Genomic DNA, 139,285 nt, shown 5'->3' on the forward strand with positions numbered 1-139,285 from the left:
TCGAACAAATTCATAAGATCTAGCCTAAATTGCCAAATTCTGATAACACAAGCTTATTGCTTTTGGAATAAAACTAAACAGGCGTGACAGTTTGGTGGCATTGTCACATTATGATATTTTATTTAGTCTCTTTACTTAGGTAAATTCACAACACACTGTTTACATTAGCCGGTCGTAAGCTAAAAGTTTAGGATCTGTTTGACAGAGTTATCAGAGTAGCTTCCCAGCTGTAATCAGAGGGAGTTTTACCAAACAACAGTTTTTACGGTAAGAGTGATTATCTGAAATAAACTATAAGCTAAGGAGCTGAAAAATACAGCTTTCTCTAATTCACTTTCTCCATATAATTTATTTTAAAGAATCACTTTCAGTTATAAAATCATTTTCCTAGATGATCACTTAAAAAAATTTGAATTAAAAAAAATTCTACCAAACAGACCTTAAACATGCAACACCATCTAATTTCCTTCTGAAGAAAATATCACACTGTACTAGTTCGATAGTACAACTTTGTGTCAAGCCACATATAACGCTCGTGCTTAGCCTGCGCTTGTGAGAAGTGCTTCATGCAAGCGCTTGCGGCCGCATCGCCGCTCGCGAAGACGCCGCTCACGTGGCGAGCAAACTTCTATGAGAATTCGGATTCCTAAGCCCAACAGAAATCATAGTTTCTTTAAGCATATTAACGGTTTGAGTAGAAAGATTAGCGTGCTGATTAGCTGCTGTCATTGAAGACTAAGACTCTTCCACGATCTCTCTCATTAAGCGTCAGTTGACGACACTAGATGCACCACACAGCCTCTGGGACAGGAAATCCCTGACGCGCTCGTGTCGAAATCGAAACACGCCGTGGGACAGGCCCCCTACCTCCTAGGCCAGGACTGGGGGTACACGCGCGTTTACACGCCTCTGTCTGACTGGCACGCTGACCCCACCTAACCCAACAACCCTTCCGGGCCCACGAGCCAGGGACTGTCCACCAAAACCCCGCGGTGCAGTCTCCGTCCGTCCTCCCGGCGCCCGCCCACTCACCCGCCGCCTCACCACGCTGCTCCTACGCGTCCCCGAGACGGCGACATGCGCGTCTAAGCTCGACCAAATTCTAACATACGAGGTATGGAATACATCTGATTTTATGTTGGAAACCTATGTGCCTGTTACATATTATATTCGACATACATACGAGGTATTGCCTGTTATATATTATATTCGACATACATACGAGGTATTAAATACATCTGATTTTTAACATATAAAATATTAAATATGAACTATAGAGCCATATTCAACACATCTTACGCTGAATATAGCTGGACTCCGGTTTTTTCGACCTACAATGGAAAAAAAATATCAGTTTTTAATAAATAAAATATTAAATACAAATATAAAATTATAAATACAATAATATATTATCTATTTTAATAAATAAAATCACGTCTATCTTGCCATCAAGCTCTCCCCTACTCTCTCTCTCTCTTCATTCGAATCATTCCTACTCTGTGTGCGCCTATAAAACTCGAGACCTGACCCGAGGAACGGAAGCGTCTCTCTCCCTCCTATACCGGCCCGCCTCGTTTCCTCAGGCTCTCTCCAGCCCGGCGAGCCCGTGGTCGTATCGCCGCACCGGTGGCCTTGACTCTAGCTTCCGCGGCTGCCTCCCGCGCGTTGCAAGCTCCGCCGCCGCCGCAGCGCCCGCGCCTGCTTCTTCCGTTGGTGTCTTCCCGGAGGCCGGAATGGACGAGGAGATCGGCGCTGCCGCGCGGCAGGTAACGACTCGACACATCCCCCGGTCCGAACTGTCTCGGCTTCTCGGGTGCGGTGATTTTGTTGGGTTTTCGAGAAGGGTTGCGGTTTTGTCCCCTTAAACTGTCGGTGATTCGATGATCGTCGATCGTGTGATTTGGGACGCGGGATGGTTTGGGCGCTTTTTGGATTTTGTTCGATTCTGAGGGGAGTGGTGCTTTGTCCGAATTCGATTTGGCGATTTGGGGCGGAGCATTGCCGAGGTAGCAGTGTGCCGCCGAATGCGAGGCGGTGGTTGATTTGGTTGGTTCTAGATGGGGTTCATCCGTATCATGTGAGTGAATCGGGTCAACGTTTTGCTTTGTGCTGGAAAGGCATCTCCGCCTGGGGCATGGGTGTGAGCACAAGAGGGATCTCATCCGTCCAGTTCTTCCCTTCATATCCATCCATCCGTATCATGTTGCTTGCTAGGGTGACCAACTGGCCACGGCCATTTTTTTCTCCTACGTTTTTACAGCGTTGTCGTTATCACATTTTCTATCGACATGTGTACTTTTTTGTTATTTATTCCCAGAATTTTAAATTCGCATCAGTTATGTAGGTAATTTGCTACGGAAGTTGCTTTCACTTGTATTATTTTACCAAATTAAGAGTTACTGCATTACATGCGCATTTTTGGCCAACATCACTGGAAATTTGACTCAGAATTGCACTTGCAATTTTTTAGGCAACCTTGCCGTTTGTTTTCGCCACTGGATTTGGTGATGCTCGTTGACTATTTTCTTTCAGCTAGTTGTTAGTTGTTCACGGGCTCGCAGTTCGCTAATGCTGGTGGTTGCTCCTTTGCAGGGACAGTGGAAAAGTTCCTGCAAGGCTCTCTCCCTGCTAGCATTTCAGAGCTTTGGTGTGGTTTACGGAGACCTGAGTACGTCGCCTCTGTACGTCTACAAAAGTGCGTTGTCTGGGAGGCTGGACAGTTACCGTGATGAGGCAACCATCTTTGGGTTGCTTTCGCTGATATTTTGGACCTTGACACTCCTTCCATTGCTGAAGTACGTCCTAATTGTTTTGAGTGCTGATGACAACGGGGAGGGTGAGTAACCTAAACACACTAGCTTGGGCTAGAATTTTGGTTTGTTGAATATCTAGGAATTACTACCTTTGCTTAGTTCATGCACAGTTTCTGTAGGCAATCCGGAGTGCAGAAAAGACAAAGTTCTGTAACAGCCACACATGTCATTCACCATAAATATCTTGCTCCTTTTCTTCAATGATATTTTGGGGTTGAGCTATGTAGTTAGTTTCTTTTGTGTAGCTAATCTTCTTCATCACACATGTTTACTGGTTGGAGTAAATGTGTTGCACAGGTGGAACATTTGCTTTGTACTCACTGCTTTGCAGGCATGCAAAGTTCAGTCTGCTCCCAAACCAACAAGCAGCAGACGAAGAGCTTTCAACATATTATCAACCTGGAGTTGGTCGCGCTGCTGCTTCCTCTCCATTGAAAAGGTTTCTCGACAAGCACAGGAAGCTGCGCACCTGTTTACTCCTTTTTGTTCTATTCGGTGCATCCACCGTAATAGGCGATGGAGTCCTTACACCTGCCATCTCTGGTACACGTTACATGTCCCTGTTTTTGCTTCTGTCTTTCTCCTTTCTTTTAGTTGTTCAATACGTACTTCTAAATTTTGATGTTTTGTCTGTTATCAAATCTCATGGTTTGTGCCTGCTGCAGTTTTGTCGGCTGTCTCTGGGCTACAAAACCCTGCTCCAGGAGGAATACCAGATGGTATGCGGTGCATTTTCTTTTGTACTACTCATGCGTTATTTCGTTACTTGTTCTGTTCATATCACTTATTCACTTCCCATTCTAATCATTACATATTTGTAGAAGCTCTCCTAATAAGGCAGTCTATCAGTATAATCTAGTCATGCTTTTAGATATTCATGATCTTAGTTTAGCTGAAGTTTTTGTGGATATGGATGGAATTTAATTATGACGCATCTCCTGATCTCCATAACTCTCTTGATGGCTCTATCGTAGTCCTAGGTTTGGGGTGGCGTCGAAGACTGAAATCAGTCTCTAGTTTAACGGTGTCATAGTTTCTAATATGGATATTTGTTTCCATCCTAAGCTATCTAATATAGCATAACCTTCAGGTTTGCATGCCAAGAGTTGAGTACTTGAGTCTCTCTATGTTTCATATCTGTTTACACAAGTTTTCAGCATGTACTTGAGTGAACCATCTTGCATCATAGAACTTAAAAATCAGCCAGATTTGTAACTCAATTCATCTACAAATGCATGACGGGTTTCTCAACATAACCTTGAGGCCCCTAAACATATTCTTGCCAATTCATGTTACTAAAAATCAGAATTTGATGCTTTGAGTTTGTACGGCATGTGCTTATGGGCCATGGGTTCAAGTAAGTTGGTACACGGTAGATCGAACCGATAACTAGAAAGTTGAAACATAGTACACGTGTTATGCGCTGAAAACACTCTTCATGAACGTGAACAGCAGGTTTGGCACTGTAGCCCTGCTCGTACTGTAGCAACATCTTAGAGATAAGATATAGTTTCCGGTCCCCTTCTTCTAAGTCTTTCTCAATATTCTAAATTCCTCTAGCAGTCGATGCTTCCCGGCTATCCCCTCATAGATGATTATCAATATTTGGTATCAGAGATGCTAGCTTTCGAATCCAGTGAGGGTTTTATTGTTTAAGCTGTGGAGGGATCTACACCGGCCGCCACCGTAGCTCGAGGACGAGCGGTCTTGCAAAAGGGGTGAAGCTATGTCCTGAAAATACTGTTCATAAACCCAAACAGTAGGTGTAATACTGTAGCCCCGCGCGCACTGTAGCTGCCGGTTAGAGATAAGATTAATTGTTAGGGATCAGATTAGATTAATTAAAGATCATATTTATTAATTAGTTTTAGAGATAAGATCTAGTAGTTTAGATTGTTAGGACCGTCTCCTGTATAAAGGAGGACGCATCATCCATTGTAATCAAGCAAATAAAAAGAAATAGATACAGTTCTCAATCTCCTTCTAAGTTTTTCATAATATTCTGTCTCCCTAATATATGATATAATCCATCCCTTAGCAACCGACGTTGTCCAGCTATCCTTTTGACGGATGATTACCCTAAGAACATGCCTAATCGATTTCTGTAAATTTCAATGAAGCATCTAGGGTGCTTTGAGGTTTAAAGTCTAGAAAACACTGTAAGAACATTTGGATCTGATCCAGTAAGACTATGATGCCACCGTAGTTACGACTAAGAAACTAGTCAGTTACGACGGTATACATAGGTGAGTTACGATCACATGATAAAAAGTGTATAATTACGAGAAACATTGTAGTTTACTGCTGCGCCACCCCTAGTTACGACAACACAAATAGTTGAGTTACGATCACATGACAAAAAAATCAGTTACGATAGCAACTATACTGCTTTTTGGATCGTAACTGGGGGTGTGCGCAGAGGTGACCCAGTTGCGATCACATGACAATAAAGTGCATAATTACGACTAGATAAAGTACTGTCGGTGAATCAGGAACCGGGGGTCCCCGAATCGCGAGGCCATGCCAGCAATCCGCCACGTGGCGCCATCCCGAGGAGTCTCCTCCGCGAGGTAAAAAAGATTAAGTCCCGGGAGAGGGCGCTCGGGGCCACAGTCAGTGGTCCCCGAGTACCCAAGTTCCCCGATGATCTAGGAAGTCTAAGTGCTGAGAAGAAAGTGCTCGGGAAGGTGTACGGTGGCCCCCGAGCACCTGAGTCCCTCGACGATCAGGAAAGCTAAGTACCGGGAGAAATGTGCCCAGGGCTGCGAGCAGTGGCCCCCTAGGCACCCAAGTATCCCGAGGACCCACAGAAGGAAGCTCCGGGAGAGAGTGCTCGGGGCTGCGTGCAGCGGCCCCCGAGCACTCGGTCCCCCGAGGATCCGTACAAGCGTGCCCGGGAGAGAGTGCTCGGGGAGGTGAACAGTAATCCCGAGCACTCGGTTCCCCGAGGATCAAGAAAGGGCATTCCCGGGAGAGAGTGCTCTGGGAGGTGAGCAGTGACCCCCGAGCACTCGGTTCCCCGACGACTCAGAGAGCCCCCCCGACAGTGGCCCCTGAGGGGCCCACTGGTGAGGTGTCAGCCAGTCAAAGGCCCAAGGCCGCATTTAAAGAGCGCGCGTGGCCTGTCACCCCTAACTGCTCCCGTCACGCTCGGTGTCAGTTCCTGTCACATTCTGGCAGAAGGGCGTGGGGTCATTGAATGCATGGGTCCCATCCCGTGCCATCCGGCCCGTCTCGGGATAACGTCGTAAGGGCCGAGGCGTTCCGTCTGCCGCGCTGCTGTGGCAGGAGAACAAGACAGGGCGGGCACGCCGGGTCGCTCCGCGGCTGCCCGGTGGGCCCTCTCCATGGCGCCCGTTGCCAGTGCATTTATGGTGATGGATGACCGGGCGTGGGACGTATTTTTCACCCCCAGTCACTTCGCACAGAGGCTATGATGACACATTTTCCATTTATGGTGTCTCGGAACTCGTGCCCCCCCTCTCGTTTGGGGCACGCTACTGCCGGCGGGTATTTAAAGCCGCCGGCAGCACGAGCAGAGAGAGACAGAGGTGAACCAATCGCTAAGTTTTTGAAGCTTTGAAATCTCCGAGCAAGCTTGACAAGTTAGACGATCCCTGAGAAGGTTTCGAGGTAGCGAAGAGAAGAGCAGACCGAAGAACAAGGAGCTCCAGGCTCTAAGATAGATAACATTCTTGTAACCAGTAACATCCTTGAGGGACATTCTCAAGGCATTTATAGTATCCATACAGGAGTAGGGTGTTATGTCTCCGTGCGGCCTGAACCTGTCTAAACACCAGCGTATTTACTCCATTCCGCATTAGATCATTCTACCCCACCGGTCATCGCATTCATACCCATTTATTTCTCCGGCGAACATATTCAGGATCATCCCCCGACCGAATCTCTAAAAAGGGGTCCCTCAGGATCCTTGTGACAGGAGTTAACCCTCCGACAAGTACCCAGTTACGACCATATATGTTTGTAGTAACTGACCTATCTTGTGAGTCGTACTATACTGTTTTTTGTATTGTAACTGCGGGGTGACGCAACAGTGCGCTACAGTGCGCCTAGGCACATAATAGATATAGAGTATACACACGTATATATACATATATATATCATCCATTTCCTGCATGCAATTTTATGTTAAAGAATTACTATTTGGATACTATTTACACACGGTGTGAACAGTAAAAACTTAATTTAATAATATTAAAATACTATTTTGAACAGTAACAATAATACTAAAATATTCAATATTGAAAGCGACCTTTCTTGATTCAGTAGTATTCAATGATGCTATTTAGGATCTTTGCAAGTTGACGAAACCAACAATTCAACCGGTTGCACAATAACAGTAAAAAATCCTACTATAAACAAATACATTTAATTAATTAAAACGAAAGTTCAATACTGTTGAACCATCTATACATATGTTTAAGCACATATGCTATTCTAGTGATTCATAATTAGTAATATATGTAGTCTATGTCTATAAACACCTCATTCTTTGTTCATAAAAACAAGTCATATGTATTTCATACTTAACACATCATAGGAATTAACTTCATTATGTCTCATAAAGCGCTGTGTGTAATAACTAATATCTCTCAGTATAAAGAAGTCACTACCTTATCATAAAAAATATTTAGGTAACGCGTTAATAGTTTATGCATCATGTTATGCCACTGATTCATAATTAGTAATATAAGTAGTCTATGTCTATAAACACCTCATTCTTTGTTCGTAAAAATATGTCATATGTGTGTCTTACTTAACACACCCTAGGTATTACAAACTTTATTATGTCTCACAACGCGCTGTGTATAATAACTAATATCTCTTAGTATAAAGAAGTGACTACATGAAAATTAAAAAAACATTTAGATATCCAGTTAATAGTCCATACATCATGCTACCAAAAAATATTGAACTTTTGTTAAAAAATGATGAAGTAAACTATTTACAAGTATAAGCAAATACATTTATGAACACGACTGTGTTTACAGTCATGCTTACTTGTGCTTGGGTGGGGTGGTGGGGGGCTAGCTCGTTCAGTTGGGTTGGGCCATACCCAGGGGATAGTATAGTAAAGTTTTATATATGTATATGTATATGTATATGTGTGTATATATATGTAAATGTATATACATACACACATACATTCAGTCCACCAAAGTTAAATTGGAGCCATTACTAGTGTTCTTTTTTCTCAGTGACTGGCAATCGGCATCTTGACTAACTTGTTGGCATACAGGTTGGGTGTTATTCATTGCTTGTGTCGTGCTTGTCGGTCTGTTTTCACTGCAACACCGAGGAACTCACAGGGTGGCATTCATGTTTGCTCCCATTGTTGTAATCTGGCTCTTGAGCATTGGTGCAATCGGGCTATATAATATCATCACCTGGAATCCCAGAATATGTCGTGCTCTTTCTCCACATTATGTTGTTAAGTTTTTCAAGATAACAGGAAAAGATGGTTGGCTTTCTCTCGGAGGAGTACTTCTTGCTATGACAGGTGAATTTATAGGCCTTTTATCTTGCCTGAAGCCATTTACTATATTTTTTAATCAATAGTTTGTCTTAGGAATTTCTGTAACTACATGCAGGTACTGAAGCTATGTTTGCTGATCTTGGTCACTTTAGTGCCGCGTCTATCAGGGTATGCAGAATGAGTTGCAAGTTGCAACCGAACTTAATAACACTATATTTTTTGTATTGATATTGGCTTTTTTCCTGCTTGTAGTTAGCTTTTGTCGGTGTCATATATCCCTGTCTTGTGCTTCAATACATGGGGCAGGCTGCCTTTCTTTCCAGAAACATGTCAGATGTGGAAGATAGTTTTTATCAATCGGTTCCAGGTAAGCTTCAGAACTCCGAGCATATTTTGGAATCATTGCTTCACATGTTTCCAAGAATAGTCAAATTATACTGCATCATGTTTGCAGGACCCATCTTTTGGCCTGTGTTTGTCATAGCAACTCTTGCCGCGGTTGTGGGCAGCCAATCTATTATATCCGCAACCTTTTCTATCGTTAAGCAGTGTCTTGCTTTGGGGTGCTTTCCGCGAGTGAAGGTTGTGCATACATCAAGGTGGATCTACGGCCAGATTTATATACCAGAGATAAATTGGATTCTGATGGTTCTTTCTCTAGCTGTCACACTCGGCTTCCGTGACACGACAGTCATCGGAAATGCTTATGGTGAGTTTGACCACTTCACCACTGCAGAAACTGAAGAAATCATATAGAACAAATTACTTATGTATGATGTTCTGCCGTTCTGTAACCATGGTTCTCCATTGGCAGCATGTGCATATACTTCATTTCATTCAGAACCTCTATTTCTGGGCAATTTCCTCAGTTACTCTTTTGATACAAGTTTTCCTCAGTAGCACTTGTCTGCCTTTTCCTCATGATTTCCTCATGCTTGGTTCGCCCCATTACTAACTTTTGCTCCCTTCATCTGCATGATCTCAGGTCTCGCGTGCATCACTGTGATGTTTGTCACCACCTGGTTAATGTCACTGGTCATCATCTTCGTGTGGCAGAAGAACCTCCTGATTGCCCTGCTATTCCTCGTGTTGTTCGGGTCAATCGAAGCCATCTATTTCTCGGCGGCAGTAGTGAAGATACCTCAGGGAGGGTGGGTTCCGATCGCGCTCGCCCTCGTTATCATGTTCACCATGTACGTGTGGCACTACGGCACGCGGCGCAAGTACATGTTCGACTTCCAGAACAAGGTGTCCATGAAGTGGATCCTGAACCTCGGCCCGAGCCTCGGGATCATGCGCGTGCCCGGGATCGGCCTCATCTACACGGAGCTGGTCACTGGTGTGCCGGCCATCTTCTCGCACTTCGTGACCAACCTGCCGGCGTTCCACCAGGTCCTGGTCTTCGTCTGCGTCAAGTCCGTGCCGGTGCCGTACGTGCCCACGGACGAGCGGTACCTCATCGGCAGGATCGGCCCCAGGGAGTACCGCATGTACCGCTGCATCGTCAGGTACGGGTACAAGGACGTGCAGAAGGACGACGAGAACTTTGAGAACCACCTCGTGATGAGCATCGCCAAGTTCATCCAGATGGAGGCCGAGGAGGCCGCCTCGTCGGGGAGCTACGAGTCGTCGACGGAAGGGAGGATGGCGGTCGTGCACACCACGGACACGACGGGCACCGGGCTGCTGGTGAGGGACTCAATCGACGACGCAGGCACGTCCCTGTCCCTGACCCGGAGCAGCAAGTCGGAGACGCTCCGGAGCCTGCAGTCCATCTACGAGCAGGAGTCGGGGGGCGGCCTGAGCCGCCGGCGGAGGGTGCGGTTCCAGATCTCCGAGGAGGAGCGGGCCGACCCGCAGGTGCGGGACGAGCTGTCCGACCTCCTGGAGGCGAAGGAGGCCGGCGTGGCGTACATCATCGGCCACTCGTACGTGAAGGCGAGGAAGAACTCCAACTTCCTCAAGACGTTCGCCATCGACTACGCCTATTCGTTCCTCCGCAAGAACTGCAGGGGCCCGTCGGTGACGCTGCACATCCCCCACATCAGCCTCATCGAGGTCGGCATGATCTACTACGTGTAAACTCGCAATGGATCTTGTTCTGAACTCAGCCTTCTACTCAACATGTCGCAATAGTGTAGTTCTGTAGTTTTGCGAGGTATCAGGTAATGTAGCAAAAAAGATTGCTATTTGTCGCACGCTGAAATTGGGCAAAATCTCAATCGACGAACTAACCCACCCTGCCAGCTTTCACCTGCCTCACTCACCTCCACAGAGTGTGAGACTCCCCCGTCCCGCAGGCCTCCACCTGTCTTCACTGATACTCTTGTTGTTGGATCCATCGATATCGTCCGTTGCCACACTAATCTGGCTCAGCTTGTCTCTGCCCATCGGCGATCCTTCGTTGGTGGCAACTGGTGGTGTCTCCGTCACCTCACCGCTCTATCCCTATGTCCTCCTTCGTCAAGCTAACTTGTCACCCATCAACAATCCTCTAAGATTGTACGACACTAATCCTCACCGGTGGAAACCTTCAACCTTAACCTCCTCGCCGGCAAAAATGGTACATTGCCTCGATCTCCTCGCCCATCTCAGGCACTGAAGATTAGGATGGGTGAGCAAAATATCAGTTCAACAAAAAAAGGGGTAAAGTAGCAAAATATACTAGAGCCGGCGCCGGTTGCCACTCTTTTGAATTCCGGAGCCTCGGTAACCTTGTAAATACATTGTGTTCGTGATGGCATGGCTACAAGTTTGTGCATTCTTCGTCTGTGTTTTCGGATCGAGCTCCCTGTAAAATTTGACGCTCACTTGGATTATATTGTGGCATGTTCATACTATCTCACATACCACATGTATTTCTTTCAGAATATATTTTAAAAAAAGATTCTTGCGATAATCTTTGACTAAACCGTGAATAAACGAAAACTTGATAGTCCTTTAGCTCGCAAATTTTGGTATGACCTGTTTTCGATAATCTGTAACAGAAAGGTAGTCGGTCTGGGCCTATATCCCTACAGTCCTTGGGAAATTCCTGAGCGCGCCGTAGCCGGCAAGTGCACTCATCCGCGGTGCTAACTTAGGGTTTTATATATTTGTGGTCTAAATTTAATACATAGTATGGCATATGTCAATTTATTTCTTTTCATGTTTTCTCACATATGATTTTATTCGATTTCATTAAAAGTTTTATAGTATAAGTCTCATAGGATTATTTTCCGCCTTTCAAGGCCATATCAACGACATTAAGAGAATGTTTATTTTAACTTTAGATTATAATAATTCAGTCTAGTCTGTAGAATTCGTAAAAATTATTTTTCATCAGATTATGAACGGTAAGATTTTGTAATATAACTTGGCTTGAGGATTGTAAGAATCAAATTTTATATTGTAACAATTTGTTTTTACTTCTATTTTTAGGCTAAAATCCATAACCAGAATAAAAAGAACCTAAAGACTAAATTCCGAGCGTGCATGCTCTTGTCGTGCGGCATGCACGCTCGCATCAGCCGTTCATTGAGCACCAGATGTTATTAGCTCATGTACTGTTGCATGTATGGAGAAGAGAAAGATGACAAAATTGGTGACGTCATTCACATACAACTCCATTTCAAAATTTTAAAAAACCATATTTTCCAAACTGAGCATCTAAATTAAAATCCGATTGCACCATTGTGTTTTGTGCGATAAGAGCTTCAAAACTAGACCCCAGTTCAGTATATTTTGATGATATTTTTTTTAACATCAACTTCATATAAAAAAAGTGCTTCTGTGTGTATTATAATTTGCTTACAATTTTTTGAAAACTTGCTCATGACTTTAAAAAATTGCTTATTCGTCGAAATGTGTTTCTCAAATCTGTACCCAATTATGCTAATTTTGCTTTTCAAATTCACATAATATGCTTTTCTAGGTTCATATGAATTGCTTGTAATTTAGAACCAATATGTTTTTTATGAGTTTACACGGATTTGAGTTTTGCAAATTGAAACAATTTGCTTTTTGGATTTTCTGGACTGTTTGGGTGCGCCTCTCTTCCTTGCTGCATTGTCCTGCTAGTCTTTGTTAAGATTACTAAAAATAAAAAAGATGGTCAGATGAAATGCTTTTTCACAACATATGAAATGCTTTTCTATAGTATATAAAATACTTTTTTCAATGCATAGGATTTTTGCCTATGGACATAGAAATTCGCTTGTTTCCAGGTGTTGTCGCAGGCACGCTCTGCGTGCAGATGTCAATTTGCCCTGATTAGAAAAATAATTAATTAAGTATTTTTCTAATTAAGGGTGTGCCTGCTATCCGCTTATAGCATGCACGGGCAGTATTTAGTCATGTCCAAGAAACATGCCTAATGCTCAATCGTCACCGTTGAGAAAACCAGTGTTTCATTGCGCCATCGTTCAGCAATTATGCGCGTAAATTAACGAAGCGAAAAAGAAAAAGATGATACCGGTCGTTGTCACTTGTCGAAACGTCTAAACGATCGCATCTCGCCTTTAGATCAATCCGGAGATTTGGTTCCGTGCATGCATGCTTCCTTTTCTTTTCCTTTTTATAGTTATCTGCTCACTGTAACAGGCGTAAACAATTTATTAAACAAAAATTTAGTGTTCAGGAACTTCAGTTATCCTGATTGATGTTTTTTGATAGCTAGTGGCTGAGGTACCAGATATAGTGAATCGATAATCAATATATTGAAAATGAGAGAAAATTTCTAGAGCTCATACGTCAGTAGTCAGTACAATATTTGACTTGTAGAGATGGCATCCAAGCCAAATTGTTTACCTCATTTATTGATACTATGTAATTATTTGGTTGGTACAGTTAAGGGTCAACTCAACCTACTGTGCCATTTTTCTTTTCATTCAAAGGACATAGCTATTTTTCTTTGCGAGTAATTAAACCGTAGTTGTTCTCGACCCCTTTCCCTCGGGCACCCCACCGTCGTTGCCCCTCCGCCTTGTTCCGTCATGCTGAGCCCCTTAACAGTGGCCCACACGAGCTAGCCAAAGGCGGCGACACACATGCACGTGTCTACAACCACATTCCACTCTTTGCACCGTGTCGCTCTGGTGGCTACGCACTCGCCGTCGGTGCGCACCGTGCCATTGCCGGTGTGGCACCCCACCGCTGCTTTGCCTGAAGCGAGCCGCCTGCCACCCACCGCTCCCCAAGCGACGAGCCTCCCACTGTAGCTTCACCGCAACCCGCGTCATCGCAACCTCGACCGAGCACCATTGTCGTGGAGGCACATGGAAGTCCAATCCACGAGCTTTCACCCCTGCCTCACTAATTTTGCCCCTTTCCGCGTGCACCACCACCGCCACTCTTCACGAGCGCCACTGGTCTCGGGCCGCCGAACAAGTGCAGCAAGAAGCAGGTAAGCTAAGGACGAACGCGTTGCGTTCTCGCTCGGCCGCTGCTTCGCCACCGTAATGTGGGCCAAGTTCTCTTTGAGCTCCTCTGCTTCCTCTCCAATGCCTCCGCCGACGACGCTGAGCACCTCATCGCGCTACTCAGCCTGCTCCTCGTCGCCAAGCTCACCGACTTCGCGTCCGTGGTGGACGGTGCCCGCCTTCCTCCGCGCTGCATGTAATGCCTTACCCGTGCCAGCGTGCGACAAGGAGGGGAAGAGGTAGCGAATAGTGGGGACACAAAGAGTGGCATCAGACACTTGGGACGGAGTGGGAGGCAGCAGCACGCGACGAAGGGAGGGCATATTCACGTCCGGATCGGGATCATCTAACTTCGGCCTCCCGACGTCACGACGCCCAAACAAACCAAACAACATGTTTTGAATCGCAAGTTTAGTTGAATTTTTAAACTATGCATGATGTAAAATTTAAGTGTACTTAAGAAACTTTCTAATGTGGTAGATGCTTTGTCATTCAATTAAGAGGGATACATTCCTAGGGAATGCGTATCCACAATTTAATTATCCAAACTACTGATGTACACACAATTTAGAATCACACAATTCTTCACTCCCTAGAATACACATCCCCTTCTTCCTTCAATCAATACCACCCCAAATACAATTCAACAGAAACCTAGCAATCAAATCCTAGGGAAAACTAACAAGTTAGCACTGTACTTAACATAGGTCATGAAGTCCCAAATTATATATATATATATATATATATATATATATATATATATATATATATATAGGACACCTATTCTATACTCCTAGGAGTATGTACTCCCACATGCAATATACCACCTAAACAAACACTTTATACTCTTTTATCATTTTTAGTATACTCTAATACTAATTCTAAGATACTCCAATATGAGTTGTATGAAAAAAAATTCAATGTTAGCCTTTCATTTTTGCTATATACTCTTTTTTATACATAAAAGAAGTATATACGCAAATTAAGATAAAAATCATGGAATTTCATAAAAATTTTCGTGGGATTTGTATTGTAGTATCTTATAATTACTAATGAAGTATATTTAAAGTGATAAAGAAGTATAACACACGTGTAAAAGTGGTATATGAGAGGTGGGAGTACATACACCCAGGAGTACATACTAGTTTTCCTATATATATATATATATAAGCTACGTACATCATCATGCCTCTGGAATTGTTGATTTCCACATTTTGCCAGTTGCAAGTGCCATAACCCTTGATACTAGACAACTCACAGAATTCTTATACGACCTCCTTAGCAGAATAACACCAAGCAAGCGTTCAATATACATAAGCAATACACATCATCCGAAAGACCAAAATCAATGTTTCATGTCAGTACATGACATGTTGATCTAGCATAGCAGATACACCATAGCTAACAGAATTTATTACAATACAAAGCATCACTCAAAAAGTAGCGATATCACTGACATAATAGTGAATCATTCTCCTTGTGCAAAGCCTATATTCTCCTCAAGTTGAGTACCCGTACGTTGCAACAGAAACACAAGCAATGCACAGGGTAACATCAAAGTTGCGAGTTCAAAGCAGAAGATGTTGCAAACCATAAGCCAAAAAACATTATTTAGTGACTACCTATAAGTGAAGAAGAAATCAGCAAACAGCAAACAACAAAGCATAATAAATAAGACAAAAATATTATTTAGCGGATTATTTCCAACTCCACAGTAGGATTCTCTTGGCTATATTGACCCTGTATTTCTCCTCAAATGCATAAGCCAAAGACCCATGACATAGCTACCTGGACCTACAAAGAGTAACAAATGTCATTAGTACGACTCTATAAAATAAGATGAATTCTACTTATTTAAAATGATAAATCCATGATGATACTTAATAACGAGGTGCTCGTCATAGTGTAATTAATATTGCCGAGACATAATGACCTAGGTTTATCAAGGTTATATTCGGGAATCAAGATAATCAGGCAATATATATTCAGTACTGGGATATAACTAAATTAACAGTTTAAAGTATACCGGTTCTATTATTTTATGCAGTAATTGGTGGAAAAATAGTTGCTACAGGTTGTGGTTATAAAATCTAGGATCAGTATGATCAACTAGGGAAACAGATTGGAACTTGCCTTCGTTGAAGTCCTCGAGTGGGTCCTGCTCAAAATCTTACACTCCGAGTTCCTTTTTCTCCTCCTCGAACCATCTGTTCTCTAACGTGGAAAAAAGAACAAACACAATTAAATACCAACAAAAATGCAAAAAAATTCAAAAATTATGAAATTGATGAGAATAGGTAGGGTTCGAATTTAGATAAATTTTGGTGGAAGAATTATCAAAACTGGAGTTAAAAGGAGGAGAAACGAGCTTCATAAAATTTAATGTAAAGAAAAAGGAAAATTTTCTTTTTGGAATTTTAAATATACTATTGGGTTGAGCCTGGTACAGTGCATTTGGGTCCTTTAATGTGTATATGAGCTCCCACTATTGATATGGGTTGGAACTATGTAGCTAGGTTGGTCTATGTTGTGCTGGGCCGTGTTGCGCTGGGCTACGCATTGTGCTGGGCTACGCATTGTGCTGGCCATTAGCCCATGGTGGCCTAGCTTCGGCCTGGGGGGATGAAAGGAGGACTATGTTAACAAGCAGGGCCCACATGTCCGGATTACACACACACACACACACACAGAGAGAGAGAGAGAGAGAGAGAGAGAGAGAGAGAGAGAGAGAGAGAGAGAGAGAGAGAGAGAGAGAGAGAGAGAGAGAGAGATGACAACGGGGGAGTCGGTGTCGATGGCCGAAGGGACATTGGCGACATCACCACTCTGTTTCCGGTCCGCAATGGAGGACTCACAAGAGGCTTGCCAGAATAGGCTTCCCAATGACCATTGGTGTCGGCAAGGGCACCAAGAGGATGTTGGCGACACGGTGAAAGGCATCTAGCCCTTATATGTGGTTTTGATAATTAATGATAATACCTATGCACTAACAATTATGTTAAAAATTATTAGTAAGTTATTTCATACGTGATGCATGAAGAAGAGATATGCATCAAGATGAATTAGCTTTAAGGAATGCTTGGTTAAGTCAATGATAATATCTATGGACTAACAATTATATTGAGAATTGTTATTAGGTTATTCCATAGGAGATGCATAAATAATGAAGCATGAATTAGTTAAGAAATGCTATCAGTTCAAAGAATTGTATCAAAGTCATTGAGATTTTAGTGATGCTTATAAGAAGAAGAATAAAAGCTAAGTTACTTGTTAAGATCAAGTAATTAAATATATGACATTATCGATAGAGTTTTATGGACTAATCCGTATGCTATGTGCTTGAAAATGAGTGGAGTTAGGTTCCATATGAAGAATGACAATAAGCATGAAGGCTAAGTTACCTGTAAAAATCAAGTAATTTAAGATATAAAATTATCAATTATGTTTTATGAATAAACTCATGTGTTTTGTGTTTGAGAGTGAGTTAGGGGTTAAGATCCATAAGAAGGCATAATGTGACAGCCCAAAATTCTTAATCCTGTCATTAAGCATTCATGAGCATTATAATTGAAGTTTTGAGCAAGTAATTAATTCAATTGAAGTTAAAAAATTTTGATAAATTTAATGGAAAGTGATGTGTTATAAAGAAACTCACAAATAAGCTGTGCAACATAGGGTTTAAAATAATTTTAGAAACTATTCCATGGCATGTAAAGAATATAAGTGATTTTTCTCAAATTTTTGAGATTTAAATTGAGGCCTTAAAAATTGAAGCAAATTTGAAAAGGTTGCAAATTCAGTGAATTTTCGTTTAATTTTGGCTCGGGCTTTTTGGGCTAAACCACTTAAAATGGTTTGCACATGAATTATAGTTTGAAATAAAAATTGTCCCACAATTTTTGGGCCACAAGAAGACTTGTTTTTGGATCAATGGAGTTGAGGGGATATATTTTCACATGTTAGTACTGTTCACATGAGACCCCTCGTCATCGACTCCCTCTATGCCTCTCTGTCTCTACCGAGCCACGTCGGTGGCGACCTGCAGTTTTGTTGACTTTCGCGGCCAACATCATATCACCGACCATGAGCTGCTTCGCGAGAGATCGATCGCCGTCCTCTATTCATGCATGTCTCTCTCTTATCAACTCTCTCTCATGCTCTCTGCTCATTCTCTCACCCGGCCGAGTAGTGCAAAGCACCCACACACACGTCGCTACCCAAATCCGTTGCGCCCATGACCAGTCTAGCCAGGCCCGAGCCCAGTGGAGCACGAAAGAGGAATCCAGGACCTTCTTGGTGCGGTTCTTTGTGTGGATCTGTCTCTTCCGCGCTGGATTTGAGCTCCCCCGCACCATCTTCCTCTTCTCTAGCTATTTCCTCCGCCACCCCACCGTTAATCTGCCACCACACCACCGCTTTTGGCCCAGCTGAAAGCTTGGTAAGCTTCCTTGAGCTCCTCTCTCCCTTTTGCGCGCATAAATTGGTACTTGGTCTGTCGTTGGCGCGCATATCCGCGTAAGCCTCCCATTGCCGCTGCCTTGGTGCATGTTGCTGGCCGAGCCACAGCCAGGCCCATTTGCAACTAGGCACGCCATTGCGTCCACACATCCACTTATATTCTGTAGGTGACCTCGGCCGAGCCGATTAGGCCATTGTTCGCCGTCGGTGAGCCGGACCGAGCCTCCGGTGTCCAGTTGCCACTGGGTGCATGTCGCTGGCCGCTTTCCGCTCGAAGCCACCCGCCACAGGTGACACCAACGTGCTCCTCGCGTCGTGCTGGTTCTGGGGGTGTTCTCGATTGGCTAGTTTTCAACGTCGCTCACCACCGGCGAGGTCCAGCCGAGCCGTCGTTACTGTGCGCCATGGCCTCGGGTCAATTTTGACTCGAGTCAAATAAGCCTAGGCCCGCAGTCAGCGACTACGGCTAGCCAGCCTCCAGTACAAAAAGGATTAGGGTCATTTAATAATTCAGTTATTTAGAAAATGGCAAAATCAATTTACTGTTGCATTGTAAATTCGGGTAAAAACTTGTAAAATGCATGACAATTAAATATAGTTATCTTTTTTATTCATACTCTGACATGTTAAAAATACTAGGAGCCATGAAATTCGTGTTGATAATTTCTTTGATTAATAAAATAATTTTAAGCTTCATTAATTCATAATGATTTATTGGTAGCTCCAAAATTAATGAAATCATATTTTTAAATCTTATTAATTGATGCCCTATTCATTAAAAATAATCACACTCATGTTATGTATAAATTAAATTTCTATTTTGGTTAATGATTTAAACTCACGTCATGAAGCATTGCATCTCCACTGTTGTCATAAACTGTGGAGCCTCTTTCATTGCATGTCATCATGCTCATTGCGATGCACTGCCATCTTTAGGGGAGGGGTAGAGATATGGTGACAGCGAGCCGCCATGGCTGTGGCTTGCCAAGCTCACGGGGAGCTCGGTAGGGGGCGAGGGAGAGGGAGAGAGGTGTGGGAGTAGGTGACGGGGGTGGCAAGGGGATCTGGGTGGCGTTGTGGTGGCGGATCTTTACCGACGAGAGAGATCGAGAGGAGGGGATGCTCAATGGTGAGAGAGAGAGAGAGAGAGAGAGAGAGAGAGAGAGAGAGAGAGAGAGAGAGAGAGAGAGAGAGAGAGAGAGAGGGATAGCCAGCTTGAGCGTCGACGGCCACAAACGACGATGATCAGATCCTCCTCCACCATCACCGTTGAGGATGCCTTAGTTCTGTACTTCCGTCCACAAACGACCATAGGAGACGGAGGATCGATGCAGGTGGCTGTGTGGATGGTCGGTGGAGGCTGCTAGGGGGGAGCAGTGATGGGTGTGAGGACGAAGGGCACGGGCGTCCGATTGAGCGAACGAATGAGTGATTGGATAAACAGACGGATGATGGGTAGAGAAATCGGCATAAGAAATTGGCGAATAGAATATGCCTTATGACTTTTTTAAGTATGGAGATATCACAAGTCACAAACCATGTCCTCCGTTATGTCATTACAAAATACCAGTGCTGAACCTGATGAACCTATATATGTATGAATCATCCATTCATTGTATTATTCCGTGACGTCATGTGATTCGTTCAGTTCGACTAGAAAAAGTGTTCAAAATTTTCTTCAGATAATCCTAGCTACTTAATACAACAGTACAGAGTCGAGAACAAAACCTAGCCCTGAACGGTTAGTAGAGGTACTTGTATCTTCTCCTGTCAAATCAAATCTCATATTTGCTCCTAGTGCCTCCTATCGAGATGGATTTTTATTCAGTAATAGATGATGTATTCGGTAGCCTTCAATAAATATTGTGTGAGTACGCATATTTATTTACTCGTCACACAAATCAGTTTGTTTTACCAATCAATAAAAATACTATGTTACTTGTAAAATAATTCAACGAAAATATTATAGTGTTGTTACAAATTGTTGCTTTTTTTCTCTCTGTACAAATTGTTATTTGAGCTCAAATTTCATGAGATGATAGATGACAACATGCTCTACACTATTATATTTTTGTTGAAATTATTTACAACTCAAAACATAGTGTTTATGTTGATTGATTACACAACCTGATTTGTGCAACAATTACAAATAGAAATTTTCGGCTGGCACGCCGAGCCCACCAATCCTAGTCCACCCTTGAGCCCCACATGTCAGAGACCATCTTTCTCGGCACGGGCCGCACCCGCCGACCCACCCGCCGCCGCATGCTGCTCTTACAACAGTATAGAGTCGAGAACCAAACCTGGTCCTGAACGGTTAGTAGAGGTACTTGTATCTTCACAAATCAAATCTCATATGTGCTTCTAGTGCCTCTTATCAAGATGAATTTTTCTTTCAGTAATAAATGATGCATTCGATAACTTTTAATAAATAGTATGTGAGTACACGTGTTTATTTACTCATCACACAAATCAGTTTGTGTTACCAATCAATAAAAATACTATGTTATCGGTAAAAAATTCAACGAAAATATTATAGTGTTGTTACAAATTGTTGTTTTTTTCTCTATACAAATTGTTATTTGAGCTCAAATTTCATGAGATGATAGATGGCATCATGCTCTGCCACAGTTACAAATATCATCGGTAATCGCTCATTTATTATGATTACCAGATGATTCAGTCCGCCCCACTTTTATAAATCGAGCGGTTACCGACCAAACTTAAATTTAAAATAAAATAAAATAAAATAAATGATAAAATTTGACCGATTTCTACTGAATTACTGTGTGGTTACCGCCGGGGACCATTAACCGTTTGCAAAATGGTAACTAAAACTCTGTGCTCTACACTATTATATTTTTGTTGAAATTATTTACAACTCAAAACATAGTGTTTCTGTTGATTGATTACACAATTTGATTTGTGTAATAGTTACAAATAGAAAGTTTCGGCTGGCACGCCGAGCCCACCAATCCCAGCCCACCCTTGGCCCCACATGTCAGAGACCATCTTTCCCGGCACGGGCCGCGCCCGCCGGCCCGCCCGCCGCCGCACGCTGCTCTTACGCGTCCGCGAGGCGGCGACGTGGACATCAAGCGCGCTCTCTCTCTCTCTTCCCCCTTCATCTTCTCCTCATTTCCACGGCTTCGTCTATAAGAACTAGACGAGGGGAAGCTTCTCTCCTCCTTATCCCCCCTGTCGTTTTCTCAGGCTCTCCTGCTCGGCGCGGCCCCATAGGTGGAGCACGAGTGGCCTCGTCTCAGCTCCCTCTTTAAGCCTCCGCTTCTGCTGTCGCTGTTCGGTGCGACTGTCCGCGCGCTTGCTTCCAGTGGTCGGAGGCCGGCCGGGAGGAGCCCAATGGACGAGGAGATCGGCGGCGCCGCGCGGCAGGTAACGGCTCGGCTCATCCCTCTGCTGCGAATTCGTTCCGGGTGCTGCTCGGATTTCGTTGGACTCGGGGAAGGGTCGCGTTTCGTTTTTTAGTGAATGATTCGATACTCGTTGTTGCACGATCCGGAACGCGAAGTGGTCGATTTCAAGATGGTGTGTTCGATTTTGATTCCGCGATTTGGAGCCGAGTATTGAGAAGGAAATTTGCCGCCGAATGCGAGATGTGGCGGCCGTGAACTCGTTAGTGTCAAATTCATTGGATTGCTGGTTGGTCAAGTTGGTCAAGTTGGTCAAGTAGATCGTAGCCAGAATATTGTTAGCCACAAACTAGCTAATCATGCCCGTATCCATGACATTTCTGGGATCTGGATGGGGCAAGAAGAAAATTTTGTAACTAGGTTAATTTGTGACGATTGTATTGCTTCCGTCTAATATATTCCCTTTCCCTCGCAAAAAAAAAGTTGGTCTAGATGACTGGGTTCATACGTATCATGTGATTGAATCGGGTCAACTGTTTGGTTGGTGCTTCTGCTTGCTCATGGCGACAAACCAACTGACAGACCATGACCACCCAATATTTTTCACCATTTACAGCGTTGACACGTAGTTATCCTTTTTTATGTCCACGCTAATAGCATAGCTAGTCACTGCAATATTTTATCATGATAATATTTAATTAATTGTATTTTACATAGCCTCTTTATTTAGATATTTGATTTTTATAATAATATGATTTTTTTCTAAGAGTATATTTGATATGCATCATTCCTTTTTCTATTCTAATTTCAATTTCAATTTTTTTTATTTTATTTTCTTTGAGCTTTTTATTTAGATATTTTGCTTTTTAAACCGTATGGAAATCAAATTGCTAATTTTTTATAATTTTTAATTCCGAATTTAGCTATTTATTAATCATATTTGATACGGACTATTTGATTTAATCTAGATTGTTAGATGTTTATAAAATTGAGTGATTAGATCTTTCTTTTTTTTCCGACTAACGTGGTAATTTTGTGACCTTGAGAGCTAACATGTGGCTCCTTTTACGACTTAAATAATAATATAATAGATAGATTGACGTGTGCACATTTTTTTATTTCGAATATTTTGAAATCGAATTCCCCATAACAAACGTTATTTTCAGTTCATGCGATTAACAATCACAGCAATACATAAACTGTTTCGGCCAGTGCCGCTGGAAATTTGACTGTTAGCATTGCTGCATCCGCCGTTGTTTTGCATCGGGTGCTGGATTGGTTCTGCTAGCTTACTGACCACTTCCTGCTAGTTGCTACTCACAACTTGGCATGCCTGTGGTTGTTGCTTTGTAGGTTCAGTGGAAAAGTTACTGCAAAACTCTCTCCGTACTAGCGTTTCAGAGCTTCGGTGTGGTGTATGGAGACCTGAGTACGTCGCCTTTGTACGTCTACAGAAGCTCATTTTCTGGGAGATTGAACAGTTACCGTGATGAGACGACCATCTTTGGGTTGTTTTCGCTGATATTTTGGACCTTGACACTTGTTCCGTTGCTGAAGTACGTCATAATTGTTTTGAGTGCAGATGATAACGGGGAGGGTGAGCAACTTAGTTTCATAGTTCATGTTATTGATGCTTTTTGAATTTTCTGCTTGATACGCATATGCTGTATTCCCTACTGTTTCATTGGTTGAATTTCCAGAAAGTGCTAGCTTAGCTTTGCAAAACTTCTGGCAGCTTATGCCGTTATGAGGAATATAGGAAAGGACAAGTTGTGTAACAAGAATGCTGGCTTGAGGCCTTGAGCTATACTGCCAGTTGCTTTATTTAGCTACAAAGTATTTTCTTCTTTCGATATGCATATTACTGATCGAAATTAATGTGCTATGCAGGTGGAACATTTGCTTTGTACTCACTTCTTTGCAGGCATGCAAAATTCAGTCTGCTGCCAAACCAGCAAGCGGCAGATGAAGAGCTGTCGACGTATTATCAGCCAGGCACTGGTCGCACTGCTGTTTCCTCTCCATTCAAAAGGTTTCTGGAGAAGCACAGAAAGTTGCGGACCTGTTTACTTCTTTTTGTTCTATTTGGTGCATGCATGGTGATAGGTGATGGTATCCTTACGCCAACAATATCTGGTATACAGTACATCTTCATGTCTTTGCTTTGTGTTTCACTTTGTTTAGTTGTGCAGTACATGCTTCTCTCGTTTCACATCTAATGTTGTGCCTGCTGCAGTTTTGTCAGCCATCTCTGGATTACAAGACCCTGCTACAGGTGGATTAGCAGACGGTATGGTATTGGTAACTTGTTCTTGTAACTGTAATATTTTCTAATCATTAATTGGTAGCGGATTGTCTTAAGAAGTTGTTCCATCTAGTCATGCTTATAGAGCATCAGGGCAGTTAGTTGAAGTTCCGTAAGTTGGTTCGGAGTTCAACAGCTAGGGCATCATGCTTTTCTAGATTGATCGCCTAGATTTGGGTAACGTGCGAACGCTGAACTCGTTTTGTAGTTTAATAGCCTCATAATTTGCATCATGGATCTTAAGTGCCAGCTTTAACCCATCAACATAATATTAATTCTTTGTTGTGCTAATATGCTTAACTTATAGAGTACTTCATTATAATGTTGTACAAGTTTTTAAAAAAGTACTTAATCGGTAAACCATCTATCATCAGCGAAATGTAAAAATTCTTAGTAATGCATCTCAAGAAGTTGTTATACAAGTTACTGTAACTTTGTAAGTAGTTGAAGGGTTTCTCAATACACTCAAAATACAAGCTCTATTACATATTTGAGAGTTTCCGTCACATGCTTTTTTACCATGTGTTCAAATAAGTAGGAATCGAACATAGAAATTAGAAAGAAATCGAATGCCAAGTTTTTTTTTTTTTAATTTTATTAGAAGCATCAAGTATGCTAAAAAGTTTGGAAAACATATTAGGAGGAACTTTGGTTTGATCTGGTATGACGTTTCAAGGCATCTCAATCAACTTGCACCCATACATCTCTAAATTTGTACTGTATGCTATATTATGTATTTCAACTCAATGGGTGTGACTGTGACTTGGCTTGACAGCATATTAGCATGTCTATGGTATGAAGAGAGCTTTTGTGCTCCTGTGACAGAGCCACAGGGAACTACATAAATACAATTTTGTGTGTGTGTGTGCATATGGGTTTCGTGCATTAAGAAATATACTAATTAGAAATTATGCAATGTTTTTCTTCATTGATGAATATCTCAACATCTTGACCGACCTTGTGCAGGTTCGATTTTATTAATTGCATGTGTTGTGCTTGTTGGTCTCTTTGCTCTGCAACACCGAGGTACTCATAGGGTGGCATTCATGTTTGCCCCCATTGTTGTGCTCTGGCTCTTGAGCATTGGCATCATTGGTCTATATAACATCATCCACTGGAATCCTAGAATATGTCTTGCTCTTTCTCCACACTATATTGTAAAGTTTTTCAAGACAACAGGAAGAGATGGTTGGATGGCTCTTGGAGGAGTACTTCTTGCTACCACAGGTGAATTCAAGTAGACCTGTTATCTAGCTGAAACTATTTAGTCTTGTTTTTAGAATGAATAGCTTGTCTTATGAATTTGTATATGCAGGTACTGAAGCCATGTTTGCCGATCTGGGCCACTTCACTGCTGCATCTATCAGGGTATGAAGAATGGTATTTATGTTTATGAGTTTCTCAGAACTCAAAAGGGTTTCATACTTTCATACTAAACTCTGCTCTTCTCCTTCCTGTAGTTGGCTTTTGTTGGTGCCATATATCCATCTCTTGTGCTGCAATACATGGGGCAGGCTGCGTTTCTGTCTAGAAACATGTCAGCTGTACATGATAGTTTTTATCTTTCTATTCCACGTAAGCTTCAGAACACCAAGCATTTGTGTGACTTATTGTTTCATGTGTTGGCGAAACATAGTACTGAATCATGTGCATCATGTTTGCAGGGCCGGTGTTTTGGCCTGTGTTTGTCATAGCAACTCTTGCTGCAATTGTGGGCAGCCAAGCTATTATATCTGCAACCTTTTCTATCGTTAAGCAGTGCCTTGCTTTGGGATGCTTTCCACGAGTGAAGGTTGTGCATACGTCAAGGTGGATCCATGGCCAGATTTACATACCTGAGATTAACTGGATTCTAATGGTCCTCTGTTTGGCGGTGACACTTGGCTTCCGTGACATAACAGTTATAGGAAATGCCTATGGTAAGTTTGACCACTTCAGTACTGCAGAAACTCCACAAATCTTATGGAAAACATTCCTTTCGTTCTGAAAACATATGTCTCTTCCATTTACAGCACGTGCATATGTTTCATTTCATTCAGAACGTGCATTTTTATGAGTTTGCAACTTTTGTGTCCATAGTACACCCTCTTATATTGACCACTTAATGCTATCATATATATCTGATGGTACTGCTCTTATAATGTGAAGCTGCAGAAATTTACTTTTTGGCGGTTGTACTGTATCTCAATGTCCCTTATTGGCAAATTATTCTTTTTATTTTGGCGAGGAGTTGCTATTATTCTTGGATAGGTTACAAGTGGTTCTCATATCTTTGGAGGTGGATAGTCATCAATTAGTTCTAGCATCTCTGCATATTCTGATGCATATAATGATCATCTGCTATCATAATATTTTTCTTTTCTAGAATACGTAGAAGAACCACGTATGTTTGTATTAAGAAGAAAATTGGTCCGAGACCATTATTCTGATGCACATAATAATCTGCTTGTCTGCCATCATATGATCATTTCTTCACGAGTTCCTCAGACTATTAACCATGACTAACTTCTGCTCCCTTCCTCTGCATGATCTCAGGTCTTGCGTGCATCACTGTGATGTTTGTCACCACCTGGCTGATGTCGCTGGTCATCATCTTCGTGTGGCAGAAGAACCTCCTGATCGCCTTGCTATTCCTGGCATTCTTCGGGTCAATCGAAGGCATCTACCTGTCTGCAGCAGTCATTAAGGTTCCCCAGGGAGGCTGGACTCCGATCGCAATGGCCCTTGTGTTCATGTTCATCATGTACGTGTGGCACTACGGCACGCGGCGCAAGTACATGTTCGACCTCCAGAACAAGGTGTCCATGAAGTGGATCCTGACACTCGGCCCGAGCCTCGGGATCATGCGCGTGCCCGGGATCGGTCTCATCTACACGGAGCTGGTCACCGGTGTGCCGGCCATCTTCTCGCACTTCGTGACCAACCTGCCGGCGTTCCACCAGGTCCTGGTCTTCGTCTGCGTCAAGTCCGTGCCGGTGCCGTACGTGCCCACGGACGAGCGGTACCTCATCGGCAGGATCGGCCCCAGGGAGTACCGCATGTACCGCTGCATCGTCAGGTACGGGTACAAGGACGTGCAGAAGGACGACGAGAACTTCGAGAACCACCTCGTGATGAGCATAGCCAAGTTCATCCAGATGGAGGCCGAGGAGGCCGCCTCGTCGGGGAGCTACGAGTCGTCGACGGAAGGGAGGATGGCGGTCGTGCACACCACAGACACGACGGGCACCGGGTTGGTGGTGAGGGACTCAATCGACGCCGCAGGCACATCCCTGTCTCTGACCCGGAGCAGCAAGTCGGAGACGCTCCGGAGCCTGCAGTCCATCTACGAGCAGGAGTCGGGGGGCGGCCTGAGCCGCCGGCGGAGGGTGCGGTTCCAGATCTCCGAGGAGGAGCGGCCCGACCCGCAGGTGCGGGACGAGCTGTCCGACCTCCTGGAGGCGAAGGAGGCCGGCGTGGCGTACATCATCGGCCACTCGTACGTGAAGGCGAGGAAGAACTCCAACTTCCTCAAGACGTTCGCCATCGACTACGCCTACTCGTTCCTCCGCAAGAACTGCAGGGGCCCGTCGGTGACGCTGCACATCCCCCACATCAGCCTCATCGAGGTCGGCATGATCTACTACGTGTAAACTCGCAATGGATCTTGTTCTGAACTCAGCCTTTTACTCAACATGTCGCAATGGTGTAGTTCTGTCTGTTCTGTTCCGTTTCTGTATACCTGCAGTTTTGCGAGGTATCGGGTAATGTATGTTGTAAAATATACCAAAGCCGGCGCCGGTTGCAACCTTTTGACTTCCGGGGCTTAGGCAACCTTGTAAATACATCGTGTTCATGATGGAAGTATAGCATGGCTACAAGTTTGAGCATTCTTCGTTTGTGTTTCTTGCGACAATCTTTTTTTTAAAGGATTCTTGCGATAAACTTTGACTAAGGCCCTTTTTTTTAATTATGGATTCTTAGTTTCAAAAGCAAAAGCAATAAACGATTCTCATCTAAAAACTGATTCTTATAATCCATAAAGTTTAAGGTCTGTTTATTTCGACTTCAGATTATGTCTTTCAACTTTTACAATTCAAAACTTAAATAAACAGATAGAATTTTATCAAAGTTTTTAACAATCCGTTTATTGAATTGTAGTAATCTAAGAAGCTAGTTTCTCTTAGCTTTTCATAGATCATGAAAATCTATTTTACTAAACTTTTCATCAATTTTTTTTTACAACCTATAATCTATAAGTTATTTTTTAAATAGTCGGCTGAAATAAATAGATCTGAATGTTAGATTATGATCACAATCTACAAGCTGAGATAAATAGTTGGATTGTAACAATCTAGTTTAGATTGTAACAATCTAGCAATCATCTTCCACCAACTTTTACAATCCACAGTCTGGTACTTTTACAATCTAGCTTATTACAATATATAATTTACAAATTATTTTTTACAATCTACAGCTAAAACAAATATGTCATAAGTTGTACTATAAAATTCTACAATATAGCGGAAAGAAGTTTTTCATAGAATTCAAATTGTGATAATCCACGGTCAAAACAATAAGAGGCTAACATGTGAATAAACAAAAACTTGATAGAATTTAGCTGACCAAATTTTGGAATGGCCCGAACAAGCAGTCAAGCACTCGGAGTGTTGTGCTTGAAACAACTCTACTTAGTTGCTCACAAGCCCAAATGCCATGGAGAGAGATGCAGCCAAGTAGGGAGCAGAGGATAGGGGCGCGCTTTTGATACGTGCTCCCACGGTGGTCCGGTCGGGCTTCAGACCTGGTTCGACCAGACCCCAAGAGCCCAACCAACCGGACCAGCCGCGGCTCCTTCCTCCAGTCCTCCTGCCCACCGTGCGGCGGCGACATGGCGGCGGCCGGCGACCTGAGCGACGAGGAGCGGCGTGCGCTCCGGGGAAGCAAGTTCGCGCCCCTTCCGGCGCCTCCTCCCTCCTCACAGACCAGGTATCGCGTCGCCCCTTCTCTGCTACCAGCGTCCAGATCCACTAATAGCTTATGGTTCGCCGATTTGAGCGGGTCGCGTGGTTTCGCATACGGAGACAACTTGATTCTTCTGGTTAAATTCTTGTGTGATGTTATCATGAACAAATTGCTAGAGTGAAGACTCTGTGTAGGTGCCGATTAGGGTTTGGCTCTTGGTCAGAAGGAAACTGCGTGTAATTGAAGTAAAATTGCGAATTCAAAATACCGGCGGTGTCGCTTCGAGTAAGTCCTACTTTTAGTTGGGAGAATTGTAACTCTGAGCGAGATATGTAATTCGGAATTTGATTATAGTTTCAGCACCCTTTTTGTTCATGATACCTGCCTCTGCTGATTGGTGCTTGAACATGGGCAAAAAATGACTTGAATAATTCAAAATCCACATCACTGGGATGTTATCGATTGTCATGTATGAATCTAGGTGTACGGTGTACCTGCTTTTGGAGTGACTAGGGGTTCTTTCGTTTATGCTTGCTTCTATCAGTGCAATTCTAGTTTGTGCATTTGCATAACAAGAGGAGCAAGTTGAAGCTCGTGTATGGCATGGAACATAAAAGTAGAGTTGCACTGTGGCAGATCTTATAGTAGCAATATATCATGGTTTTGTTTTCCCTCATGCACAAATAATCAGTAGAGTTTAATTACTTTGAATATTTAACGGGATTGCTTTGTGAAAATCATATGATCTTCATGAGTATTTCTTCTTTGTTAATGATCATAACATTATCCCTTAATTGCTTTATCAAATAGGATGGCTCATCCTGGAGGACCACTAACTACAAACAAGGCTGCTGCATTAGCGAAATTTCTTGAGAGGAAACTTCAGCAACCTGATGGCTTGGACTCCCTGAACCCTGACCTTGTAAAACTGGCTGTGAAAAATGCAAAGGAAACCATAAAAGCTAGCAAAGGTACACACTTCCTATCATTCTACTATTATGTATGTAGTCCTTTGGAAAAAATGTAACACGTGAGTAATATCTTTATAAAGCATACTACACATGAGTAATGTCTTTATAGAGCATACTACGTAATAATTTAAGATATTCACCGGTGATGTTCATTTCTCTTGGGTGCCATTTGGCACTTGGTGCAACATAGGAGTATGAACTGAACCTCATCTTACAGTTGCATCATCGATTTCCTCTTTATCGCATGCTTTAAAGTGTTTGTTAGTAGAAGACTGTTCAATATTTTTGCTATGTATGATGACTCACATAACTTTCTTGCATGCTCTAAAGTGTTTGTTAGTAGAAGAATGTTCAATCTTTTTGCTACGATATGATGACTCACATAGAAAAGACTAAAATGATGGCTACCTTTTGTTTTAGGACCACATGAGCTATAGTTATAGTTCGTGTAAGATTTTGTAATTTTTTAGACCTGAAATACTAAAGAATCAGGCCTGATGTCCATCAAAGTAATGCTAACGGTTTACCTAATATATTAGGATTGACTCCTAAGATAACCTTTTGTGGTTGATCTCTCCATTGTTGTTCTCATCGTTGATATTTCCCTGTTTACTTCTCGTGTATCTATGAACTAGCAAAGTTGATGATACATCCCTTAATGCACATCTGACCCACATTTTGATGACTTTATCTTGCCAATGCAGGAGAACCTTCAACTTCTGGAAGAGTAGTACGGCATGTTTCATCATTTGAGGATTGCTCTGAGGTATCTTTGTTGATGATAGCTTTCCCATGTGAGTCATTATGTGATTCCACACTTGACATTTCAAGAGTTCCAGGATTCTGAAGATTCTAAAGATGAAGCAAAAGTCAAAGGGGTCAAAAGAAAAAGGAAAAATAAGGTATATATTCTGAAGATTCGCTTAAATTATTTGCCATATATTTTTGGTTCGTTAATGTATGCAACATTTATTGAGCTGTATCTGACATAGTCATATTGTATCGCTCAGAAGTCTAAAGCTTATCAAGATGGTGGAGAACGGAGCAAGAAAAAGAAGAAAAAGAAAAGGAAAAAGTGCAAAGGTAATAGCTGTGATACATTTTATCTTTTGTCCTTTTGTTTTTTCTTTTGTGTAAAGGAAATTATCTGGTAGATAGTTTGAAGAACTGAAACTAAACTGCTGTGCCATTGTCACTGGAACGACCTACATGTCAATCATATAGCGTCTAGGTACTGTCACAGTGACAGTGTCGCCGTGGTTCAGCATATGAACCTTCTACTATAAATGGTTCATAGTGTTCTCTTGATACTGGTTTGCTCACTGGACATTGCCATATTAAATAGTTTATTATCTACACAACTATGGTAGCAGATACCACGAAAATGGAACATTTCTGTTCACGATGTCTGTGCTATCTTATTCCTTTTTATTTAATATACTATAATATTGATCTGGATACTCAAGTCGTATACTTGATGAATATTTCCCCAAAGCAGGTTGCTAAGGATTCCATGCCCCGGAAAACCTCAACAAAGAAAAGGTTGAAATCACTATGACACCATGATTCTCGAACTTCACTGGTATTAGGGAGCTAAAAGCCGTCTGCCTTCCTATTTTTCTATTTTTTTTCTTTCAAAATTCTTGGTTCCATCTGAACCTTAGTGTTGTAAACTTACTCTCCCTGCCATATGGAGCACTGGAAGTCCCATTTGCTGCGAAGTGCAGGCTTAGCATGACACATGTATGGAACATTGTAGGAACCAATCATAGATACATGGGAATTCCCAGATTGTAGAATTGAAGTTAGCAGTCGCTGTTTGCAAATCCCCTTGGGATAAATTGATATCTCTGTAACGCGAATGTCACTGTACTCCCCCTTTTTTCCTTTGCCCGCTGAAGCTATTCTTCCAGTGATATGCAGATGATCAGTTTCCCATTCAACTTGTGGTTGTATGGAAATGCTTGTCTCCTTTTTTTTACTGGATATGTACTCTACCATTCACATGAACGGCAAACTTCTGGGCCCTTTCCATTTCTTTGCAGAATTCCTGCTTGATGTGTCTTTTCCTAGGATTATGAGAGATCCAGCGACTGGTCCGATGAATCTGTCAGGCCTGTCAACGTGTCTCAAAACACAACCATGCCGCTCGTGTAGGCTGTGCTACAGCCCGTAGCATCTCCCTGCAGCCATTCCTTTAGTTTTGCTCTAGGCAGTGTACTGTCCCTGTCCGTACGCCCCAAATGCTCGCAAAGCTTGGCGAAATGGCAACGAACGTGACCCTGCTTATCCTACCACTAAACGAGAAGACTCTGAGTTGAGCTTGGAGCTGCTGGCATGGCCAGCATTGCAGCTCTAGACCGGCGTGTCCCTTTTTGTTGGCTTCTTGTCATCGGTGAAAGTGTAGTTGTGCCCCGTGGGGAAGCCGTTCCAAAGCAAACCAAACACGGGCCTTTGTTGCCATTTCTGGCGCGGGCGAAACGACCAGCCCGCGGCCTGACACGTCTCCGATTCTCTCTGCGTGAACAGTAGCGCTCGCTCCTATCCTATCATATCCTTCTACCCCCCATTCCATCTGGCCATCAACTTGGCCGTGCAGCTTTGCCCATCCCTTACACGACACCTGGTCTGCCCGGCGAAAAGTCTCGCTGCTTTTACAGTACATGTCACGGCTCATGAGTGAACAATCACCTCACGGTCATAACTCGTTACATTCCCATCCACAGTACCATGTTGATCAGTACGATCATCCCTGTCAGCAAATAACTGTTTGCTTCAATTTGGATAAGTTGCCACAGGATTTTCACAAATGCCCAGTAGAAATCAGCTCAATTCCTTGTGAATTGATGTACGAAATCTCTCACATTTCTTATAGGTCTGTGAGTCGAATGCCGATGCATGTACACACACTCTAGATCTCTAGAACAAAGGAAAAGTAATTTGGTATGGCATTGGTATGGCGCCGGCCGGCGCCGATCATTCGGCTGCAACACAACATGGCGAGCGGCTTTGCACGTCCTGGGAGCGGCGCCGGGCCGGCGGCCGGTGTGGTGGCTAGTAGCGGCTACCACTACGGAGTTGGGTGCCGGACGAGAGGATTGAACCTCCGCCGGCTCAGCTCCTACCGTAGAACTTTGCCATCAGGCTCCGTGCCTGTCCGCCGCGGCTCGGCTGCTCGCGCGATCCGCGTCGTCTCGATCGTAATCTTATCTCGGCGGACGGCGGCCGGGTCGTCTCGCCGCGCACGCGCCTGCGCGCCGTGTCTTGCTGTGGATAGCGCAACACACGGGAGCATGCAGGGCCGCCGGGCGCGCGCAATGCGGCGGCGACACGTTGTCCCAGGTCACTGCCACTCGCACGACCCTACTGTTCCCTTCTACGTACCGTACGCATCCCCTCCCTCTACCTTATCCATCCATTTCTTAATACCACATTGCTCCTTGCTTCCGTGGCGGATCCCAAGCTGAGAATTATGAAGGCTTAGCTTCCTGTTCCTTATTTTCCTTCTCTTTTTTCTCCTCCTCCTTCTCTCCCATTCTTCTTCCTCTTCCATGCCTAAAAAATTTAGAGACCTCTAAGTGTTCCCAGTAGTAGAGGCCTCCCTCGATCCACCATGCCTTGATTGGTGGAGTACATACATGCACCCATCCCTTCCTTCCTTCTACCTACATGCAGTCATGCAGCTGGGCCTTCTTTGCTTGCTGCTGGGAGTGGTTGTGGCCTCAGTCGTGTGCGTGCATATGACTCTGAATTTCTGAGAGAATACCGGTCTCTCTCTATCCATCTATCTATCTCTGTGTGTATGGAAGACATGCAGAGAGGGAATCTCCATTTGTTTCACCGCATGCACAAGTGGGGAGTGTGGAATGATGCATGCATTCCATCTTGTGGAGGGAAACGGAGTAGCGTAGTGGACTGTAGAAGCCAGCCAGAGAGACAGGCTACCTATGTATGGTCAGGAGCCCCTTTCTGCAAGGGACTGTGCTCTCGTACTTGTCAGTTTTTGCTCCAACATACAGTATGCATCTGCGTGCATGTGCATCCGCCACAACTGAGGCACTGCACTGGTCTGCAGCTACCAATCCCAAGAACCACACAAGGAGGAAACAACCGTGCCCGAAGCAGTAACTATATATGCGTGCATGTCAATGTTAATCGTTGCTGACTCAAATGCACGCGTGCATGACATTGGGGATCAGGGTTACTTGGGAACTTGAAGAAAGAAAATTAACATCTGCTCAGAGTCAATCATGTTTGTGTAATTGCATTGCTTGTTGTTTGGTGATGTGAAGATGGCAAGTGTATGGTACTGCGCTGTCCCCTTGGTACTTGGTCGCTTTCGTTTGATTAATCACACACAAACAGCAGCACTACTACTACATCAGTTTGACCAATACAAGAACTATGTCCGGTTCGTGGGCGTAGACCGGGAGTGTACTCTTAATTTGTATCACTTTATATAATATTAAGGGTTAATAAAATTTTCTTTTATGATATATATATACTATATATATATATTGTATATCTATTAAGTGTCTAAACGCAATGCAGTTCACTGTTGTGCCATCCCAATTACGACCTAAAAATAGTATAGTTGTGATCTACAAGATATGTCAGTTACTACTTATATGCATGGTCGCAACTATAGTGCTTGTTCACCTCTACGCACAAGTAGTAACTTATTCACCTCTGCGCACACCTCCAGTTACGATCTCAAAAGCAGTATAGTTGCGATCCATAATATAAATCAATTATTACAAATATATATGATCGCAACTTGATAACTTTCTCTAGTCATAATTATGTACTTTTTATCATGTGATCGTAACTTGTTCACCTCTGCGTACACCTCTAGTTACAATTAAAAAAAAGTATAGTTGCAATCCACAAGATATGTCAGTTACTACAAATATATATGACCGTAACTCATTACCTTCTCTAGTTGTAACTCGATACATTTTCTGGTCGTAATTATGTCATTTTTATCACAAATATATATGACCGTAACTCATTACCTTCTCTAGTTGTAACTCGATACCTTTTCTGGTCGTAATTATGTCATTTTTATCACAAATATATATGACCGTAACTCATTACCTTCTCTAGTTGTAACTCGATACCTTTTCTGGTCATAATTATGTTATTTTTATCATGTGATCGTAACTTGTTCATCTATGCACAAACCCTTAGTTACTATCCTAAAAATAGTATAGTTACGATCAACAAGATAAGTCAATTATGATACTAAGTTGTAACTGCAGTATAGTACAAATCGTAACTGGATGTCTACCATATTGTAACTGTATAACGATCATAAAATTTCATCAAAATATAGCTTTCATAGATCTTATTTTGTTAAGTATATTTTTCCAACAATATGATTCAAATGGATAAAAAATCGGATATGTGGTTCTAGATATATTGCATTTTAACTATTCAAATCAACAAAAAAATCTCCTGCATGCAGCTCTGATGGGTGGGATGGATCTGTACGTGGTTGTAACTGATCTGCTTAGCGGGTTGTAACTACAATTTTTGAAGTTGCAACTGGGGCGTGTGTGGGAAAAACTAGCTCTGTGGCCGCAGACGCAGAATAGACTTGTCGCGTGTGTGTATATATATGATTACTTGGTACTTCAGGAGTATGTATCATATTTGGTACTTCAGAAGTATGTACTCTATATATGTATTTTATTACATAGGAAGTATCTTATGTAATAAATAGTATTATATGGAGCATGTGACTATATAAGATCATCCAAGTGGTATATATAGTTTTTTTTTACATATTTTTTTAGTGTATTACATTTTATGTACAAATATAAAGGTATTATCAAAATCTAATAAAATTGATGAACTTATTTTCTATTTTTTCATATAGTTCACATTGGAGTATCTTAGAATAAGTATATAAGTATACTCATAGTAACAAAGGAGTATATCTAGTTCATTTATGTAATATATCATAGTAGGGAGTATATACTCTGAAAGTACAGACTAGTTTTCTATAGAGAGAGAGAGGGGGGAGAGAATTATAGCCGTCAGCTTCAACTTCCGATTACTAGCAGAAAGACAAAAAAAAAGTAAGCATTAAAAAAAATCGTGAAGACTAGCAACGCAATGCTGAATATGAAAGAAAAAGGAAAGATGTTGTAACTGAAATGGCACACACAAGAAAGAGCAAATGTTTAGCGGTGTGTATCCTAATTATATATAGATTGGGAGTGTACTCTTAATATGTATCACTTTGATATAACATTAAGGGTCAATAAAACTTTATTTTATGAAAAAAAGAGCAAATGTAGAAACTTTAGTGCTTGTAAGCAATGAAGAACAATATATAAACTGAGATGAGAGTTCAAATTTGAAATTATTAGAGCAAGTCTTGGAGCTAGCTTGTTAATTTTGTGAGTGCACTTTTCACTGTTAAACCCTGTCTCCTTCTTCCTTTATTCAAACCACAAGTTGGTGAGACAAATATGCATGCCCCAAGTGGTCTTTTTCTACCTTTTCCTTAATTATTATGTTTAGTGAGCCTGTCTTGCATATATACTTGTACATGTCCCACTCCCTGATCTCTTTCCCCAACACTAATTAATTAGTTCTATAAAAGAGGTCTAAACCCTAAAGTCAAGGTAGTGCAAAGGCCACCCCCAAAACCCGGTGAAATGGACAACAACATGTGTCTTGTATGTCGTGCTCCTTCCATCATAATTAGTACTTCTGGTCTCTCTGCAAATTAACAAACTTAATCACATTTTTTTTGTAGTACATCTTGTCATGGACACTATGTGGAACCTCCCTGCCCTTAGATTGTGCTCCAACTGCCTTCTCTCTCTCTCTCTCTCTCTCTCTCTCTCTCTCTCTCTCTCTCTCTCTCTCTCTCTCTCTCTCTCTCTCTCTCTCTCTCTCTCTCTCTCTCTCTCTCTCTCTCTCTCTCTCTCTCTCCAGTTGAAGACCACACCTTCTCCTCACACCTTGACTTGGTCCCATGTTGCATTTCACAAGCCAACATATGCCAAATTCACACGAGAGAGGGCCAGAGGGGTAGGGGAAGTCAAGGTCATCAGATAAGATCCTGCACTCTACATATGTAGATCTCTCCTCCTTGCATTTGTAGAAGCTATGCCGCTATGGCCTTAGATGCAACAATTGCACCAAATGCAGCTCTTCATAAGAATCCAAATCACCATTGTTTTCATGAGGCAAGGAAGTCAAGGCTTTGTACACTCCAAGAACAACCTTTTCCAGATGCTTCAAACGAAGAACAACGCGGTTTTCTCACTCGTTTAAGCGACCGCTTGTACTGTTTACACTGTCGAATTGTGCTATCTCAACGGTATAGATAGTACGAGCGGTCGCGTGTACAAGTGGATCCGCATTTCTATACCAAGAAGAAAAACACACCAATTTGATCATTTCTTTGCATATGCTTAATCAACATAGTATATAGACACTATAATCTTCGTTTGAAAAGTCTTATGCAAGATATTGAAGTTTAATTACCCGAGGAAAAATTAGGTGGGTAAAAAGTGGTATCCACTAATCCGTGTGTTCTACTGCACGAACCGATCTCACATGCCACACACTTAACAGTCGGTCGATTGACGTTTGCTGCATTGGATGCATTGCTCGACGTCCCTTTCGGTTTGGCTCTCTCTCTATCTTTTTGACCCCAAAAAGCCATCTATTAGGCTCTTAAAAATGGCTCTAGAGAGACATGAAAGGGATACTTCACTCGTTTTCTGATTTAATATCACTCCTTTCAATAATCCGATTTGTTCGCATTTGAACCTCTCACCGGCACGCACATGCGCACTAATCTATCGAATGTCGATTACGAATAAATTATGGGAGTAAGCTCAATGCGATTGGGATGGATGATGATCATTGTCTCATGCAAAGGAAAGCATGGCTTCAACCAGAAAAGGAGTCAAGGAAGGGAGACCCACTGGACCCTCACCTCATGTGAGAGTCACTCAAGGCTGTATGCATAGAACCAAATAACGCACATCAAAATATTGGCAGCCCAAATGGCATGAGAAAGAGTGCCTTCTACACATTTCATGTTGTTGTTTTTATCTAGTGCGCAAGCTAGCTAACCACTCACTTCTACAAAAAAGACATATCAATACCGGTTGAAAAATAGCTTCACTACCGAATTTTCAACCAGCACTGATGTATCGGCACTGGCACGGTAACTCAACATCAGTGCCAGTTCGAGCTACGAATCGACACTTATGGTATTTTCAAAAAAAAAAAGATGACCAATAGGTGTGACACCACCGAACCCACTCATTGCCGCGGCCACTCAGCCACGCACGCTCTGCAGAGAAAAATGCGGCAGTATGAAGGCCACCACCACAGATTCGCCGTTGCGCCTACGAGCTGAGCCTGAGTCCCCGCCAACCCTGGGCTCGCTTGCCGGACCAAGCTCCCTCCACTACCTACGAGCCCGCCTACACAACACATCAAAGAGGATGGGATGGGATGGGGTCAAATCAATACATACCATTACCACCACTAGCAAATCCAATCAAATCCAATCCAGTCTAACGAATTGCTAGGAGACGACAGGGAGAGAGAGATTGGGTACTCACATCTTATCTGAGGGGAAGACATTGATATTCGATGGAGGATTGGAGCCGAATCCACCCTGTAACTCTAGCACCATCCACTCTTCCTCCGCAGAGAACTTGCAGCCGTTGTTGCAAAAATGTTGGTTGCATCACCATCATGATCAAACATGCACAAAAAACAAGAGACAACAAATTAATCAACGCAAAGCTCTGCACTAGTGGATAGATGACGAGGGATGAATCAGGATCAATGTAGCCTAAACCCAAGCAATAAACACCCAGCACAAAATGGCCACTCGAGAAATCCAAGTGTTTTGGGACCCTTCTGCACCACCTCCCCTGTCGTCATGTCCCTCCTGCCGCCCCACCGGTGAGCGTCGCCAGGTGTTCGAGCCATCGCCTGCCAACCCATAGCAGAACGCAACGCGATCCTACAGGAGAAGTGTTCCAGGAGAGAGGGCAGCGGGGCGAAGCAGGAGTGAGGGAGGGAGAGAGAGGAAGAGATAAGATGGAGAGAGACACTGTCAGCCGAACGAACGCTAGGACAACCAAAACACGATTCAAGGAAATTTTGGGTCCGGTTACTTTCAGTTGGCGGTTGTAACTGGAACCGGCACTGATAGTCTATTTTAGTGTCGGTTTTTAACACCTTGATCACTGTTCGCGTGTGGGAACTTAAGAACCGGCACTGATAAATCTTTAGTGGTAATTCCTGTATAATCGGCACTGATGTGCTGCTACTTTTGATCAGTTCTGTAGTATTGACTCCATTATATTTGAAAGTTTCTTACACGCAAGGAGGCGTTTTTTTTAGTTTGCATGTATTGCGCAAGCAAGCACATGCACATAGAAAGCAAAGCCATATAGCTTGAAAAAAAAAGCACATTATCGTGTAGCATTTTGACATGTATCATAATAGCTATGGTAGTAGTATCTTGGACTATAGATCACAAATAATGCTTAAAAGGGTCGATGACTAGATACGTATATTCTCTCTTCTTTGCCTCCTTTAATTTTCTCGTCAGTGGCAGGCATCTTTTCATTATCTGATTAGTTTGCAACACTCGGTACTCGGCAGAGAATCATCACTGCATGCAAGGCAATAGATGTCTTATGTAGGACCAACTGAAAGGTTATGTATCTTGTTTTGGGGGCTTCTTGGTCACTAGCTCGATCAGTCTTGCTACATATTATGGCTGGGGTTGTAATACCTTTTCTTTTTCCTTTTTGAGAGGCTGGGGTTGCAATCTTGAGGACACCAGAAGCATGCATGTCATATCTAGGATGCAAGATGCTAACTTGCATGCATGTAGCACTGTCATAAATGAAGTGTATGAAACTAAGGAGAGAAGAGGAGAACATTCCAACAATTCTTTTCTAGCAACACACATCTGGCACAACATTCCCCTCTTTTACTGGTCCTAAGGTTAGGGCACACAAATCCAAACACACTTGGAGAAGAGAGATGGTGTCCAGACCAACTTTCAACTATTTCCTTTTCCTCCTAGACTAGAATTAAACAAGTGCAGTGCAGTGCATGGATGCATACATATCACCCCTGCCATCTCATCTATAGTGGGAAATGCAACTTGATAATACGTATCATCTATCTCGACTATCTATTATTTTTATTTATCTATTGATTTTTCACATCTATCTTTTTTTTTTCACCTAATCTTTTAATATAAATTTCTTATAGCCGAAATAGAATATGCATAAGTACTAGGTTGTGAAATTTTCTCCAGTCCCATCCATAGTACCCCTCCATTCCCTCCTAAAAGACACCTCCAAGCCCCATTTAAATACCACCCATCCCTCACTCTCTTGTGAGCACTACTACACTACACAAAAACCTCAAGCAAGCAGTCAAGGTACTAGGAAGTGTAGCTCACATTCACAGCAGCTAAAGGCCTAAAGCCTAGCTAGCTCACTTGTGCTGCCATGAACACTCGAGGCAGTAGCAGTGGTAGCAGCAGCAACCACACCCTCATGGCGTTCTCCGAGCAGCCGAAGCCGGCGGGCCAGCCGCAGCCGTCCCCTCCGTCGTCGCCGAGCGAGCGGCCCGCGACACGGGGCCGCCGGCGCGCGCAAGAGCCCGGCCGGTTCCTGGGCGTGCGGCGCCGGCCGTGGGGCCGGTACGCGGCCGAGATACGCGACCCGACGACCAAGGAGAGGCATTGGCTCGGCACGTTCGACACGGCGCAGGAGGCGGCGCTCGCCTACGACCGCGCCGCGCTGTCCATGAAGGGCGCGCAGGCGCGCACCAACTTCGTATACACGCACACCGCGTACAACTACCCGCCGTTCCTGGCGCCGTTCCACGGGCAGCCGTCGTACGCGCACGCGCCGTCCATGCAGTACGGCGGCCATCACGGCAGCATGGGCGCGCCGCACATTGGCTCGTACCACCATCACCACCACCTGGCTCCCGCGGCCTCCGGCGCCTCCTCCGCGTCGGGCGAGTGCTCCATGCCGGTGGCCGTCGATCGGGCCGACGCTACGCTGCTGGACCATAACGGCCACGACTTCCTGTTCTCCAGCGCCGACGACAACTCGGGTTACCTGAGCAGCGTGGTGCCGGAGAGCTGCCTCCGTCCGAGGAGCAGCGCGGCGGCGGTGGAGGACTTGCGGCGGTACTCCGACGCGGACGCCTACGGGATGATGGGGCTCCGGGAGGACGTGGACGATCTGGCGCAGATGGTGGCAGGGTTCTGGGGCGGCGCCGGCGAAGCGGACCAGCTCGGCGCGTGCGGATTCCCGGCGGGCGGCGGGCACGCTGGGGACATTGTCGCGTCGTCGCAGGGGTCGGACGCGTACTCGCCCTTCAGCTTCCTCTCCCACTGAACTGCCGCGCATGCGCTGCATTTGCATCAGTCGCCCTGCTCAATTACTTTGCTTAATTACGATCGATCGTAGTTGCCTGTTTCTTTTGAGAGTTGGATCATCAGTGCGTGCGTAGCATTTAGCAGTAGAGCAAAAAGAGTGGCTTGGCGCCCTAGCTCCATGTACTTAGGCTCTTCAGTTTTCTAGTACAACTAAGTTTCAACCTTCATGGCTTCATGCATGCATGACATGTCAAGCACTTGCTTGTGTCCTCGTTGGAAATCATTTGAAAACTAGGTAGCGGCAGAGAGGAGCGGCAAAGTACGAGCGTGCCTGCCGAGTGACCAGGTGAAGGCGCAGTTCCGAGAAGCGGATGTTACTAGCCGGATTCAGATAAGGAACAAGGCAAGTACCCGAAAAGTTGGGTGCAAAAGCTAGGGGAGCAGTATATTGCTGCACCAGGAGGCTGTGACAGTTGAACGGAAAGCTCCCGGCCGGGACAAGTGTTAAAGCAAGCAACCCTTTCGTCAGGATCAGATCACGCCGTGCCGTGCCGTGCCGAGTCCAAACTACAAACTCTCCATGCAAGGGTAGTGTTTAATGTACAACCTGTTGTTTGCACCGCAGCAACTTTGGTCTAATCTGAAGTCTGTTGCGTTGTATTGACTGTAGCATGCATCATGCTGACACGCGCCTGCACGAATTACGGAATCAGGATGGGAAAAAATAATCATACTACTATTGTAGCTACGTATACAAATGGTGAACTATACAACGTACGTGGCCGGCAGGGGTACTGCACGTCTGCACGGAAGTCGTGATTGGTACAAGTATATGTTTTTTAAGGGTATAGAGTGGACGCATGCTATATATGTATTTCGCACTTACACTATAAGTATATATACCTATGTGTCCATATACACGTTAAGAAGGGATCGAGAAGCTTGAGGTCTTTGATACGCGGAAATATGTAGTACCATTGAACGCGCACGTATGTTGTCGGAGTATTGAGTAAGGGGGCGTCCTAGCTAACGGGTCCCACGAGGGGTATGACGATCGACGGAGGATATTTTCTGAATTCTGACCCATCGCATGACCAGATCTAAACTTGTACCAACAGCGTAAGGCTTGCGCGACCAGTTTTCTTACGATATTACGAGATCCCGCAACTAGTCATTGCTAGTTGCGGGATCAATCCTTACCTAACTCATCTAATCGTATTTATTGCTATATACTCAAGTGTTTTCCTTCCTCAGTCACCTCTTCTGGTGAACAAAATCATGGCCGACACGACTGGACGCTGCCCCGTCCTGTAACATTAAATACTATGGATGGGGCCTTGCAGGCCAGCGCAGCACTGCAAGTGCTCACGAGATAGGGTTGTTCGTGCGCACGCCGCCTCGACCAGGGAAGCGCCGGAGTGGGGTGTCCACTGACGGCCCGAGGCTCCGCCCCACCGTGCAAGCCGCAAGCTCGCACGCACATGGGTGCGGCCTTGCCGTCGGGTGCCATCCCCCTTCTTGTGCTCCGGGGAGCCCACCACGAGCATCCCCTCCCCCTGCGCGTCTTCAGCCGCCGTCCGGCCAAGCCGCCGCCTCCCCCTCTCTCTATGGTTCGGTCAAGAAAGGAAAAAAGAAAGAGAAGGAAAGAAGAGAAGAGAACAGAGAAAAAGAAAAGAAAAGAAAAGGGGACCAATGTGGTAAAAAAATCAGGCGACATGATGTTCACATCATCAAAACCGCTTAGAGAAATTACTTCAGGGGGTTAAGTGATCTGGTATTGAAACTTCGAGGGAGTAAAATGGAAAGTTTGAAAATTCAGGGGGCTATCCGGAGTACTGACATAGTTTGGAGGAGTAAGATGGACTTTTTCTTATTTATAAAATTATTGTAGCTACATACTGCTCATCTAATACCTGTAGCAGAAGATCTGAAGCATCCATTCTCGATCTAGCGGCTGCCAAAGGATAAAGGCAGAGGATACGGATTCCTAGCTACATACTACTATCCTACTACTTTGCTATGGGCCTTTTCTAGTGCTCTTTGTCGTCGAGCCACCATGAGGCTCACGAAAGATCCCGTAATCTTCATGCCTTCAAGAATCGTCGGCACCATCAACTGCAAAATCGAACATAGTGAATGCGTTACCAAAACAATCAAATAAAAAAAATTACCTCCGAACATATATAAATAGATATTGTTGCACATACCTTGCATATTTCAACGGCTGAAGCCTTCCTGATGCCATCTTCATGGTCGTTCATATGCTGGTTAAACTCGCGGTGCATGGCCTTCACGTCGCAGTTAGAGGCATACTCTGACAGGCTCTCTCTCGGGAGCTCGTGGCTGAGAGCTTCGAGAGCAGCCTCGAGCAGGATGTGGCTGACGGAAGCCAGCCCTCTGAGAGCGCCGAGGAACGACGTGACGGTCTTCTTGCTAACCGTTCTGTTGTAGGAGGCGTCGGCTGCGTCGAGGAAGATGTCCACGTACGGCCGAAGAGTCTTGCGGACTGTGCCCGTGGAAATTTCGTTGGTCGCACCGATATTCAGGCACGCACTGTCCTGAGGTTTTCCAAGAAGAAAAGTTTGATCAGCAAGAGGTTAAACGTATGGATCTTGAGAGCCATCTTGAGGATATGGGAAGACATGAATAGTTACCAGGACATGGGAAGCCACCTTGAGAGCTTGGTTTGCTGATAGGCAGACCTGCGCCGACATCGCTGTGGCCTCAACGTACTGCATTGTTCACCAACGAGTTATGGAACGATTATTATCGAAAGAATTCAGGGAAGAAAGAAGTAATAATGAGCTCTATTTGCTTGTGGTTCTACCAACCAAGAGATTATGAGCGAGCAATACTTACCAGGCAGCCATGGTCAATGCCGATGATGTCGACGTAGCGGCTCATCACGTGCTCCCTCTCCTCAACGAAATGATCGGCCGACTCACGCGTCGGCTGGACGCCGCCGCGGTTCTGCGCTCGGACCGCGACGCGCGGGCGAAGGGCGGCAATTTGGCTTTGACGCAGCTTCAGGCTCGGGTAACAGCGCTCACGCTGGCCCGATGGAACGATCGCCAACGTGCTAGGCGACCTCGCGCCCATGGACGCCGGGGATGGCGACAAGTGACGGCAGCTCTGAAACGTGGCCATGACCGGACCGCGGCCTCGATCGACCGATCACCTCTCCTCTGACGCGGGATGGATCGGGGAAGACGACGCTGGGACAGTTGGTCTGGGCGGCGCGTGCTCGTGTGTCTGTCGACTGCCGGCGTGAAGCAGCTTGGCTTGCGCTTGCGCTGTGGACTTGTGGTTGATGGCAATGGTGTTGGCGATAGATAGAGGCAGAGCGTGGAAGGTGGATTCTACTCGGACACGGAAGCAGGTTGTTTTTTCCGATTCGGAACCAGTAGTCCGTATGACCGACTGTAGGATCTCTCCGATAGGATGTGGCCTGCCTCCAATTTTACCATTCCTTTTTTTTGTGCAATATCTATCTCTACCTTAAAAACCCTTTCTTTTTTCTGCGTGTCACCGTTTGTATACAGTATAGTGCACAAGAAAACGTTTTATTCGTGCCTCAAATAACGTTACAAACGTATATCTACTGTATCTTCCGTACGGTGCGTAGCCTTCGGCGCCCAGCGTCCAATCTTCTTTCGCGACTTCTTGCAACCATCCGATCCCGTCCAATCTTCTTGCAACCAACTACGGCACGAGCACAACAGTGGGCTCACCGATCTCAAGCATTTCTCTTTTTTTTTTTTTTTCCTGCAGTTGTGCCAATTGCGTGCAGATTGCGCCAAGATCTGCACCCCAATTACTAGCATCTTACTGCGACCGGCAAACAAGTGCACAATAAGGCAACAATCCAATTCTAATGAAACAAAGATGATCAGGTGTGCAAGTATATGGGATCATGGCACAATTTGATGTTAAGTGAACAGGAAGCGCAATCGGTGTAGGTAATCGTGAACAGATTCTTATCGTATCTAAGTTTCTGAACTTGCTGAAGAGGTTAAGAGCCTTAACAGGTAAAGCAGGGATGCAAACAAAGAGCACCGAAATTTCAGGAAGCTAGTGCAAAGCTTTCGTTATGAGTTAACTATACAGCTGAGAAGAAGCTGAACTATTGCTCTAACCAAATTCAGGCCACCGGACAGCGTCATCTTTTGTGTTAAGCGTCTTCGATGGACGGGTGCTTTTAGGTTCATCGTTCCAAACCATTTCCATCTGCAGAGAACACAATTCTTATTGAAGCTGATAACTCCATTTGCGTGCCCAGCATGCGACAGGGGCACCCGTTGTGGTTCTCTTTAAGTTCAGAAATTGATCATGCTCTGATTAGCACATACGTACCTCACCAATTATTACCGTGTCTCCCTCCTTAACTCCACGTTTGACGAGAGTTCTGTTGACACAACATACCTCAAGAGCATATTGAAACCTTTTCTAGGAATCTGAATTGGGGCCGTGGCCTTATGATCATGATTCCACGAGCATCTATAATTTTGATTTTGCATGAGTAGTTTGCCTTTGTTCTATGGCGTAGTCGCTCGCGAGTTAGGTTCTTACGCTTGTGATGACTTTTGATCCGACAAGTCCCTCGATAGCGACCAGCGCTCGACCCAGGTGGGACAGGTGTCCTCTTGGTCATTAGGGTGGCCCTCAGCACGACAAGCCTCTCAGTGGCGACCAGCGCTCGACTCGAATTGGGACCCGTGGTCTTGTGGTCATGATCCCACGAGCGTCAATACCTTTGACTTTTCGCGGGTGGCCACATCTGGTTCTCACCCCATTAAGGTGAGCGATCACATAGAAAAAACTTGGCTGCTAGAGAACCAACCACATATTCTAATATTTCTAGCACCCGACCGTCTGGTCGGAAGAAGAAAAACTTCGACCAGGCGATCAAGCCTTTGAAACGGAAAAAAATACAATTTAGTGGGAAATCGTTTTTGTTCGTGAAATGCTGCAAAATAGAGAGCCTGGTTTCTAGAATTTTTAAAGACTTATAAGTCATGTTTACACGCTCGTCCGGAAGCCCTGCAAAATAGGAAAATATACTCGTTTCTGAGTAGCCTTACATATAGAACTGATGTTCCACGAGCTGTGTGATTTACGGCCGACCTCCATGGCGAACTTGACCATGTCAGGTCGAGAACTATAGACCGCATCGGGGTTGCCCGCGAACAGTGTCTGTTTTGAACCCTGTGGTCATGGAAACATCCGGGGTTTCATCATCATTGGGTTGCTCAGATTTAGAGCACATTCGCGAAACTCTTCGCTCGGGTCTGTATCACCCTCTTGCTGCTCCACCTGGTCACTACCCGAGTAGTTGGCCATCGAAGGTGGTTGACATGCGATCTTCGACTGGCGAATCGAGTCTCATGGTTCGTAGTTATTCAATGCTTGGGCTGGTTAATTGATATATGAGCCATGGTACAGTCATAGCACACATCATTTCATCAGCTCGCAAGCATCCTGGAGGATCGTGGGCCGAGAGAATCCTTATCGCAACACTTTTCCATCCAGAGAGCGGTATGAAGCACGGCCACCACTGATGCCTCCGAGGATGTTGGAAAACGCTATGCTCCCCCTTTCCGAGTGACGTATGTTAGTAAAAAGTCGCTGCTCCTTTGGTGGTAAAGACATCCCTCTAACAAGGAGTATTTTTGAGAGCTTCCTTCATGACTTTTTTTGCTGACATGTCATCATTAGAGATTGCTTGATTCTAAAGGTAGTCCGAGATTTGATCCATCCAAGTCGTACCCGAATCAAGCAGGGCGACCATGATGGCCACCCGAGGTTGACGGCACCGAAGGAGGCGTTGTCTCTAAAGGTGTTGTTTCTGGTGCTCTGTTTTCAAGCAGAGCATCCCTTCCACGTCGGTTCGAGACCGCAATAGGTGGTCGTGTGAATATTTTTTTTTCAAAGACTCCAACCAGGATAGGTGTGCAAGAACAGGACAGACGGGCCAGCTCACCGGCCTAAAAATTTATCCTTGCGAGGGATAGTGATAAACTTTAAAGCCAATGAAACGTCACTCTAACTTTCTTACTTCGGAGCATCGCTGTTGGCTGGCCTGAGCACTGGCACCCTATATGTACTTGGGTTATGCCCAGTAGCGAGTCCCTCATCGTTAGTTGGTGTATTAACCCTTATACAGGCGTTGCTAGTATTTCAGTTAACAGGCCCTTATACTCCGCAATATCGTCTAATAATTGAAAAGAACATAAATGAACTATGTACCTGATGAGGTCGCTAATTGGTGGGGTCGAGCTCTTTCTAGCCCCCACTCCCCTTATCATGAAACGACCTATCGGCATTTATGGTCTTGTGCTCGTCCATCCTCGATTTTGGACGCCCTTCTTGCCAGACGACCCGTACTGTGTCCAAAACCTGTGGTCTTCTGATGTTTTGAAGAAGCTGTTTCTTTTCATGCTATTCAAAAAAATGACTGTTCTTTCTTTCAGAAAAATTGAAGAGCGGAAGACCCTTTTTTCGTCCTCTGGATGAACCTGCTCAAAGAGGGCTCATATCTGGTTAGCTTTAGTGTACTCTTTTACCTGATTAGGGATCTTACCTTGCCGATGGCTCTAGGTCATTCCATAAAAGAGGGAAACGCACGAGACGCTTGGCGAACCATCCCAGCACGGAGGGGGACTTTCCGTACGGCCCTGTAGTCGGGGCTATTTTCCCCCAAAGCACACGACCTGGAGTCTATCATTAGGATCTAACAGCGTAAAGGTCTCTACAGCCCCTAGGCTCGTCTGGATCTAGCTTCATGGTGAACACCCCACGACAACCTGAGTCCTTGGAGCCAGATCTAGCTATAGGTAGCTCAAACATACTATAGAAATTTACCAAGATACGAAAAATATGCCCCCTACCTGACGCGCCAAATGTCGAGGGTTGCCCCTGACAATGATACCGGAGTATACTTGACGACGGATGCGTGATCTACGACCTGGTGCCGTATGTCCTAGCTGCGTGTGTGTGATGAACTCAAGAACATCGAGTGTTATCTAGGTCAGGCCTCTCTTGGGATAATAACTCTATATCTTGTGTATTTTTTGATATGGGTCTGAATGAACTGGATACACTTACTTTCTTCTCGTGTCTCCCTCCCTTCATATATCCGAGGGAGAGAGGATGTAAATAGGGACCCAAGCTAGACTCAGGCTTAGCTAATCCTTTTAACCTATGTCCATCATTACGGCGAGTGACCGCATTCCACTTGCACTGTCAGTCTGCAGAGTCTATGCCATCGGTCCCACATCCACATCATCCTTATCGTCTAGTCTGCAAGGTCCCATCTCCACACACCGTCTGCGCTCTTGCAAAACCTATTGCCACGCTTTGTCAGGCCGTCCTATAGTGTTTAATGCTAAGGGACGGGACACGGCAAGCCTGTGCCAACCACGCCTAGGTCCGTCCGAAAGAATGACCTGGGCAAAAGATAGCACTTGAGTAAAAAAGTATGTAATAAAATTAGACTGATTAGACATATATCTGCCTTGCAACTAGAGAAAACTGGTCATGGGGTCTCCCTCTAGGACCTAGAGACTGGTCGTATGGTCACTGGCTGGACACGTCGAGGGACCATGCTCCTGCCTAATCATAACGTGTAGAAAAAGTTGATATTTGACCGCCATGAGTTCCCTACCAAGGAACCCTATTATTCTTTACCTCGACACACGCTATCACACTTTTTATTGTCAAAACGATAGCGAGGGAGCAGATAGCTCTCGTACATCGCCTTCAGCCTCGCCTCGGTGCACTTTGACTTGAGAAAGTTTGGCTTGTTGCCAGTGCGGGGTGCCATGGGATGTCTGAGGGGGGCTATAAGGAAAGCTCTGATGAAGAAGAAGGCGATGAGTGTTGGGCTCTAGGGCTTGGTGACTGCGGAGATGGTGAAAAGTTTTGTGATGAGTCTTTGGCAGTCCAACTTATAGGGCCAGCACGATATCCCAACTGCCACGAGCCCAATTGTTTCAAAATTCAAGAGGCCGCATGGGGAACCAAAATCCTCTCGGATCCAGCGTCAATTGAAGTTTTTCTCTCCCACTATCCTCTCCCACGCACATGCCTTCCATTTTTATCTCTCCCAGGATTCTCTCTTTGGACGTTTAATCTCCCATCGGGATGTGGTTTTCTGAGCTAGCCACGAAAGTGGACCATATCGTCAACCACTCCCTGGGCGAACTCATGTTCACCCGGGGCCCAAATGGTACAACTGGATCCGACCACTATCACATGATAAATTGCTCAGTCTACTGTATTCACGAGGAAGTTTAGGGGCTACTGTCGGTGTAAAAAATAATATGATCCCCTCGCAGGGAATCCACGGTGGTCAAATATCAACCTTTTCTACACGTTATGACTAGGCAGGAGCATTATCCCCCGACGCATCCAGCTAGCGACCACACGACCAGTTTCTCCGACCAGTCTTCAGGTCTCAGAGAGAAACCCCATGACCAGTTTTCTCTGGTCGCATGGCAGGTATGTACCTAATTATTCTAATTTTATTACATACTTTTCCACTCAAATGTTATCTCTTGCTCAGGTCATCTTTCCGGATGAACCTAGCCGTGGTTAGCACAAGCTTGCTATGTCCCGTCCTATAGCATTAAACACTATGGGACAGCCTAACAAAACGTGACAGTAGATTTTGCACGAGCGTAGACGACGCGTGGGGACGGGACCTAGCAGACCAGACGATAAGGATGACGTGGGCGTGGGACCGATGGCACAGACCATGTAGACCGACATGACAAGTGAAATACGGCCACTCATCATAATGATGAGCATGGGTTAGAAGGATTAGCTAGATCTGAGTCTTGCTTGGGTCCCTATGTAAATCCTCTCGCCTCCAGATATATAAAGGGAGGGAGACATGAAAAAGAAAATAAGTGTATCCAATTCATTCAGACTCATATAAAAAAATACATAAGATGTAGGGTTTAAATGAGGTCCGAATCTGAATAACTCTTGGTACTCTTGAATTTATCACATACACATAGCTAGGACATATAGCTTCAGATCACAGATCACACGTCTATCATCAGATATACCTGGTATCATTGTCAGAGGTAACTCTCAATAGCGTGACTCTTGGAGATACTCTTAGTGTGAAGATTTTATAGTCCCATGCAATCTGGACCGTCGATGCACGAATCCTACGGTGGGTGGTGTCTTGTCAGTTTGCTACAGTGTTCAGGCTCCAGGGCAGCTAGAGTACAAGACCTTCCAAGTTCTGATCAAATCATCTAAACAAAACTGAAAAAGTGTTTGATCATTCTTGCTATCAGAGATCGTCTAGACAAAATCTTTATGCATAAATCTGAATCAAGTTATTTGCTTTTGTCCATGCGAAGAACAAGAAGGAAATAAAAGTGAATGAAAATAGTTTATTCAAAGGAGATTCGCCCCCTGACAGCGCAGCTCTCTCCGGCGGCGTTCACCCGCGGCGACAGACCGGCCAATTCTCACTGTTTTGTTTGGCAGCAACTTAACAAGAGTCCAACAAAAATCAGATGCCGTGTCCATCCTGAACGCACTGTGGACAGGATAAAGCTTCAAGCGAGACCATTGGCACATGAGGCTAGCTAAGCTACCTACCTAATGCCCGGAATCTGGGCTGGTGATGCCAACACATCGCCCAAACTATTATCATATTAGGACGCAGAAGCGAACTCATGGAAGATTCGTATAGTGTTTCAAAAGCTAAATTTCAAAATTTAAAGGTAGCTCGACAAAGTCACGAAAGGATATGGTAAAACCTACGTGTTACCATAAAAATATAAGTATTATATACGTTAATATTAAACACAAACTCGAACATGTGAATAGGAGGCTGCCTACCTAATACCAGAATCTAGGTTGGTGATGCCAACACATCGTCCAAACTATTATCACAGTAGGACGCAGAAGCGAACTCGACGGCAGGTTCGCATCGTGTTTCAAAAACTAAATTTCAAAATTCAAAGGGAAGCTTAACAAGATCACGAAAGCAAAAACGGTACGGTAAAACCTGTGCGTTACTATAAAAATATAAGCATTGTATATACTAATATTAAACACAAACTCAATATATGAAGATGTGAATACGAGAGCGTCGCCAAATAAATATATCGTAGTTTGATTTTAAATAGGATTCGAAAAAGAGTAGATTATTCACTAATTTTACTCTTGATTTTTTTCTTTATTTTTATTAGCAAAATAAATCTCATATCCGTAGCCAATAACTAGACATAAAAACTAGATAACGAGAGTGAATTACAAAATTGTTTAAATTATTTAAATTTTAAAGATTTTTATTAGATAAAAAAGAGAAAAAAAGATGATACGAGAATTAATTTGTATTTTATACGAGTGATGGGATACATTCGAGTTCAATAGTCCCACTCAAAAAGATAACAGTGCAGGTACAAATTTATTTCAGAAAATACCGCTATAAATAGATAAATACAAAGCCCTTTTTCAAAATATTGTAGATGTCCTATGTTTCGAATCATATGCCCAAAATGGCCCCGAGCCACCTCGTTAATCTTCTATATTTAACTCGGTTCAACCCAACCGAGTTCAGAAGCCACTCCCGTCCTTCCATCGCAACTGCAGCTCTCTTCCTTCGTCGTCGTCCTTATCCCCCCGGACTGGACTGGACTGAACTGGACTGGAGATCCATCCGGGCTTGGATTGCTTTCTTCTACTTGCTGGTAAGGAAGCCCTGCCCTGCTTGGATGAGCTGTTCGTTCCATTCTGCGATTCATCAAATTTGTCTCGGATTCGCTTGCTGCGTCGTGGAGTACCAATAGCAGTTTACCTTTCCTATTTTTGGCGTTAGTTGGTTAGGCCCTGGACAGATTAGGCTTTGTAAATCCTGCGTAAAGATAGTTTTTTTGTCCGTAGTTTCAGAATCTGAAGTTTAGAGCAAGCGGGTGATAAAAATTTCAGTCTTTTGCGGCAAAGATTTGATTTTTGTCTTACTGATCTGTAGATTGTGTTTTGCAGTCTTCATCTAACTAAGCCCGGTATGAAGGGTTCAAAGCTTTTGTTCTTACTGGCGGCGTCTTCTTTGTGCCTGTCTGCTGCGGTAATTTGCTGCTGACTTTGTACTGTTTGACCGACATGATGATTACATTGATGAGCAATGCGATTCTGATCTTGCTCCCTTTTTTCCTGCTTTTAGATTGCCGTGCAGGAAACTTGTCCAGCCGACCTCAATAGCAAATGTGATGGTGGCGCATTTGATGATTGGGAGGGGGAGTTCTTCCCCGGCATCCCAAAAATCAAGTATGAGGTGAGGCCATGAAAATTCAGAATGCTTGAACTAGATTGTGATGTGATGGTAACGAATTGTTGTGGATATTAAACATTTGTCCTTGAACAATTGTGTTGCAGGGTCCAACCAGCAAGAACCCTCTTGCTTATAAGTGGTATAATGCAGAGGAAGTGATTCTCAGAAAGAAGATGAAAGTATGATCTGTGAACTTCATTTTTTGGCTTTATTTGTTTTCAACATATCCCTTTCACTGCAAAGTCAACTTTCACACTATAGAGTAAAGTCTACTTATATACTTATTTGCTTGCTATTAGGATTGGATGCGGTTCAGCGTCGCCTTCTGGCACACATTCCGTGGTACTGGCGCAGATCCTTTTGGTGCCCCTACAAAGGTGTGGCCTTGGGAGGATGGCACAAATTCGTTGGCCATGGCTAAGAGAAGAAGTATCACGATTACCTAATGTTGTGTTTGGTTCCAGCATTCCAGGTTATGTTTCAGTGCATTTGTTGGAACCAACTTCTTTTTGAATTGATATTGCAGTGAGAGCTCACTTTGAATTCATGGAGAAGCTGGGAGTTCAAAAATGGTGCTTCCATGATAGGGATATTGCCCCAGATGGCAAAACCCTCGAGGTATGTCCTTCAGTTGTGTTAATGAATGAACTTGAAATATAGTCAAAGCCGCCTGGTAGAGTTGTCTTGGAAACTGTTTTTAAGATGCAACCTTACAATTGGTTAGGTCCTTAAGGCCTTAAGGGTATATTGTCGACTGATTATGGGCTACTATCAATTACCTGTGGTGCTATATGTTGAGCATAAGAATATGATTCCTGATGTAATCCAGCTATCTTATGCATAAGAATATGATTCCTGCTGTGATCTAGTTATCTTACGCTTACCCTAACTAAGAGAACAATTCATTTGGGTCATTTTATTAACACCCGACCAACTAGGTATAGGAAGAGCTCCAATTTGTTTGTCCTTGGAACAGACCATAATTAGGACCAATCAAGAATCTTCTGGTGTTACGTACTTTTCAAGATGAACTGTTATAACAGTTGACAGCTTTGGTGGTTTGGTTTACTAATTGAATTTCCGGGTTGGGTTTAACATGACTGTTAGAAATTTCCTAAGACTGTTATTTCACATTGCAGGAAACAAATGCTAACCTGGACGAAATAGTTGAGCTGGCAAAGCAGCTCCAGGTTAGATTGCTGCAACCTTAAATTGCCAGCACTCAGGTGTACACCAGTGCTTTGCATTACCCTGTTCGCTAGTTTTTTAATTTCATCTGAATTGTATTTAGGTTGAGACCAATATAAAGCCATTGTGGGGTACTGCTCAGCTTTTTTTGCATCCACGTTACATGCATGGAGCTGCTACTAGGTTGGTATTTTGGTTTCTTGTATTAAAACAAACTTATGAACTCAGCATATGACTTGAGATTAAGAGAACTCTTCCATAATGTTGCAGCCCGGAGGTTAAAGTGTATGCTTATGCAGCTGCACAAGTTAAGAAAGCTTTGGAGGTGGGTTATCACTTAACACCATTGTTGGTCTTCATTCTTAGGCCAATTCTTGATTTTTCTTTATCTCCTTACAGGTCACTCACTACCTTGGTGGTGAAAACTACGTATTTTGGGGTGGAAGAGAGGGTTACCAAACTCTTCTTAATACTGATATGAAGAGAGAACTTGACCATCTGGTACGAGTGGGACATATTTTTCTGATTCCTTTGTGTTTCTGCTTTACTTTTGTGGGATAAATTATTTGCTCATTTGCTGGATTTGTCCAGGCTAACTTTCTTCAAGCTGCTGTTGACTACAAGAAGAAGATCGGATTTAACGGTAATTCAATCCTGTTGCTTTATGATTTTTCTGTGCCATTTCACTGACCTTGACATAGTACATTGTTTTCACCATGACAATTTAGTGATAGATTTTTCATTTTGTTATTGCAGGAACATTGTTAATAGAGCCTAAACCACAAGAACCTACAAAACATCAGTATGCTTATTACTGAGATATGGATTAGCAAATACCTACAGGATTCAGAAGCACTAATCCTTGTTTTCCTCTGGCAGGTATGACTGGGATGTTGCCACTACATTCTCTTTTCTACAGAAGTATGGTCTTGCAGGTAATATTCAATAATATGTCATTATCTATTTAATTTATAAAATATTTGAGCTGTTGTTTGAAAATTCGTTGGTATCACAAATCACATGTTCAACATTTTCTAGTTGCGCCATACATTGTTAGCAATTTTCTGCAAGCAAAGCTTGTATGAGTTTAGCCATTTGTTCTAAAAGTTATCTGAAAGCACTTTTCTTTTTTAATCACGCGACACAGGAGAGTTCAAGATTAATGTTGAGTGCAACCATGCTACTCTATCTGGACATAGGCAAGTATTTTTTCTTGCCTAACTTCAGTCGTACAATAGATTGAAGTGGTAGTATCATAACTGCATTTAAAACTTCAGCTGCCATCATGAGCTCGAGACTGCACGGATTAATGGGCTGCTTGGGAATATTGATGCAAACACCGGTGATCCTCAAGTCGGTATGTGCCATTATTTTATATAACTCCTATTTGATTGATAAACATCTGAACTGTTATTCTTGTTTGTTGCATTGGAAGCATACATGCATTTTTTTAGAAATAAAATAAAAATTGAGGCATGCATGGTAACTTTACTGTTACTTATGGACAGGTTGGGACACAGATCAGTTCCTTACAGACATTTCAGAGGCTACCTTGGTTATGTCAAGTGTAGTTAAGAATGTGAGTGGCATGATTTGTTTCTCTCTCCTTTACTCACATCAGGAATTGCCTATCTACTCAAATCAGTAAATGAAGCAACGAATAAGGTAGTACTCATGAGTTGCTGCAATTTGATTTGTCAACAGGGTGGACTTGCACCTGGTGGATTCAACTTCGACGCCAAATTGTTAGTCCCCATTGTCATTGCTTTTGTTATGTAAAAAGATTCTAATTCAAATGAAATTAAACTAACATGGAATTCTTGTATTGTGCCAGGCGGAGGGAAAGTACTGATGTTGAGGACATGTTTCTTGCTCATATATCAGGAATGGACACCCTAGCCCGTGGCCTCCGCAACGTCGCCAAGCTGATTGAGGTAACTAGGAACATTATGGCCTGCTAAAGTATCCATCAGCAGGTTTCTTGATTGCAAGTTGTGTTTGGTGATGTTAGGATGGTTCCCTGAATGAGCTTGTTCGTAAGCGCTACCAGAGCTTTGACAGTGAGATTGGTGCCCTGATCGAGGTACAACACTTACCAAGCTTGGAGTTTAATTTTCTTTCCCTCTAAAGGATTGAGTTGAAATTGTTAGTTGTAACTCTGGTCTATTGCTTCAAATAGGCTGGGAAAGGAGACTTTGAGACACTAGAAAAGAAGGTTTTGGAGTGGGGTGAACCCACTGTTCCATCAGGCAAGCAGGTACTAAACGAAATGACAACCTAGGCATCCTGTCTGCGACCGTACGATAAAAATATTTTTGCCCTGCTGATTGCTAATTCCTTCTGCCTTATATTGTCTTGTGCTTTCCTGATACAGGAACTGGCTGAGATTCTGTTCCAATCTGCTTTATAAATGGTGCAATGTTCAGAAGTCTAGGAATAAGCCCGGTAATCCTTGGCCCCCGAGTGGCGCACCTTCGGAATTTGCAGCTGTCCTCGCCACAGGCAACCTTCTTCCACGCGATCAACTTGTAACTTGTAACATGGAATCTGAATAACGACTTGTAACATGGAATCCTATTCAACTTCTTTAGTACTTCTCTCCTGCATTTCACGTTTCGGAACTGCTATCTCTATGGTCACTCTCTATGGTCTTCTGTCATCATTGATCTGGTGATCATCGCGTGCTTCAGCCTAGATGGGTCCGGACGGTACATCACCACTGACAGATTGGCCTACGAACATAAAAGCCCCAGACATCAGCTGTGGTGTTTGGTTGCAAAATTCGATGTGGTTGTTGAAAGTACACTGGTGAAAATATTTCTGCGATGGAAACGTGTCAAATTGGTATTCTCGAACAGCTAGGCGTTCGCTTTCTGCTCTTGTTTTCAGTCTCATGCTCTTGTTTCTTGATCGTGCGGCCATTTTCGGATTCCTCGCAGTGACAGTGCCCATGTTTGCAGTACTAACACGGGTTCTCGACGCGTCACTGCGCTATTTCTCCAGAGTTGATATGATTAACCTTTTACATAACGCTGGACCTTCTGGCTACTGAACTGTCGTCCCAATGGCGATGCGACAATGCATGCAAGTACACGTCTACACGTAGCTAGCTAGTTCCCTCTCGCCGATGTCGGACGAGGAACACGTGTGTGGGACGAGTCGAGACGAAGACGACAGCCAGGACCGCGCGACTCCGGCGTCTCCATCGAGAGCTCAGCTTGCAGCGTTTCGACGGTGTCCATGCATGCAGCATCGTCGGCCGGCTGTGTGCATGCATCACGACTCTTAACACAAATCAACTATCCGATAAGCTACGTGCAAATGTGAAAATTTTCCTTGGATCATGCGATTCTCTCACGACTCATCACAACGTTCACTAGCTACACCGCGCCCCTTGTCGCTCGTGTCGTGCGTGCCCCGCTCAGGGCCCGGCCTGCAGCACGTACCTGTTGATCGCCTCTCCGCTGGTTATTTTCTGGATAACGAGAATGACGACGTGAATGAACGCGGTTGTTAGGGGTGATTCATGAAGTGATTTTGTCTGATGAATGTGTATAATCTAAGTAGAGAAATATGTTTGGTTATCTCGTTTCTACTATTTTAGTATAACTCTATGGATGTAAATGTACTTCTTCAGTCTGGCTCGATAGGGAAGTCTCGGGTTTGATTGTTTGCTCGCGTAAGAGCAATCTGATCCGGTGGATGTATATAATTTTGGAGAGAAATATGTTTGGTTATCCATATGCTCGGTTACATTTTGACACAATGGATGCAAATATAGATCTGTAGCCTGGCTCAATGGATGCATGCTCTTGTATCATTTCATATAGACGGGTCCTTATCAGTATCACAAAATCACTTTTATACGAGCAACCAATCACAATCTCAATTCTTGTAAGCGACATCAGATTCAATCAAACAACAAAAACTCAGCTCAGCCTGTCCAGACCGATATAATCAACCAAACACTTTTCTTTTCAACACATATGACTCCACTCAGTTGCTTTATCTTAGTCTGCATATACGGCCCATGCAGACAATCAATCACACCTTCAAGCTTCCCCTACAGCTTGACCTAATAGATATAGACTCCTGCATCTATTTATATAGGAAAACTCACTTTTCAGCGTCGCAAAACCACTTTCATGCGAGCAAACAATCAAAATATCAACTCTTGTATCCGCTCGTATAGTCTCAGATTCAATCAACCAAACAGAAAATTCAGCTCAATCTATCCAGACAAATACAACCAATCAAATATTTTTTAAACAAATATGACTCCATTTAGCATATATATATATATACAATTCATACTGGCAAACCTACGCCGACCAACCATCACACCCTATGAGTACGTACCTAATAAGCAAAATATCTGGGTCTGCGATTCGTTTCTCTCGGATGGAAATCAATACATCATAATGCATATGGAAGTAGCTAGCAGCTAGATAATTTATGCAGACAATCGCATTATTGACTAGTAGTATAATTGTATACATGTTTCTTCTGGAACCATCTAGCTACGTACAAGTGTACAGCAGGGAGCCTTGCTCAAGCCATACATACTGAAAACTATAGTAATCATGGCGTCGTGATTAGCAGGTCAGCTGATCGGGCCCTTAAAAATCCTGGGAGCCAGGGAACGCACATGAGCCAGCCAATATACAGGTACCTAGCTAGTCAAAGGGGACGGACGGGTGGATGCGCCTAGCTGGTCGATCATGTCATCTCCGGAAAGCGACCTCAAACTCTCCTAGATCAGATGGTCACGTTACTAGCTAGTACAAACGAAAAGGATCCTTGCACGTCTCTAACATCTTTCTAAACAAATGACCACTTGTGTATTATTCCTATTCAAAATTATTCCACTTCATTATACATAAGAACAAAACTTATATATACTCTTAAAATGCAGAAGTTATGACAGATCTGATCGATCTTCATCATTCAACCGAGTTGATCAAACGATCACTATACCGATAGTGGGCCCAAGATTATGAACTTAGATGGACATAATATATTATATATAGCAAATTTTCTCGATAACCATAAATAATTAAATATTACATAATGACAAGATACAAAATAAAAAGTATTCATAATAATAACAACGTGTGGATGGCCAACGCCGCTGTGGCCGCGCCCTCCCACGCTCGAGCCAACTCCATCGGCCCCAGCCTCCTAGGTCTTGCTTGCACTATAGCCACCGCCAGAGCCCTCCTAGTCCTAGATCGCACCCGCGCTACAACCACCGCCGCTGTCCCTCGCTCGGCTCGTGTTCATGTTACCTCCATCACCCCCCTCGCTCGGCTCGCACCTGTGTTACCGCCACCGCCCATTATGTCGCCACCCTCTAGGCTCGAGGCTGCACCCACGAATGCGCCCCACCTTAGCCTCGCTCGTGCTCGCTCCCGCGTCGTAATCCATCTCACACACCAACGCCTAGCAGTCGAGCATGTAGGTCGTGGGTTGACTCGACACGCCTCATGATCGAGCAGCTAGGTGACATAGGTTGTGGGCCACTAGCCTTAGCCAGTGTGGGCCATGATGCATCACACGTGGGTTGTAAACACGTCAAGCACTCTAGTCATTAATATCAGGTAAAGGTCGCATGAGCTTAGGACATCATACCTTGAGAATACTACCTATAAAAAAAATTTGCTCAAAAATATGGGTGCATATATATATACACCTATGCCCCCTTGTTGTGCACGCCCATGCACTGTGCAAAGTTGGACATGTTCCTCCTTCTAAAAATATATTTAATACTCATTCCGTTTAAAAATAGTAGGCGTATTTCTTTTTGAAAAAATAAAACTTTGTGTATTTTGACTAACATTTAATCAAATTATAAGAATGCCTAGTATATAAAAACTATAAAACTAGGTTCGCAATTCAAAATAATTTCAGGTTTTATAGCTATAAATGCTATATTTTATGAAAAAAAAAACTTAGTCAAAATCTAACTTCAAAGATCGAGCCTAATATAAATATGCCTACTATTTCTGAACGGATGGAGTATCCCATTATTGCCTTCTATACATTCCAAAAATATACCCAATCTTCTATTAATTGTCTTTCACACCTAGACGTCTAATATTTGTCTTTCATACATTCATCGCCGAGTTTCTCCAAAGGGTGCGTTAAAAGTGCATCTAAGCCCTTTATGTGGGTTTTGGATAATTGATGACAAATGATTAAGGGACTAATGAGTTTAATAAGGTTTTGGACAAGTATTAGTCCCACTGAAAAAGTAAAATGACATTGGCGTTCCTCAAAAAGAAAAGAGAAGCGGCATATAGTTACTCAATAGATTTAAATTTATTTTATTTTTGAATTTGAGTATAGGTGCGTCATACTATCAAGAGAGATCTGTTTAGATTAACTTGAAGTTGTCTTAGTGCTCAAATAACTATTATAGACCAAAGATGAGAGACATATATTACCCCACGAACACCGGGATGATTTAAAAGTTGTCGTGACCCGGAGTCCCCGGACAATGCTCCGGCAGGGGGTTCTCGGTCTGTGGTTAGAGTTCAACCCGGAGCCTCCGGGTTGGCCCTGATACATCGGGTGACCGGAGTCTCTAGACGATACTTCGGCAGAGAGTCTCGGTTAGATCCTAAAAGTTTCACCCAGAGTCTCCGGGTTGACCCGAATACTCCAGGTTCTGTGTTCATCCGGACCCTCTAGGTTGGGTTCCGGACAGGCTCGTGGCTGTGCGATAAATGCCAATCCGAAGTCTTCAGGTTGACTCGGATACTCCGGGTTAGTACAAAATGTATTGTAATGACTAGTTTTTTGGTGCTAGGTTTAAATACCCCCTCTTTCATTTGCTGCTAAACCTACTCAAGACAAAAACATTCAAAGCTTCTTTAGATCCCTCTCTCCTCTAGTGCATTATATCTTGCAAGGATTTGAGAGTTGGGATTAGAAAAGTGTGATTGAGTACTAGTGAGCAAAATTTCATTGTTTGAGCACTTGAGGTCTTCATCAAGCCGTCAACTCATGTTCTTTACTCTTGGAGCTTGAAGCTCCTAAATGACTAGGCATCACCCGATGAGCACCTAAGTTTGTGGAATGCCTTGGGAAGTTTGTGAAGGTCATCCTTGCCTCCGCAAAGAAAGAGAAAAGTTTAGTAAGGTCCGAGCTCGATCTTCGTGGTTGCTCGGTGAGGATAAGGATTGAGGGAGATCCGACTCATTGTGAGCACCTCAACGGAGACATAGGATCGTTTGATCCGAACTTATGGAAACAAATTCGTGTCTCATTTGATTTCTTTGTTGTTCTAGTTATTTTTGGGCGATTTGCCCTGATCGACGTATTTGTGTGTTTCTAGCCACAGGTGATCATTTGAAAAGCTTTCATACATCCTTAGGACCTTGTGGTAACACGTGACATCAAATATATTTACTTAGAATTTCATAGCCTTCAATTTCCTGTTTCATCCGGACTATCCGGTAGAACCCGAAACCTCCGGACCCGGAGTATCCAGGTTGATCCGGATTATCCGAAAATTTTAATCCGCAGCAAAGTTTTAAATTTTAGGAAACACCTATTCACCCCCTCTAGACGACATCTCGTATATTCAATTGGTATGAAAGCCTAACTTCCTTCAAGTCTTCACCGCTTGGAGGATTGGAAGATATCGGCATCCGAGGAAAAGAGTTCAAAAGGTACGAAAATTCTGAAGGATGACATTTCAACATTGGGCAATGATAAAGGGAAGGGAGTGGCAATTGAGTTCAATTATGAAAAATTAAATGCATCTAATTTTTATTTATCCGTGCCATCTAGGCGTGCACCGTATATTAATAGTACATATTATGCCGCTCGGAGACACAAAATGAAATTGCATTTAATTTCTCTTCATCCAAGTATTTGGAAGATTGTTTGCACATGTTGTGATTTGCCGAATAAAGATAAGGAGCTCACTCCCGAATAAGAGCAAAGCATCTACCGCAATGCACAAGCCACAAGTGTATTGCTTGGCGTCTTGAGTCTCGAGGAGTTCAATAAGGTGAACGGGCTTGAGGAGGCCAAAACAATATGAGACATACTCCAAGTCGCACATGAAGGCACCACAAGTGTGAGAGAGTCCAAGATATAGTTGCTTGAGGGCAAATTGGGAAGATTTGTGATGGATGATGATGAAACCCCTCAAGCAATGTATGATCATATGATGATATTGGTGAACAAAATTAGAGCGCTTGGAAGTGAAGAGCTAGATAATCACAAGGTGGTGAGAAAATTTCTAAGAGCTTTTGCAACAAAAAAACTCACCTTGGTGACTCTTATTAAAAAAAGAAGAGATTACAGGAGGCTCACACCAAGTAGTGTGCTTGGAAAAACCCTTGCTCATGAGCTCATGGAGGAGGAAGCAAATGAAGTCAATAATCTTGTCAAGCAAAACTCAACCTCTAAGAACAAAGAAGTAGCATTAAAGGCAAGCAAGAGGAAGTAAGTTGAAGAATCAAGCTCGAGTGAAGATGAGAGCTCGAAAGATAAAGAAATAGTCTTCTTTGTGAGAAAGTTCAAGAAATTCAGAAAGAAGGGTGGCTATAGCAAGTACAAGAGAGATATGATCAAAAGAAGAACATCCAAGAGAACTTGCTACGAGTGTGGTGAAGTTGACCACTTCATCACCGAGTGCCCTAACAAGAAGAAGAGCAATGACAAGTAAGAAAAGAAAAACAAAACTTTCAAGAAGGACAAGTGCAAGACCCACAAGAAAGAAAAAAAAAAATACTCGGGTTAAGCCCATATCGGCGAAGAGTGGGATTCAAATTCTGACTTCGACTCCGATGATGAAGGAGTCGCCACCATTGCCATTCATTCATTTCTCTATACCGACAAGTTACTTTTTGGTGACATGAGCGACGACGACACTCCCAAGTGTCTCATGGCTATAGGACGTAAGGTAAAATCACAATCCAAGTTCCTAGATAGTGATAGTGGTTGTGAAAGCATGCTTAAAGGTCTTAGTAAAAATATCATATCTAAAATGAAAGAACTAATGAAAACAATAGAGAGTCAAGAGGAGATTCTTGAGAAGCAAGAGAACTTGCTCATTCTTGAAAGGAGAGAAACCTTGAACTCTAGGAGCTCCTTGCTAAAGAGAGGGAGAAGGTTGAGGAGTTGACCAAGCAATTAAGCTTGGCCAATAAATCTGTTGCTAGTCTTGAGAGTAGGAATGTTACACTTCAAGAGAATTTCAAATGTGTGAAATAAATCTTATAAAACTCTTAAAGTGCAATTTGATACTCTTAAGAATAGCACTCCTACCTCTAATGATGCAACCTTACTCTCTAGTGCTTCCATTAGTAATGGTTGCTCTCGTTATTACAATATTGATATAAATGTTTGTGCTACTAATGTTCAATCTTTGCATGTATTGCAAAAAAAAAAATGAGAGGCTAAACATCTTAATTAAGTATGGGTGCATCAAGACATACAAATCCAAAGATGCACTATACAAGATCATTGAGACTAAGGATACCAAGCAAAAGAGAAATCTTGATTTTGACATACATACAAGCAAGCTAAATGAGCGTGTGATGATAAATGGCAAAGAGTGTCTTAAGTCTATCAAGGAAAATGGAAAATGACATGCTCACACAACACAAGTCAAGCAACCTAAAGATCATGCACCTCAAGCAACCTTTTATGCATCTTATATTTTGAAAAGGAACCACCGTGGTAAAGTGATTGTTTTAAATGTTGGTACCCACAGAAATGATCGAATTATCAAAAGGAGTGTGGGGGTGCCAAAAGTGCTTGTGATTAACGTGAAATGACTCAAACAAATTTGATACCTAAAACAAGAGCTTAATTTGTTTTATAGACATATTCCTCTGGTGGATCAAGTTGGATGCTCGACAGTGGATGTACCAATCATATGACTGGAGAGAAGAATATGTTTTCCTCATTTGAAGAAAATGGAGGACAACATGAAAATATTGTCTTCGGAGATAATGGAAAAGGAGAGGTAATCGGTCTAGGTAAAATTGCTATTTTCAATGATCATTCTATCTCAAATATCTTGTTAGTTAAATCTCTTAGCTACAATTTATTGTCCGTATCACAACTTTGTGAAATGAGCTACAATTATCTCTTTACTAATGAGGGTGTGACTATCTCTAAAAGGGAAGACTCCTCAATAACTTTCACCAATCGATTGAAGGGTAAACTTTATCTTATTGATTTTTCAACGGATAAAGTGAGTCCTAAGACTTGCTTGATTTCTAAGTCTAGCTTGGGTTGGCTATGACACCGCCAACTAGCCTATGTTGGCATAAGAAACTTTTCTAAACTTTTAAAGAGTAGCACATTCTAGTACTAACAAACATTTTTTTTAAGAAAGATAGATTTTGTAGTACATGTCAAGCGATCAAGTAAGTTGGAGCTCTCACTCTGCCAAGAATGTGATGATGACCACAAGACCATTGGAGCTTCTTCACATGAATTTGTTTGGATCGATTGTCTACATAAGTATTGACGGTAACAAATATAGTTTGGTTATTATTGATGATTATTCTCGTTTCACTTGGATATTCTTTTTGCACGATAATAGTAAAACGCAAGCCATATTTAAGAAATTTATTAGAAGAGTTCAAAATTAATTTGATGTGAAGACCAAAAGGGTGAGAAGCGACAATGAAAGTGAATTAAACAATACTCAAATTGAAAAGTTTCTTGATACAGGGAAAGACAAAGTTGTGGCTTCAGGATCAAGAGATCATGGAAAAGAAAGTGACGAGGAACAAGAAGAAAGAGTATATGTGCAACCTTTAAAACTTCATCAACCTCTCAGAACATGTACTTTATCTGATGTGTTCAAGAGAATGGTGGATTGCATAAAAAGAACCGGCATGGCCAAGAAAGAAAGAGAGGAGGATCCGTTTTTAAAGTTTCATCAACCTCTTAGAACATGTACTTTATCTGATGTGTCCAAGAGAATGATGGATTGCATAAAAAGAACCGGCATGGCCAAGAAAGAAAGAGAGAGGATCCGTTTGATTATTAGAAGAATATGATGATCATCGTTTTTGAAATGACTTTCAAACAAATTTTATGAAAATGTGATTCTAAAACAACCATCTCTCCTAGGTAATGAATTAATTGGAAGTATATGGCTGACAAGGATGATACTATTTTCAATGAGATCATTGTAGCATACAGAACCCTTTCATCCTTTTTCTGTGACTTTGAATTCCGTTTTTGCTACAGAAAAAAAATCCAAAATATCTCTGTTGTTTTCTTTAACCGTCTCTTTTGATTTACTTGACATCGCAACTACCGGCACCCAAAAGAACATTTCAACCGCACTATAAAACACCCTAATTTGCTAACCAATAGTTTGGGGAAAATTGATTATAGATTATAAAGTTGATTAATCTTTGATAATATATCTAAAATTAATTATCTTTTGATCATATGACTCATTTATAATAAAATTTATCTTTTACTCCTATAGTCCTACGGAACCTATAATAAATGATGATCGATTTTGAAAATATTTATCAAAAGTTGATTAGGACACATAAAAAGTTCCTGTAGCTCGACCTCCGGTACCATCTCAAGTCGCGCTTTTGTTTATAACGCCTCTCCAGTCTTGATTATTTACCCCCACCTCTGTCTCTCTCTTCCTCTCTCTGGCGCCCCCAAATCTCTCCAAACTCAACTGCTCTCTCCGGACGCGGGGAAAGATCGAGTTTTTTAGCTGAAACATCTTGGAGGACTGGCCGGCATTTGTAAGATTGTGTTCAAGAACCGGGAGATGAGCTGCTTACCGTGCTCAGGTTCGTCGGGGAAGGAGGCGAAGAGCATGGCGGCGCTCTCGCCGTCCCCCCGGCCTGCGGCGAAGGCGGCACCAGGTAAAGGCCGTATCTTGGGCTCTGGGCTGTCCAATTTTGGCGAAAACTGCTAAGTTTTGATCTATGTGGGATAAACTGCTTAGAAATAGTTGCCTCTTGTAGTTTGGTACTTTTATTCACCAGCGTAGCAGTGAGGATTCACTGCGTTAGTTTTGTATTGATTGTTTATTGATAAGTTTTCCTTGCAGATATATGTGTTGGTTAATTGATCGTTTTGTAATTGGCTTTAGATATTCAAAGTTAATCCGATTTATTGCTGATATAGCGGTGAAGGGAACACAAAACTCATCCTCAGTGTAAACTTGTATTTGGTCTTTCTCTAGAGGTGTAGTGGAAGGGAAGGAAATTTCTGAAGCGAAGCGTGCAGTTACAGTAATTTCGTTCACAGACTTTCTGTCTCAAGCAACCGAACAACAATGTTCCATGTGTTCTATACTCGTGTTGTCTCACTGATTCATTAGTGTGGCCATTTGTTTGCTTCGAGTTTGCTTGAAATAGGGTTCACTCTTTGCGTGGTTGTCGGAGCGAATGGGGAGTTTGACGCAAGTATCCCAATTTTGTTTTTAGCTGCTGGCCATGCAAGTCTGATCCTTGATTTGAAGGCAAGCTATTGCTCATTTGTTTGTTGTGTGACTGCTGCATTTTCTTATCCATCTGCAGCTGGAAATATCTTTTTACATTAAATGCTAGTCAAGTTCCTCATGAAGTGGTTATATTGTTAGCTTTTTTTATTATACATGTCTATTTGGTGTTAATATTTAAAAGCAAGGCATAAGACAACAAAATACTGCTGATATGCTTGTTTATTCTATAAAAGAATCCTACTTTCATGGGATAATCGGACTCCTGATCCTGAAGGATTTGACTCAGTTGCCTGATATTCCCTTCTCAGGTGGAAGTATTTAGCAATTGTAAAGCTAGGTAGGATATTCGGAATGCATTTTTCGTGTCATTTCAACTACTCAAGATAGTAGTACCATGCCTTTTTGTCTTTTGCAGTAGTACGGTCTTTTGTTGCCTGTAAATATTGTCCTGGTGTGCTGTATGGCCTGCGTGCTGAAGATCCTTTAGCTTAGGTTTGCTTCGTTTTCCTGAACCTGCAGTGTTAGTTGCCTATCTGGGTCGTGATTTACTTTTTGGTATCGTGAACTTCTACTCTTCAGTTGCTGTAATTTAGTTTGTGATATAATGAAATCCGGGTTAGCCTGTTATGAAAAACAGTACCGTGCCTTCTCCACCAACTTCACTATACAGAGTGCAACAGTGGAGTAGCTAGTAACAGGTTGAATGTTCCAATAGGTCTAGAGATCTTGCAAGTTGCATCCTGAACCATTTTTTTACACACGGTTTTCTATATGTCTGAGCTGTGTAATTTATCTATATTGACGAAAGCGTATACATTAGTAGTGAGGAATTATATGCTAACTTTTATCTTTTCAATGGGTCAAGTTCGATCAAATTCACGTGCTTCAGGCTCCAGGAAGGAAGATTCTGTACCTGTCCGCAGAGGAGGAAACAATGCACATGGCCCAGCACAGATTTTCACTTTCCGAGAGTTAGCTATTGCTACCAATAATTTCAGAAAAGATTGCATGTTGGGAGAAGGTGGCTTTGGTCGTGTGTATAAAGGACACATGGAGAATGGACAGGTTTGCTAACATTTGCTAACTGTGTTCTAGTTTTTGTAGCCTGCAATCTTGGAGATAGTCTCATTAAGAATAGAAGGGAGAATTCCCCTGATTTTTCTAATTGGTTGAGTGGCTGACATCTTCATTTTTCATGTTCAATACAGGTCATTGCTGTGAAGCAACTTGATAGAAACGGTTTTCAAGGAAATCGTGAATTTCTTGTGGAGGTTCTCATGCTAAGTCTCTTGCACCATCCTAATCTGGTCAGATTAATTGGCTATTGTGCAGATGGTGACCAGCGCCTCCTAGTATATGAATATATGTTGTTGGGGTCGCTAGAAAATCATTTGCATGGTAAGCTTTTCACTCTATTATGGCAATTGTTTCAGTTTACATGTTACCTATAAACCTGGCAGTTAGTTGGCTTAAGATTCAGTTTTTGCACCAAGATAACTCAGTGTGAAAGATAATACTTAAATGTAGATACACTAAATCATACTTTCTCAAGTGTAAATACACAGCAAGTAGATCACGATCCAGTGACTTCCTTATGGGTCGAAAATCACAATAGTTTCTGGGTTTCAGTTTCAACGTTTTGTCAAATTGATTTCTAACCTGCTACATTCAAAAGCGAAAAGGTCCTAGTTATTCTTCACTATCTCACTGTTTTGATACTACTGACAGTCTGAAATCATCTGTAGCATTTTCTAGACACCATCATCCATATTTCTCCTTTTGTAACTCATGATAACACACTCTTGATAGATTGCCCACCAGACAAAGAACCTCTTGACTGGAATACAAGAATGAAGATTGCAGTCGGTGCAGCGAAGGGTCTGGAGTATCTTCATGATAAGGCAAATCCACCTGTCATATACAGAGATTTCAAACCATCAAATATTCTTCTGGGTGAAGACTACTACCCTAAGCTGTCTGACTTTGGGCTTGCGAAACTTGGTCCAGTTGGTGACAAGACTCACGTATCAACAAGAGTTATGGGAACTTATGGATATTGCGCTCCTGAATATGCCATGACAGGACAGTTGACAATAAAATCTGATGTTTATAGCTTCGGTGTTGTCTTCCTTGAACTTATTACAGGCCGCAAGGCAATTGATCACACCCAGCCTTCCAAGGAGCAAAATCTTGTCGCATGGGTAGGTTCAACTGCATTAAGTTATTCCATTTATTTGGGTTAGGGAGGCGAATGTCTTTTGATTTCTTCATGTGCCAAGTGTCTGATCTCCATAAAATCTGCAGGCTCGCCCACTTTTTAGAGACAGAAGGAAGTTTTGCCAGCTGGCTGATCCATTGTTGCAAGGCCGCTATCCCAAAAGGGGTTTGTACCAGGCTTTAGCTGTTGCGGCTATGTGTTTGCAGGAGCAAGCAACATCTCGGCCCCTCATAGGGGATGTTGTCACTGCACTATCTTATCTAGCTTCACATCCTTATGATCCAAATGCACCTTCCACAAAAGATTCTAGGACCTGCCCATCTACCCCAAGGGCAAAAACACACCGACGAACAACAAGTGTTCCTGATGCTCAACATGCTGTTGATTCACTTATTTTGAACTTCCCAGACTTGAGGAAGGAGACTATTGGAGGACGGGAATTTGATCGGGATCGTACTGAAGGTTATGGCAGTGGTAGTAGCTCTGGAAGGAATGATGGCCTGGATGTTCCGGAACTGCTGGCCCTTCATAATGGAAAAGATAACAGCAAAACTGTTAGCATTCACAAGTCCACTGTTAAGGTTGATGCCAGTGAGAAATAGAAAGCAGAGGCAGGCAAATGCTGCAGGAAGCTTTGATAGTACATATGATCAGTGCATTATACCAATCTTTTCATGTTTGCTATCAATTCTACCAGGGACTTTCATCGTTGCTATTCGCTATTGGCGTGATTCTGTTTTGACGGAACTATTGTCGAGAGTTGAGTAGGCTTGTTTTTGCAGACCCGGATAGCCACATGCTCCATGGTTCGTTTTTAGTTGTTTCCATGGAACAGTTTCACAAAATTCTTCCAGGTATACAAGAAGACTACGATGTGATGAAAGGAAGAACCGATCTGTCGCATTCCCATTATGTGTTTCAAACTTCAGACTGTGTTTTGTTCAGTATCAGCTGCATTTCGACTGTAATTAGGCCCTGCAGTATACTTCACTCAGTAATCAGGATGAGTTTTCATGTTTTATTTTTTCTTTCTTAGAGAACACGTTTGATGTGAGAATGTGTTGCAGAGTTGCGGGCTGGCTTGTATGTTTGTACATGTAAAGGAGTTGTTTTCGTATGTAGATTTGTTATCAGAGTTTTTTTGTTTGTCCATACGATGCAATGAAGTCATTACAGACAATATGCCACACAATTCTGTACAGAAAATGTTATTTCGTTCTGCTTGCTTGCTATTTTACATTGAGCTCATATATATTGTTCTACTGGGGAAAAACACTGGTTCAAGAAACTTAATCCTTGTGCCTGGATGATGCTTTTCGTTGGTTTAAGTGGAGTAAATTGGAAGAACTTTAGTACAGAAGGGAGGGGAAAAGAGCAGAGAAAATTCTTACCATGGTTGCTTCACCGTACCTATACCTGCCGCTGCTGCGCGCCACCAGACGGCCTCAACGAGGCCGTCGTCGCCAGCGACGGCTTGCCCAGCTTCGACTGCCACGGTCACCCCGGGGATGGCGTGGAGCCGCAACTTCGGCCGCGTCGATTCCCGTCGCCCACAGATCCTCTTCAGGCTCGCCCATGGACCGGAGTCCTTACGAGGACGGCGATGACGCCGGCGGTGGCCATGGCGCGCGCGCGTCGGCCGTCGGGACTTGGCGAACCAACCAACAGTTTACGACCGCCGTCCAATCGTCCCTCTGCGGCCAAGATTGAGGAAGACGACTTGGTTTGATCAGCGTTCGTTTTAATGGACACATGACCTGATTGTGTGAACCCCTTATCTGCAAACTTCTGCCGTAGCCGAGAGAGCTGGCCTGAATTCTGAAGCTTCTCACTCGCCGGAGGTACGAGATAATCTGAAACTCTAAATGCCAATGCTCGGCATTGACAGCGCAGTGTTGTATATCACATGTCAGTTTCAGAAAAGCTAGAAATAAAATAGTAGAATCTACACTGAGCTCTTGCAACGAAATCATACTTCAGTTTCTAGCTGGAGAAAATAGCCAAGAACGTTGATAGAGCTTTTGCTGACATTGCTGCAATGTATGAATGAGGTTATTCTTGTTTTATGCATCAACTGAAGCATTCTCTGTCATGCATCAAACAGAAGCCAAGACCTATCTATAATCTATCGTTCTAATGTACATCATCTCTACGGTCTACATATTCACAAGCTGTGAATCAAACTCTGTACATCCCTATATGAATGAAATTTTCCAGCTGATCCTTCATCTTTGAGAAAAAACAAGGCCCCGTCTTTTGGCTCTAAATTTGGGCGAGATCAATAATACTGTGGCTATCTGGAACTGCTCCAATCTGTCTGTAAACTAGGTTCAACAATGGAGACATCGATGTCATGCTTTGACAAGAAAATATTGCTGGCCAGATCCTTTTTTAATTGCTTAACGCTTTGAGCTGTGATGATTCTACAGGTGCTCCAGTCATCCGCTTCCATATCAACTCCCAGGTAGGTGAAATGATCTTGAATGCTCAAGTTGAACATGGAGATGCACCTAGCAGCACAAATGAGAGGGCAAATGTTAGAACAGAAGCTACAGAGAAACCGTGTTTGAGTTGTTAGCGAGTTATGAACTGTTAAACCTGCAGCAGTCTGGGTCTTCACCGCTGTCATCACAAATCTGTTCAGTTGTGTTGCCTTCAGAATCCTGGACCCATACCTGAAATTCGATCAGTATGCCCGTTATACGCGTGCAAGGATGTAATGCCACTTCTCTAATACATATTATGAAATTTGATTTCCATGTACCATAACTGATAGGCATAGGGTCTTGATCTTGGGAGCAATGTGGCACTATGAAATGGGTATTTGGTGCTAAGATTGTATTCATGTCATCAGATCGAAAGGTATTTGATGTGTTAACAATCTGCTGCACTGGCAGTTAATTTTTTATCGACGATAGATGATGCACTGTGGGTGTTTATGCATAAGTACATATAGTGTACTTTATATTGACAAGCCTAACAACAACATAAAGGCTAGGGACAAGTTAATATGAAAAAAGAGTATTTTTAAAAAAGTTTATGTGCAAGGTATACCTCTCTTGGGAAGTGGTGGTACGTCAGCTGGGGAAGAAAGGAGAAATAAGGTGGCAAATGTGGCACAACATCGTGTCCATGTGTCACTCGAATCGTGTTGGGTACATATTTGGCGAAGTATGAGGCAAAAGCAGCATTGCCAACACGAGGCTGCCCGAAAGTCATGAGTTGCACACTGTCACTTCCAAGTTTGATCTGTTGAGAAATACTTTGTTAAAGTTGGTTCAAAAAAAAAATCCAGAAGCATTCAAGAGAGCACAGTATGTATCCGTAAAGACTTGGGCCTTAGGATACTTACAGCAAGATCGAGCGCACAAAAAGAAGCCATGGCTCCTCCCATTGAGTGGCCTGTAACTATGACATTGATATCTCCATATGACTTTCTTGCCTTGTGAACAGCACTTGTGATAGCCAGACGCAAAATTGTATTATTATAGGAGGAGAAAAATCCACTGTGCACCTTTAACCAGAGTAATACAAACAAATGAATATTCGAACTTCCGTTTTTATAGGAACAGAGGGATAGACATATCACTGGCATTAACCTTTGCATTCGGCATGTTTGGATAGCTTAGATCAAGCTGCTTCCATATCAAGTTCTCGATCCAATTCTGTACACTGGTTAATCAAGTCTAAACATAAATCACATCTGAACTGAAAACAGTAACATGTAAAGCAGAATTATTATAACTGAGAAGCAAATGAAGCTAGCTCAGTACCTGTTCTCTTGAGTTCCTCTGATTGCAACAACCACCGAATTTAGATTATGAGCTACGCCAACAAATGTCTGTTGCATTATTCAGCCAATGAATGGTGGGTAAAGGACCATACAATGTCATGGAAAATTCAAGATAACTTAATTCAAAATTTGGTGAGATAGGAACCTGCAAGCAGTTCTCCACATCAACAATTAGAGATCTCATCTCAAAGCCCTATTCCAACAGTAGGAAACCATATTAAAACTAGAAACTAATTTATCCAGACCATATCTAGAGAAACAAATTTACGTTTTTAAAAATGGGGGAAATGATTCAACGAGTGGAAGAGAACAAACTTGAAAGTTTCTTACTTGAGTCAAGTCATTGCATCTTGAGCATGTCCATGTATACAGGGCAGTTAAATCTGTCATATACACCTAGACACAAAAGAGAACCGTCAGTTTAAGTTCACTTTGGCATAAAAGGATGAAACAATTGGAAACTGTGCAAATACCAATGACAATATTCAGTTGGAAATAAAAGTCTGAAAAAAGGGTAAAGTTTTAACTTACAGCTGAAGCGTATTCTACAAGAGTCTTTGCAAGAGTATGATTGTAGACGAAACTCTTCTCAATATTCTTGAGACGCAGCTCTGCGATAATGAAATATTTATGCTCATTGTAGTGTTCAACAATGAAAGATTGAATACAAGTATTGACTACAGACACTATATAATATAAGACATTCAACAAAAAAAGAAGAAACAATTTGACAAATGAAAAGATAATAGAATTAATGACTCCGGTCTTGCCCCTATATATTCATAAGCAGGGGCGGACCCACCCTATAGGCGTGGTGGGGCAGCCACCAGCACCCCCCCCCCCTCCTCCGGCAAGACCGCAAGAGCTTCTGTGAATCCCACCGCCGGAAGCAACACAGCGACAAACTTCTTTTCTGTTCGTGAGAACGATCTCACGACAAACAAGACAGGTCACAGGAGGCTACCGATTCATTGTGGGCTTGCTGCCTTTACCTTGGAGTCTTGGACAATTGGGCCAGAGTCTTGGACAATTGGGCTTGCCAGCTTGGAGACAGCCCAATCAACAACCGAATCGTCGATCCCCTCCTGCCTCCCCATCTTTGAACGTTGTGCGGTGCGGGCAAAGCAAAACCTAGCGCTAGCGAGCAGCGGCAACTGGCAAATGACGAGCGGGCGGAGGCGTGCAGCAAGCCTCAAATCGTTGCAGCGGCAGGCCCTAATCCCCTAGCAAAGAGCTTGATGGAGGGAGAGGAAGAGGAGCCTAGGGGAGTGGACTGCATGGAAGGCGCTCCGCCCGTTGCAGCTGCAGCCACTGTGGGGCACGATGCATTTGTGATGTACTTGTATTTTTGGTTTAGTTTGTCACCCGAGTTCGCCCCAACTAAAATTTTTAGCTAGGTCCGTCACTGCTCATAGGCACGGGGAAGTTGGTTTCAACTTCTCAATTCAAATGGCCTTAGCCCTTACGTGACTGCAACACCAACTTCTTTCAACTGGGAAAAAAACACTTTCTTTGGTCATGTTAACTTATCGACTAACGCTTATTGAAGTTTCAATTTCACGTATCCTAGAATCTTGAAACCAAATTCTACGAAATTCAGAGAATCAGCCGCTATGATGAAACATAGCACGCTGGAATCCTTGAAAGATCACAGTAATAATACAGGAAAGAATTAGTTGAGAGACTTATTTAATATTAAGTTGAGGCTCAAATATCTAGTCAGCATACTAGATTCCTCAGAGCAGGTTCAACCTCCAAAAGAATCTCTAATGGTTCTTTGTTGCCATAGCTCATCAACTCATTGCTTTTCTAGAACTGTTTATTTGCAGAGGGCCAACAACGGACCAACCTTCCTTTCCAGCAATTAGGACTCCATTATATGAACAAGGTAGCAGGAAATACCAACTGTCATCCACCAACTTTCCCTCTCTTCTCCACAAAGTTAGAAGTTTTTCTAGATGTCTGTACATGCTTCCGTATGCATCCCCCAACCATAACAATCAGTAAGTGCAGTACACTATTAAAGTTACCGCTTGTCCCCTAAACCGGCAAACAGAACTTCGCCTAATTAACAGAGAAACCGGGTAATTTCATCGGTTAGTTGGCAGCTGCCCCCTTTTCTCTATATACAATTTCAGATGTTTGCGCACACATTGATATGCTTTCGAAATTCATAGAAACCAGTATATACACTGTAAATATCTTGATTACTACTGTTATTATCATTTACCCATACTTGGAACCCACTGAGGCGAACTTAAAACAGTAACCCAGCAAGCATCAAAATTGTAGATTGAGACCAGAGAATCGCATGAAACTACCTCTTCCATGAGAAGCAGCAGGCAGCAATAGCACGAGAGCCACCACGCTGATGCATTTCCATCTCTCCATGAACCTACAGACACGTCCAAACTGAAATCCAATCCAATGAAGCATAGACAGACATCAATCACACAGCCCGGAAACGAATTGAGCAAAGCAATTAGATTATATGTAGGAGCTCCAAAATGCAGGGAGAATGAAAAGGGGCAGGCACTAGGCAGCAATTCCAGAATCAAAATAGACACAAGCTACGACCTCGTCTGAGCAAAAGAGGAGGAAGAAATTAGGGGGGAGAAGGAAAATTAGGGGCGAAGAATCGAACCTTGCGGGGAGCTCGAGACGCCAGGAGAAGGACTGGACGAACAAAATGGGGAGAGAGGAAGGGCCAAGAAACGTACGGCTGGTGCTCGGTGAGTTCTGATGTGGGGGAGGAAGAAGGGTGGGCGCCTCGCCTGCGGCTGGAGGTCGCTTTCTAGGCGCTGTGTTTGGAGGGAGAAGAGAGAGAATATGCTGCTCCTCCGGCTTGGCTATGCTTGCCATTGCCAAGGGCCGAAGACGGTAGGCCAGGCCCTCAAAAGAGACGTCTTTTCCTCATCGAAGAGATCTGTTGGATTGGTAAAGGAGATTAGCATCATGCTGAGGAATCTAGCCGCGATGCCCAGCATCTGAGTTGCAACCGCACCAGCATCAGCGGTGGAACGTTTTTAATATCTGTGAGAATTAGGAAAAAAGAATAGCTGCAGAGCAATCGAACGAAACAGGTCATGGGCGCATTTCTGAACGGGCACAAGACGGAGCTGCAGCCTGGAGGAGAGGGATACGGAAGTCGTCGGTGCCGGGGCGCTGGAGGAGAGGGATACGGAAGTCGTCGGTGCCGGGGCGCTGCCCGTGCAGGTGGACGCCCCTCGCAGGTCCAGCGAGCGGGGTCCATGCATGCGGTGGCGTGTAGAAAACGAAGGCAGGCGCCGTTTGGAGCATCTTCTTCGGGTGCAGCGCGCCCCGAGGGAGTTTTTGACCGGAAACGATGCCGCATCGCCACACGCATCGTTGAGTTGAGTTTTGCTCGCTGACCTGTAGCAAGGATTCGCCACTGCCCACGCCACGTCTCGCCGAACCTAAGGCACGCCGCATTTTGCCGGGAAAATTACCTGCATACTTGTTGGATTATTGAGTAAGGGAGCAACTTTACTAACGGATCTCATAAGGGTATAACGACTAGTAGAGGATATTTACTGAATCGTGATCTATCGTACGACCAAGTTAAAGCTCGCTCCATCAACCTCCTTGATATATATTATGACCTCACAACTAGTCCTCGCTAATAGACATCTATATATAATATATCTAATCTTATTTATTCATTTTTACTTAAATATTTTACTTACTGAGCACCTCCCTTTAACGAACAAAGTTATGATTAGCGTATATAGGCAGTGTCCTGTATTATAGTATTAAATGCTATGGAATAGAGTTTTACGGACCGATTTGACGTCACGCGATAAATTCGCAGGCGGACTCACGGAAGGCTGAAATAGAACGGCTTGGTAAATAAGCTCGTAGCTTACGGCAAAGGGACCGACGAGGCTATCGAAGTAAAATAAAAGTGGAGGCATCCATAGGGATGGGATAGGCCCTACAGTACATCAACACAAGGTGTAGCGCGTGCTTCGTATGGTGATGGCCTAAGAAAAGAATGTCTAGTTAGATATGGGTAAAAAAATAGCCTCACTTGTAAAGTTCCCCTTCTCATGTATATAAAGAAGAGAACAAGTCTAGAATAAGAGTAGGATCTCATCTATAACTAGTTCATAAAACACTTATAACAAAATACACAAGATATAGAATTGTTATTCTTCGGAAGATCTGTACCTAGATAACTCCTGATGTTCTTAAGTTCTAGCATATACACACTTGTTCAAGACGTTTATCACACACCTATCAACCGGTACACTCTAAAATTATTGTCAGAAAATAACCCTCGACAATACTACTAAGGTTTGCTTGTTAAAAGTTATTTTTAAAAGTTAAAACTAAAACAAACAAATAGATTATACAATTTATTTTTCAAAAACTAATTCTATCGTCTACCACGATCTATGAGATATCTCTCAACAGATTTTTACATACGGTGACTAACGATTTTTTTTTATTGATAAATGGGGAGAAATTTGACGACTAAAGTAAGAAACATGCCTAGTGAAGAATAAGTAAGATGCCAAAATTGATAAAGAGGGACTTATCTACATTTGGTATCAAAAACATGCAATGAAGAAACTCTTGCACGGGTCAATTAAGGGCCTGTTTGGTAGAGCTCTCAGAGCAGCTTTTCGGCTGGAATCAGGGGGAGCTCTGCAAAACAGCAGCTTTCAGTTTTTAGCTCCCTGAGTGGAATCCGTGGGAGTGATTCTCTGAAATGAACTAGAAGATGGGGAGCTGAAAAAAACAGCTTCCCCTGATTCACTTCTCGCATAGAATCACTTCCTCCATATAGTTTATTCTAAATAATCACTAGAGAATCACTTTCAGCCACAGAATTACTTCCTCTAGAGAATCACTCTCAACAGAGAATTTAAATTAGTAAGAGCTCTACCAAACAGGCCCTAAGGAAGATAGTGGCAATGGAGAAAGGGGGAGCCATAACAAAAGTGAAACTAAGTGGAAAGAACATGCATTCAAAAAATATGGTAAGGCTTTATACTCTTTATAATTAATATTATTTATTATTTGCCACTTGTTTTGATTGTGTTATCATCAATCACAAAGGAGATTGTAGCGAAAATGGGCCTATTAGGTTATGATTATGATTTTAGTAATTAATAATAATATAGTCATTGGGACTAACATGTTTGTCAAGAATATATATTAGTAGGTCTCATAGATGCAATACACGAAGAAGCCACTGAAGCTGGGACAAAATCTGATTGAATTAAAGAAACCCCAGGAAAAATGACTACAACGGACAGTCCGATGACACCACAAGTATACACACTTAAGTATTTTCCAGAAGGATGAAAAATTGAGCTGAAATGAGATTGTACTCACAGAAAGGTCCGGTGATCAGAATCAGTGTACACCGGAGTATTTAACAGAAGCTCTACAACTATCGAAGACTGGAGATCAATACACCGGAAGGTTCGGTGATAAAAAAAAGTGCAAATCGTAGTATTTTCCCAAAACTCAGAGAAAATGAAGATATACACACCGGAATGTCCAGTGATCAGAATATCAATACATCGAACAGTTGAATAGTGAAAAAGTTGGCTCGATTAGGCTCAAGTATACACACCGGATAGTCCGGTGATGGAGATGAAGTATGCATCGGATAATTTGGTGTTTAGAAGTGGTTCTAAGTGGGTTCTAACGGCTAGTTTCTGAGGCTATACACACCGGATGGTCTGATGCTTGTACCACTGTCTACAATAGATCATTTGGTGTTCACAGTAAAGTTGGGTTGAAACTATATATACCCCTCCACTCATCCATTTGAAGGTGCTGGAGTCCAGAGAATCTCATATACACTTGAGAAGACATCCAAGCATCAAAGTGTTAAAAGTGTTCATCCAAGGCAATTAGCACACCATTAGAGAGTGATTAGTGCTTATAAGCATAGAGAGAAGTGTTGCTAGATGTTGCAATCTAGAGAGTGGATCAAGGAGTGATTCAACCGTGTACCGAGAGGTACGTCGACGCCTTGGAATCTTTGTGACTCACCGGTAATTTATTGACCCTTTGACTTGGTGTGGAGCGGCGGCAAGAAGATTGTGCGGGTACGCGGAGACCCTTGTCTTTGTGACTAAAGCTCTGAAGTGAAGACGGCGCACAAATGATCAAAAGAAATATTAGTGGTGATACCTTTCCTTGATGGCTTAGTGGCTTATCATGTTTAAGGTCTCGTCTTGGTGACTTGTTAGCTCAAGAATCGTGGCTGGAAAAGACTTGGCGATCTGAAGCATATCCTTTGTGGAGCTTCAACGTGGACTAGGGGTGACTTGTGTGCCACTGATACCACGGGATAAAAATTCCTTGCGCCGAGTTTGCCTCTCCACCTTATTTATATTTCTGCATTTACATACCTACAATTTACCTTATTAGAGTAGGTTACAATTCCCTTGAGCGGTAGAATAGACACACTAAATAAATATATAATATATTTAGATACAAATTAAGATAAATTTATCTTATAAATTTTTTAAAGCCATTAACTTTTACATATACTAATTCACCCCTCTTAACATCAACTGACAAATCTACTCTTCCAGATCCACCGTGTCCTCGTCGCACTATTAAAAAAACCTCTTCACTGCCGGCTCATAAAGGGGTTTCAATGTTGGTTTTAGAGCCGGCAGTGAGCAACGGACAGTGATAGTCCCCGACTGTCACTACCAGTCCCCAGACCGGTAGTGAAGAGGTTATCACTGCTGGCTGAAGGCTTCAGCCAACAGTGATAGTCGGGCGCCGAATCAATCTTTTTGGGGATGGAAAAATTGAAAAAAAAAAATTGCACCCGAGGAACCCCACGCCGTCGCAAGTCACAAGTCACGTGATTTTTCGCACGAAATACGCACGCGTGCGGTTTGTGGCATTCGAACTCGGAACCTCTCAGCTCACGCGATACGTCCTTACCATCCCACCACAGAAATACTAGTGATATCATTAACATATGCAATCCTTTTGACATTTTCTGTCTGAAACTTCAAACGATTATTTGGATATCTAAATGATATCAAATGAAAAATTTCAACTACAAAGTTGTAGATCTCATCGAGGGCTAAAGTTTATCCTCATCCAACTTTATATGAAAAACTTATGAATTTTTTAAAATAAGCTGTCATATATTATCACTGCCAACTCTAGCCACGAGCCGACAATGATAGTCAAGGTTTCACTACCAGCTCATAACACAAACCGGCAGTGATACTATCACTGTTGGCTCGTGGCTAGAGCCGGCGGTGATAGTGGATTTTCATTATCAATTATTTTTGAACGGCCTTTTAGTACCAGTTCATGATACGAACCGACAATGATATTCCATCACTACTGACTCGAAAAAATCAACAGTGATGAGTCGATATATAAAACTATTTCTGTAGTAGTGGATCGATTCCCCCACAGGGCAAAAGGCGCTTTCTTTTTTTTGCCTTTATCGATCCTGTGCTTGGAGTGCTGCAAGCTTCGGCCCGGCCGACGGCTATGGCAGGCATCCGCCTCAACACCGGCAGGGAGGATGTGAGGTGGAGGAGGCACGGTGTGCCTTGAGCTTGCGCCGGCCGCGTGGAGCAGGAGGCGGAGGCATGGGCCATGCTGTCGTCAGGAGGCGGAGGCAAGGATAGACCCGATGGTCTCGAATGGTCAAGCAAGCAATTGTAGCCGATTATGAGCTGCATGTCCTGCATGCATGCAAGTACGTAGGAGACGCATGCAAATGTTGTGACAGATGGATCACGTACGTACGACAGACAAACAAACCGATTAGGTTTCTCAAAAAGCTTATCCCAACATTACAAGCATGTGTCCGCCCGGTTAGATACGTAGACACCAGCTTAAAGCTAGCTCTGGGAAAACTAAACCAAAGTGCCACGAAACTTACACAGGACAGGAGACGCCGTCCACGAGCGCACGGATGATCTGATCCATCACCACGTACGCCTAGTCGCTCGACCATGGCGTGTTGTCAAGCTAGTGTGTTCAAGTGCATGCAACGCGCAAGGCTCCATCCATGCAAGTCGCTCGCGCAGCGCAGTCACCCGCACCGCCGGCAGGCATGACGCGCGCGCCGAAGTGCATGCTGGTGAGATCTGTCGGCTAGCTTGCCCAGCGGAAAGCGCGGGTGGCGCTGCGCCACTACATGCAATGCATGGCCTGCATGCGCAACGAGGAAGTTGATGGCATTTTCGTCCTCCTGCGCTGCGCACGCGAGACGAGGACGGGCCAGCCATTTGTCCCTGCATACACCCATGCACGATGCGGCCGGCCATGCATGGACGCGACCTTTTAATTTCCTAGGCGATCTCAGCTTCGTGGTTCACACAAAACGCTCGGCAAGCTTCATCAAAGCTTCATCTTTTTTTTTTCCCCGGCTGCCCTTCTTTCACTGTTAGTTCAGAAATAATCGATATTTTACTGTTGGTTTAGAAATAATCGATAGTGATAATTACTATCGGATCATAAGTAGAACCAACAAATCTAATTGTGAGCTGTTAAGAACCAACAGTGATAGTTGATATAACTGCCGGTTCATAAGCTTTTCGTTAGAGCAAAATTGAGCTAATATGAATCGGCAGTGATAATCCTTGTTTCTGTCAGTTCATATTCTAAACTGACAGTAATAAGGATTATTATTATTGCTGCTTCATACGCTCATCGACAGAGCAATAATTGAGCAAATACGAAACGACAGTGGTAATTATTATCTCTGGTTCAAATTCTAAACTGGTAGTGGTAATGCTTTTATAAATCTCAAGCCCTCTCTCTTAGTTCGATCCTAATCTCCAGAAGCCGCTTCCGAGGGGTAGTGACGGTCGAAATGGAGCTATGGTCACCATCATCACTTCTACCGTCTTTACCCAGTAGGCCCATCTTACACGTCCTCCGAGCCCGTCGCTGTCTCTCGAGCCCCAGCCACCTTGCGGCCGCCCTAATTTTCTTGAGCCCTCACCATCCTCCGACATGAGGACCGACCGAATAGTATTCTAATTAATTATCATGACGATCATTTGCTTAATCACGATCACGATGATTAATCGGAATACCATCTAGGTAGTCGCGGCATGTGTTTTGTGCCCAAGATCAGAACACATGCTTTTTCAACATATATATAACATAAAAAAACTTAAAAAAGAATAAGTAATTAAATTAAATTATAAGTTCTGAAGCATTTAACCATTTACATAATTTACAACAAGAGGAAGCTAAGAGGATAAAGAATAAATCACATTTTAACCAATACTAGAAACTATGCAGCGAAAGATTAACATCTATAAACCAACAAAAGCTTCGCCATATACCCTTATGCTCTTATGCTCTACCCAAAAGCCTCTCCCCACAAGTAGTTTGTACTACTTATTCCCGGCACCTATATTGGTAGACGTGAAGTAGCCAAACACGAGCTCCTTCTCACCGGTAGAACTTGAAAGAGCAGCGTGAGTACGAAGATACTCATATGATTTAATCCATAATATGTACATATAAATAACCCGACTCTAATGAGAAAGCATTAAGGTATTAGCAAGGAATCGATCACATAGTTAAGTAACTTTTATAAGTGAAATACAACTTTACATACACATGTGAGCATCTATACATAACCACGGGTAATATTCTATCCCATAATCACCACAAGAACATATGTAATTAGAAACATAATAAGTATATCTGTAAATAAAACCATCTCAACTATAACCCAACATGCCATACCACACCATCGCACATTCATGACTTTACGACTGATGCGGATGGATAGAAGCATGCTCATGACCGAGAGTGCGGTAATTCGAATTGATTTTACACAATGCAGGGGTACAACTTTATCCACACGACCCGGATCCAACTTCTTGGCTCCCAAGACAACCTTTCTCATACTCGAATCTACCCACTTGTATATACCCCTATGACGTTGGGATTACCGCGAGCATGTACCGGGTACCTCCGGCTCCCTATCACCTTACTTCTCATTTATTTTTTCTTATGAGTCATAGGGCCGCAAGACAAGCGTCAGCACAACGTATGATACTCAGCTCATTCGTCCATTATCCAAATATGTGATTGTGTGAAAAGTGTTAAAGCCAATGCCACCAGCGGACGGCGCTTAAACAATGCAAGTAGTCTATGGCATCCGTACTTCCCTCTAGATCTACCCCTTGCACCGCCCACATCTCGCCTCATCCTCATATATCATACAACCCATATCATTGTCATTTGTAAACAATAAGTAAACTCTAAGCTCGTGAACAACGGTTGAACCATTGCTCTACTTCTACCGAGGACCTATGTATTTGCTAAGTATTTCGAATAACTCTTAAGGTACACATCAACGATGTTATCAAGACTATAAGAATATGAATCATCAACAACTCAATATAGAGATAATACAAATCAATATAAGTTCTACCCATCTAAACCTGACAATGGACTCACTATTCATACAAACATACATAAAGAACAATTTATCAAGCTATACAATACGAGATCCAAAGTAGTAGATTGAATATGCTTAGATACTTGCTTTGCTGCTCCGGCGGTTGCCCCGGTCAGAGCAGGCCTGACACAGCAGGGCGGTAGGCAGTGTGCCTCGAGCCCTGCGACGTTATCCCGAGACGCGCCGGATGACGTGCGATGGGACCCGTGCATTAAATGCCCACACGCCTCCCTACCAGACCGTGGCAGGCACTAACAGCAGGCGTGGGGGAGTGGTTGGAAATGACAGGCCACGCGCCCTCTTAAATGCAGCATCGGGCCTCTCACCAGTTGACACCTCACCGCTGAGCCTTTATAGGGACCACCGGCGAAGGACTTCTTAGGCCCTCGGAGAACTGTGAGTGCTCGGGGGCTACTATGCACAGCCCCGAGCACTATCTCCCGGATATGCCCTCTCTTGGTCCTCGGGGAACCGGGTGCTCGGAGGCCACTGTTTACGGCCTCGAGCACTCTCTCCCGGAACTTGACTGCTCGGGTCCTCGGGGAACTCGAGTTTTCGGGGGGTTACTGTTCACGGCCCCGAGCACTCTCTCTTGGAACTGACTTTTCTTGTCATCGGGGAACTCGGGTACTCGGGGGCCACTGTTCATGACCCCGAGCAACCTCTTCCGGAACTCGGCCTTCTCGGGTCTTCGGGGAACTCGGGTACTCGGGGACCACTGTTCCGATCATTATGGACGTCAAGATGATCTCTCCAACAGTATTTGCCCAATTCAATGAAACTCTCCATTAGGATCTACGCTCTTTTACACGTTGGATTAACAAGAACACACCATAACACGTATATGAATCCAATTTGGGTTGCACACCACGCCAGGTGTTACGCTTACACATCATGTATATACATTCATGCACCATCCCCATGCCGGATCCCTATCACATTGGCGCAAGACAAATCGCTCCTACCTGGCCACCCCCTACCTACCACAATGACATGGATATACGCAGCCCCTCACAGTCTCAGTCTCATGCAGAGGATGGGTCAAGATGCATGGATATCCGGCACCCAAAACTGCATCCGGTTGGTAAGGACAGCTCTAGCGCGGCACGAGCGTTCAAGTAAGTTCATATTTAAGCCTGAGCGCTCGTACAGGTATATACGGAGTGGGCACGAACGGAAAAGTCTCGTTCGACACTGCCTCTAAAAGAAAGCAGTGGAAATAGTCCCACTGTTTTTTTTTTTAAAAAAAATCTAGCACCCAAAAGTCTACACCATCTTGAAGCTACATGGGTACGAGACAAAACAGCCGACTCGCGTGATGCCAAGCCCTACGTCCCCTATATGTACATGCGTCTGTACGTAGAAATTACCAAGTACACACACAAATCTCCATATATACGTACCAGCAACCATGGTGCAAATAGAAGAATCCATAAGTACATGAGCGAAACAGACAAGTAGCGATCACTCAAACCCCAAACACACAAGTGAATTAACCTCACCATCATCTGCACCATGGCTTCTTGATTCGCCCTTCCTCTGCAGCATGCTCATGGGCATGGCCTCGATCGCATGCAGGAATTCTTGATGTAGCGTAAATCCAGTGATCTAGAGTTGTGGTGAGCTAGCAAAAGGAATTCTCTGATGGCCATGGCCATGGCCATGGCTACAGCTGGGTTAGGACGGACGGCGAGCGACGGCGCTTACCTGAGCGACCCCACGACGTGGGCGCACCAGGGGCACCGGCTGTGGGCGTCCATGTCGGAGGCTTTCTGGGTGTACGTGTACAAGGTGCAGCGGTGCCCGCAGCCCAGCAGGCACGACTGGACGTCGTGCCCGTACGCGCACAAGGGGGAGCGCGCGCGCCGCCGTGACCCGCGCCGCTTCTCGTACCTGGCCGTCGCCTGCCCGGACTACCGCGCGTCGCAACAGCAGCAGCTGCTGGGCGGCACGGGCGCGGCGCCCACCTGCGTGCGCGGCCTCCGGTGCCGCTACGCGCACGGCGTCTTCGAGCTGTGGCTGCACCCGGGGCGCTTCCGCACCCGCATGTGCGAGGACGGGACGCGGTGCCCGCGCCGGATCTGCTTCTTCGCGCACTGCCCGGCCGAGGTCAGGAGCGAGGACGACGTTGTGCCGCCCGTCGGTCTGCCCCCGCCACCGCCCCGCGTCCCGCCTGTTGCAACGTCTGTTTGTTTTCCTCGTCAGGTCGATCTGATCCTGCAGGCCATGCCGAGGAAGCTTAGCCTGTATGACGCAGGCGCTTCATCGCCTGCCGCTGTCGCTGTTGCCACGTCGGCGCTGGCGCTGGCGATGGCCTCGCCGGACGACAAGGATTCCGTCAGCAAGAGCGGCCGTTGCGCCGACGAGGAAGACTCTGTGATCAATGACTACCCGCATTTCGATCTCATCATGGACATGGTGATGAGCTAGATAGCTAGGTAAGGAATTAATTACCGCGCGACTGTCTGTCTGTGCATGCGTCCACTGTCCACACTATACGTTTCTCTGTGTTACGTTACATGCTGTACATGTCACTCACGCAGTGCTGCATGGCGTCCATGCGTGCATATGGATGGATCGGCGCCGCGCCAGGTGGAGGTGGTCAGCCCGCGAGGGGGACGTCAGTGCCTCAAGACCCGTGCCCATGTATAACTAGTCTGATTATTTGTGTAACATATCTATAAGGAGTTGTGTGCATTGTGGACTTATAAAATAAATTATCTGTGAATTAATCGATGTCATTTTATGGAGCGCAAACTGAGTGTTCTTTGATCATTTTTGTTGATGTGCATTTGATACGAATTATATATATGTTTATATTACCCGGGACTTTACGGTATCGATTACACAGCCCTTCAGCAAATGTTTACATACATCATCTCAGGTACAACTCAAGAGATCATTTTTTTTCTCTCGAATACTCAAAAGAGTTGTGGTATTAAGTAGAAAAAATTGCATAGTTCATACAACACGAGAGGCTCTCCATGACCTTTGAGACCATTTGACGATGTTCTCAGCATCTAATCTTTAAAAACAAACATTTGAGACCATTTGACGATGTTCTCATCATCTAATCTTTAAAAACAAACATTTGAGACCATTTGACGATATTCATGAAGCTGCCTTTGCAGGTCCTCATTTCTACGGGGGTATAACACAGAAGCAGGACACTTCACGAAGCGGAGAAGCAAATTAAGCGAACATGAAAATTTCACTAAGTCATGGATATATGGTCTATTAAGATTGCTTATTTGTATTGAAATTCGTACTGAAAAAATAAGTGAAAACAATTATAATATATAAGAGAATCAACGAGCACATGAGTATCAATTAAGAAGAATAGATAAACAAGATAGGTTGTAAGTGTGCAAGCACATAAAGCGATACACATAATAGTCTTGATTTATTAACTGCACGTGAATCAGTAGGGACATTCACAGTATGTACAGACCGTACGTATAGGCGGTCATCTCGGTAAGGTGATCGTGCTTATGCTGATATCGGACGACGGCGGAGCGTCGGCTGCGCCGCCGGGGCGGACGTTGAAGTAGGCGGACTGCTTCGGCTCGGGCAAGCTCGCGCCCCCGTTGCTCAGCAGCTTAACCACCTCGTCCATGGGCGGCCGATCTCCTGCTTCTTCCTGCACGCACAGAAGTGCCACCTGGGTGCACCGTTTCAACGTCGCATGGTGTCCGTCTCCCAAGCAAGGATCGATCAGCTCGTGCCATCTGCCATCCCTCCACAACTGCCAAGCCTACGGGAGCCGGAGAAACGACACACAAGGGCATGTTTGTAGAGTGAGAATTTAATTCATGCAGGGCTTAATTTTTTACTTCAAAAAACGATCTAGCGTTCCCAACGAGTATTAAAATTTATTAAATATGTGTATTGGAAGTAGCAGGGAAAAAACAAGCACACATGTCTTGAGAAAAAAAAAAAACTAGGAAATGCATGCTCACATATGCAATGAGGCAGTACAATTTTCCTTTGTACTGATAGGAACCACTCGTCTTCTTCCCGCTTATGATCTCCAGAACCAGGACGCCGAAGCTGAAAACATCCGATTTGACCGAGCAAACACCGTCTAAGGTATACTCGGGGGCTATGTAGCCACTGAAAGGCAAAAGTAGAATCGATCGCGTTGGTGCATGTGTGCAAATTAACCAGCTAATAAACCGTAGGATTAATTGTTGTGAGAGAGCTTATGCGTACATGGTGCCCACAATCCTAGTGGTACTTGACTGCGTGGCGTTTGAGCAGAATATCCTGGCGATGCCGAAATCTGAAATTTTCGCGTTCATCTCGCTGTCCAGGAGAATGTTGCTTGCTTTCAAGTCCCTGTGAACAACACAAACCGTCGAGTGCTCGTGAAGGTAGAGCAGACCTTGCGATATCCCATCGATTATGTCGGAGAGTGAACTCCTGTCGCAGGGATCCCGAGAGACCCCTTTTTAGAGATTCGGCCGGGGGGATGATCCTGGAAAAGCTTGTGTGGGAAATGAGCGGGGAATGGAAATAAATGCGATGGCTAGTGGACACACCGGGTTTTAGACAGGTTCGGGCCGCACGGAGGCGTAACACCCTACTCCTGTATGAGTGCTATATTTATCCTTGAAGGGGATTCTTCAAGGATATATCTGGTTCTAAGAGGAGAACTGTTTACAAAGAGCTTGAGGCTCTTATGTTCTAGCTTAACTTGAGTTGGTTCGAGTGTCCGTCGATCTATCTTTCGCCTGGCTCACCGGAGATTGTTGGCTATCTGGTCTCTTGGTCGTCTTGTGGTCGGGGGCTGTTGTTCTCTTGTTTCTTCGACCTTTTTTTTTAGTGTTCTCCATCCTTTCCTTTTATAGGTGCGCCGACCTCAACATATCCTGAATGGGAAAGAGGGGACGCGAATGCCCAGGTGCCACGGAGAGAGGCGTAATCATTTCATCTTGGCGAAATGACAGGGGCGGTGGAGAAATGCGGCGCGTATTCGACCACTAGCCGCTGTGGAAGCCTCCGGGCGCCATAAAAGGGGCCCACCGGGCAGCCTCAGAGGTGCCCGGTGCGCCCACCCTGTCTCGTTCTCCTGCCAGGGCAGGGTGGCAGGCCGAGCGCTTCGATTCTGGCAACGTTATCCCGAGGCACCTGGATGAAACGGGACGGGACCCGTGCATTTAATGGACCCACGCCCCCCTGCCAGTGCATGGCAGGGTCTGACACTGGGGCGTGGGCAGCCGAGAATGTCAGGATGTCAGAATGTCAGACCACGCATGCCTATTAAATGCGGCATCGGGCCTTTGACTGGATGACACCCTGACGACGGGACCCTTCGGGTCTTTGAATGATCTTGCGCGAACCTTCGGGGAACCGAGTCCTCGGGGGCCGCCACGTGCAGCCCCGAGCACTCTCTCCCGAGCACTTCGGTGGGACCTTCGGGGCACCGAGTCCTCGGGGGCCGCCACGTGCAGCCCCGAGCACTCTCTCCCGAGCACTTCGGTGGGACCTTCGGGGCACCGAGTCCTCGGGGGCTGCCACGTGCAGCCCCGAGCACTCTCCCCCGAGCACTTCGGTGGGACCTTCGGGGCACCGAGTCCTCGGGGGCTGCCACGTGCAGCCCCGAGCACTCTCTCCCGAGCACTTTGGTGGGACCTTCGGGGCACCGAGTCCTCGGGGGCCGCCACGTACAGGCCCGAGCACTCTCCCCCGAGCACTTCGGTGGGACCTTCGGGGCACCGAGTCCTCGGGGGCTGCCACGTGCAGCCCCGAGCACTCTCTCCCGAGCACTTTGGTGGGACCTTCGGGGCACCGAGTCCTCGGGGGCCGCCACGTGCAGCCCCGAGCACTCTCTCCCGAGTACTTCGGTTCTACCTATCTTGCAGGGTGGTGATATGTGGTGGATGGCCGGCCTGGCCTCGGGACTTAGGGACCCCTGGTTCTAAATACACCGACAGATTATATGGAGGCGTTTAGGCCAGTTTAACACATGTCGCTTAACGTTATCTGCAAAATACATATATACTATGCTTGATCAGTGAGATCGAAAGTGTATATACAGCCAACACATGTAAAAAGGGCCGTGCTATAATTCATATGCTTGAAAATGGAGGCCATCTCAGGAGACCGTTTTCAGCCGCGCCCGATTCAAAATGGACGCCATCGGGTCATCTTCTATCCCCCACAATTGCTGGCCTTCTTCTTCCTCTGCTTGCTTTGCCTCATCTCGCTAACCAATTCTGAATTTGCCGTCATCGTCTCTCCCTCGCTAACCAATCCATTTTCGAACTCCCAGCTGCCAACTCCCCCACTGCTCGTCTGCCTCTCACGGTTTCTACGGCGCCACCACTGCCTCGCCGCACCACCACCTCACAGCCCACCTTCGGTCCACTCACCGTCCCAACCTCGCTCTAACCCCAGAGTCACCGGTGAACCCTAAAACCCTGAAACTAACCCCCTTCTCTAAACTTGTTGGTGTTCACACAGACCTGATTTCTAGGAAGTGTGATGTAAAAATTGGTTGCGATTTCGTTGGTGGAATCATGTATACACACCGAAGATAAACATGTCCAGGCTTTTGTTGGGCATATACTCGTACACAAGTATCTTCTCTTCGTCTCCCTGGATGCAGCATCCCAGCAGCCTGACCAGATTCCTGTGCTGAAGCTTTGCTACAAGTTGTATCTCATTCTTGAATTCATGGAGGCCTTGTCCAGAGCACGCTGCAAGCCTTTTCGCTGCTACTTCAAGTCCGTTACGTAACTCGCCCTGGAAAAAAATTCTTAACATTAGTGGGAACAAATTAAGCTAGGTTTTTGGTGCAAAAATGGTTTTAAATAGGCTAGGTTACAGTACGTTTTTTCTCAGAACGACAAAGAGGTCACTGTTTGGGATACAACCCAACTTGCCTTATAAACGGAGCCAAAACCACCTTGTCCGAGCATGTTTTCGTTCGAGAAGTCACCTGTTGCAGTTTTAATTTCAGAGAAATCATACAATGAGAACCCAGAGTTGCCTTCTTCTAGCCTCCAGAGAGTTATCACATTCTGTATCGCCACGGACAGCTTTTGTAGTTCTGACCTTGCTCGTGCTGAACAAATATACAATTAAATGTTGTACGTCAGCACCCATATATATATATATATAGTTTTCCTATATATATATATATATGGTATTCCTGAAGTATGTATATTTAATATAGGAGTATCTCATATGATAAATAGTATGTAATATCATCCAAGTGGTACTTATATTTTTTTAGTGATTTGCACATATTTTTTTGAGTATATTACATTTTATATACAGATATAAATGTATTATTAAAATCTATTAAAATTGATAGATTTCTTTTCAATTTTTCATGTAGTTCACATTGAAGTATCTTAGAATAAGTATATAAGTATACTAATAATGATAAAGGAGTATATCCAGTTCATTTATATGTTATATCATAGTAGGGAGTAAATACTCTATAAGTATATATTAGTTTATATATATATATATATATAGTATTTTTTGTACTCCATGAGGTACATACTCTCCCTCTAATAGGTATTTAGAAAATAGTATGTATATCTTAATAACTATTATATACATCTCAGAAAAATATCATTTATAAAGAAATATATACATCTCAGAAAATAACATATACATATCAGAAAATAGTATGTACTTCTTATATGTATATATTATTTTCTAAAATATATATATATATATTACAAGTGAATTTTTTCTAAGATATATATACTACTTTTTAATATGTACATATTTCTTTTTAAATACCCATTAGATGAGGTATATACACCGGAAGTATGGAAAAGGTTTCCTTTACACAACATATGCTAGTTTGTTGCAACAAGAAAGAGTTATATATTACTACCTCTTTTCCTCCGTTTCTTCAGCTCTGTAAAAAGAACAATGCAACAAATGCACACTGCTACACCGGCAAGAGCACCGACCCAGGGCCACGTCTTGTTCGCTGTACATTCAAGAACCAGTGAAAAGGTGTGGTGTAATTTGCTGCACTCATGTAATGTATGCAGAAGAAATTCACTGGCTACTTACTTTTATCTCTTGGATTATTTACCAGCGGAGATTCTTCTATATGGCAAGCAAATTCATTCATGAAAAAGAAGAAGCAAAATTAGAGAAATAATATATACACATCTATATATTGACATATGTGATATAAAAAATGAACTTTCACAAGAAGATAGCACCTTTTAATCATGTTGTGCACAGGGTTTTTTTAACAGGTAAATAAACTTTTTCGGAGGCCCGTAAACATGATTTATCAGATATATTAGACAAAATTCAAACAAATTTAAACAAAAGTCAAACAAAATATCGATCAAGATAATTTTTTTCTACTAAGATTCAACTGTAGATTTTGTAAACCGGATATATCAGATGTACCGATATATTAGATGTACCGGGCCGAATTTTTTTCAGTTGTGCATGCATGTGCTAAACATAGGTCCTACTAACTGATTCGGAGGAAACGTACGTACGGTTGGGCATGCCAAGGTGCAGCGTCATGTTGTCCATCTGAAAGAAGAGATCCATCTCATAGCGGACGACGCAGCGCACCCCGATGACTCTCCCGCCTATCTGGCTGGCGTTCAGCTTCCGCGGCATCCCCGAGATGACGCCGCGGAGGCAGGCTCTGCAGCGCTCGCGGGCCATGTCGCTGGTGCACTGTGCGAGCGCGTACACCGGTTTGCCCCCTTCCTCGAACCACGACTCCCCCGCCGCGTACCTGTCCGGCCGGCTCGCCGCGGCGTCGGCGGCCGCGTTCAGCAGCTGGGCGACGCGCGCCCGGAACGGCCCGGCCACGGAGGCGTTCACGAAGTTGGTGTTGTTCTCGGGCCACTCCGGCTCGTTGCCGTAGCCGGACAGGAAGTCCCGGTCGGAGAAGCTCAGCTGGTGCCGATCGTAGTAGAGGGTCACGTTCCTGTGGAGCTCGCAGATGGGGCTGTCCGACTTGTTCATGGCTGCGGCGAAGGCGTCCGTGAGGCGATCGGTGCAGATAGAGCCCTTGGAGTCCCCCCGGCAGAGTGCGACGCCGTAGACCACGTCGGGCGCGGCCCCGGCCGAACCAGCGGCCGAGCCGAAGGCGGTGGCATTCTTGATCAGCGCCGCGGCGAGGGCGTTGAGGGCATCCCAGTACGTGCTGTTCGGCGCGTACGTCCCGCCCGGCGTGTTCGGGCAGTCGCGGTACATCGGAGGCGCCCCCCCGGCCGACGTAGACGTCGGGGCGGAGACAACAAGGAGCAGAAGGAGGTGGGGGAGTAGTGCGATCATCGTGCGCGGGTGATGCCAGAGTGGTGTAACAAATTGCTACAAGTGATTAATGTGGATTAAGCTAGCTACTGAGTTCATCTCATTGCATGCGGATCAGCTTGGGATTGGAAAAGAGTTGACTTCTAGTTTAAACAGCGTGCGTGCTAACCCCCTGTTTCTGAATGCTGAGATGCTTGCGCAAAACGCAACGCCAGTACGCAAGAAACTTCCTAGGATGGAGTCATGGTTCACCACTTGAATAAAAAACAAGAATCATGCTGTACGACCGAGCGGAGCAGTCGTATGAACGCGATCGTACAACAGCGTCGTGCGTATAGCAGTACTCTAAAAACAACTGTTCAAAAACAAGCACCTGCGTTGGCCGCAGGGATCAAGAAGACTATTCGTCTTGGATTATATATACCGATTAATTTGATCCTCTCCTCGTGTATCAATTAACTAATGATAAGAAGTGTTGGAATATGCGTATAAGAGTTGGTTATAAATAGATTTGAGATTGAATTTAGTGGTAATCAGGGTTTAAAAATTTGTTTGACAACCGAAATGCGGATGTCAGCGAATTCACGAAATTCTTGAAATACGGAAAGTTCGGTGAGAATTTGGATGAATTACTTAGTCAAACTAGTTTGACCGTGGCAAAAAAATGATCCAACCAACCGAGTGAAGCCGACCGTATTCAACCGAAAACCTAACATATTTTTCGGTTTATCAACAGCTTTATCCGACCGTATTGACCGCATTTCGACCGAATTAGTCGAAAACCATTTGAATTTCTCGATTTACCGAGAATATTTGTTAAATTTCAGTACAGTTTAAGAAAAAAATTGTTATGATTATTTGGGCATTTGATGATCTTAAATTAAAAAAAATCAACTACAAAGTTGTAGATCTTGTCAAGGGCGATAATTTTAATATAAAGTTTGTCTTCATCTGACTATGCATGAAAAAGTTATAAGTCTTTAAGATTAGATATTATTTATTATCACTATTAGTTCGTACTACAAACCGACTGTGACACTTGATGAACTATCACTGTTGCTTCTTAGCTAAAACTGACATTGATAGTCAAGTTTCACTGACGGTCCTTAATACGAACTGACAGTAATACTAAATCATTGTCGGTTTATAGTTAATCGACAATAATGAGGCGATATATATAGGGGTTTCCGTAGTAGTGATGGGATGATATATATGGGTAATATGGATTTTGAAAACTTTTTTTAAAGATAGTCTTAGGATTGTCTCTAGTGTTTTTTTATAGATTTTTTATTTTTTCAAATTCGACTTGAAATTTTAAATTCAAATACGAATTTCAATCGCATTACAAAACTAGTACGCATTGAATTGACCGAGTTTCATGGTTTTTGATCAGTTTCATCGAATTTACGAACCCTGGTGGTAATAGGGATAGAGTTGTAGCCAGACTTATATTCCAAGACTATAAATATTGGGCACCACCGTGTAGCTGTAAGTACGACAAACATATGAATACAAGAAGGAGTGCTCGTAGTCATGCCCTAAGAATATAGGCAAGATGATTAAATCTCATTAAAAATATTATGTCTTAATATATTGATCTTGTGCTTGGCTTGACGATCTTGTGATTCTTTCGCTGAACACTAACAAGAAGACAAGATTAAATACATGGTATATACTACCTCTAATCCCAAATATAAGTTAAACTTGGTAAATTTTGACTAATAAATAGTCAAATTATATGCGTATTTTAATGTATAAAAGTTATATCAATAGATATATATTTCATAAATCTTTTAATACGATATTAATTTAGTAGCAATTGATAATATATTGTAAAATAAATTAATAGTTAAAGTATACTTTCAAAGACCTTTTCAAATCATAATACGCCTTATATTTTGAGATGGAGGGAGTATATTGAAGACCATGTATTTCATAAATCTTTTAATATGATATTAATTTAGTAGCAATTGATAATATATTGTAAAATAAATTAATAGTTAAAGTATACTTTCAAAGACCTTTTCAAATCATAATACGCCTTATATTTTGAGATGGAGGGAGTATATTGAAGACCGTATTAAGGGAGTATATTGAAGACCATATTAATGTCCTAATAGACTTATATTTAGGATCAGAAGAATTACTACTGATTAATTAGTGATATTTAGGATCAGAAGAATTACTACTAATTAATTAGTGATAAGAAGTCTATTTGTCTTGGTTTAAATACATGGTATATACTAATTAATTTTAAACTATTCCCCATATACCAATTAATTAATGATACGAAGACTTTGCAGCTTGGTTTAAATACTTGGCGCTGCTTATATATTCCCTCTAGTCACAAATTAAATACTTCTTTTTTTAACAGCGATATGGTCTATAAAGTGTAACTTTGAACACTATTTATCTGATGCAGCTTGCAGTTAGAGTAACTCTAATAGAACCTTTATCTGGTTTACTATCCTATTTTTTAACGAACATACATAAAAAATGGTCTCCAACCTATTCGCTACGGAGGTCGCTATTTTTAGGCCTTCTCATTCCCGTAGCTTCAGTCACCACATCTGGCGAAGGACGTATCCTCACTATCGAGCAACTGAAGTCACGGAATCCTTCGCACCACCATCCGGCAGGTTCGTTTTCATCTCACTCTCTTTCTTGTTTCCAATTTGTGTTATTCGATTTGAGGTAGGCTCGCCGGATCTGCCCAGACTTGCCGGATCTAAGGGGAAGAGTCGTATCGGAGGGGGAGTTCACCGGCCACTGTGCTCGTGTCGCACTTGGCCCCGCACTTGCCTGTCATTGCCCCTACGCTGGCGCCATAGTCCTCCCCATGCTCGGCCGCTCAAGCCGCTAGACCGCTCGCTCTTGCCCAATCGCTAGCTTTCTCTATCTAACTCGGCCTGAACGCACGCACCAGCTAACTTCCTCCATCCAGCTCGATCCAAAAGCACGCATACGAACCTAATGGCTAGAAGTTATAAAAGTAATATTTTTGAAGAATTTAAGTTAAATTTTATCTCATGATTTTTTAGATCAAACCAATTAAACTGGGTTGCTAGTAAGCTCTAAATTACTCATAAAAATGTTTATAATTTTTGAACCACTCTTATACTTAAAAAAATTCGAAAGTTAAATAAAAGCATAAACTTACGTACACAACACATAACTAGATAGTTTTCCGTTCCAATCGGCATGATTTTACGGACTGCTCCAAACGTTTACGTAGTGGATGGCAAGTCAAACAAACCAGCTATTTTTGCTGAGCGAGCTAATCGAACAGACTAGAACTATGCATATCTAGAATTGAACATTGTTGTTTGTGTTGTGAAATTTCAGTCGCTTAGGATGAAGCTTATTTTTTCTTTGTTCTCTGGTTTAGAATAATGAGTATGTACTTAGCTTTAAATAGATCATGATGTTCTCTGATTTTGTACTTAGAATTTGTGCTTGTACTGTTGCTTGTACATCTGCTAAGTGTTGATGAGTGCTACTTTGGTTAATAATGTAGGTTGCTTGTTGAATGGATGGATAGCTATATGCAATTGTTGAGTAGCCAAAATATTGGTAGCAGTCAAATTTGGGATGACAACCAATTTGCAAGTACACCAGAGAAACAAGCGAATGAGGAAGTGGAAGTTGTGGAAGACACACGGGTTGTGAAACCAAGAAGAAGAGGAAAAAAAAAATAGTGAAAAGGAGGACATTCTTTTGTGTTTGGCATAGCTAGAAATCAGCATGGATCCTGTATAAGGCGTTGATCAAACTCATACTATGTTTCATGAGTAATTCACGAGTACAACAAATCGTTTAGCTTGTTGCATTGTTGGATATCTTGTAGCACGAGCAAAAGTGGAATGATAGATGCTCTTAGAAGAAATAGAAGATAATCGACAATGCAAGTTCGGGATCCTCTACTCTGGAACCAATGAAAGTCGTCATGATGAAGAAGGGAGGGTATTACTTCAGAGGCCATGGATGCAAGGCCAGATGGTAAGCCCATGATTTGTACCGTAGAGCCATCCCGAACTTCACCCTGCTAGTGATACCTTCGTCTAGCTCTCTGAACTTCTTTTTATCACTGGTCATGTGATTACTAGCTCTATTGTCTAGGTACCAGATCTTAGAGCTGGAGCCTTCCTCCGTGGTGTCGTGCAATTTCAGCTTCAACTTCTCCTCGTTCAGCAACACGACATCTCACCTTTTCTGCAACCCGGTGGTCTCCTCCAACACTGCGAGCAGTAAGGCCAGTCAATGTCATCGGTATATGTGAGGTGTGTCTTGCCTTTCTTTTCCTCTTTCTTCTTTGGTGCTTTACACTCGTTCGCGTTGTGCCCCATATTGTAGCAATTGTAGCACTTAATGTGACTCTTATTACGGCGATCACCACCCAAGATGCTCTTCTCATCATTACACCACGTACCACCGTGACCAACTCTGTCGCGATCACGACTACCCCGGATGTGGCTGCTATCTACAGAAGGGTGGTATTTGCCCTTGTTGCTTGACAAGGAGTTGCCGCCATCCTTCTTCTACCGCACCTGTCACTCAGCCTAAGTGAGCAGATACTAACTGTCGCCATTGCTATTGCTGATGGATGCATGTGGACGAGCACGTTCTTCAAAAGCCTTCAGCCACCTCACGACTTCCTCGAATGGCATGATGTTGAGGTCGTAGGACTGCTCGATCTCAATGATCATACTCAAGAAACGACCTAGCACAATGTCAAATAGCTTCTTGACCAATGCAACGTCATCAAGCGTCTCCCCCAGATTGGCATACCTGACGAACATGGCGTTGAGCTTTCCAGTGTACTGGTTTAGCGTCTCTCCCTCCTGCATGCACATGGCGTTGAAGGCGCTCTTCAACGTCTGTAGTCACATGTTCTTGACACGATTCACACCAATGAACCTTGTCTTGAGATAGTCCTAGACCTCTTTTACAGTTTTCTTCCTTGCCACCTGCATCAGGAGGTCCTCTAGGAGCGCTTGAAAGAGATGTGATCCCGCCTTCTTATCCTTCTTCTCGTCGACGGCTACACCGGCCAACGACTTGATTGCTTCCCAGACATCTTAATCCTCCATCATCTCTTGCACGCGAATCACCCAGCTCGTGTAGTTTGTCACCGTCAACTGCAGGTACTGAAACGGCCCACTGTCGCTCTGCTTCTTCACGAGTTGGTGTTGCGCCCTTCTGGTTCTGATATCAGATGTTGGTTACACCTCCTAGGATCATGAGCACGACCAGTATGTCTAATCGTGACCACGCAAGCGACCAGCTGACACTCCCTCGACCACACACCTGACCAGCTAGTTTCGACTACGAGAGCGACCATCTAGTTCAGGCCACCCGAACGACCAGCTAGCATGAGCTGTACTCGAACACGCGTCAACCTCGTATGTGCTACTCTCTGATCATGTTAATCGACTAGCTACGTGCGAATCATGTACTACTCGACGAGAAGTACCTGATACTTGAAGAGAACCAGATTCTCAATGAGAGCAATAAAATAGAAAAAGCAAGATAAAAACTCTTTGAAGAATAATTTTATGACTCTATAAACTTGCGACTTGACTTCCACTTTCAAATTTAGAGATTACAACTTATATTTATAGCATCTAGTAACTCCAATCCTATCACGAATCGTGCCATCCCACGATTTAGACTTTAACTCAAACTAGACCAATGCACACCGCTAGTTACAAAGTTCTAAATAACACTCCAGCCGTATATGAATCATATACTTACTCCTTACTTTTGCACCACGTGAAACGAGTCCCCGACGTCCACGCTAGGATTAAGTCCAATAGAGGACACCATCCTGGGCCACAAGTGCAGCATGCCGGCGGTGGACAACAGGACCAGCGGTGCTTACAGGTCGAACCTCAACACGCTCGCTGCCATGCTCGTCGCGAGCGCGAAGGCGAACGGCTCGGCCGTCGAGACGGTCGGGGTAGAGTCCGACACGGCCTACGGCGTCGCGCTCTACCGGGGGGACTTCACAGGGGACCCCTGCGTCCGGTGGCACAGCGACGCCCTGTATAGCACCGTCGAAAACTCCGAGAACGCCTTTGGCTACCTCTCGCAGCTCAGGGACGTGACGCTCTACCACGACCGGTACCAGCTGCGGCTGTCCAACGTTGACTTCCTCTCTCGCCGCAGCAACGCGCCGGAGTGGGCAGGGAACAACACCAACTTCGAGACGCCCACCGCGGCGGCGCAGCGGTTTGACGGGCACGTCGGCGAGCTCATGCGCACCATCGCCGGCGTCGCCGCGGACGAGCCCGACAGGTACGCAACTGGGCAGTCGTACTTCAAGGAGCAGGGCCTCACGGTGTATGCCCTGGTGCAGTGCACCGTGGACATGCCGCCGGAGCAGTGACGGGCTTGCCTCGACGTCGTCATCTCAGAGTTCCCGCGGACTTTTCCCAGTGGGCAACATGGCGGAAGGATCCTTGGGCCGTGGTGCACCGTGCGATACGAGACGGATGACTCGTTCTTTAACATCCCCATGAAGTTGTCAGTCGATCTATACAAGCCCAAACGTATAAATGCATGACCTCAGTTCATTTTATCCGTCGTTTTGGAATTTCACTTGGTCACCAATACACATATTTTTTCGAACGACAACAGGAACTCTACCAATTTTATATTAGAAGAAATAAAAGTAGGTTACAAAGACAAACAAAAACTCAAAAATCCTCATACAACTAGCAAGAAAGGCAATGAGGATGAGAGCAAGGAGCAAAAAGAACTACAAAGCGGTTTCGGTTGTACCACAACGCTACTGGAAAATAAAAAACATCAACCAGAGAGGGGGAGGCAAATTGAATCGTGCTTGTCTCTGTCTCACCCTAAGTCCTTCCAATATAATCTTGGAAAGCTAGCCCTTGTTGGTCAAGGTCCTCTTTGAGTCTATATGTAACTTGGATTGGTGACAAAAAAAGTGTTGTAAAAAGTTAGACGGTTTTGCTCTTTCCAAACGTTCCACCAAAAATAAATTAAAGCTCCATTGAAATCCTTCCTGTGGCTTTTTTTGCACTTGTTTGATCACCGCTGTCACCATCCTTTGATGGTGGATCAATCCTTGAGACCTGGAAGCCCAGTGATCCCTGCCAGCTTACAATTTCGTCCCAAACTACATTATTGAAGTTGCAGTCCTTACAAAGATGGCCCAGAGTCTTGTCATCCTGACTGCAAAGCTTGCAAGTTGGGTCATGAGGCCAACCACGCTTCGTCAAGTTGTTGGCAGTGAGAATTTTGTTCTGTAAAAGCACCCATGCGAAGAATTTGCATTTAGGTTCAGCTTTCGCCACCCAGTTTGCTTCATGTTATGTCTCTTGCTTGTTTCTACGAATTGGATTCTGTAAGCCGATTGAGTGGTATATTGCCCTTGGGCTGTCCACCGCCAACTGATATCATCCGGAGCTTCTGGATTCAGTGATAATCCTTGTAAGTTGTCCCAGAGGAGCACAAGCTGGTGTAGCTCTTGGCTTGTTTGCAGCCGGCCTGAACTTTGCATCCATCCCTGGTTTGGCAGTGCACTTGCCACTATTTGGTTTTTTTCTCTTTGACATTCGGTATAGGTCAGGTGCTATGTTTTTTGGGGCGTGGCCATGTACCCAACTCAAATGCCAACAAGATGTTTTTTCTCCGTTTCCTAGAGTTACCACCGTTGAAGCATAGAAGAGGTATTTGTCACCTTGGTCACATGGCAATGGCAATCCTGTCCAAGGTCTATCCCCCTCCTTCCATTTGTACCAAAGCCATCTCACGCGTATTGCTCTTGCAAATTTTTGAATCTCTAAAATTCCAAGGCCTCCTAGAGAGATGTGGGATTACATACCATACTCCAATTTACCGAGCAATGTCCTCCACTTACTTTCTCTGACTCTTCCATAGAAAGCTCCTTCTTATACGATCAATTTTCTTGATCAATCATTTTTGAATTGGGAACACCATGAAATAATATATAGGTTGTGCTGAAAGTTCCGCTTTTACAAGGGTTTCCCGTCCCGACGGCATCAAAAATTTGCCTTTCTAACCCGGCAGTCTTCCTCCCAACTTGTCAAGTAGAGGTTGGACATCAACCCGTCGAATCTGCCTCGGTATTTGCAAGGGAACTGACCAGTTTTTTGAGGAAGTGCTAGAGAATTTGACCCAAAGATTGTTCCTCACATCTAATTGGGTAGATTTCAGTTTTGTTCAAATTAGTCATGAGGCCCGTGCACTTCCCAAAGACTTGCAATATGATATGTAGAGCCATTGACTCTTCTCGGTTTGACTGAGCAAAAATTATCGCATCATCAGCGTATAAGGAGCATTTCAATTTTGCTTCCCGAGGGAGGACAGGCTTGAGGAGGTTTTGTTGCGATGTCTCCAATACACATATTTATCCATTATATTTTCTAAATATATGTTAGCAAAATAATAATAAAGTACAGTGATTTGAACGTATTTTTCACCAAAATCTATTAGTACCATTTCTATGTGAAAAAATTACTAATAGTGATTTGTCTTTAATTGACTTTGAGCCTGATTAAATGTATATGGAGCAAGGCTTGGCTTTGGGCAACCATAGCCGTTGTCGCTCTAGTCCTGCTGGTTGCTTCGCTCCTTCTCTGCAGATGGATCAAAATACGAAGAAAGAGGGGTATATATATGTTACTCTTAACTCATAAATCAACTAAATTGCAAGGTTTTCCTTTTTGACTGAGTATATTTCATTTAGATATATACCAACAATGTGGATCCTTCTCCTATTTGTGATCAGAACTTGTCCCTAGCTGTGAAAAATGTGATAGATCTCTGCAGGATGGAAGAGGGCAACTCAGGGTTTTCGCTCTACGACTTCGCCCAGATGAAAGGTGCTACGAATGGTTTTTCGGCTGAAAACAAACTTGGGCAAGGTGGCTTTGGTCCTGTCTACAAGGTAAGTAGCAGTGCATGCTCTCTGTCATATTCAGTGATGTTCAGACACTACAATAAGTCATTGTTCTATGATGCTCTATCTTTAACAACTGAAAGAGCTGTCTTTGTTCTAAGTACAGTATATATTTGGCACTGTCAGGGTCGGTTGCCTGATGGGCTTGAAATAGCAGCGAAAAGACTTGGTCCGTGCTCTTTGCAAGGTTTAGTAGAGTTCAAGAACGAGATCCAGCTCATAGCAAAGCTCCAACGCAGGAATCTGGTCAAGCTGCTGGGCTGCTGTATTGAAGGGGAGCACGAGAAGATTCTGGTTTTCGAATACATGCCAAACAAAAGCCTAGACCTCATCATCTTCGGTATGCCAACAAGACTCTACGTCTCTACCGTCTAATTTAAAATTTTTCCGATCTGATGCAAGTTCGTGAATCCCATTGTTTGTCAATCTAAATATAACTGCATCTATTTTGCAGACAATAAAAAAGGAGTGTCACTAGACTGGCCTAAACGCCTCAGTATAATCGATGGTATATCTCAGGGGCTTCTCTACCTCCACGTACACTGGCGTCTCTGCGTCGTTCACAGGGATCTCAAAGCCACCAACATCCTCTTGCCTCTTGGACAGCAAGATCGACCCTAAAATTTCTGATTTTTGGAGAGAACCTTTACAGTACACTATGATGTTAAATGATGGAGAGTATCATTGTTGTGATCTAACCGTCTATTTTAGCAGGTATTATTGTAATTATCTTGATACCCTTAGAGGTAATTACGTCATTGACTGACCGGACTTCGGACCTTCGTCACCCATCATCGACCGACCGACGGAAGCTGGAAACCCTAATAAATGAAATGAACAGAATAAGTGAAAGTTTATCCGAAGAATAAGCTAACATTTTGATCTTCCCTAATTAAACATATAATTTACAAGTTTATCATAGTTTTTTTTCAATCCTACCCTTATGATACCCATGATACTCTTTAATGATACCCATGATATTGATGTACGATAGAGTATCATTGGGCTAATCTAAACCACCGAATTAAGAAAATAAACGGTATGCACTCATTTAAGTGTACTGTAAAAGTCCTCTTTTTGGATGGCCGGGGTATTCAGCTCTAGCGTGGCCGAGTCAAACACCACCAGAATTGTTGGCACACAGTAAGTAGCTCCCTGAAATTTATCAATTTGACAGTAAATTTTGTATAGATTGCTTGTAGAATCAACTAAACTGTAATAAATTTTGCATGAAAAAAGTGGATACGTAGCTCCGGAATATGCTTCAGATGGGGTGTGCTCCGTCAGGTCTGACGTTTTCAGCTTCGGCGTACTGGTCCTGGAGATCATAAGCGGGACGATGACCACTGGCTCCTACAGATACGATGGAAAACTGTACAAACTCATCGCATATGTCAGTAAATTTTGCTCATTCCTTGTTCATTCAAGATTCATCATCAGAAATGAAGGACGTGCAAGATCTCACTTAGTTACCACACATCATTTCCGCTCTATATATATGTTGTGGCAGGCTTGGCTTCTGTGGAGAGCCGGGCAATGGCACGAGCTGGTCGACCGCTGCTTAGGGAATGAAAAATATCACTACACGGTGGAGAGGTGCGTCCATGTGGCGCTCTTGTGCGTTCAGGAGAGCGCGGACGACCGGCCCGCCATGGACGAGGCCGTCAAGATGCTGGGCAGCGGCGAGGGCGCGGTCCTCCCGGAGCCGAAGCAGCCGGCGTACTTCAACGTGCGCCCCGTGGGCACGGAGATGTCGGCGTCCTGCGACATGAGCATCAGCATCACCTTGTCGAGATAGCAGCTGCCATGCTACAAGTACGTGTTTGTGCATCTGCTATTGTAGCACACTGACATGGAATGCATCACGTACGACAGAGGGGGCATGCATGGTTTGTTGACTGTATAGGCGTGCATGAATGGTTGGTGCCGATGCGGATTGTGCAACTTCTTTTTACTCCATCCGTTAAGAAATAATAGCTGTATTTTTTAAAAAAGAAATCAAATTTTATGTATTTTAACTAACATTTAATCAAATTATAAGAATATCTAGTGTATGAAAATTATATAGGTAGGTTCATAATTCAAAATGATTTCACACTATATACGTTTTGTAGTTATAAATAATATATTTATAAGAAAATCTTAATTAAAATCCAACTTCGAATACGAGCTCAAAAGAAATACACCTACTATTTCTAAATAGAGGGAGTATTCTCAAAGCTAAGAAGATTATCTCCTGCATAATAGAATGGATGAAGTGTTTCTCACCTACTCAAGAGATTTTCTGACATCATTGAGTTGTAACTTGTCTTTGTTTGAGTGTCTTACAAGCTACTCTGCCATTAGTCACTGACATTCAGATGTATTCGTATTTCTAAGCTCATGGAGAGCTGTATCCCGATAGCTGGCTTTGTTTCAGTAGTCTAGGTGGTCTTGGTAAGCTGGTAGCCTTACCAGATACTAAAAACTATGTGCTGCCTAATTTGGCTTTCCATATAAGCCGAGAAAAGTCTATTTTCAACAAAAAAAAAAGTCAAGAGTGTTGGTGCAAATGCTTGGAAATGCTGATGGAGTAAGAGTCCTGAGCCATGCTTTGAGACGGGCCGGGGTTAAAGGCCCAGTCAAGTCCTGAGCAGAGGACGGTAGTACGCTTTCTTTGGTCATCTCATCACCAGCAGGCAGCAGCTCGCCCGCAACATCTCGTCAAGAAAACAGAGACCGCACCGGCAACATCACGTTTTTGGTAATCGACGAAGATTACCATATTAATATTCGGACGCATGATAAACATCAGTACGAGATATCCAATCAATTAGAATTCAGGTTAAAGAGGGTCTTTATCCTCGTCGTATCCTTATGGAAATCCAGGGTCAGTTATTTTGGTTTGACTTAGCTGCCTCTTTAACGTGAATTTCAGGCCACCTAAACTGAACCGCCACCAAATCGCATCAACCATGCTGACTTGTTACGATGTTCAGGTGATAGGTACCTCAAAAGGCTCTGTTTGTTTAACTGCCATATCTAGCTCACTGCCTATACCACAACCGTCAAACCAAACACCTGCACAAACAGACTTTCCTAGTCCACCGTATCAAATATGCATCGGCAAGGAACCCCAAGAATTTCCCTCCATTGGCAAGCTGTCTCCTTGCTCCTCCCTCGCTCCATGGAGCTCCAGAAGTAGTGGAGAGGTGTCGTCCGATCACCTACTTCTATCGGCTGCTACCTATATACCTCGCTTGCCACTGCTTCTTGTGCAAGTAGTGCATGCTGTTGTGTTAGCCTGGTGATTGCTGCGAGAGTTAAGCATCATGGGTTGGGCGGTGGCAATGGCCGCCGTCGTGGTGGCGCTCTTCGCGGCGGTGGCTGGGGTGAGTGGGGAGGTGGTGGACGAGTTCGGGTCCGGGGCGTCCTTCATCTTCGGGGACTCGCTGGTGGACGCCGGGAACAACAACTACATCCCCTCGCTGTCCAAGGCCAACATGACCCCCAACGGCATCGACTTCGCCGCGTCCGGCGGCATGCCCACCGGCCGGTTCACCAACGGCAGGACCATCGCTGACATCATCGGTGAGCCGTCAGCGTGTGATCATTTCATCAGTGTTCTGCATATGACCACCTGATTACAAAGTGTTGCAGACTCTGTCACTTCTGAAAATCTGGAGCCACGCAACAATTTCTCTTGCTTACTCTGCACCGCTAGCTCTGGATCTGAACTTCGTCTTGTGCCGTTCCAGGAGAGATGTTGGGCCAGGCAGACTACTCGCCGCCGTTCCTCGCCCCTAACACGACAGGCGGCGCGCTACTGAACGGCGTGAACTACGCGTCGGGAGGTGCAGGGATACTGAACGGAACAGGGAGAATCTTCGTGAGTCCATCCACGATCCTTCCATCCCCAATTTCTTCAGACAATCGTTCCAGTCACATACTAACCGAAGGCCATCCATTAATTTCTTGCTTCGATCAGGTGAACAGGATCGGAATGGACCTGCAGGTAGACTACTTCAACATCACAAGGAAGCAGCTGGACGCTCTGCTGGGCAGGGACAGAGCCAAGAAGTACTTGAGAAAGAAGGCCATCTTCTCCGTCACCGTCGGGTCCAACGATTTTTTGAACAACTACCTCATGCCCGTCCTCTCCGCCGGCACGCGGGTCGCCGAGTCGCCCGACGGCTTCATCAACGACCTCATCATCCACCTCCGAGACCAGCTCACGGTGCGCGCTGCGCTCCGTAGCTTCAATTGCCACGCAGAACAATGGCGGCACAAGCGACCTTCAGCGTCTGGTTGCCGTGCCAGATTCTGAACATTGGCGTCTGTTCTTGCAGAGGCTGTACACGCTGGACGCGAGGAAGTTCGTGGTGGTGAACGTGGGGCCGCTGGGGTGCATCCCGTACCAGAAGACGATCAACCGGGTGGGCGAGGACGAGTGCGTGAAGCTGCCCAACCAGCTCGCGGTGCAGTACAACGGCCGGCTCAGGGAGCTGCTGATCGAGCTCAACGACAACCTCCCCGGCGCCCGGTTCTGCCTCGCCAACGTCTACGACCTCGTCATGGAGCTCATCACCAACTACCAGACCTACGGTAAGTGTGTCTCTCGATCAGCTGGCTTGTTGTGCACATTCCAGAGGTTCTTGCAGGGTTTCTGACCAAGAAGAACACGGTGGGCCGCCGGGGTGGGTTCTTGCAGGGTTTGAGACGGCGAGCATGGCGTGCTGCGGCAACGGCGGGTCGTACGACGGCCTCGTTCCGTGCGGGCCGACGTCGAGCATGTGCGACGCCCGGGACAAGCACGTGTTCTGGGACCCGTACCACCCCAGCGAGGCGGCGAACGTGTTGCTCGCCAAGTACATCGTCGACGGCGACAGCAAGTACATATCGCCCATGAATCTCAGGAAGCTTTTCTCCCTCTAGTGGTTTTCCCCTACCTGACGGATCGTTTGGCGTCGACGTCGAGCTTTGCCTTTCCTCTACGGCTTACGCGTGTGCAACTGCATGATATCTCCGCCTATTGATCTGGGAGAAAGTGCTCAACTGTGGCCTATTTTCGCGGTGCGAGAAGATTGATTTGGCATGTTTATTTAATTTGTGAGCCAGTCGCACAATGCAGATAGTACGACATTTTTGTCATTCAAAGCATTCAGCACTAAGCCACTGTGTACTTTCTTTTTTGAGCAAATTTCAGGGAACTACACTTATATGCCCAAAATTATCCCTAAACTACACCTTTTGAAGTCCTTGTCACGAGATGACCCATAGTGTGCATGCATATATTATCAGAAAACTACATTTTTTGGATGAGGCCCACATGTCAGTTACTCTGGAGTAAGCAAAGGCATGTGGGTCCCGATAGCATTTCTCCCAGGTAAAATGTGTTGTTTTATGATAATATGCGCAAAACATATGTAGTTCTATAATAAGGCCTCCGAAATATGTAATTTTATGATAATTTTGAGCACATAAATGCAATTTTTAAATTTACTTTTCTTTTTTCTTTTGAGATGGAAAGTGGCTTCCATTAACCACTAGGTCCAAGCTAAAAAGCTGGAAGCCGAATTATAAACAAAAATTCGAACACTTGATTTAAAAATAAACAAAATACATAGTTGGAAAAAAAGAAATAAATTACAAATCCTAATTGGACCTATCTCCGCCATCCAATCAAATCATACGCCCAAATTAATTGAGAACAACAATGCTACATGACCTATAGCCAAATCAATTTTTTAAATAATTTTTATTTCCAAAACTAGACGTCCGTTTTTTAAATTTACACGACTAGACTCTTGTCGCCCGGCTAGATTTTTAAATTGCGCCCAAACACAGGGCGGCTAACAAATAAGGCTTGCTAGACAATTTCCGATTGCATCATGTGTCATAGACATAGTAAGAGTGATGTCTGATCTCATGGTGCTGATGACAAAGAAGACGATTGCAGCAATTGGGAGAAGGAGGTCGAGGCTCGTATGACAATATTATGTGTTTCTTTTGCCATTAAACCGCTAGCAACAAAAAATCTGGATACAATCCGATAGATTAGCCAACAATGCCAGAGTATTACTTAAAAAAACAATTGCAAACTGTTTTTTCACGGAGTACACGGGAATATGTGGCGGACATTTTTCTTTGTAATTTAAGATTCTGGACGCGTGTCAACTATTCCGTCATCACTTATCAAAAGTAATGGAAATGGGTTTCCGTTGTCAAAAATAAAAATTGGACCCACAGCCCACTAAAGCCAGCCCAATTACCCAAATAATATGAACCCACTGCCCAACTCTATGCAGCAGGGCGGGGTGGCGGCAGGACGAGGCGGCGGGTGACTTAGCCGGGCTGGGCTGCATCGTTCAGCCCGGCTTACCATGCAGTGCCGGCCCAGCCCGATTACCGTCGTGCCGTGTTCGAATCGGACCGAAATCCATGTGCCTCATGCCGGCCCACTTAGCCCGGCCCACTTGGGCAGCACTACACGGCCCAACTCTGTGCGCTTCCCTTCCTCCTCGCAGACTTCTCCAGTTGCTCCCCTCCGGCCGCCGCACGGAGAAGCAGAAGCCATGCTGCCCGCCGCCGCGCGCGCCCGCCGGCTCCTCGCGTCCCCGGCGACCTCCGGGATCCCTGGCGTACTCTCGGGCCCTCGCCTCGGGTGCGCATCAGGCGCCCTCCTGCACCGTCTCGATGGCGTCCCCGCCTCGCCGTCCTCTCCGCATCATGCCAGGGATTTCTCCTCCTGCTTCGTCTCCCAATCACCCGGTGAGCTCTCTTGTCTCGAATCCTTCAACTGCCTCGTCTGCTCGTGGTGATCCCAATGCGCTGCTTGCGGGTTGCGTGGCGCGGCATTTCGTCCAACTGGTTGTGAGCGCGCAGTGCGTGTGCCGTGCTAAATGCTAGCCGTGCGGTCTCAAGGTCATGCGTGCGCACGGGTTCATGTTGTCAAGCCTTTTCCTGTTCTCAGGCAAGTGCCGAAGGGTGAGGTCCGTGGGGATCAGGGGATCCCAGTGGCTCACGAGGGTTTAAGGGTTTAGGGCGACGGAGATGTTCTTCAGTGGGTCATCTCTCGGAATCTCTACGAGCGCATATGGCTTGCCTGGTAGTTTTGACGTTGTCTATGATCAATTAGTCGATGTTTGGGGATTTTTTTTGACGCGTATATGGTTTTTCCTTTAAACTCTGGGGTTGAAGGGAGACATGTTTGCTGAGCATTTCGTAAATGACGTGCTGGATTTATCCTTAATGAAATACGCGTATGGTGCGTTTTCGAAAAAATGATGTGCTGGATTTAGCTGAGATTGATTCAGCAGTTGCTTTATGCTGTACTATTTTTCTCTATGTTATTGCATATATATATTTGCTTCAACATTTCAACTGTATCCTTTTGACAACCCCTATCACGGAGTATGGGATCAATAGTGGATTAAGTATTTAAGTCATAGCGCTATATGTGTCTTGTCTTGGTTCATATTGTCTACTGACACCGAATGGTTTCAATAGCTAGTGAAACAATTTGATGACATGAGTGTAGATGGCGGGAATGTGTAGTTGCATTGATAATCATACCAGATAACTGATATTTCTAAACAGTCTTCACTTTTTTATCATTTGTGGGCAGTTATTCGCATAGAAGCATGTATTGAGTGCACAGAATCGTGTCTCTAAATTTATCATTCTGTTACCTCTGATCCTTCTTGAGCATTTTTTGTTGCTATGAATTTAATTTTTCTTCAAGATGAAAAGGGTTTTGCAAATACCTTGCAAGCAGCCAAGCTAACTGACCTTTAACTGTTGCAGTGAAACACTTATTTAGTTCTTTACACACCAATTCATTGCATTATTGATTAAATTATTTTGGATTGATTAAATTCTGCTGACTAAATTGTTTTTCGATAAATTAGGTAAAGTGTTATTGCCAACCATGACTTCTCAGTGGCGAAGTGAAAAATCAGTGCACTATCACATGGCAACGGCTCACTTCTCAACAGAATCCAGTGACATTGATCACCCTACAGGTTATTTTGGGACACTATGTTCTGCATTGATCTGCTTTTACTTCCTATGATCCGTATCAGTCAAAGCTGTAGCATTTTGTTTATTTTAGTATTTCATTGATATGTGCATGTATAGAAATCCCAGTTCCAGTTAATTTAGACAGTTTTCTAATATTCGTGACATTTTATTTTCTGTCTTGTAATATATTGGAGGACCTTGATAGATGTTGAAATCAATATTGACTAGATGAACTAAAGTTATTTATACGTGTATGCATTTAGATCATGTTTTCCTGTACTGAGATAAGTAGCAACCTAGTTCATACCAGCACTAAGTTAGCAACAAGAGGATCACCAACCATATACCATCTGGACTCATCAATGTACTTTACCATCTCGCCAGTAATCTTCGCTATGTCTTTCTATTAAGCTTTTCTCATGTAAGTGATTCATGGCTGTAATTCAAAAACACAGAGTTTTGTTCTGACTCTACTTTTAAAATTGAAGGTTATGATATGATAATTTATCCCAGTTGGCTCTGCTAGATTCATGAAGTTGACATTTTGTTCTTGCCTGTAGATGTTTAATTTGTGTTGTATGTTACATTTTCGCAGATAAATTCAATCACTTTTCACCAAGTAAAACAAATATGAAATAGTTCAATCTGTTATGTTTTTTGTTGAATTTTACTTGTGTTTCTTTTGGAATGAGTTAACTGTTTCTGTATGCTTCATATATTTATCCATCAGGCAATGGTTTTCTTAATTGTCATTAGCCTGTTCCTTTGGATACTTTTCTTAATATCGTATTTCCATTTGCTAATGTCATGGATGGCCACAGAAGCTGTAGAGGAGCTGTACCAAAAAATGTTGAAATCTGTTGAAGCCGAGACTATGCCTCCAAATGCGTGGTTGTGGTCAATGATCAGCAGCTGCTCCAATAAGGAGGACATCAAACTTCTTTCTCAGATTTTGCAGAAGCTAAGAGTATTTGTAAGCCCCTAAATTTTCCCCACATGTTAAGAATGCTTCTTTGTGCTACCCCGGCTGACTATGCTTCTTTTGTTTACTATAAAGACATCTCAGTACATTGTATAACCTACAGTAGTATTATCTGAGTATATGCACATTTGTTAGTACCATCACCACCCATGTGGGTACAGTTACAAGAAGCTATTTAATATTGGTTTTCAGGATTCATTTTTTTTTTATAGTTTCTATGAGAAAGAGATGCTTATGGATTCAGATGAGTTAACATAGAATTTCCGTCATATGTTGGTACTGACAAAATTCTCAAGAGATTATTTTAAACATACATATGGAAGAGTGTATGGTCTGGTATTGTGATGTTGACTGAAATATGAAAACACTTTTAGATTAGTGACACAGGATTTTTTTTCTTGAAAAGTAACAATGTCCGTGTCTGTCTTTTTTTATTCCTTATATTAGTGGTTAGTAGTTTTCTCAGTAATATGTAACTGATGTTTCTGGACATAGATGGGCAGGGTTGTTGTCATACTTTCCTAAACATTGTTCCGTTACCAGAAGCTATCTTAAATGAACACTTGTTGATGCAGAGACTATCAAATCTTCGCATCAGTGCAAACTTCAATGACCATCTCTGTATGAAAGTGACTGAAGCTTGTGCTCGTGTAGGCGCCCTCGACTATGGTATGATCCCTATCTAAACTTCTACTCCCTCCGTTCTATTATGTTTGTAGTCCTAGGATCCGTGCCATCAAAGTTTCTTAAGTTTGACCACTTATACGTTCAAACCTATCAATAATCGTTGTATAAAAATGATACTATTATATTCATCTTTCGAAATTCTTTCATAAAAGTATAAATTTATTAGTCCACATTAATGTTTACTTGCATAAAGTAGTAGTCAAAGGTGCACCTTGAAGACCGCGAAAAATCAACAACTGCAAACAAAAAAGAACAGAGGGAGTAATAGATTTATTTTTATTTGTTACCTTGGTTGATGGGGCGTGTGCTTGTTTTATTTATTTTCTGTTTAATCAGGGTTCTGATGTTTTTTTCTCTGTAGTCTGTACAGCTTTAGATGTTCTGGGAGAGACCTTGTGCCTTGCATCCGAATGATAACAAGGATGATGTATAGATATTCAAACAAGAAAGAAAATGATATACCACCTATTTGTTCTGCTATGCTGTGATACATTACGTTAGCAACATAAGTTTTCATTAAATAATCTTGTCACAAGTTTCTCAAGTTCATTCGTTAGGAAGCAATAAACAAGGTTGACATGCTAAAGCATACATGACATTATCTCATACATGAAGATGTTAACATCATACATGAAGATGTTAACATCCATGTACTGCCTGGAAGCATTATAAGTTTTTTTTTCATTTTTCAAGTTGTGTGCTTTGCATAACTAGAGCACTAGACATATTAAACTTTTCTGAGCCAGTTTCTGTTTGGAGTTGTCCCATTACTCCCATTAATTCACTTCTATGTCACCGATGCAGGGCTGAAGGCTTTATGGAAGCATAATGTTTATGGAATAACACCAACCATTGGTTCTGCTCATTATCTACTGGTATTCATTTATATTAACTCTTATCACTTTCCAAGTTTCTTGGTTATGATTCCCTCCTTTTGCAGCAACATGCTAAAGAGCACAATGATACTAAACTAATGGAAAGCATAATGCAAGTCCTTAGGAGAAATTCCTTGCCATTGCAACCAGGCACTGCTGATATAGTTTTCAGGTATATTATTATTGCTTTTCAATAATGTTTGCATGCCATTGTTTTCATACTATAGTACGCTGAACACCAAAACCTGGCCAGTTAGATAAATGCGAAAAATTATAATTAGGTACTAGAGATATTAAATTGGTTCCTGTGTTTGTGTCATATCAGTCCTGTATATTTGTGTTATAGTTCTGAGTCACTTTGTCCTTGTTTTCTTTTTAAAAAATAACTCAACGAAATGTTATCTTAGTAGACTATTAACTAATAAATAGGTATTAGTTTCTTTGACATGATGAAGAAGGCAAGAACTGACTTTCATAATCAATTCTTCGTGGAGATTTTCATCATCACAGCTTGGGAAATTTGGAAACAAAGAAATAACTGCATCTTTCAAAGACAGCCACATTCCTTTTTTCTTGGAAGGACAGTTTATTTACAATGTAAATTTGCATGTACATAGGATGAGGCATCCCCTTAGTCTTGACACTGCATCGTGGCTCTCTAGACGGTTGTAAACTCCTTTGTTATATAGTGCTTTCTTTTCCCTTTCTTTAATATATTTACCACAGCAGGGGACTCCCTTGCTGTAATTCCCCTAAAAAAGGGTATTAGCTAGGAGTCCTATTGAATGACCAGACTGAGGCATATCTAATCATGCGAATTGTATAGAAATGGTAGCCTAGAAAGCTTGTTACTATTGATCTCTATTCCAGGTTTCCTGGTTCATTCTTTTGCTTTCAAGATTCCATGCTCCTTTCGATATTAATTTCATGGATTTATATTGTCTTATGCAGCATCTGCTATAACGCTGATAGATGGGATTTACTCTCAAAATACGCTGAAAGATTTGTTAATGCTGGCGTCAAGCTGCATCGTACTGCATTTGACATTTGGATGGAATTTGCTGCCAAAGTTGGTAAGCAGTTTGATTATTCATTGACATTTGCATGGCTCAGTTCTGAGGAAGTCACCTTACCTGCATGATAAGATCCAGGGGGCATTGCTGTTATCAAAGATCTTTATGAAATAGTCATTTTCTATTGCTTGCTAGTCAAATCTAAGTTTCCATAAACCTTTTTAGAGTTATGACATTCCTGATATATACAGTTCTGCTTCTGCAGGAGACTCTCAAGCTATTTGGAATATAAATAGTCTAAGAGGCAAGTCTGTCAAATACTATACTCTTGCAACAGGTTTTGCATGCGCAAAGGTAATTGTTCCTACAATGGACATTATTAAACGGAAGTGGTAAACTATAGTATTGCTCTTTCTAGTTTTTTATTATATTTTTTTGCTGCGAAGTTGAACTGTTTGATTTACTTCTGTGCTTTTCGACCTATCATGTTAAGTAGCAATAGTGCACTATGTAGTATTTAATGTAGCATATCACATTGCTACGTCATGATCCACGGGTCTGTGTTATCACTTTTACCCATTTGTTGAGCGTAACTACATAGGTGGAGTTGATCCATTGCTTCGTTGAGCATAATTACATAGGAGCAACTTCATGTTTCTGATCTCATATTCATTATGAATTGTTTTGTTGCAGGGTTTTCTGGTTGAACACAAGCCGGAATGTGCCGCTGCCATTATTAAACTCCTTAACAAGGTTGGGTACACAATGCTAATTGCCATCAGACTTTTATTAGTAAAATATGGGGAATTGCTTCATTCCAACAGCATAATACCAACTCATGCTATTTTTTGGCATTTTGAATCCGAACATATTCTTGACAAACTCCACTGAATCTTTATGCCAAAATAGTGAGTAGTTAGCCTTTCATTTTGCATATAAAATCCTTGAAAAGACGTGTTCACCAGATGAAAATTTATGGTTGCATGTAGCATTTGCCTGATCAGAAGAAACCATTTGTCAAGGATGAACTCCAGAAGTTGATTGCTGAATGGCCTACAGAGGTGATAAGAAGGCAGAAGAAAGATGATAGGAAGGTGAGATAAATGATTTTTGGTTCAATTTTGCCACATTCAGGAATATGGTAGTTTTTTGGCACCCTGCAGAATTATTTTCTCCCACTGACATTACACTTCGGAAGCAAATTAACTAGAAGTAGTATTCCGTTACAATGAGGTACTTTTACTGTTTTCGTAACTGTTGAACGCTGTATACATTCTTGGGGTCTGTTATATGTACTCGTCTAATATCAAAACATCTCTACATTTATCAGGCGATGGAGGAAGCTTTGATCAAGGACATCCCAACAATGGTCAATTGCCTGACAAAGTCAGGCCTCGATATTCCTGTGGATTTGGACAAGCTTACCCCTCAGCTCCAAGCAGCTTAGTAAAGAAGATGCACGGCTTGCCGGACGATGTAACAGCCGAAATACCTGATACCCGAGGAACGGCTTTTTGGCAAACCAAGATCAGCGCCCAACCATTTTGATCCGATATGTTTAACTTGGCACGGGTAGAGCTAGCCTCTCCGATAATAACATGTGTATGCCGGCGCGCGCCACACGGCGCGCTCTATTGTGATAGCGACTTATGACCTTGATTCCTTTGTTGAATCAACGGTTCAAAGCTTTTTTATTTTTTGGCTGGAAACCTGCAGTTAACTCATTCATCAACTCTTGTCATGTGCCCAGATGGCTTCTCCTGAGAAAGTCATCCTCTCGTGGCCTTTGTACTGCAAACAACCTGATGGTACTTGCTGCCAATACTGTTGATAGTAGTAGTCCATCTTCTCATTGTTGATCGTCACCGTGAATGCCAGGCATGAAAAGAAAACGTCTGGACACTGATTGTCGGAATCATGAGCAGACGTCGGGGCAGACGAACGGGAAGCGCCGAGTAGGCTGCCGTCCCTCTCTTAAAGCAACGCGCACAGCCTGGTCAGGCCTTCACGATCCTCTGCACGGAGACCGGCAAGCGCGCATCGCACCGAGTTCTGGCCCGCGATCCGCTTCAGAGAATCAGGGGTCCGGTAAGTTCATCAGTTTCCAGCTTCACTTTCTTAAAAACCATTTATAAGGGCCTGGTTAGCATAGTTGTAAGAGCAGTTTTTCAAGTGAAATCAGAGTAGTTCTGTTAAATAGTAGTTTTCAGTTTTTTATTTATAAAATTGAATCCGTATAAGTAATTCTCTAAAATAAACTAAATACTCAGCGTTGAAAAAAAAACTTCTTTGATTCACTTTCTTTATAAAATTTATCTTAATGAATCATAAAAAATTATTTTTAACCATAAAATCACTTTATTTAGATAATCACTCTCTTAAAAAAATTAGATAAAAAAACTCTATCAGACTCTAAATATCCGACCATATCACTAAATCCCATACTCCCATGCATATATAGAAACGCCCAAGTCGTTGTCAGTGACAAGCAGCGCCCACACTTGCGTCGTGCAGGTAGGCCTCACCCATCAGAGTTTGGTCACGACTTTTATAATCTAAGTTGACTTACGTACTAATTACTTGTAACTCAACCTAGCGCCGCCTTAATCCCTGGACCGACGTACTACCTTTCTTGGTGGGAGCTTAAAGCCACCGCACTCGCTTAATTAGCCAAATAAGCATCATTTTAAATATCAACACGGACACACCATCTTCAAACACATCTTTAACTACTATTTTTTTTTATAAAATATAATAAAATTATACTATTATGAAACTATTTTTTAAGACAAATCTATTCATATGATTTTTAAATATACAAACTCAATACATAAAGGCACGTTGAAAAATATTAACCGTACATAACTCAAAACGATACATCCTCGATCATCATCATCAACTAAAAAAATAATAATCAAACCCGATCGGTTCAAGCACTTGTTCCCTTCTTCCTCGATCGTTCTCCAATCCAAGCTGCCATCTTCTCTCGATTCAAGAGGGTTGCAGATTCGTCACGGGAACAGAGAAGATCGAGACCGATCGATCAAGGCGAACCGAACCGCGACCGTACGTTCCATACTGATGTATAATTGGTTCTCCGTTGCTGCTTCGATCGACGATCGTGGCGGCGGAACCGAAAGGACGAGTTGAAGCAGATTATTGAACCTAATCAACTTCACCGGCTGCTAATGCCCAATAGTTTTTTAATAAAATTTAACCGTAAACGAAAATCGTTTAATTCGGTGTGGTGGTGTTGTTTGATCGAGGGGATCGATCCCTTCTCTCGATGCATATATGCATCAGTTTCCCTTTTTGATTGAGTTTCCTTTTCTTCGGGAGCCATATGAACAATCAATTCGAGATGATAGGCTGTAGCTAGATGTAATCGTGCGTTTTTGCTAGTAATTGTCATTCACAACTTTGCGCTTTTGATTCAGCGTGTAATTAACACGAGCAAAATTGGATCGTCTGCATGTAACGGTGATCAGGGTTTAAGACTTGTTATGATCTCTGCGCAACTCCGATGGTAGTGGCATTGATCTTTACGACAATGGTGATGATAATGCAGGTAAAGATTCTCAAGAACGCAGAGTGATAGTCGCAGAATGAGGAGCACAGGCCTTCGTCTTGCTGTGATCTTGGTGATGTTGTGCTGCGCAACGAATGCCTTCTCCTGGAGCCTCTTCTCCTCGGCGTCCAAGAAGACGAGCCACGGGGGCGCGGCGACGCCGCAGCTGGGCGGCGCCACCGTCGCCGACTTCTCTATCGAAGGCGCCAAGGAGGACCCGAGGGGCGCGAGGCTGCTGGAGAACGCGCGGCTCCGGATCGCTGGGCCGGCCACCTGCTGGAGCGAGGCGTACGGGCGCCTGTTCGCCAGCTGCGCCGACATCATGGCGGACAAGGAGCGGCAGTCCAGGCTCGCGTGGCACCTCAGCGGCTGCTTCCAGGAGGACTCCGGCCGGCCGCCGCTGCCGCCCTGCGACGAGCGCTCCGCCATGGTGCACTGCCGCAAGCGGCTCACCGACTCCGAGGGCAAGGTCTTCCTCGAGTTCTTCCTCGAGACCAACACCCTCTGCCACCAACTGCAGTAAGCCTCAGCCACTTAATATCTTCTCATCCTTCTCCTTTTTTGTCATTCTGTTCTTGAATTTCTTTTACTCTGATTAGCATGTCAATGTCCATGCCATCGTATCGCCAGTTCTTGATGATTTGTTCGTGCAGGGCTGAGGCGTTCAAGCACAGCACGGAGAGGCTCGTGAACGACCTGTCGAGGTCGTCCAAGTCCGCGCATGAGAAGCTTGAGGTGATCGAGAAGAGGTCAGACCATCTCTTGCAAGAATCCGAGAACATCCGCGGCTCGCTGTCGTCGATCACCGCGCAGACCGACCACCTCACCGCGGCATCCAAGGCCGTCAGAGCCCAGATCGGCGACGTGCTGGAGTGCTCAAGGGCCATCTCCGAACAGTCCAAGGAGATCGCAGGCGCCCAGGCGGAGCTCAAGGCCGGCCAGGCCGAGATGAGGGGCGCGGTGGAGGCTGGCATGGCGCGGGTGGTGGAGTCCTACCGGAGCCTCGGCTCAGGGATGGACAAGCTCAGGGAGGACGCCGTGGGCGTCGAGAGGGGGATCAGGGCCGTCGGCGACGCCATGTCGTCAAAGATGGACGGCCTGCAGCGCACCGCCGACGACATAGGGAGCGTGGCGGGCAGGTCGCTGGAGAATCAGATGCAGCTCCTGGATGGTCAGGCGAAGGCGATGCGAGGGCTGAATGATCTCTACAGCTTGCAGGCACAAGCACTTGAAGAAAGCAGGTGATGTTGTGCATTCCTGTCCAAGTATACTGTGAATTTCCTAAGCAGATTAAGCTCTTCGGTGAACTGGTTGGTACATACAACTCAATACTTTTGAGCGTCACTATAGCTGGTTTATTATTTAATGTTGAGCTAATCCTGTCACATGCATGGTAGTGAATTAGCAATAAAGCCTAGTATTAATTCCTTTGATTAGAGATATAATGTACTGCATGACCGTTTTCATTTGCATGTGCATTTCGATTATTTTCTGCATTAGGCTGGGTTAAGTAGGCGCTTAATTTCTGTTACCATTTGTAATTAGCTTTTTAAGAGTCCATGTATTGCATTTTACTTCTAGCAATATAAAATCAGAAAATGCTGCAAGCAGTTGAGAGCAACACAAAAAATTCCTACGTGTTCTCATGTGTGTTTTACTAGTGTTTGTGTGTTCGGCTCGGGATTTCCAACATTTAACATGGAAGTAGGATGTTTATTGGGGGTACTGGACAATTGCAGCGAAGCTATACAAAAGCTCGCGCATTTCGGCCAACAGCAACAGGAGGAGCTACTGGCCCGACAAGAGGAGATCCGGCACGCTCACGATCATCTCATCCAGAATTCTCACTCGATACTGGAGGCTCAGGTTCTCTTCACATTCTACTCCATTAAGACGAAAAATTCCCAATGCTGTACAAGTAGCTCTTATGCAGGCTTGCTTTGTTACACGCAGGAAGAATTTAGAGCGAAGCAGGCTAACATCTTCGCTGCACTGGACAAGCTCTACGTCCTCCACAACGCCATCCTCGTCGAGTCCCGGTTCATCAAGGCCTTCTTCTTCTACTGCTGCATCGCGTTCCTCATCTACGTGCTCACGAGCGCCAAGCAGACGTTCGACATCAGGGGCCAGCTTTATTTCGGTGAGATTCAGACTTCAGACTCCATTCAAACTTCAGACTGTTCTTTTAATATCATTCAGACTTAAGTACTCTGAATTCTGAAATACGCATCTGTGCTCTACTGAATTTTGAAATATTCATCTGCTAACACGATTCTTGCTAGGTCTTTGCGTTACGATTATGCTGGAGATTGGAGTAATCAAGCTCGGAACTGACGACTTCAGCTGCTGCCAGTACTGGATCGTGTCCAAGGTTCTGCTGCTCAGATCAGCGTTCCTCGCCGCTGCCGTCGTTCAGATCCTGCACTCCATCTTCACTTACAAGTACGACACGATCACCGAATCATCGAAACATAATATTTGAAATTACTTGAGACATTGAACGATTTGATTGCCCATTTTGTTGCAGGGATTATGATGTTCTGAACCATCAGCTGCTCCAGACACTGGTTGAGAAAGTCCAGGCAATTGAAGGCAATGCCGGTGGCGGTGAGCACTCACACACAGACAATGCAATCAATACCTTAGCTCAGCCATTGTGCCAGTACAGGATTTACCAAACTTTCCTTCCCTTTTTCTTTGTCCTTTGAAATCAACCGCTGCGTAACTGTCATATGCTGGTACAAATCTGACCAAATTTTCAAAACCTCTCTGGTCCAGGAGATGAGATGTATGATCCATATAGCTCAGGGAGTGATGGAAGCCTTGGCGATTACTCGTGGGTCTTCGATGAGCTGCAGGACGAAGTGGACAGCAAGTTTGATCCAGACTTCATGTTGACGCAAGGAATTCACCTGAAAAATCGCATATTGACTGAAGAAATCGGCGAAAATTCCATCACCACGTCTGACTCAAGGAGATACAACCTTCTGCCGCGCATCAGACCGCGCTGATAGCACACACAATCACAACAGTTCTGCTACAGAACTTGTAAAAATATAAGCACTGGGCTGAAGAACAGAAGAACAATGGAAAGCATAGAATATGCTATATGACATGCTTTTTTAATTTTGTTTCAATATCTTCTCCAACTCCATTCTCAAAAGAATTCACACGATGTAACTGCTTTACAAAATACCAGATAAAAAATATTCAATTGATTGAAAATAAGCTATGTAGGCAAGTAGAGTGAGTTGCCGAGTGACATCCTAAGTAGATCTAACAGTTCCATGACTCACTCAAATAAATCTAACATGACATATAGCTGCTTATAAGAATGGAAAAGAGAACATAATGTACAGAATTGACTAATTGCTCCCTCTCCAGCCTATACACCAATTTTCGGAAAAATTCGTACATGAATGGATCCGATAAAAAAAAACAACTCATTGTTGCAGCCCTTGATTTCAAATCAGATCTCCCAGTTTGTAGGAACCGCTGCATAGTATTTCTCAGTATTGAAGACTTCTTTTGCACTAAGCATGACATGATGTATCATCTAGCACGGGCAGTTGCTGGTTGTTTTGAAGAGCGGCCAGACTTGTGTTTCCGCTTCTGGTTGCCTGCAGCAGAGTCAACCAATGGTCCTGACCAAGCAGGTATGCCGTCTTTCTCATAAGGAAATACAGTGCTGAAGGAAGAAGGATCTGGGGGCTCAAATGCAGGTTCCATGTGATTCGAACAACCCAAGGGAAATCCAAGCGCGCCATCCTGATGTGGTGGAGGGAACTTTTCACTCTTGCTCTTCGCATTTGCATGTGTTATTAGCCGTCTTTTCTGTAGAAATGAAATTATTTGCGTTAGCCAAGAGATTAAAATTTAGCACCCTTCAAACAGATGCTACGCATCACAGCATATGCAAGCAAGCTCATGCAAATGAACAAATGAGCAACTGGAATCAGTAAGGAAAGGAAGTTAAATCCACATACATCAATGTTTGCTTGAAGTTCAGCATTTGCCTCCGGCGCTGGAACAGCCCTGGGCCGATCACGTGTCCTTGTCTTCCTTGTTCCATCGCCATTAGCTCTACCACCAGCAGCTCTCAAGCTGTTGACCATGCAATGAATAAGTGAAACAGCATTTTATACAGCACAAAAGTTAAGATAAATCAGACAACGAACAACCAAAAAGTCAAGAAACGGTAGATTAAGAAATAAGAAATTTGCATCTTGGGAATAACTGGAAAGATAAGGACAATATACAACAGAAAAGTAGGAGACAAATTGTTGCATGACTCATCATGATGTGTAAGCAGTATTTCATGATGATGTCTAAGCATTATTCTCAACAAGTTCCCAGAAATCCTGGAATCTTGGCACAATAGCCAATACCTTCACTTTAGTACAAAACAGAAAATGCCCTTGCAGTGCACTATTTTTTCTAAAACGCTGAATACATTTTTGTCATGCTATGCTCTACTGTCATCAACGTGAGCAGTGTTGCCCCAAGTTCCATTGCTCATCGAAGGCGCAGAAGTAGGCAAAGTATTCACTATCATCACAATTACATGCCATATTTACTCACATCACTCAGCACTGTCATGCTTAGATGACAATACAGAGCATCCAGAAAGACAGGGGGGAAATATAGATAGAGCTCTGTAAGGAGTGTTAGGGCCACAAACCGTCTAGCTTCTTCATCTCTTCGTTTCGCATCCATCTCTTTGCTCGGCGGGTATTGGGGCAGACTAGAGGGATCACAAGCATAAGGCTCTGTTGTAAAGAACTGCATGTATAGGAAAATAAGGAGCTTGCTTTTGAAAAGAGTTGTTCGGAATAACAAAGCACAGCATAGATAAGCTAATTGCATAAATTTAAACAAGAACTTGTAAAAATCTTAAGTATGCTAAAGAAGAATAAAATTTGGACTCAGGCACATACATAATAAAGTTGAGATTTTCTAAACTGAAAGACTAAGATGTTCAGTCAACCAAAATTAAATTTTCTAGCATCAAGGGGGCTTAACTAGTTAATGGCAATATCTTGATCAATACAATAGGCAGCAATTCAAGTTGTTGCGGATACAAGTCAAATACTTTCATGCCCAGTAAACACTGAACTAGTGTTGCCCTCTAGACATCTCAAAACATTGAACATTTTCTTTTGAAAGACTAACATTAAACATTGACCTGTTAACCAGCTGCTATATAATCTCTTCTGAAAACCGATTTGAGAAACCAAAGTGGTCAACGAGTAAAAATTGGGTCATTACTACTGTCACCCTTTGGATACAAATGTTCCTGGTAAATCAAAATGCTATTGTTAATGTCATCCTCAAAGGTAATTTACCCAACAAGTGAAGTCTGTGTTTCCATTTATATAAAAGTAGGAACAGAATGATAAAAACTAAGACAACTTACATCACTTTTTAATGCAGAAGTTGCTGTTAAACGATCAACTGGATCAATTGCAAGGAGTGTTTCAATCAGTCGAAGTGCTGATTGAGGGAAATCTTTGAATGTATCCGCTATTCGCCTTTTGTATGGCTGTTGAGGCTTAAATATGGTTGCATGAGGCAACTTTGATTTTTTCCAATATTCTTCCGTCGGGGAGCCACATAGCTTAAAAATTTTATGCAGCTGTTCCACCTAAAAGATGCAGAAACAATCAAAAGAAGAAACATTGAGAAGCGCAATGGATGAAAATAATTGTAGCTGAACATATGACCATTACTAAAATGTGTAACATACAAACAGCTGCATTTCCAAATCATTTCATTGAGTTTCTTGGTGCGAACAATAATTAAGCAGCTGAGCTCCGAAGAAAGGCATGGGATTCAGGATTTTAACATGTAACAAAGGTAGCAAAGAATCAATTTCAAAGCAGATAAAAGTTTTCAGATGATTGATATATTCCTTTATTACCACGAATCAGGTATATTTGTCATTCGTAGAACAAATATTAACCATGATAAAAAAAAATCAACCTTTTTTTTCTTTTTCCTTTTTCTTGGTGGTGGTGGTGGTGGTGGGATTGGGTGGGGGTGCTCATTTGAACTGATTTTTCTCAAAATTGAGCTACCATTTTCATCAGCAAGATCATCTTGCATGAGACCCGCTTTGAATAGGTTAAGTTATTGCACAAGCCAGGATGAGAAGTAGAAAAATCGAAGGTTTGTCTACATATGAACAATACTACAGCAGTATCACAGATAAACAGAATCAACTGTGATTCCCTTAGTAACGAAAATTTTGCAGCCATGCTAAAGTGGATCTTTAAACGATGCATGCTGATAGCCAGAAGGTGTTTGAAGCGCAATATAGGGAAGCAGCCAAGCATTCTCTAGCTAACCTCAGTTCGTCCTGGCATAATTGGTTTTCCAGCCAGCAGCTCAGCAAGGATGCATCCAGCACTCCACAAGTCGACACCAACTCCATAATCTGTCGCACCCAACAGCAACTCCGGTGGCCGGTACCACAGCGTCACCACCCGACTCGTCATTGGCTGTTTATGGTTGGGGTCGAAGAACGACGCGAGACCGAAATCCGCAATCTTCAGCACACCATTGTTATCCAAAAGCAGATTTGACCCCTTGATGTCGCGATGCAGCACTCCCTGGTTGTGGCAGTGCTCCAGCCCTGACAATAACTGATGCACATAGCACTTGACCTGCCCACATAGGCATATCAATCAGCCTCTGTTAGCAGCATTTCACATAATTGGGTGCGCTGCTGTGTCAGCAAAATGGGATCTTGACCTGTGGCAGAGTGAACTTGATGTCGGGGCTGGCAGCAAGGCCGGCAAGGTCGTGGACCATGTAATCGAAGACAAGGTAGAGGCTGCAGGACATGCGGGAGGTGACGAGCCCGTCGAGCTTGACGACATTGGGGTGGTCGAGGCGGCGGAGGATGAGGATCTCGCGGGCCATGAACCGCACGCTTTCGGGCTCCAGGTTGTCGAACCGCACCTTCTTCAGAGCCACGATTTTGCCGCTCACCAAGTCCCGCGCCTTGTACACATTGCTGTACGTACCTTGGCCGATCTGAGGGGGGGGGGGGGGGAAGAGAAAAAGATGCAATTTTTCATCCGAGGGACGCGCGCGGCATGGATCACGAAGCTGGGGCGGCCGAGGAGCTAGGGGATGGGGCGCACCTTGTCGATCTTCTCGAAGGAGTCGGCGCGGCGCGGAGCCCAGCCGTTGATGGCCTCGCCGGCGACGGCAGAGAGCCAGGCGGGCCAGCCGGCCGCGACCTGCTCCCCGCGCGCCTTGTTCGCGAAGCTCCCGCCCAGGCGGACCTCCGCGTGCGCCGCCGCGGCCGCCGACCGCGACGACCGCGACCGTCGCTCCCTTTTCACCACCGCCTTCTCGGGCTTCTCGGCCGCCTGCTGCTCCGGCGCCGCCGCCTCGGCCGGCGCAGCAGAAGAAGCGACCCCCTCCTGCTGCGGCTGTGAAACAGCCGCAGCAGCAGGTTGGTAGTCCCGGCGGCGGGAGGTGGCGGCCGCCGCGGGGCTGGAGGTGGACGGGCGACCGTGCACGCAGCCCATGGGGACGCGACGGCGGAGGTCACCTGCGGCGGTGCATGGATTGGGCGGAGGCGGGCGCGCCGGAGGAGGCCGCGATCCGGAGGCAGCGGCGCGTGGGGAGGGTGGGAACTGGGAAGCGGAAGGCGAGGTGGTGGTGGGGGTAAGTAAACTAAACCTGCGTCTGCGAGTGAGGGGCACGGCACGGCACGGCACGGGGCTGGTGGGACTGTGGGAGACTGGAACGGGAACGCTTTGACTCTGACGGCTCTGCACCTGCACTGCACTGCACTGCACTGCACTGCACCTCGTGTAGATGATGCTGTCAGTGACGCGCTACGCTCTATGCATATGCAAGCAGATCCTCAATGTTATTTATGATATGATCGTTGATATGTAAAATAATTTTTACTGGGTTTTACGTGTTCAGCATGACGTCACTTTCTATACAATGAAAAAAAAAATTAAGAGCATTGGTAAATTGACTAGAAAAAAAGGAAAATGTTAGTATTTGCTTTTTAAATGGGCTTTTCTTTTTCTTTTTGTCATGGTCCCTTCTTTTTTTATTACATGCACACACTGACGCGCACACACCTCATTACCTCACTACAGACCCACACTAAGCTCACGATTAAACTTAAGTCTACGCATGTTTTGAGTTAATAAATATTGTGTTTAGTTATATTATTCTGTTGCTTCTGATATAAGAAGGGATTGTATGCGTAACCCTGGGTGTCAACTACACGCTAAATCTGTATGGATGAGAGAGTACTCATGGATGATGATGATTTGCGGGGACCAGAGATGATAATGATGTTTTATTTCTGGCAAACATGTAGAGAAGATGTTGCTATAGCACGTATAGAAAAAAGTTGGAATGCCAGGAAAATAATGATAAGATAAAAAGAAAAAAAGTACTGAAATTTTTTTATGCTAGTGACAGAATAGGGTATCCGAGGAAACAATGGCAAAATAAATGGAGTATCAAAACCCACCTCCTCTCTTTTTAGGTGTCGATTTTTTACTTTGAGATGAAGTGATCATTTTTTTTTTGTGCATGCCTCTTGGGTTCTTGAGAGATGTTTTCTTCTTCTTTTTTTCCTCGGGATGTGACCACACTCAATCCTGAAAAGAATAAAGTTAAAGGCACAAGAGGGCCCCTGATAATTTTTTGTTGTAATAAATATTGTCTCACGGGGAAGGAGACAGAGTGTCTATAATGCATGGGATTATCAAACTACAAAGGGAATAAGCAAGATTATGTACTTTAAGCACATGACCCCTTTTAACAGGTATTGGGCTAATTGTCTTCTTCACGTAAAGTATTTATCAAATGTTTTGTACTTTGTTGTTTCATAATCCATCCTGAATGATGGAAGAGCTAGCTCAAAACAATGTAAATCCCTTTTAGCACGCAACAATCGCTTTCTCTCATACTTGGAAAAAAATAGCGCACCTTGTTAAACCATAACGAGAAGAAGATGTGAATTGACTTGACAACGGATATGCTGCCAATGGTTTTGTACCTCTTGTGCAGAGGTTCAAGCAGTCAAAGCGAACAATCCCACGGCCGCCGCCGATGGTTTATGGCCGGCGTCGATCCTTAAGGAGAGCAGCCACCGTGATGGTCACATCCCGAGGCTATGGCCGCCGATGATATACAAGAGAAATTGGAAAGATTGTTACCTTATGAGATTGCTGACCGTAACGAGACCCGGCTGGAGATGAAGGTGCTTTCGGAGGCCATAGATTGCTATCCTGATCAGGAAAATTGCATAGGCCATGCGCCATCTGAAATGATGCGGATTTTCTCATCGGGGCTGGCTAAAACTCCTGTCAACAACAGTGGTTCAACACAGTTTTTTAAAGGTAAAGGTGTTCTATTTTATTAAAGTAATGAAAATATCTTAGTCTCTGCATTATAGATGGACATAGCTGGTATTTATTAAGGTTTAAAACAAACGTACTGTCATAAAATGTCTAACAATCGATCTAAAAATACCAAAATATGAATACAAAATAGTATTATAAACATATATTGTTGCTAATTTTTCATCCATTTTCCGTGAAAATATGTAAATACATGGCGGCGCGGCATGATATGAATGGACTGCATAACTATATTTTCAATCGTAGCAGGGATGATCCCGTCATCGTGCAGCAGGGTTCTCTCATCGAAATGACTGGCCCTAAGAGAGCCATTGTAATGCTTTCCGATGTTCCGATCGAGTTCGACATGAGAATCAAGAATGGAGAGGAGGAAGATGAGCTCCAGCTGATTGTCGGAATGATACATTTCGACGAACGGATGTCGTGGAGACCACAATAGAAGTCGTCACATCACAAGTGCAGAGTGCTTTCGACTTATCACTCAGTTAATTCCTTTGTTTCCGTTACGGAGGTAGGTAAAGAATTTCAGCTTTTTCATGGCACAATTGGCCTGGAAATTTGATTATATGTTCCAAAGCTAATTAACTTTTGATAATATATTTAAAGTTAATTATTATTTGATTATATGTCCTATACGAAAGTTGATTATTATGTGATCAAATGTCTTATAGTAACTAGTTTGTAACAAATTAGTCCATATGGGGACATATTATCAAATGATAATCAATTTCAAATATATTATCAAAGATTAATCAACTTTAAGATATATAATCAAAATTTTCAGGTTGATAAGTTGTTGGGGGCACGAGGCGAATAGAATGCGGTGAGGGCACCATCTAACGAGAAAGCCCAAGCTTAGAGATGACCGATAGCCTCGAGGAGACGAGAGAGAAAAGGAGTGTTATGTGTCTCATGATGAACTCAAGAACACACGATTTTATCAAGGTTCAGGTCTCCTATGGTATAACAGTCCTACATCCTGCGTATTCTCATATAACTTTTATGGACTAGTTACAGAGAGTGTCTATGTCAAATGAGAGAGGAAAAATCTCTCTCCGCCTCTCATGCCCCTGCGGGGCTTCTTTTATAGAGAGAAGGGACATATGATATTATCACCCTGTCTCTGGGATATTATCCTACAATCACGTGTATAAGGGCTATTATGGACCTTTCACCCTTTTTACATACCATGTGGCAACATGGATATTATGGTCACTACAGTAATTTCACAGTACGCTGTCTAAATATCTCAGGTTGGAGCATTTCCCTCAATAGCACCCCTCATCTGCTGTTTTCGAGGCTCTGAGGGGTGAGCGGATGCACAATAAATTAGCTCTAGCCCCTTTAAAGTCTGGATATCCTATGTAGCCTTCCATTATTGCAGTGTGGACACCTTTGCCTAGAAGCGAGAGCCGGGAGGTTCGTCGAGGTTATAGGCCAAGGGTGACAATGGTGTAGCTCGACAGAGTTGTAGTGGCAGTTCGCGACCACCTCAGCGGTAGACACTACGAGGCTCGCTGTAGGTAGAGTCATTTGGAGTCTCGCAGCGGAGGCCGGAGGCGAAGGCTGCGAGTGTTAGTCCATTACCCCCCTCAATGGTAGATGTGGCGAGGCTTGGTGAAAGCAGGACCGTCCGAAGTCTCATGACGGAGGCTAGAGGTGAAGTCGACGGCGAAGGTTGAGGGTGTCAATCCGTGACCCCTTCAGCGGTAGGCAGGACCGTCCTGAGTCTCATGGCATGAGCCAGAGATGGAGTTGACGACGGGGCTGAGGTAGCCCGCTACCCCCTCAGCGATGGATGCTGGAGGTGGAGTCGTCGGTGAGGTTGAGGGGGTGACGGAGGCGGAGTCGTCCGGAGCCCCCGGCGGCGGAAGCCGGAGGCGGAGTCGTCGGCGAGGGTAAGGCACCTCACTACCCTCTCAGTGGTGGATGCCGGAGGTGGAGTCATTGGCGAGGCTGAGGGGGGTGACGAAGGCGGAGCTGTCCGGAGCCCCACGATGTGAGTCGGAGGCAGAGTCGTTGGCAAGGTTGAGGCAGCTCGCTACCCCATTAGCGGTGGATGTCGGAGGTGGAGTCACCGGCGAGGCTAAGGGGGTGACGGAGGCGGAGCCGTCCGGAGCCCCGTGGCGTAATCCAGAGACAGAGTCGACGGCGAGGCTAAGGCAGCCCACTACCCCCTTAGCGGTGGATGCCGAAGTTGGGGTCGTCGGCGAGGCTAAGGGGGTGACGGAGGCGGAACCACCCGGAGCCCTCGATGGTGGAAGCTGGAGGTGGAGTCGACGGTGCGGCCAAGGGGGTAGTCTGCTCCGAGTCTCACTCGAGTTTGTTGGAATCTCAGCTTCTGCATTGTTCCTGTAATTGTTTTGGAAATAATTACCTCTCAGGTATGGAGACTTTTTCCTTCAAGATGTCAAAGGGTTTTGAAAATGACGTGTTTTGATAGGGATAGCAAAATTCCACAACTTATGTAGGATCGACCTAGCCTTTTGGTTCCCTGACTCCTTGGCCCTATCGCATCTCGCATTCTGTGGCTGCGAGCAGTGGAGGGTGTGTTCTATTAGCGCGATTTCCATGGCTTTAGCCGAGACAAAGAGACTTCTAAGGTGATTGTACCACACATATGTACATGTATATGTATATGTATGCAAGTACATATGTATCTATGTATGAATGTACATGTAAATGTATGGGTATGTATGTATGTATGAGTATGTACTAATAAAATTATACTGTGTTGGCTTCACCATTCGCCTTTTAATTTTGGTCGTACCAACACTTTGTTTGTCTCCCCTTTCCCGCCCCCCTCGCACTCAGCAGCCGGTAGCGGCTAGAGGGTACGATTTTTTAGGGGTGCTTAGTTATGCTGGTTAGGAGCGAAGGTGAACTCTTCGTTGGCTAGCGGTTTAGTGTCACCTGCGTATTTTTTGGACTGGAAGGTGTTAGACCTCTCCGGCATGGAGGCTTTTGCCTTCAAGATGACGGCAAGTCCATACCTCTCTAGTACGCAGGCTAGGCCTTAAAGATGTCGAAGGGTTCATACCTCGCCAGCGTGCAGGCTATGCCTTCAAGATGCTGGTGATTCCATACCTCTCAGGTATGTAGGCTGGGCCTTAAGATGCCGAAGAGTTCATACCTCGTCGCCATGGAGGCTTTGCCTTCAATATGCCAGCGATACCATACCTCTTCGACACATAGACTAGACCTTAAAGATGTCACTGTCGTCCGCAAGCTACAAGACTTTCCAATTATTGTTACAAAGGAATGATAAGTTGGGATGAGGAGTTGGAAAGAGTGAGACAAGGTGTGAGCGGGTGCTAAGGGCAGTTCGCGAGAGGAGACCTGGGTGTCACAGACTGTTTGCATCATTTAAGCAATGTATGTGGTGTCTGTTGGCTTTAACACTTTTCGTACTTACCGCATGTCGATCTAATTGTAATATAAGCTAATTATTGTATGTCATGCTAACGCTTCTCTTGCGTCTCTATGACGCGTAAGAGAAAAAGTATGAGGAGAAGCAAGGTGACGAGTGCCGGAGTATGGCTGGGACTTGCTCGCGGTAACCCCGGTGCCATAAGGGTAAGTGCAAGTGGGTAATTCCGGGTATGAGAAAGGTTGTCTCGGAGGCCAAGAGGATGGATCCGAGTCGTGTGGGTAAAGATGTACCCCCTGCAGGGTGTAAGAATAATTTAAATTTCATGCTCTCGGTCATGAGCATGCTTTAGTTTCATTGGGCAACATCATAGCGTTACCGTTCAGTTTAAGAAATGGAAAGTATGTGGGCTTCTGGGAGAAGCAAGTGCTGGTACTTACTTAAGTTGAGCAAATTTACTTTATTGGGGATTATGTTTATTGTTAGTCGATGCTAGTTGTTCATGTCATTACATTGGTTAAATTGCCTTTCTGCTAAGTCAACTTAACTTGTGGTCAATTCCTTGTTATTCAACCCATTGCATTATCCTTGTAGTCGGAATAGTATATACCCATATTGTGTAAGTCTTACGAGTAACTTCGTACTCAGGGTGCTACCCTTAAGTTGATGCAGGTAACGACGAAATGGTTTATGGATACTTTTATCCGGTCGATGCTGGAGATGACCAGGAGTAGAGAGCGAATGCTTGAGTTAGTCTTGGTGGTTCCTTATGGGCAAGGGCGCCAGTGGCCTTTTGATTTACTAATATCTTTCCACTACGTATCAAAACTCTGTTAGGAAGTAGAAATTGAACTTGTGATCAAGTTATGTAATAAAAGTCAAATCTTTTACACTCTGTCCATATCTTGTGATAAAACTATGTTGTAAATGGTATATGTTGTGATCTTAGACTTTGTTAAACATACATCAGGACTGTCGGAATTACTTCCGTTTTCATTGACTTAATTATCGATTAAGTCGGGTGTAATTTGGTCAGATCTGACATAGGCTTTGCAGCCAATCTAGGTACATGCGCAGATGTCTGGCGCCGGTGAGTGCATCTGGAGGGCGCATGACACGGCCCGACCCAGCTGAATTAACACCATGCCAAGGCACATTAAGAGGAAGTGTGTCGTGGTTGTACCGTGCAAGCCCACCATGGCGTCGTTGGAGTTGACCTCACTGCATATTTTGTGCAGCTCGGTAGCGCGGTCGAGGTGGGCCACGTGCACGTCGAAGCCCGCGTTCGTAGCCAGTGCAGCCACGTCCGCCCTGCTCTCGATCACGCGGGAGCCATCCCACGATGTTGTACATTTTGAACGTGTAGTATATGACCATGTTGTTCTGCGACTAGTCACCGTTTGAGCTTGAACGCGTACGCGTGGAACAATCTCCACGGAACACCGACGAAGTTGGTGCTCGCCCAACAACCGCTGACCTGTTGAAGCTCATGGAGGGGCTGAAGCGTCTCACCAAATCAGACCCACTGGTAGTGTGCACCATCATAGACACTAGCAAGCATGTCATCGCCGGCGAGGGAGAGCTCCATCTAGAGATCTGCCTCAAGGACATGCAGCAAGGCTTCACGAGCCTTAATCCATGGAGTGTCTTCACCTGCATCACTACATGCACGCGTCTCGATCTATTTGGTTCAAAGCATGTGAATTTTGATTTCACAACAAATTTGCAAGAATTCCAAATAAGAATGTTCAATTTCAAACGAGTAAAGGGATCAAATGGTGCCGTGTCAGCTATGATGTTTTCACTAGTGTCATGTGCAATATTAATTTTTCTGTGACACGTATGAATGATGGAGCTGCTAAGTCCTCATTCAAGAATCAGTGAGTGAATGCCTATGGGTTCCCCCGCTACAGTAGCTTTCAGACAACTTGAGGTGAAACAGTTTTTCCATCGTTGATTTGTTGGTCCCCTCTCCTCGGATGCTCTCACTGGCAATGGAGGAAGAGCGGAGTCCAGCCTTCTAAAGGTGGACGGTGTATATCTATTAGTTAATCTAGGAGTAGGTTTCCTTGGTGACGCTCCCAGTTCAACCATCTTGAGTTTTGAACCTTGTTGGCTTCTCCGGCGATGATGACATGTCGGCATCATCTTTGGCGGAGTTTTGACGAGGTTTGTAACTCTAATCTTATCTGTGAGTGGATTGGAGTCGTTTGTCATCCCCTTGAGTGGGTTTGTGTTTCAGAGTTGTTGGGTCTCTCGTCGGCGGTTGCAGATTTGTTCTATGGCCGGTGTTTTTTAAGCTTGTGAAGACAACGGCATCAGACCTGCTGCCTTAGTGCTGATGTTCGTTCATAGAAGCTTGCGTGTCGGAGTTTGTACGACGCCACACTCATCTACATGCGTCCTATGCGGCAACCCAAGGAGTGGAGGCTCTTCGTGGTCTAGGTATGGACACTGAGCTTCGGATCCAGTATTCTTTTCCAGCTTGCAACAGTGCAGCTGTTGGAGAGGCGGCAGATACCACCAGAGAAGACGTGAAAAGTACGAGGATCTGTGTGCATTTGTGTTGTACTTTTCCTTTCTTTTAGGAGTCTCTTTGTAAATAGGAGATTTATTCTATAACCTTTTAATATAATCTGATCCCTTCCAAAAAAAAAAAGGAGAGCTGCTCGTCCCCTTCTTCCTGGGTATATTCCGTGGGACCTTCAGGGCAACTGCCAAGGAGTGAAGAACTGAACCAGCACAGTTACTGACATGCTGCCTCTGGAGAATTTCAGCCTCCTTTCAGGCCAACTACTACAACGAAAGGGATCTGCCAGACTAACTCTTCTTGGTTACATGGATACATCCCTCACTGCTCTGGTTCAGTGATGTGTAGGTGCTAAGGTTAGTTGTATGATTGCATCATGAATTAGTTGTTGAGCTGCAACTGCTGAGACTGAAAGATGGCAGTATTTAGGTAGTAGACTATTATCAGTATTTGCCATACTGGGTGCACCCTTTTGACTTGCTAGGATCCAGTCACCCCAACCTTTTTTAGTGCGGTTCAGGTCTACCTCTGGCTGGATAAAGTACACCAGATTGCAGTTTGACCATTACTACTTTAATCTCCCAATGATATTTGATTTCGAACCATAGAAACTGGGACAATACCAGAGATGATGCACAAAATCATGTACCCTAAACTGTGTTCGACATTAGTTCGCAGTTAACCACAAGTGCTGAATCTGCACCTGGATTTCATACACCACGATGCAGAGCAGATCTGAATCTGCTGATTGGATTTCATACACCAAGATGCAGAGCAGGTAATTCATCACTCGTATCTAAGATTGCTTGCAGCCTGCCCTTCACACATACTTCACACAAAATGAATCTCCCAGCCACTGTCGATGCGAGGAACATAATATTCAACATTTCAAGTCCTTCCAAGCTTTGGAGATGGAGACTCGTGCCTATCCAAACGTGATGTTCCATTCTACAGAACAGCAAGTCTCGAATCGAGGCTACCAAAATTTTTGATATGATAATACAGCACAAACTTTGGCATTTTTTCAACCCACTCATTCGTCGGCGTGCTTTTTCTTCTTTTTCTTCTTGTCTTTCTTACTCGACTCATCAGTTTCCACCGGGGTGTCCTGGTTCTTGGATTTCTTCTTTTTCTTCTTCTCCCCATCCGCTTCAGCTGAAGGAGGTTCCTCGGTCTCCTTGTTCTTTTTCTTCTTCCCACCATTAGCATCAACTGCTGGAGACTCCTCCGTGCCCTTGGACTTCTTCTTTTTCTTTGACTTCTTGTTCTCCTGCTCTCTATCCTCTTCAGTTGCCTCCTCCTCAGGTGGTACAGCCTCTACCTCCTGATGTTTCCTCTTCTTTGAAGCCACTTCTGTCTTCTTTGGTGTTGCTTCAGGGAGAACTAAATCTGCTGCTGGATTGTAAGTCTGACAATGGCAAACACAAAGGGTCAGGATAAATGCTTTGAACTCCAATCATTTCAAGCTGTAGGTGAAGAATATCATTACTAGAAAATGGGAAGGTAACTGGCGCAGACTAAAATGTTGCATGTGAAATTACTTCTTTGCGTGGATAACAAATTTATACAGTATCCTACTTGAACTTAAGAAGCTATGTTAGCAACGAGAGAAAACATAATGTTCGTTTTGTCAAGATTTTGAACCAAAAGAAAACAAACTTAGTATAGCTTCCAGGTCTCATTTGAAAAGATACACCAATAAGTCTTCAACAACTTACTTTGGCAGGCGTAGTTAAAGCCCCAGCACCCTTCTTACGGTCCTTTTCATACATTTCTATCTTGGGCTTTCCTTTCGTGGAACCTGCAGACCTCCCAAGTTCTTTATTCTCGAGGACTCGAAGCCGTGTTTCAAGCTGTTCAAATATTCGCAGATGTGAAGCATATCTCATGGAATATACTGTGTCAAAGTTGCTTCCACACAACAGTAAAAGGTACCTTGACCCGGCTTTCAAGACCGATGGAGTTATCTTCACCATCACCAAGAGCATCGTATCTTATGGCAAGTGCAGTTTTAGCAGCAAGTGAACGAGATATCTTCCCTTTGTTCTTTGGAGCAGCCTGGCCTATTAATGATGCATGATAGATGAGACCATACTTCGGTGTAGAATGCTTTGTCTTTAGAGCTCTGAACAAGGCCTGCAGACAGATAAGATGTTTAGGTCCCTGGGACTTATGACTGCATCAAAATCAAACATTTCAAAGTTGAAACAATACAACAACAAAAGCTTTTATGTCCCAAGCAAGTTGGGGCAAGACAGCAAGCTGGAGATGAAACCCAACATTGGAAGTTGAAACAATAACAATAACAAAAAAAAAGGCAGTGGGCAGCATCAGGCACATACAATTCAGCCATTACAGGGGTAAAATTACACAATAAAAAGTATATTCATCATACCTTCTCAGCTCCCAGTATCTGAATTGTGCTGCCAGGCTGCTTTGCCAAATTGAGCAAACTACCACCATGTGCAATAAGGCGAGCGCCAACAAGTTCACCAACAAGTGCAGTCAAATTGGGAGCAATAGTATTCATCCTACTTCTTAGGTAGTCATAGAGCTGGGCTCTGTACTCAGAAAGAGCTAAGACTTGGTCACACAGTTCCCTGATGTTTAACAGGTCAATATCACTAACTTCCGTGCCCATGGATATCACAGCTGCCTCCTTTAGCTCCGCTTCAACGTCTTCCGGCAATATCTAAAAGAAACAGGGGTACTAAGTAATAAGAAAGCTTTTAGGCAAATGAAAAAAAAAAACAAAAATATGGTTTTCTTGAAACAACTTACCTCAGAGAAATCAAGGTTAGCTGCGTTAACCCGATTGCCCATCAACTTCACAGCTTTTGCATACTGGATATTATCTGCAACAATTTTTGTTAGCTCTGGAAAGTGCCAACCGTACCATTCACGGACCCTCATTGCATAAGTATTAAGCTCCTTGTCAAGATCGTCCAACAATCCAATGGCCTGAATGATCATTGTATCAACCTGTAGAAAAGGAGATAGTCATAAATTTGGTTTATCCTTACTTGCAGTCTTGCACACGTGTGAAAAAAATGAAGAATACAATAGAAAAGAGAGTAACCAAAACATATGCTAGAAAACACCAGATCATTAGGTTGTATAAAAAGGAATGAAGCACAAGAATGGTCTGAGAAAGTAGTGTGATGGTAGGAGGAGCAGGCTAACCTTTTCAGGGCTGAACTTCAGCTTATACCTAGACAAACTGTGGGACAGTCCAAGGCTCATTGGACCCAGGTCCTGTGAAGCTAGTCCAGACATAAGTTCAGTTAACTGATTCCTCAGCCCTCTCATCAGTTCCATCACAGCACTATTGTGAACGCAGTCAATTTTCTGCAAACGTATCATCCCTATCAGTCATATTGATCATTGCAAGTGAATGGGGGGGAAGTCAAAAAACAACCAAGGCATGTAACGAACCAGCTTTTCTTTGATAGCATTTCCTAGCTTTGAATCAGCAACAGCCAAAGTTTCACCATCGCAGTGCTTCTGCAAGAACTTGCGCAGGCCCTTGCTAGGCTTGCTATCAATTAGCAAAGTGGCTGCTGAAAGCGCATCAGATGTATTCTCAAACTTGTTGAAAGCCTTAAGCTCAACCACCTAATATAAAATTCAATATAGAGAGTGATTCAGTGAACATGTAAGCTAAAAGTCTTTGGTGTAGTCAACAGGGAAATACCATGGCAACAGAACTGAAGTTATTCAGTGAACATGCGATGCCAACAATTGACAAAGCAAGAAATGGCTGCACTCTCTCAACCCAAAGAAGATAGATAACTAGAGACACAAAGCAGCGGCCATAATACCGTGAGTGTCTACACGCCTAACATTCTTTTCTCTTTTTTTTGCGAGGAGCATTCTTACCATCAAAATGCCCAGCTAATGAACACAATAACGATAAACTGTAACAACGATACACTGGCAAGGCACTGAACTCAATAGAACAAGAACAAACTACAAAACTCTTGAGAGCTCAAAAGTCGAAACAAAAGCCACGGATTATTCTACCTTCCTTGCTGAATCCGACGAGGCGAAATCCTTCCACAGATCCTACAATCCAAAGGCACGACATCGTTAGACACCGAAAACCATATGAACACATTGAACACACACCCACGCACGAACTGAGATAGATAGAGAGAGGAGACAGAGCATCCACTCACCTCAACTTTGCTGAGCTTCCCCTCATCCAGCACCTTGAAGAGCGCGAACCCCGCGGGCGTCTCGAACAGCACCAACATCTCCTCACCTGAATCCCACGCAGAGCACAGCAACCAAGCACGCGTCAGCACACCAAGCCGAACGGAGAGAGAAAGAAAGCCCCCGCGCGGTGCGATGGTATGCCTTTATGGACGGCGCTGGCCGGACGGGCGTGCGGCGGCGGCGGCGCGAGGGGTTTTTACCTGCGTAGGAGGCTAGAGGCGCTGCGAGAGGGGAAGGGAGAGATGGCGGCGAGGGGTTTAGGGCTCCGCTTATATTGGGCAAGAGAGGCGAAGGTTTTGCGGCCCATGGGTCACTGCAATGTGGGCCCTTTCAATTCTCAGGTTTCCTAGAGAAAACTGTACTGGGCCATAACTAGAGGCCCATTAGGTCTAGTTATCAGCCCACTACGAACGGAGACTGTAGACCCACGGCCCAGCCAAAACGCGATTTTTCATTTTTATTTCGAAAATCAAAAAATTGAAAAAATAGACGACCGTTTGAAAAAATTACAGAACAGGCACCTTTCAATGGGCAATATATTTTAAAAAATAAACATGTTACCCTATATATTAAAAAATAAAAATACGTCATTTCAGTGCTCTTAATATTTAAAACATTATCAAAATAGTTATAAAAAATTCTAAAAAAAGTATGATGTAGAAGATGCTGTAAACTAGCTTTTAAAAAATTAAATTAAATAATTATTTGTATAGTGAGAAATAAAAAAATAAATTTTATTATACAGAGTCTAACAATAGTCTAGTTTCGAAATATAAAAATAAAAAAATCTCACCAAAACGCACGGCGGAGTCGATCAGCACAACGCTGCTCTCGCCGTGTCGCGTGTGGGCGCATCGTTCTTCGATCCCGTCATGCTCCCGGCTTCTTGCGGTCGTAGTGGCTATGAGTCAGGCCGGCCGGCGGCGTATCCTCCACCACCCTAACTCACCGAAAAATTTATCGGTAACAAAAAATATATCAGAGGTTAGCGATAAATAAAATTACCGGATTTATCAGAATTCTATCGGTGATAGAAAAAAATTGGACAAAATTTGAAAAAAAAAAGACCTCAAATTCTTTAGAATATCACATAGATTGTATCCAAATCATTTGACATTAAAAATAACATATAAATAAATTATGATTGAATGGGTGGTCTGGTGGGTTGCGGCCTGTGGGCCAACGTTTTGTTGCTCGCGTGTTAGATCCGAAAATCAAAAGACGCTAAATTCAAAAATTACCAAATTTTTTAGCCGATCGGTAAATTTATCGGCCCCTGCCGATAAACAGAATTATCAGGTTTATCGATTTTTTTTTTACAATAATCAAAAGACGCTAAATTCAAAAATTACTAAAATTTTTGACCCATCAGTAAATTTACCGGCTCCTGCCGATAAAAAGAATTATCAGATTTATCGATTTTTTTTATGATAAATTTTTCACTACCCTAACTACATCAATGGTGAAAAGCGCAAGTGCCCTCCCAGACGAGGTTGTTGGAGTATTGCCTTCCGATAGCCTCGTGCACCGGCGTCCTCTTGTTCAATATTGGTCACGGCATCTACCTCATCTGCAACCCCGTCACGCAGTAGTGGACTGATCTCCCGCGGCTGCCGGAGCGAAACCGCTGAGCATCGTCAAGGGAGTAGCACTTCTTGGTTTGATTTAATTGATAAATTATGAACTCAAACAGATAAACTAATATAATTATATAATAGAAATATATTCTTTTTATACTCGATGACACTAACAATAGAGTAGTAAGCATGAGAGATATTGAGAAATAACATATGTATCGATCTTCGCAGAGGAGGAAGCAGTAGGACACCGTGATGTTGATGCAAGTGAAGAGGTAGAGGATGCAAATTGGAACAGTCGCGTCGAGCGATTTCAAAAACTTATTCACTTCTTTCGGTGTAAGATCCTAAAGATGATCGGTTCTGGAGAGTCTCCCAATTATCGGTGCATGTCAACACACGGGATGGAGTAATCTATATGTAACGACACAATATAGAGAGAAAAAGGTAAAAACTCTAGCTCATATATGTGTTGTGGCGGTGGCTAGTAATTTATTTTTTTCTTAAATTAATTAAATAGGAGTAAATCTTTAATTTATTTTTTAGCTTTTAGTCAACCCAAATGACAAAGAAATACAAAGCTCGCATCCAAACGCCAAGCTCTCAAGACGCTAGATCGGAAGTCACTACGTGAAAAAATACCATAAGTGACAAGGTAATAATTATCATAGGTTACGGGTCTCATACCTATCACTCCGAATATGTTATTGATGACTAGCCATAAATGATGAGTAATGACTTATCACTAATTAAATCATTAGTGATGGATCAAAATTTGACCCGTCACTAATAAAATTCATAAGTGACGGATCGTAATTTTGACATGTCACTTATTACGAATCACCCAAATATTTTTCGCGTTTTTTGGACCAAAAAAAAGTAAAAAAAAAAAAAATCAACTGAGCCGGTCCAACTCAATGCAATCACCACTCGCCATGTATCCCTTGTAATTTTTCACACTATTTTCTTACTTTGTGTTCCGTGGGGATTGAAGTCGCGACCTACCCTCATGCGCGTAGCAGTCTGACCACCTCACCCTCGCGTGCGTTCTGAAGGGAGCCAAATAAATATTTATTTAACATTTTTGTCGAATGTCATAAGTAACGGGTCATAACCATGACTCGTCACTTATCAAGTCATAAGTGGTGGGTCACAGTTATGACTCATCACTAATGTTCATTGTGCAATAGACATACAAACTAGTTGATCTGGAGTGTCTTCAGTAAAATAGACATAACTTTTGCATACGGACTCCGAATTTAATATATTTTTTACTCTACGGATATCTACAGAAGAAGTTACATCCGTTTCTCCCCACTTCGTTGGGTTTGGTGAATTTTTCAAGGCCAAAAACGGACTGAAAGATTGAGTTCTCGCTCTCAGAAGTTTCTGCACCGTTTTCGGGACACACGTTTATGTTCATAGCCGCAACCCCTTACATCAAACTTGAGTATAAATGTACAACAGTTCATATTCTAGTGCTGCTGAAGTGAAGAAAAAAAGAGAGAAAAATATTTCACTTTAAATTCAAGATATGAAAAGCAAATCGAACGAAGAATTAACACTTTTATCCAGAGAAATTCATTATGTGGTATAGGACTGTAGAGTATATAAGTGACAGCTCATAACTATTCTGCTACCAAAACTGAGCCAAATATTTGTGACTACTATCATTAGTGATGGGTTATAACATGACCCGTCACTACTAACTGGCTTAAAAGACCCATCAATAATGAGTTTGTTATTGATGATGGGTCAAAACTTAATCTGTCACTGTTGATTGGCCTAGTATGACTAAGAAAATAAGTTAAAATGTGTCTTAATTTATATATGATAAGTAATCGACAAGTTTGTCGATTTGGTTTATTAAGTTTAAAATTACTGAGCTTAATTTAAGTATTTTAATTATATATTAACTAGAGTTAAAATTAAAAAAAAAATTACTTATCTCACGTACTCCGCTTCCGCGCCGTCTGCAAGTTGCGGCGCCGCACCACCGACCCGCGCTTCCTCACCGCCCACGCCTACGGCCGGCCGAGGTTGTCCTGTACACGTACACAGACGCGGCGCCGCACAGGAAGCGCCCGGCCTGCTATGCCGTCGACATCGCGCTGGACACGCTCCTAGTCTCCGCCCACGAGGCGGGCCGCTGTCGGCGTCTCATCCGCTACCCCAAGTTCGTGACAACCAGGGACCCCCCTGAGAGGTGGCATCTCAGTATGCCGATGCACTGCCTCCTGCGACGGCGCGTCCTCCTGTTCAACAAGGACGAT

General features: G+C 43.7%; 14 protein-coding genes and 1 pseudogene across 18 annotated transcripts; 11 read left to right on the top strand and 4 right to left on the bottom strand.

The window, feature by feature from the left end:
* Positions 1-1,466: 1,466 nt before the first annotated feature.
* On the top strand, positions 1,467-10,508 carry LOC133893294 (potassium transporter 7-like). The gene is made up of 9 exons (XM_062334281.1): positions 1,467-1,766; positions 2,593-2,836; positions 3,111-3,356; positions 3,479-3,532; positions 8,074-8,334; positions 8,426-8,478; positions 8,563-8,677; positions 8,765-9,019; positions 9,296-10,508. Exons 1-9 carry the CDS (start codon positions 1,734-1,736, stop codon positions 10,390-10,392), a joined length of 2,358 nt encoding a protein of 785 aa, XP_062190265.1. The 5' UTR covers positions 1,467-1,733; the 3' UTR covers positions 10,393-10,508.
* Positions 10,509-21,264: 10,756 nt separating this feature from the next.
* On the top strand, positions 21,265-27,712 carry LOC133891996 (potassium transporter 7). Its single transcript, XM_062332733.1, has 9 exons — positions 21,265-21,560; positions 22,892-23,135; positions 23,429-23,674; positions 23,775-23,828; positions 24,810-25,070; positions 25,159-25,211; positions 25,304-25,418; positions 25,508-25,762; positions 26,379-27,712. Exons 1-9 carry the CDS (start codon positions 21,528-21,530, stop codon positions 27,473-27,475), a joined length of 2,358 nt encoding a protein of 785 aa, XP_062188717.1. The 5' UTR covers positions 21,265-21,527; the 3' UTR covers positions 27,476-27,712.
* An 847-nt stretch (positions 27,713-28,559) lies between these two features.
* On the top strand, positions 28,560-31,637 carry LOC133893589 (uncharacterized). 2 transcript variants are annotated; one of them, XM_062334648.1, is made up of 6 exons: positions 28,560-28,811; positions 29,598-29,758; positions 30,463-30,524; positions 30,598-30,660; positions 30,772-30,841; positions 31,257-31,637. In XM_062334648.1, the coding sequence occupies exons 1-6, from the start codon at positions 28,714-28,716 to the stop codon at positions 31,262-31,264; spliced, it is 462 nt and encodes a 153-aa protein (XP_062190632.1). In that variant the 5' UTR covers positions 28,560-28,713; the 3' UTR covers positions 31,265-31,637. The 2 variants fall into 2 exon arrangements, with proteins under 2 accessions (XP_062190632.1, XP_062190631.1); XM_062334647.1 differs by having other exon boundaries at positions 28,565-28,811; positions 30,769-30,841.
* Positions 31,638-40,189: 8,552 nt separating this feature from the next.
* On the top strand, positions 40,190-41,297 carry LOC133893582 (ethylene-responsive transcription factor FZP-like). Its single transcript, XM_062334638.1, has one exon. It carries the CDS (start codon positions 40,279-40,281, stop codon positions 41,179-41,181), a length of 903 nt encoding a protein of 300 aa, XP_062190622.1. The 5' UTR covers positions 40,190-40,278; the 3' UTR covers positions 41,182-41,297.
* Positions 41,298-51,720: 10,423 nt separating this feature from the next.
* Positions 51,721-56,472, top strand: LOC133892914 (xylose isomerase-like). Of its 2 annotated transcripts, none has more exons than XM_062333905.1 (21): positions 51,721-51,877; positions 52,173-52,254; positions 52,351-52,461; positions 52,563-52,637; positions 52,758-52,887; positions 52,985-53,076; positions 53,598-53,648; positions 53,750-53,829; positions 53,917-53,971; positions 54,046-54,147; positions 54,238-54,289; positions 54,403-54,448; positions 54,526-54,581; positions 54,794-54,845; positions 54,924-55,003; positions 55,155-55,225; positions 55,351-55,391; positions 55,481-55,580; positions 55,658-55,729; positions 55,826-55,903; positions 56,021-56,472. In XM_062333905.1, the coding sequence occupies exons 2-21, from the start codon at positions 52,195-52,197 to the stop codon at positions 56,054-56,056; spliced, it is 1,440 nt and encodes a 479-aa protein (XP_062189889.1). In that variant the 5' UTR covers positions 51,721-51,877; positions 52,173-52,194; the 3' UTR covers positions 56,057-56,472. The 2 variants fall into 2 exon arrangements, with proteins under 2 accessions (XP_062189889.1, XP_062189890.1); XM_062333906.1 differs by having other exon boundaries at positions 51,741-51,877; positions 52,159-52,254.
* An 8,763-nt stretch (positions 56,473-65,235) lies between these two features.
* LOC133892000 (probable serine/threonine-protein kinase PBL7) lies at positions 65,236-69,556 on the top strand. Its single transcript, XM_062332738.1, has 5 exons — positions 65,236-65,522; positions 66,972-67,171; positions 67,315-67,504; positions 67,916-68,307; positions 68,411-69,556. The coding sequence occupies exons 1-5, from the start codon at positions 65,426-65,428 to the stop codon at positions 68,924-68,926; spliced, it is 1,395 nt and encodes a 464-aa protein (XP_062188722.1). The 5' UTR covers positions 65,236-65,425; the 3' UTR covers positions 68,927-69,556.
* Positions 69,557-70,321: 765 nt separating this feature from the next.
* On the bottom strand, positions 70,322-75,478 carry LOC133892001 (lipase-like). The gene is made up of 11 exons (XM_062332739.1): positions 74,762-75,478; positions 74,439-74,512; positions 72,649-72,728; positions 72,448-72,513; positions 72,263-72,310; positions 72,098-72,165; positions 71,924-71,996; positions 71,677-71,838; positions 71,379-71,573; positions 70,923-70,999; positions 70,322-70,834 (listed from the first exon to the last, which is right to left on the bottom strand). Exons 1-11 carry the CDS (start codon positions 74,977-74,979, stop codon positions 70,618-70,620), a joined length of 1,278 nt encoding a protein of 425 aa, XP_062188723.1. The 5' UTR covers positions 74,980-75,478; the 3' UTR covers positions 70,322-70,617.
* Positions 75,479-84,223: 8,745 nt separating this feature from the next.
* Positions 84,224-85,003, top strand: LOC133892971 (zinc finger CCCH domain-containing protein 10-like). Its single transcript, XM_062333955.1, has one exon. It carries the CDS (start codon positions 84,224-84,226, stop codon positions 85,001-85,003), a length of 780 nt encoding a protein of 259 aa, XP_062189939.1.
* Positions 85,004-86,039: 1,036 nt separating this feature from the next.
* LOC133892972 (cysteine-rich receptor-like protein kinase 25) lies at positions 86,040-91,962 on the bottom strand. The gene is made up of 7 exons (XM_062333956.1): positions 91,063-91,962; positions 89,461-89,642; positions 89,107-89,320; positions 88,515-88,558; positions 86,786-86,979; positions 86,533-86,686; positions 86,040-86,327 (listed from the first exon to the last, which is right to left on the bottom strand). Exons 1-7 carry the CDS (start codon positions 91,853-91,855, stop codon positions 86,040-86,042), a joined length of 1,869 nt encoding a protein of 622 aa, XP_062189940.1. The 5' UTR covers positions 91,856-91,962.
* Positions 91,963-97,626: 5,664 nt separating this feature from the next.
* Positions 97,627-102,582, top strand: LOC133892973 (cysteine-rich receptor-like protein kinase 6; annotated as a pseudogene).
* Positions 102,583-103,844: 1,262 nt separating this feature from the next.
* On the top strand, positions 103,845-106,169 carry LOC133891991 (GDSL esterase/lipase At2g23540-like). The gene is made up of 5 exons (XM_062332727.1): positions 103,845-104,354; positions 104,522-104,652; positions 104,752-105,000; positions 105,113-105,368; positions 105,475-106,169. The coding sequence occupies exons 1-5, from the start codon at positions 104,096-104,098 to the stop codon at positions 105,696-105,698; spliced, it is 1,119 nt and encodes a 372-aa protein (XP_062188711.1). The 5' UTR covers positions 103,845-104,095; the 3' UTR covers positions 105,699-106,169.
* A 1,099-nt stretch (positions 106,170-107,268) lies between these two features.
* Positions 107,269-114,070, top strand: LOC133892319 (uncharacterized). Its single transcript, XM_062333008.1, has 11 exons — positions 107,269-107,534; positions 108,674-108,787; positions 109,607-109,758; positions 110,343-110,436; positions 111,259-111,329; positions 111,395-111,501; positions 112,281-112,402; positions 112,608-112,696; positions 113,036-113,095; positions 113,332-113,436; positions 113,673-114,070. Exons 1-11 carry the CDS (start codon positions 107,339-107,341, stop codon positions 113,787-113,789), a joined length of 1,227 nt encoding a protein of 408 aa, XP_062188992.1. The 5' UTR covers positions 107,269-107,338; the 3' UTR covers positions 113,790-114,070.
* Positions 114,071-114,312: 242 nt separating this feature from the next.
* Positions 114,313-119,102, top strand: LOC133892317 (protein GAMETE EXPRESSED 1-like). Of its 3 annotated transcripts, XM_062333006.1 has the most exons (8): positions 114,313-114,430; positions 115,911-116,429; positions 116,564-117,151; positions 117,650-117,776; positions 117,864-118,050; positions 118,193-118,352; positions 118,438-118,517; positions 118,689-119,102. In XM_062333006.1, the coding sequence occupies exons 2-8, from the start codon at positions 115,948-115,950 to the stop codon at positions 118,919-118,921; spliced, it is 1,857 nt and encodes a 618-aa protein (XP_062188990.1). In that variant the 5' UTR covers positions 114,313-114,430; positions 115,911-115,947; the 3' UTR covers positions 118,922-119,102. The 3 variants fall into 3 exon arrangements, with proteins under 3 accessions (XP_062188990.1, XP_062188988.1, XP_062188989.1); XM_062333004.1 differs by having other exon boundaries at positions 117,650-118,050; XM_062333005.1 differs by lacking the exon at positions 114,313-114,430 and adding an exon at positions 115,684-115,822 and having other exon boundaries at positions 117,650-118,050.
* An 8-nt stretch (positions 119,103-119,110) lies between these two features.
* On the bottom strand, positions 119,111-123,687 carry LOC133892318 (probable serine/threonine-protein kinase At1g54610). Its single transcript, XM_062333007.1, has 7 exons — positions 123,059-123,687; positions 122,664-122,948; positions 122,258-122,575; positions 121,327-121,554; positions 120,592-120,692; positions 119,897-120,014; positions 119,111-119,744 (listed from the first exon to the last, which is right to left on the bottom strand). The coding sequence occupies exons 1-7, from the start codon at positions 123,449-123,451 to the stop codon at positions 119,463-119,465; spliced, it is 1,725 nt and encodes a 574-aa protein (XP_062188991.1). The 5' UTR covers positions 123,452-123,687; the 3' UTR covers positions 119,111-119,462.
* An 8,360-nt stretch (positions 123,688-132,047) lies between these two features.
* LOC133892994 (probable nucleolar protein 5-2) lies at positions 132,048-135,691 on the bottom strand. The gene is made up of 10 exons (XM_062333974.1): positions 135,636-135,691; positions 135,396-135,481; positions 135,241-135,282; positions 134,653-134,832; positions 134,401-134,565; positions 133,999-134,199; positions 133,613-133,909; positions 133,153-133,353; positions 132,936-133,070; positions 132,048-132,625 (listed from the first exon to the last, which is right to left on the bottom strand). Exons 2-10 carry the CDS (start codon positions 135,471-135,473, stop codon positions 132,251-132,253), a joined length of 1,674 nt encoding a protein of 557 aa, XP_062189958.1. The 5' UTR covers positions 135,474-135,481; positions 135,636-135,691; the 3' UTR covers positions 132,048-132,250.
* Between the last annotated feature and the right edge of the window lie 3,594 nt (positions 135,692-139,285).

Source organism: Phragmites australis, chromosome 15, assembly GCF_958298935.1.
Source record: "Phragmites australis chromosome 15, lpPhrAust1.1, whole genome shotgun sequence".
Lineage (NCBI taxonomy): Eukaryota > Viridiplantae > Streptophyta > Magnoliopsida > Poales > Poaceae > Phragmites > Phragmites australis.

Bases quoted from the DNA above. Each gene is read 5' to 3' on its own strand.
- LOC133893294 (XM_062334281.1), top strand. From the start codon at position 1,734: ATGGACGAGGAGATCGGCGCTGCCGCGCGGCAG. The intron at 3,357-3,478 runs GTACACGTTACA...TGCCTGCTGCAG, and splicing joins CCTTACACCTGCCATCTCTG to TTTTGTCGGCTGTCTCTGGG. The intron at 3,533-8,073 runs GTATGCGGTGCA...GTTGGCATACAG, and splicing joins TCCAGGAGGAATACCAGATG to GTTGGGTGTTATTCATTGCT.
- LOC133891996 (XM_062332733.1), top strand. From the start codon at position 21,528: ATGGACGAGGAGATCGGCGGCGCCGCGCGGCAG. The intron at 23,675-23,774 runs GTATACAGTACA...TGCCTGCTGCAG, and splicing joins CCTTACGCCAACAATATCTG to TTTTGTCAGCCATCTCTGGA. The intron at 23,829-24,809 runs GTATGGTATTGG...GACCTTGTGCAG, and splicing joins TACAGGTGGATTAGCAGACG to GTTCGATTTTATTAATTGCA.
- LOC133893589 (XM_062334647.1), top strand. From the start codon at position 28,714: ATGGCGGCGGCCGGCGACCTGAGCGACGAGGAGCGGCGTGCGCTCCGG. The intron at 28,812-29,597 runs GTATCGCGTCGC...TTTATCAAATAG, and splicing joins CCTCCCTCCTCACAGACCAG to GATGGCTCATCCTGGAGGAC. The intron at 30,525-30,597 runs GTATCTTTGTTG...CAAGAGTTCCAG, and splicing joins CATTTGAGGATTGCTCTGAG to GATTCTGAAGATTCTAAAGA.
- LOC133893582 (XM_062334638.1), top strand. From the start codon at position 40,279: ATGAACACTCGAGGCAGTAGCAGTGGTAGCAGCAGCAACCACACCCTC.
- LOC133892914 (XM_062333905.1), top strand. From the start codon at position 52,195: ATGAAGGGTTCAAAGCTTTTGTTCTTACTGGCGGCGTCTTCTTTGTGC. The intron at 53,972-54,045 runs GTGGGTTATCAC...ATCTCCTTACAG, and splicing joins AAGTTAAGAAAGCTTTGGAG to GTCACTCACTACCTTGGTGG. The intron at 55,904-56,020 runs GTACTAAACGAA...TTCCTGATACAG, and splicing joins CTGTTCCATCAGGCAAGCAG to GAACTGGCTGAGATTCTGTT.
- LOC133892000 (XM_062332738.1), top strand. From the start codon at position 65,426: ATGAGCTGCTTACCGTGCTCAGGTTCGTCGGGGAAGGAGGCGAAGAGC. The intron at 65,523-66,971 runs GTAAAGGCCGTA...CAATGGGTCAAG, and splicing joins TGCGGCGAAGGCGGCACCAG to TTCGATCAAATTCACGTGCT. The intron at 67,172-67,314 runs GTTTGCTAACAT...TGTTCAATACAG, and splicing joins GACACATGGAGAATGGACAG to GTCATTGCTGTGAAGCAACT.
- LOC133892001 (XM_062332739.1), bottom strand. From the start codon at position 74,979: ATGGCAAGCATAGCCAAGCCGGAGGAGCAGCATATTCTCTCTCTTCTC. The intron at 72,729-74,438 runs GTAGTTTCATGC...TCATTATCGCAG, and splicing joins TGCTGCTTCTCATGGAAGAG to AGCTGCGTCTCAAGAATATT. The intron at 71,574-71,676 runs GTAAGTATCCTA...ATTTCTCAACAG, and splicing joins TTTGTGCGCTCGATCTTGCT to ATCAAACTTGGAAGTGACAG.
- LOC133892971 (XM_062333955.1), top strand. From the start codon at position 84,224: ATGGCCATGGCCATGGCTACAGCTGGGTTAGGACGGACGGCGAGCGAC.
- LOC133892972 (XM_062333956.1), bottom strand. From the start codon at position 91,855: ATGATCGCACTACTCCCCCACCTCCTTCTGCTCCTTGTTGTCTCCGCC. The intron at 89,321-89,460 runs GCAAGTTGGGTT...ATTTTTTTCCAG, and splicing joins GTTTTGGCTCCGTTTATAAG to GGCGAGTTACGTAACGGACT. The intron at 88,559-89,106 runs GTGTGTATACAT...TGTATTTTGCAG, and splicing joins CCTGGACATGTTTATCTTCG to ATAACGTTAAGCGACATGTG.
- LOC133891991 (XM_062332727.1), top strand. From the start codon at position 104,096: ATGGGTTGGGCGGTGGCAATGGCCGCCGTCGTGGTGGCGCTCTTCGCG. The intron at 105,001-105,112 runs GTGCGCGCTGCG...CTGTTCTTGCAG, and splicing joins ACCTCCGAGACCAGCTCACG to AGGCTGTACACGCTGGACGC. The intron at 105,369-105,474 runs GTAAGTGTGTCT...GGGTTCTTGCAG, and splicing joins CACCAACTACCAGACCTACG to GGTTTGAGACGGCGAGCATG.
- LOC133892319 (XM_062333008.1), top strand. From the start codon at position 107,339: ATGCTGCCCGCCGCCGCGCGCGCCCGCCGGCTCCTCGCGTCCCCGGCG. The intron at 112,403-112,607 runs GTAAGCAGTTTG...CTGCTTCTGCAG, and splicing joins GGAATTTGCTGCCAAAGTTG to GAGACTCTCAAGCTATTTGG. The intron at 112,697-113,035 runs GTAATTGTTCCT...GTTTTGTTGCAG, and splicing joins CAGGTTTTGCATGCGCAAAG to GGTTTTCTGGTTGAACACAA.
- LOC133892317 (XM_062333004.1), top strand. From the start codon at position 115,948: ATGAGGAGCACAGGCCTTCGTCTTGCTGTGATCTTGGTGATGTTGTGC. The intron at 116,430-116,563 runs GTAAGCCTCAGC...TTGTTCGTGCAG, and splicing joins ACCCTCTGCCACCAACTGCA to GGCTGAGGCGTTCAAGCACA. The intron at 118,353-118,437 runs GTACGACACGAT...ATTTTGTTGCAG, and splicing joins CACTCCATCTTCACTTACAA to GGATTATGATGTTCTGAACC.
- LOC133892318 (XM_062333007.1), bottom strand. From the start codon at position 123,451: ATGGGCTGCGTGCACGGTCGCCCGTCCACCTCCAGCCCCGCGGCGGCC. The intron at 122,576-122,663 runs GTCAAGATCCCA...CTATGTGGGCAG, and splicing joins TCAAGTTCACTCTGCCACAG to GTCAAGTGCTATGTGCATCA. The intron at 119,745-119,896 runs GTATGTGGATTT...TCATTTCTACAG, and splicing joins AACTTCAAGCAAACATTGAT to AAAAGACGGCTAATAACACA.
- LOC133892994 (XM_062333974.1), bottom strand. From the start codon at position 135,473: ATGTTGGTGCTGTTCGAGACGCCCGCGGGGTTCGCGCTCTTCAAGGTG. The intron at 134,833-135,240 runs GTAGAATAATCC...ATTTTATATTAG, and splicing joins CGTCGGATTCAGCAAGGAAG to GTGGTTGAGCTTAAGGCTTT. The intron at 134,200-134,400 runs GTTAGCCTGCTC...CCTTTTCTACAG, and splicing joins TGAAGTTCAGCCCTGAAAAG to GTTGATACAATGATCATTCA.